The sequence below is a fragment of the Trifolium pratense genome, linkage group LG5 (assembly GCF_020283565.1).
Source record: "Trifolium pratense cultivar HEN17-A07 linkage group LG5, ARS_RC_1.1, whole genome shotgun sequence".
Taxonomy (NCBI): Eukaryota; Viridiplantae; Streptophyta; class Magnoliopsida; order Fabales; family Fabaceae; genus Trifolium; species Trifolium pratense.
In genome coordinates, this window is record NC_060063.1 from 9,340,378 (window position 1) to 9,484,556 (window position 144,179).

At 33.8% G+C, this 144,179-nt stretch overlaps 9 protein-coding genes and 2 long non-coding RNA genes across 12 annotated transcripts; 6 read left to right on the forward strand and 5 right to left on the reverse strand.

Moving 5' to 3' along the window:
• Positions 1–22,897: 22,897 nt before the first annotated feature.
• On the forward strand, positions 22,898–31,676 carry LOC123885429 (protein RGF1 INDUCIBLE TRANSCRIPTION FACTOR 1-like). The gene is made up of 4 exons (XM_045934712.1): positions 22,898–23,395; positions 27,828–27,902; positions 28,497–28,637; positions 31,139–31,676. The coding sequence occupies exons 1-4, from the start codon at positions 23,153–23,155 to the stop codon at positions 31,472–31,474; spliced, it is 795 nt and encodes a 264-aa protein (XP_045790668.1). The 5' UTR covers positions 22,898–23,152; the 3' UTR covers positions 31,475–31,676.
• Positions 31,677–37,530: 5,854 nt separating this feature from the next.
• On the reverse strand, positions 37,531–41,776 carry LOC123884213 (eukaryotic initiation factor 4A-3). Its single transcript, XM_045933263.1, has 8 exons — positions 41,339–41,776; positions 40,498–40,738; positions 40,321–40,401; positions 39,557–39,664; positions 39,356–39,475; positions 39,058–39,225; positions 38,129–38,215; positions 37,531–37,911 (listed from the first exon to the last, which is right to left on the reverse strand). Exons 1-8 carry the CDS (start codon positions 41,638–41,640, stop codon positions 37,798–37,800), a joined length of 1,221 nt encoding a protein of 406 aa, XP_045789219.1. The 5' UTR covers positions 41,641–41,776; the 3' UTR covers positions 37,531–37,797.
• Positions 41,777–47,227: 5,451 nt separating this feature from the next.
• LOC123883360 (ATP-dependent zinc metalloprotease FTSH 2, chloroplastic-like) lies at positions 47,228–51,784 on the forward strand. The gene is made up of 5 exons (XM_045932134.1): positions 47,228–47,491; positions 48,987–50,168; positions 50,247–50,560; positions 50,815–51,055; positions 51,148–51,784. Exons 2-5 carry the CDS (start codon positions 48,987–48,989, stop codon positions 51,487–51,489), a joined length of 2,079 nt encoding a protein of 692 aa, XP_045788090.1. The 5' UTR covers positions 47,228–47,491; the 3' UTR covers positions 51,490–51,784.
• A 760-nt stretch (positions 51,785–52,544) lies between these two features.
• On the forward strand, positions 52,545–57,209 carry LOC123883361 (ATP-dependent zinc metalloprotease FTSH 2, chloroplastic-like). The gene is made up of 5 exons (XM_045932136.1): positions 52,545–52,754; positions 54,414–55,595; positions 55,672–55,985; positions 56,301–56,541; positions 56,634–57,209. The coding sequence occupies exons 2-5, from the start codon at positions 54,414–54,416 to the stop codon at positions 56,973–56,975; spliced, it is 2,079 nt and encodes a 692-aa protein (XP_045788092.1). The 5' UTR covers positions 52,545–52,754; the 3' UTR covers positions 56,976–57,209.
• A 1,706-nt stretch (positions 57,210–58,915) lies between these two features.
• Positions 58,916–64,997, forward strand: LOC123885044 (potassium transporter 10-like). Of its 2 annotated transcripts, none has more exons than XM_045934264.1 (9): positions 58,916–59,206; positions 59,999–60,166; positions 60,257–60,482; positions 60,981–61,226; positions 61,861–61,911; positions 61,999–62,259; positions 62,368–62,535; positions 63,167–63,421; positions 63,709–64,997. In XM_045934264.1, exons 2-9 carry the CDS (start codon positions 60,041–60,043, stop codon positions 64,743–64,745), a joined length of 2,370 nt encoding a protein of 789 aa, XP_045790220.1. In that variant the 5' UTR covers positions 58,916–59,206; positions 59,999–60,040; the 3' UTR covers positions 64,746–64,997. The 2 variants fall into 2 exon arrangements, with proteins under 2 accessions (XP_045790220.1, XP_045790221.1); XM_045934265.1 differs by having other exon boundaries at positions 58,953–59,206; positions 59,885–60,166.
• Positions 64,998–69,106: 4,109 nt separating this feature from the next.
• LOC123885045 (ethylene-responsive transcription factor ERF098-like) lies at positions 69,107–71,205 on the forward strand. The gene has a single exon (XM_045934266.1). The coding sequence runs from the start codon at positions 70,105–70,107 to the stop codon at positions 70,498–70,500; it is 396 nt and encodes a 131-aa protein (XP_045790222.1). The 5' UTR covers positions 69,107–70,104; the 3' UTR covers positions 70,501–71,205.
• A 581-nt stretch (positions 71,206–71,786) lies between these two features.
• LOC123885046 (glycerol-3-phosphate acyltransferase 9-like) lies at positions 71,787–79,500 on the reverse strand. The gene is made up of 13 exons (XM_045934268.1): positions 79,198–79,500; positions 77,868–78,054; positions 77,267–77,324; positions 76,412–76,530; positions 76,032–76,131; positions 75,069–75,164; positions 74,874–74,970; positions 74,523–74,610; positions 74,347–74,443; positions 74,083–74,168; positions 73,801–73,920; positions 73,609–73,707; positions 71,787–72,152 (listed from the first exon to the last, which is right to left on the reverse strand). Exons 2-13 carry the CDS (start codon positions 77,987–77,989, stop codon positions 72,104–72,106), a joined length of 1,131 nt encoding a protein of 376 aa, XP_045790224.1. The 5' UTR covers positions 77,990–78,054; positions 79,198–79,500; the 3' UTR covers positions 71,787–72,103.
• A 1,792-nt stretch (positions 79,501–81,292) lies between these two features.
• On the reverse strand, positions 81,293–86,815 carry LOC123885047 (cellulose synthase-like protein D1). Its single transcript, XM_045934269.1, has 6 exons — positions 86,088–86,815; positions 85,347–85,776; positions 84,876–85,259; positions 84,410–84,785; positions 83,539–83,941; positions 81,293–82,993 (listed from the first exon to the last, which is right to left on the reverse strand). The coding sequence occupies exons 1-6, from the start codon at positions 86,630–86,632 to the stop codon at positions 82,042–82,044; spliced, it is 3,090 nt and encodes a 1,029-aa protein (XP_045790225.1). The 5' UTR covers positions 86,633–86,815; the 3' UTR covers positions 81,293–82,041.
• Positions 86,816–97,601: 10,786 nt separating this feature from the next.
• Positions 97,602–98,766, reverse strand: LOC123887056. Its single transcript, XR_006801328.1, has 3 exons — positions 98,731–98,766; positions 98,542–98,633; positions 97,602–98,125 (listed from the first exon to the last, which is right to left on the reverse strand). It is a non-coding gene; the product is annotated as an uncharacterized LOC123887056 (long non-coding RNA).
• A 44-nt stretch (positions 98,767–98,810) lies between these two features.
• On the reverse strand, positions 98,811–100,749 carry LOC123885365. The gene is made up of 3 exons (XR_006801144.1): positions 100,461–100,749; positions 99,803–99,956; positions 98,811–99,557 (listed from the first exon to the last, which is right to left on the reverse strand). It is a non-coding gene; the product is annotated as an uncharacterized LOC123885365 (long non-coding RNA).
• A 32,980-nt stretch (positions 100,750–133,729) lies between these two features.
• Positions 133,730–134,710, forward strand: LOC123886002. The gene has a single exon (XM_045935342.1). It carries the CDS (start codon positions 133,730–133,732, stop codon positions 134,708–134,710), a length of 981 nt encoding a protein of 326 aa, XP_045791298.1.
• Positions 134,711–144,179: the final 9,469 nt, after the last annotated feature.

Genomic DNA, 144,179 nt, shown 5'->3' on the forward strand with positions numbered 1-144,179 from the left:
TGGAACCTTCCTGAAGAAACAGAAGAAGGGGTTAACTGTAACTTGGTCAGATGAAGATTCTGAAGGAGAAGCTGATGCTGCAAAGGCTATACATGCATTGACAAGTGTATGTACATCTGACACTGAATCATGTGAGGAAGAACTGACCTTTGATGAACTTGCTGAATCATATAAAAAACTATGTCTGAAGAGTGAAGAAGTCTGCAGAGTCTCTGAAGAGCAAAAAGAAACAATTACTAAGTTGCAAACTGAGAAAACTGCCAATCTGTCAAAAATCTCTGAATTTAGTGCTAAATGTGAAGAAAATTTGAAGACCATTGAGGAACATAAGGCAATTATCACCAACTTAGAAGCAGACAAGGTCAAACAACTGACTGAGATAGCCCATCTGAATGAAGAGGTAACTGAATTAAACTCTCATCTTGAGAATTTAAAGAAGCATGTTCTTAGGCTATTCAAAGGAACTGATCTAGATGAAATCCTAGAAACATTACCTACTCCTAGTAGAGCCAAAACAGGCATTGGGTATGAATATAAAAATGTTAATAGGATTATGGATTACAACAAAGAAGGGAAATACATGCCTGAGATAAGTAAACAACCTTCTCCAAAAATGCATGACAGGATGTCGTCACACCTGACTCCTAGACAGCAGAGACAAGTGTTACCACATGTGGCACCACATCAGCAAAGATGGCAGAGACCTAGATTTATACATAGACACAGAAGCAGGTATCACTCATGGAGATGTCATCACTGTGGAAGAAAGGGGCACATAAGGCCCTACTGCTACAAATTGTATGGGTATCCAAGTGAAATTCTTCAAGAGTCTGATCCATCCATTACTAAAACAAAGACGGAATGGAAGCAAAAGGATGATACAACCAATATCAAGGAGTATACAGCTGAAAGCAGTAAGAAAAGTTTGATTGCTCATACGTCTCTCAGAGCCTCATCAAAAGAAGATTGGTACTTTGATAGTGGTTGTTCCAGACACATGACTGGTGTTGAAAAGTATTTAAAGGAGGTAAAATCTTATGCAACAAATTTTGTGACATTTGGAGATGGAGCAAAGGGGGAAATTAAAGGTATTGGAAGACTGATTGACCATGGTCTGCCAAAACTTGAAAATGTTCTCCTTGTAAAAGGGCTAACTGCCAATCTAATCAGTATAAGCCAACTTTACAAAAAATGAATGTCTTGTCAGCAATAATGGAGGAGACATCCTTATGAAGGGTGTTAGATCAAAGGATAATTGCTACTTGTGGATCCCTCTTGAAGAAGCTAATGTATCTACATGTCTCTTAACTAAAAATGAAGAGGTTAAGCTGTGGCATCAAAAATTAGGACACCTTAACCTGAAGAGTATGAAGAGAGTCATATCTGAAGAAGCTATCAGAGGACTACCAAGCTTACAGATACAGGAAGGAAACATCTGTGGTGAATGTCAGATTGGGAAGCAAACCAAAGTGTCGCACCAGAAGTTGCAACACTTGTCCACTTCTAGAGTTCTTGAGTTACTACATATGGATCTGATGGGGCCCATACAAGTTGAGAGTCTTGGAGGTAAGAAATATGTTTTTGTTGTTGTTGATGACTTCTCTAGATATACTTGGGTCAATTTCATTAGGGAAAAATCTGAGACTTTTGAAGAATTCAAAAATCTTTGCTTACAACTTCAAAAGGAGAAAGATTGTGGTATTGTAAGAATCAGAAGTGACCATGGTAAGGAGTTTGAAAACTCTAAATTTGCTGAATTTTGTGCTGCTAAAGGAATAGCTCATGAATTTTCTTCACCAATTACACCTCAACAAAATGGTGTGGTTGAAAGAAAGAACAGAACTTTACAAGAATCTGCTAGAGTGATGTTGCATGCCAAAAATCTTCCTTACAAATTCTGGGCTGAAGCCATGAATACAGCATGTTACATTCACAATAGAGTAACATTAAGAAAAGGTACTGCTACAACACTGTATGAACTATGGAAGAATAGAAAGCCTACTGTGAAATATTTCCATGTGTTTGGATCAAAATGTTACATTTTGGCAGATAGAGAACCTAGGAGAAAATTGGATCCCAAAAGTGATGAGGGGATATTTTTAGGTTACTCAACCAACAGCAGAGCCTACAGAGTTTTTAACTCCAGAACAAGAACTATGATGGAATCAATCAATGTTGTTGTTGATGATATTGATACAACAAGTGCAGATCCAGTTGAAGAGACAGATGTTATCACACATGTTCCCACACCAGACGATGATCAAACTGAACCTGAACCTGAACCTGGTCAACATACTAAATCAGCCACAGAAAATGTCAGACCTAACAAAGGACCATCTACTAGAACACAGAAGAATCATCCTCTGGATCTTGTCATTGGAAATCCAAATCAAGGAATTGCAACAAGAAGATCAAAAGAAGCAATCTCTAACTCATGCTTCATATCCAAGATTGAACCAAAGAATGTTAAAGAAGCTTTGACTGATGAATACTGGATAAATGCTATGCAGGAGGAACTAACTCAGTTTAAAAGAAGTGAGGTATGGGATCTAGTACCTAGACCAGATGGTATAAATGTTATTGGTACAAAGTGGGTCTACAAGAACAAAACTGATGAAAATGGTGATATTACTAGAAATAAAGCCAGACTTGTGGCACAAGGATACACCCAGATAGAAGGAGTAGATTTTGATGAAACTTTTGCTCCAGTTGCTCGTTTGGAGTCCATAAGATTGCTCTTGGCTGTGGCATGCATCTTAAAATTCAAGTTATATCAAATGGATGTAAAGAGTGCATTCCTAAATGGCTATCTAAATGAAGAGGTATATGTTGAACAACCAAAAGGGTTTGTAGACCCAAGTTTTCCTAATCATGTCTACAAACTAAAGAAAGCTCTCTATGGCTTAAAACAAGCCCCTAGAGCATGGTATGAAAGATTGACTGAGTTTCTTGTCAGCCATGGATACAAGAAAGGTGGCAATGATAAAACCCTGTTTGTAAGAGAGGAGAAAGAGAAGCTAATGATAGCTCAGATATATGTGGATGATATTGTATTTGGTGGAATGTCACGACAAATGGTGGAACATTTTGTGCATCAAATGCAATCTGAATTTGAAATGAGTCTTGTAGGTGAACTAACTTATTTTTTAGGTCTTCAGGTCAAACAAATGGAAGACACCATATTTATCTCTCAAGAAAAATATGCAAGAAACATTGTGAAGAAGTTTGGAATGGAAGGTGGTAGTCACAAAAGGACACCTGCACCTACACATTTGAAGCTTACCAAAGACGAGAAAGGGATTGATGTGGATCAAAGTCTCTACAGAAGTATGATTGGAAGCTTGCTATATCTTACAGCTAGCAGACCTGATATCATGTTTGCAGTAGGAGTTTGTGCTAGATATCAATCTGAACCCAAGATGAGTCATCTGACTCAAGTAAAGAGAATCTTCAAATATGTCAATGGAACATGTGGCTATGAAATTCTATACTCTCATGGTAGTGATTCCACCTTAGTTGGCTATTGTGATGCAGATTGGGCAGGAAGTGCTGATGATAGAAAAAGCATCTCTGGTGCGTGTTTCTTCTTGGGAAGCAATCTAGTATCTTGGTTTAGTAAGAAACAGAATAGTGTGTCTCTATCCACAGCTGAGGCAGAATATATAGCAGCTGGAAGTAGCTGCTCTCAATTATTATGGATGAGACAAATGTTGAAGGAGTATAGTGTTGAGCAAGATGTCATGACACTTTACTGTGATAATCTGAGTGCTATAAATATTTCTAAAAATCCTATTCAGCATAGTAGGACTAAGCACATTGATATACGTCATCATTTTATAAGAGAACTTGTGGAAGAAAAAATTGTTACACTTGAGCACATTACATCTGAAGAACAATTAGCAGACATTTTTACAAAAGCTTTGGACGCAAGTCAATTTGAAAAATTAAGGGGCAAATTAGGAATTTGCCTATTTGAAAATCAATAGCAGTTACTGCATGGAGAGCGTGCAGCAGTTTATTTCTCTCTCCCACTTTTGGTGCACGCTAACTTAGGGGAGTTATTATTGGTTTTTCAAAACCAACCTGTCTTCACGCAAACTTCTCACCTTCCTCTCTTCCTCACGAAAAACAACTCAACTTCAACTTTCTACTTTCTCAGAAATCGCTCAACTTCCATCTTCATCAACCACAAATTTCACTTCATTTTACTCACCATGTCTGATTCTGCAAAATCAACTCCAATTAACGACGAAACCACTCGATCTCAGTCCACCATGGGTATGGATTCTCTTGTCATCAACGCCATTCCACTTTCAAGTATACCACCTATTAGTCCTGCTAAAAAGGTGAAGAAAGCGTCGAAGAAGGAGAAGCCATCGCAAGTGAGCCTCAACTCTTCATCTCCCTTTGCTTCAATTAAGAAAACGAAGAAGAAAAGCAAGAAATCGAGAACTGAATCGAGGAGGACTTTTACAATGTCTGAACTACATGTTGATCCATTGCCATCAAGTGATGTTGCTGCTCCTGTCGATAATCCTGCAGAGGATAATGTTATCGCATCTGGTAAGAATTCTCTTAATCTAGGCCTTGATGTTCCCAATTCTGTTGAAACCTTAGATGTAGAGAACCCTACTGTGTCTGAAAATTTGGGGAAAAGTGTTCCTAACTCCCCTATTGCTGTTGATGCTAATATTGGTGCTTCTACTGAGACCAATGATAATGTTGCTGCTGAGTCTCTCAAGAAAACAGGTCCTGAGACGCATGTTGCGCCAAGTGTTGGAACACCTTGCGCTGCGCCAAATGTTGTGCCAGATGTTACCACATCTTTGGCACAGGAAAATCTTGTGGACTATTCTGAGTCGGATGAGAGTCCCCAACCTAAGTCTGCTGATAAAGAGACTGTTGCTGATAAGGTTGTCAATGAAAATCCTGAAGTTATAATTGTCAATGAAACAACTGTTAGTGATAAGTCTGTTCCTACATATTCTGAGGCTAGTGGGCTAGGAGGACTAGAAGTAGGGTTAGTAAAGGTGTAGAAACTGCTAACACACCTGTCCAAACACCCAAACCATCTAGGGCTGGAAAAGATACTGGTAAAAAGCCCCTATATGGACCTCCAAAACATGTGAGTAAGGTGGTTCCTAGAACTGAGACTAAGAAAAGGAAAGCTCCACCAACTAGTGACTCTGAGTTTGAGCCAGAGACAAATGTTGCTGCATCTGGTAGCACATCTAGGAAGAGTATAGGAAGAAAGAAAGTTCCTCAATCTGTTCCCTATGCTCCTTTGGATAATGTTTCATTCCATCTGGAAAATGGGTCTGCTAGATGGAAGTTTGTATATCACAGGAGGTTGGCTTTGGAAAGGAACCTAAAAGATGATATCCTTCAATGCCAAAGTGTTGTTGAAGCTATTGAGTATGCAGGTTTAATGAAGACTGTCTGTGGTTTGGACAAGTGCTATGACAGGCTTGTCAAAGAATTTTTGATTAATGTGGCTGAAAATTGCAATGATCCAGCAAGTCCTGAATATAGGCAAGTATTTGTTCGTGGGAAATGTGTCAAATTCTCACCAACTGTGATTAACCAACATCTGCAAAGAAATTCTGATGAGGTGGCTGCTCTAAAAGTCACAGACAATGAGGTCTGCAAGGTCCTCACAGGTGGCAGGATAAAGGTATGGCCTACCAAGGCAAAGTTGGCTGCAACTTCTCTCTCTCCATTTTATGCTGTTTTGAATAGGATTGCTGCACACAATTGGGTGGCTACAACCCATTCAGGTGATGTGGCCAGAGGATTGGGAAAGTTCATTTATGTTGTGGGTACCAAGGCAAAATTTGATTATGGGTCCTATTTCTTTCAAGAAACTTTAAGCCATGTTTTGACCTATGCTGTTGAGAAGCCAGTTGCTCTTCCCACTCTGTTATGCAATATAATCCTTGAACAACATCCAGATATTCTGAGAAGCACTGATGTTCCTTGTAAAAGGAAAGGGATGTTGGCCATTGAGCAAAGGCTGCTTGAAGGGACAAATGCTGCAGCAGGTGTTGGCACATCTGTCTAGGCTGGTGTACTCTCTAGGAAGCAGATGATTGCTGATTTGACTGAGGCTAGCAGAGCACTTGAGGCCAGAAAATTGAAGATTGATCGTGTGATTGAGGCCCTCAAGGCTGAGGAAGCTGCTGAGATTGCTGAGGGTGAGCCTGATGGACAAGAAGGAGTTGACACTAGTGGCTCTGAGGATGGCTCTGAGGATTTGATGGAGGACTCTGACGAAAGTTCTTCTATCTGATTTCTGCTGTTTCTCTTATTTTTTTCTGATGTACTTTTGGTATTTCTCTTTTGTTCCTTTTATGGGCAAGGCCCTGGATTTCTAGCACCTGTGTGTGCCTATGGTCTGTAATATGTGCACTCTGATATTTCTCTTGTCTGCTACTCTATGTTTTCCTATGCATGGTGTTTGTCAAAATTATGGCTAAAAAGGGGGAGTAGTGTGTGTGTGTGACAAGTGTGTGAACAGATGTTCTCACATCTGGTGACTGTCTCTGTGCAAAAGATCTCGTATTGAGGGGGAGTGTGTTTAATATGCATGTGTTGAGGGGGAGTAGTGAATATTCTTGCTCTATCCGATGTTTGTATGCATGAATTCAGGGGAGTGTGAGTGATAGTACCTCTTGATCGCCTGAATATGTTTGATGACAAGTGTTTTGCCAAGTGTTATGGCACTTGACTAACGAGTCCACTATCCACTATGACTGAGAATTTATTTTTCTCAGATGTTTTATGGGAATTTATTTTTCCTGTTGTTCTTATGATGAATGGATACGCGTTACACTATTAGGAGTTTATTTCTCCTACTTCTTAGCATCTACTATGGGAGTTTATTTCTCCCTTGTGTTGTTCCATGAGGCTAGTTATGTTTTTATTCCGCTGTTGCATTGCCTCTGATGCTACTTGCCTCTCTTGGAAGTAGTTTTATTGTGTGTTACTTTCTTTCCTAGTTGTGTGATCATGTTGACTCGAAGGAAAGGTAATATTGTGTCTCTCTTAATACTGGTCTAATATTGTTTTAGCCAAAATTTGCCAAAGGGGGAGATTGTTGGGTTTTTGTATGTTGGCTATATGTTGCAAAAACATATTTTAGCCAAGTGTTGAGACATATGTGCTAACCCTAAGTGTTGTGACAAATGTTGGTACACTTTGGAACAGCACCTGTCTGTGTATCTGTGCGCGCCAGCTAGCGGGTTTTAATTTCTACTCAATCTTTTGAAGATTTGATTGAAGAATTGTTTCAAGGTTTCTTACAGAGGAAGGCGCACGTGTTTAATGTGTTTCAGGAGGCAGCCGAACCCTAGTTATATTTTCTAAAGGAATTATATTTTTGGAAAATATATTTTTGTGTTTCAAAAATAGAACTATTATTTTCAAAAATATATCAGCTGCTACCGCAATTCTAGAAGCCCTAATTTTGTCTTGAAGCCCAAGTCGTTCTACTACTATAAATACGAAGGCAAGCATATGGTTTCAAGCATCTAAAATCGTGTCTTACAAAGCGTGTGTTTTAGGGATTTTAGAGTGTTAATTGTGAGCCTTTCTTGTGTCTCATTGATGCAAGCTTAGGACCTGTGTTTATTGAGTTGTAAGTGTGAACTTCTCCTAAGCTTTGAAGTACGGAGATTATTCTATTGTGTTGTGTGGTTTGCTCGCAAGCTTTTAAGCAAGAGTGAATCCTAGTTTCTTATGAGTGTGTCTCCACCGTTTGTAATCGTTGAATTTAATAACAACGTTGAGTGTGTTGTTAAGGTGGGAATTGGGACGAGGTCTCATATCTAGGAGTTCCTAGGTAGAAGTGTCATTGGGTAGTGATTAAGTGAGAAGTTGTAAACGGGTGAGTTTAGCTTTGAAGTAATACTGCTGATACTGGGTTAACAACTCTTGTGTGTTGTTTACTTTACTGTTTTTATTGTTTTATGTTTTATGCTCTGTTTATAGACAAGTGTTGGTGCACCAGTAACAACATCTGTCTACAACAGACAAGTGTTGATACACCTTGATCAACACCTGTCCACTGTGTGCCAGGAATTTCATCCATAATGGTTGTGTTCCTGCTTTCACATACTCCATTATGATAAGGTGTAAATTCATGTGAGATACTTTCCTCTTTGCAAAACTTTCTGAAATTATGAGATGTATACTCACCACCTTCATCATTTCTCAATACCTTTATCTTCCTTCTTGTTTTTCAACTACTGCTTTAAACCTTTGAAAAACTATCAACACTTCATCTCTACTTTTCATGGGATATACCCATATCATTCTACTGAATTCATCAACAAAAGACACAAAGTATCTATTTCCTCCTAATGATGAAGTAAAAGGACCACATACGTCACTGTGTACTATATCAAGCTTGTCCCTAGCTCTCACCGCTATATGATCAGCAAAGGATTTTTTGGCTTGCTTGTCAACCAAACAATTTCTGCACATATCCTTAGGCACTCTAATTTCTAGTAATCCATGGACCATATCTTTACTTTTCAAATTACTGAGGCTTTTGAAATTTAAATGTCCATACCTTAGATGCCATAACCAAGCTGCATCATGGATAACTTCACTAGAAAGACAATGTGAATTTGAACTCTGAAATTTCACTTGGAATGTTCTGCTTTGTGATAATGTTGCACACAGTACCAGCTTACTTTCCTCATTGTACACATTCATTTGATTGTTTCCTAAGGCCATTGTGAAACCTTTCTCAACCAATAGTCCAATGTTATGCACATTTGGCACATACATTACACCAGTAATCAATGCTTGATTACCATTCTTTCCCTTGATTAACATATCACCAATTCCTTCTGATTTTACTGTTCTACTATCAGCAAATCGAATTGTTGATTTCTTTGAAGAATCATAGTTAATCAGTCACTTCTTGTTACCAGTCATGTGATTTGAACAACCTGTGCCCAAATACCATCATTCTTTCTTACCAACTAATGGATCTTTATCTGACCCATTATCATTCTCAGTCATGTGTGCCTCTGATTCTTCTTCATCAGTAACTGTCAGCATGAAGTTCACGACCTCTTCTAATGTTGAATCATCTTGTGCCACATTTGCTTCTTCATTATATTGTCTCGGAACCTTTTGACCTCTGCATTTACTTGCAAAATGACCAAACTCCTGATAGTTAAAGCATTGAATATGCTTCGTGCTAACCTTATTTGAATTGACAGAACCTCCTCTTTCTTCCTTTGAGGATTCAGGCTTGTCTTCGCATTCTTTCCCTTTCCTTGACTCTTTCTTTTTCTGCCACTTCTTCTTTTCATCTTGGTACCTTTTGAACTTAACAAACAAAGCTTGCTCATCTTCTTTTCCATGGTTTTTCCCACCATGCTTCATCTCATGAGCCTCAAGTGTACTCTACAAGTCTTCAATCTTGATTTCACTTAAGTCTTTTGTTTCTTCAATTGTCACCACAATGTGCTCAAATTTTGAAGTTAATGTTCTGATTACCTTTTCAACAAGTTCTTATTCTGCAAGATTGCTTCCACAATTCTTCATCTGGTTGGTGTGAGTCACCAATCTTGTGAGGTAATCTGCAACTGTCTCATCACTCTTCATCTCCAACAGTTCATATTGTCTCTTCAAGGCTTGGAATTTCACTTTCTTGACCTTTTCATCACCACTATAACTCTTCTGCAAGGTGTCTCAGGCCTCCTTGGAAGTTGTGAAATCTGCAATTTTCTCAAACACCTTGGCATCAACACATTGATGAATGAGAAATAGTGTCTTGCTATCTTTCTTTTGTGCCTCTCTCTAAATGTTGTTCTTTGTTGTGCTGTTGCATTGGCTGGTAATGGATCAAGAACTGTATTCACTTGTTCATCCACTTCTTGAACAATGAATATCACATTCATCTGTTTGACCCATGTATCCCAATTCTTTCCATCAAGAATGGGAAAATTCGCATGGAAACTACTTTTCCCAGCTATGATTGAATCACTACAACCTTTGATTCTCTTTCTTGATGAAAGATCTGAATCAAAATCCCTTGGATCGTGAAATCTCTAGATACCACTTTGTTGGGGATTTAATCCCAAAACAAATAACACAAAATAATGAAAGATGAATGAAGAATGAAAAAATGAGAGAAGAGGATGAATTAGAATAAGCATAAATTGAATAAAGGAAAAGTAAAATCTTATTGCATCGTGTTATTTACAAATGAGAGATTACAATTGTTTATATACACAAAAAATGTCATGTAACTGACTTAACAAACTATGACAGCTGTAACCACTAACTAACCGCTAACTGCTAACCAAGAAAACAGAAATGCGTATCAGAACCAAGAAGAAGGTTCATAGCCTATACTGACTTTAGACTTCAGAGTCAGAACTTGTTCTAGCTTTAGAAGCTTTACAGTTTCAGAGGCTCTATAGCTTCAGAGGATGAACATGTTCAGAGTTTGAATTACAATACCAATAGAAATGATGTCAACACTTATCACCATACAATCTTACTAAAATTATGAATAAACCAACTTGACAAAGTGACTCCAATCTCTCTTTCGATTATCAGAATATCTTTCCACAAGAAGTAGAATCTCTCAATGAACCTTTCACCATTCCAATGTGATCTAAACTCATATTTGTGAGACAACACTTTATACCATTTTCTTGTATCCAATCTCAATCACCAACATCATTTACTTAATAAAGTAAAATTAAAATAACTCAAGCCGCACACTCGTAACATACTTCGTCCGTGATAATATATAAATAAAAATTAATTTTTTAGATTCATTGCATATTTAATGTATATGTCTTATAATATAGACCATACATTAAATATACAATGAAACTAGAAAAGTGACTTTTGCATATATAATGTCGCGGAGGGTGTGCCATTTTCTTTTAATAAGCACATTTTGACTCATTTAAACCCATTGAACCTTTCTAGCCATCTCAAGTCTCAACCCCCCCCCTCTCATAATAAAAATATATATGTAAAAATATTTTATTTACCTACTATTTTTTTTCTATCTTTGTTGAATTTAGAGAATTATTATTGGTTTGAATGACACAATTTAAATATTATAGATTATTAGATTAGTTTTATATTTAAAATTTTAGTTTGCAGAAGTCAAATGTGTTAGTAACCAATGGCAGCAACCATCAATAACTACTAGAGATTATTGACGATATATATCTTCATTTGTTAAAATGAACACAAAAACGTAACTCTGAGAGTGAACACCTAGGCTAAGAAGTCAATTCCACCATAAAATTACCTAGCCTTCAACGATTTCTTAGCTCGAAGGAGATGTCAAATTTTGAGATCTCCACATACCACTTTATGAAGTATGAAGAGTAACTATTTGAGGGGTTGGTCCATTCGCACCACTATCGTGTGTGCTAGGAAGTATCTTCTCAGTTTCCTTGTTGCTACCACCAATGCCAAGACGATCTTCTAGTAGCGGAGCTCTGGGCCTGCTAGTGCTTTCGAAACAAAATACACAGGGCTATGTTTTGTTCTCGCTTCTCTATCAAACACAACACTAACAGCCTCTACTGAGACTGCTAATTAGACGTAGATCGTTTTTCCTGTCATAGGTTTGGAGAGTGCTGGTGGTTGGGACAATGCTTGCTTCAGTTGTAAGAAAGCTTGTTCACATTCTGTTGTCCACGTGTCAAACTATACCTTTTTGAATGAGCCTGTAAAAGGGCATGACGTGTTGGGTAGAGCAGGAGATAAACTTGTAGAAGGTCGTTAACATTCTGTTGAGCTTCATGATCCTCTCCTTGCTGGTTGGCTTCTCCATCTTTGTGATGGCTTCGCATTTATCTAGATTGGCTTTGATTCCCTTTTCTATCAGGTAGAATCCCAAGAACTTACCTGCTTTGACTCCAAAGGTGAATTTCTCTGGATTTAGACACATGTTATGTTATCGTACTCTCTTGAAGATGTCTGAGATAGGTGAGTTTCGTGGAGGACTTGACTATCATGTCATCAATTTAGACCTCCAGCATGTCACATATTTCTTCTTTGACAACTGGTTGTATCTGTACTCTCTTGAAATAAATGATCTTGTATCCTACAAAGATGTCTGTTAGCTTATCGATGCTCGGTAATAGGAATGAGTCCTTGGGGAAAACGTTGTTTAGATTATGTAGTTGAAAATTTCTCATTTCTGCATAAGGTTCGCCATCTCCCTCAATAAACAAACAAGTACCATCTTTGGTGTGTCATGATTGTACCATTTGCGAAAATGGAACCATTTAGTTGTATCCCTTCGGACTATTCCACACACTTTGCGCGGGAGGCAAATTCCTAGTTCAGTGGCATTGAGACACAATATCCTTTCTACGATTCGTGGCACTATTATTGCTCATGCAGTGCTCCAGCTGTTCTTGTGGCGGAACAGTGGATTCTTGTTGATTCGTCGCCAACTTCTCCGAATGGTATGAATCCACTTGGTTATCTCCATCGGGGAGATTCTTAGGGAATGTTTCAAGTTGATGTAGAGTCTATCTCCTCGACGCTACAAGAGATCGATAAGTTGTGAAAGCGACTCTACTATTGCGTTGTTGCTCAGGGATCTAGGAGAGATCTGACGTTGGATCGATATGGTGCTTCTAATTGGAAAAAGAGGAAGATAGTGGATCTCTTCCATTGAGGTCTCAAAGTCAGGTCGAAGAAAAATTGAACGGTTGAACGTTGAGAATGAAGGTTTGGAAAATTTTTGAAAAAGAATCTTCTCATAGACGACGCTAATGATCTAAGCAAGGTAAACTTAGATAATAACTCTGATGGTGAGATCTGAAACGGTTATTGTGGTTATAGGCTTCAAGTACGGTGCCTGACATTGGAGAATGTACCTGCAAGACACATTAACACTCCAACGTCCAAGTTAGTATATCACCACAAAAGTGTGCAATAGTTAGTATATGATCCCGAAAGTGTACAATAGTGTAAGGGTGCATATTTGCTGTAGGAGGTGTGCAATAGCTATCATATTTGTTACCATTGGCTTGCATGAGAAGCCTCCGTGAAGGAGTGGTTTGGCTTGGATCTAGAGTGTTTGGACCACATATATTGGGCCTTGGCTGCCAATCCGGAACAGAAGGAAACCACCTAAGGTAAGGAATTATTCCGTACAATCATGTAGGTCATAAAATAATAGGGTACCTTGATAGTGGAATTATTGTCTTAATAAAAGATGAAACATTTAGTACAAATATACATAGAGAAAATAATTTTTATTGCATTTTATGTGGTGTGGATAAAGTCTTATCTTTTGTCGCATAGTATGGCAAGATTTGTGTTTCTTGTCAGTTTTTGAGAATATGGTATTTTGATGGAAGTTTTGAAAGCAAGTTTGAATTTTTAAATGATTCGATGAAAGTTGTAACGATTTAAATGAAAGTGTACATTGCATGCATAACATGACATATTGCGGTTGTCATAAGTGCCAAATGGAATGCTAAGTGCCAATTGGAGAGATTTGTTACTAATCTGAGTGATTTGTTACTACATGTAAAATGTGTGGCTAAAGTCTCATCTTATGTAGCATAGTACGAGAAGATTTGTGTTTCCTTATCATTGTTGGAACAAAATGTGCTTTTGGTAAAACCCTATAAGTTTTGATGATAACAAAGTATTAAATGAACAATTGGTAGTACTAAAATTTGATCAAGTGTGCAGGTTAAGTTAAAATTTTATATGCACTATGATCATAATTTTTCAAGAAGAGAAGATTTCAAGTTCTGAAGAGTTTAAAAGTCCTGAGAAGTTACAAGCTCTGAAGATAGTCAGAGCCTCTCAAAGACCTCAGAAGCTCTGAAGAAGCCAAAATCTGATATACTGACATGTCTGCATTCAAATCTGATTCTCTGCTTTGCAAATGGTTGAAAGACATTCTTTATATGATAACAGCTCATGATCCAGGAATAATTAAACATACATCATTATTATCCTCAACCTTATCGTCAAATGAACGCATTGTACTATTGTACTATCTTTACTCCAAATGGTGGAGTGTATTTTAAAAGGACAAGGTAGTGGAATTGAATTACCTCTTTTGGTTAAGAAATTCAATTTTACACCTCAAAGGATAATTATTCACAGTTGTTCATCTAGAATCTTCTCTGACGGTCATTCTCTAACGTTTATAATATATTTGCCTATATATAGATGATATCATCAAGAGAATTGACTGCTACACACCATACAACATTCTAAGCTATATATACAAAACACAGACTCTGAAGCTCTAAACATTTTCATATACACTTTACTCTGTTTTAGTGTTATTGAGTTTTAGAAAAGTTTAGATATTTGTAAACCACTTTTGATTATTGAAAGTGTTATTCATATACTTTCTTATTTCTTTGTACGATTTGGAGAAGTCTCTTGTTAGTTGTAACTCGAGCATTAGAAGTTTATTGTTGTGTGTTTGAACATTTGTGTAATCTTTTGTGATTTTAGTGAACTCCCTTGGAAGTGCAAGGGGACTGGAGTACTCTCGATTTGTGAGGGGAACCAGTATAAATTTTTGTGTGTTCATCGCCTCTCCCTTATCTTTGTTATTGTGTTTTTAATCCGCCGCACAAAGTTGTTTTTGGAGAAGTCTCTTGTTATCCCCCCCCCCCCCACCCCCCCACCCCACCCACCACCCACCCTTTTTGTGTTTTTCACACATTTAGTCATTTTTAAGAACATGATATTTTGATAGAAGTTTTGGAAGAAAGTTTAAATTTTTAATTAATTCGATGAAAGTTGTAACAATTTAAATGAAAGTGTACATAACATGCATATCATGGCATATCGTGGTTGTCATAGGTGTCAAATGGGGTGTTAAGTGTCAATCAAGGAAATTTGTTACTATGTGCTAATTGGAGTGAGTTGTTACTAAATGGAAAATGGGGCAATTTGTTTCTAGGTACCAAATATGGCAATTAAAATTATTATTTCAATTGTGGAGATATTCTGATCATGGTATAGTTGCATGTCATGCATCATTTGCATAAAGTTCTAATTTGTTTACTTTATTTGTATGTGCCTTTTTACTTTTATGTGGTGAATGTTTTGATATTATTCTTATTTTCAGCCTTTTGGCTATATGGTTTTATTTTGTGGTTTAGAAATACTTACTCTTACAATCAACATTTTAGGTATCAGTGAGTTTAAAGATGTGAAACATACAAGAATAATGTGTTACTTGTACGTGTGTAAGAGGGAAATGTGGATATAGATTTAATAAAATTGTAATTGAAAATTTCTTTGAAGTTTATTATCTTTTGTCGTTAACTCAATTAGAAATGCAAATGTGTTTTTAATAAATTTTCTAAGTTTTCAACTAATTAAATATGCCGCATCTTAAGAAAATAATGCTGGTATTCTATTTTGCTATTAATTAGAGGGGGGAAAATAGTGTTTTTCAAAAAATAATAGACTTAGGCGTATTATTTTTAGAAAATCCCTTGTATACCCTTATTAAATTGTATAAAATGCAACCTATTCCAATATTATGCATTAATTACACAAACACACTCACAAGGTTAGTTTTGGAATAACACATAACAATTTAGAATTTTTAATAAAAAAACAAGCCTCCTTAGTATGTGTGTTTTTCTGAATGTGTTCCTTATATATAGGACCGGAGGGAGTATATTCTAGTTATCATCAATTATCCTGATATGTAGCTAATCAAACATGATTGTTCTTCCTATCGACGCGTGTGGACTATTAAATTTAAATCTATTCCTAGAGTTTTGATTCAATAAATGTATCCTATTTCCAAATCTAAAATTTCAAATCTTAAAATCTTGTTATAATTGGCCAAAAGATAACAAGCATTAAGAGCAAAGACGAATATTAATATCCATGAAAAAAACTAGAATATATATAATGCCATGATCAAAAGGATTCATGAATTTTTGTAAGACTACACCTATAATCTCAATAAATGACTAGGAATTTATATGATGTTTTTAGATATTTATTAGGTTTATTTTTAGTCATTTAAGTAGTCTTAAGAGTTTCAAAGCATGCAAAATACCTAAGGAATTAACTTACTTGAAGAAGAAGTAAGAGTTGAAGAAATTACACAAAAAAGAGCAAAATTGAAGAAAATCTGCTCTAAAGACATCGTGCCATGATGGGATGATCGTGCCACGATGAGAAGATTAATTTTGAACAAGGCCACGATGGGAAATTGCGAAGCATCGCCACACGATGGCGCGCGGCCTGAAGCCCAAGAAACTATAAGTAGAGACCAAGGCCACCATAATTCACATCAATCTCATTGAAGAGTCCAATAGAGAGCAAGAAACTCCAAGAAGGAAGTCTTCATCATAGGGAGCAATTCCTCTTGCGCTTTAACGAGGTTATCTTGTATTTGTAATTTTCTAACTCTTAGGTTAGGTTGAGTAGATGAACTCTCCTAAAAATATTTGAAACATTTAATTGGTTCGAAAAAGATTATATTACTTGTAATTAAATTTATTATCTTTAATTATCTTCTGTTCTTTATGCTATATTCATAGGTAGACGTATTTATGAATTGTTCTTAAGAATTATCTGTCTTGCAATAAGGCTTTTAAAGTCCTGAGAAGTTACAAGCTCTGAAGATAGTCAGAGCCTCTCAAAGACCTCAGAAGCTCTGAAGAAGCCAAAATCTGATATACTGACATGTCTGCATTCAAATCTGATTCTCTGCTTTGCAAATGGTTGAAAGACATTCTTTATATGATAACAGCTCATGATCCAGGAATAATTAAACATACATCATTATTATCCTCAACCTTATCGTCAAATGAACGCATTGTACTATTGTACTATCTTTACTCCAAATGGTGGAGCGTATTTTAAAAGGACAAGGTAGTGGAATTGAATTACCTCTTTTGGTTAAGAAATTCAATTTTACACCTCAAAGGATAATTATTCACAGTTGTTCATGTAGAATCTTCTCTGACGGTCATTCTCTAACGTTTATAATATATTTGCCTATATATAGATGATATCATCAAGAGAATTGACTGCTACACACCATACAACATTCTAAGCTATATATACAAAACACAGACTCTGAAGCTCTGAACATTTTCATATACACTTTACTCTGTTTTAGTGTTATTGAGTTTTAGAAAAGTTTAGATATTTGTAAACCACTTTTGATTATTGAAAGTGTTATTCATATACTTTCTTATTTCTTTGTACGATTTGGAGAAGTCTCTTGTTAGTTGTAACTCGAGCATTAGAAGTTTATTGTTGTGTGTTTGAACATTTGTGTAATCTTTTGTGATTTTAGTGAACTCCCTTGGAAGTGCAAGGGGACTGGAGTACTCTCGATTTGTGAGGGAAACCAGTATAAATTTTTGTGTGTTCATCGCCTCTCCCTTATCTTTGTTATTGTGTTTTTAATCCGCCGCACAAAGTTGTTTTTGGAGAAGTCTCTTGTTATCCCCCCCCCCCCCCCCCACCCACCCTTTTTGTGTTTTTCACACATTTAGTCATTTTTAAGAACATGATATTTTGATAGAAGTTTTGGAAGAAAGTTTAAATTTTTAATTAATTCGATGAAAGTTGTAACAATTTAAATGAAAGTGTACATAACATGCATATCATGGCATATCGTGGTTGTCATAGGTGTCAAATGGGGTGTTAAGTGTCAATCAAGGAAATTTGTTACTATGTGCTAATTGGAGTGAGTTGTTACTAAATGGAAAATGGGGCAATTTGTTTCTAGGTACCAAATATGGCAATTAAAATTATTATTTCAATTGTGGAGATATTCTGATCATGGTATAGTTGCATGTCATGCATCATTTGCATAAAGTTCTAATTTGTTTACTTTATTTGTATGTGCCTTTTTTACTTTTATGTGGTGAATGTTTTGATATTATTCTTATTTTCAGCCTTTTGGCTATATGATTTTATTTTGTGGTTTAGAAATACTTACTCTTACAATCAACATTTTAGGTATCAGTGAGTTTAAAGATGTGAAACATACAAGAATAATGTGTTACTTGTACGTGTGTAAGAGGGAAATGTGGATATAGATTTAATAAAATTGTAATTGAAAATTTCTTTGAAGTTTATTATCTTTTGTCGTTAACTCAATTAGAAATGCAAATGTGTTTTTAATAAATTTTCTAAGTTTTCAACTAATTAAATATGCCGCATCTTAAGAAAATAATGCTGGTATTCTATTTTGCTATTAATTAGAGGGGGAAAAATAGTGTTTTTCAAAAAATAATAGACTTAGGCGTATTATTTTTAGAAAATCCCTTGTATACCCTTATTAAATTGTATAAAATGCAACCTATTCCAATATTATGCATTAATTACACAAACACACTCACAAGGTTAGTTTTGGAATAACACATAACAATTTAGAATTTTTAATAAAAAAAATAAGCCTCCTTAGTATGTGTGTTTTTCTGAATGTGTTCCTTATATATAGGACCGGAGGGAGTATATTCTAGTTATCATCAATTATCCTAATATGTAGCTAATCAAACATGATTGTTCTTCCTATCGACGCGTGTGGACTATTAAATTTAAATCTATTCCTAGAGTTTTGATTCAATAAATGTATCCTATTTCCAAATCTAAAATTTCAAATCTTAAAATCTTGTTATAATTGGCCAAAAGATAACAAGCATTAAGAGCAAAGACGAATATTAATATCCATGAAAAAAACTAGAATATATATAATGCCATGATCAAAAGGATTCATGAATTTTTGTAAGACTACTCCTATAATCTCAATAAATGACTAGGAATTTATATGATGTTTTTAGATATTTATTAGGTTTATTTTTAGTCATTTAAGTAGTCTTAAGAGTTTCAAAGCATGCAAAATACCTAAGGAATTAACTTACTTGAAGAAGAAGTAAGAGTTGAAGAAATTACACAAAAAAGAGCAAAATTGAAGAAAATCTGCTCTAAAGACATCGTGTCATGATGGGATGATCGTGCCACGATGAGAAGATTAATTTTGAACAAGGCCACGATGGGAAATTGCGAAGCATCGCCACACGATGGTCACAATCGTGGCACGATGGTCACGATTGTGGCACGATGGCGCGCGGCCTGAAGCCCAAGAAACTATAAGTAGAGACCAAGGCCACCATAATTCACATCAATCTCATTGAAGAGTCCAATAGAGAGCAAGAAACTCCAAGAAGGAAGTCTTCATCATAGGGAGCAATTCCTCTTGCGCTTTAACGAGGTTATCTTGTATTTGTAATTTTCTAACTCTTAGGTTAGGTTGAGTAGATGAACTCTCCTAAAAATATTTGAAACATTTAATTGGTTCGAAAAAGATTATATTACTTGTAATTAAATTTATTATCTTTAATTATCTTCTGTTCTTTATGCTATATTCATAGGTAGACGTATTTATGAATTGTTCTTAAGAATTATCTGTCTTGCAATAAGGCTTTTAAATTTTGATCTGGGATAATTAATCTAACCGGCACTAGGGTTAGTAACATTGAACTCAAGGTACAATTTGACTCGGCTGAAAATCTTAATCCATCGATGCTGGAGGCTTTTAAAAAGTTGTGGAAGAATGACGTGCCCTCGAAAGTGGGTGTTTTTGGTTGGCGTCTTTTATTGGAGAAATTACCAACGCGGGATGCCTTAGCTTCTAAAGGTATTATCACAAATCCTCATGAAACTTGTTGTGTATTCTGTTTTAGGCATGTAGAGGATTGTTCTCATATTTTCTATCATTGTAAGTTTTCTCAATTGGTGTGGACCGGCATTTTCAAATGGTTGGGATGTAGTATATAACCATAGGTGAGGAAGGGCTGAATCACTTTTTTAAGTGTGGTGACCTTGTTAAGGGACATCGTGTTCGACATTTGATTTGGTTAACTACTAACTGGTGCTTATGGAGATCGAGGAACAATATCATATTTCGAGGGGCGGTGGTTGATGTATCTATGCTGATTGATAATATCACGACAATTTCGTGGATTTCGTTTAGTGGCAAAGCCGGTCGCAAGTCCACTTATTCTTTTGCGGATTGGTGTACTAATCCTATTGTATGTTTACAAAGCATTTAATCTATTGACTTGAATTGTAAGGGTTTGAGTACCCCTTGTACTCCTTTATAATTCAATATTGCTTATAAAAAAAAAGCAGTCACTTAATTAATGCGTTCATGAATTCCAACTTCGCTCGAGAGCAAAGTGTCTTTAATTGAATAGAGTGATTTTAGTATGCGAAAGCACATCTCACTACACATTTGGTCCCTTACGTTTATTTTAGGTTTCAATTTGGTCCATTATGTTTAAAACGTATCAATTTTGTCTCATACATTTCCTCTGTTACCTTTAGTTGATCCTTTCTGTCAATTTTTATACTAACACCGTTTAAAACAAAGGACTATGTATGATTATTATGGACTACCCTACACTGGATTATGAGATCATCTCATCATCTCCTTCACTCAACACCACCGCCCCCATCATCTTCTTCTCTCTACCAAGTACCAACACCACCAAAATCTCTACCACAACATCCAAAACAAAAACAATTGCATATCTAAAGTCAAATATAAAAAATCACAAAAACCCAGTTTATGCTAAAATCACAGATCTAAAGAAATTGCATAAAAAATCAAGCATAAAAAATTAACAAAAATGACCAACTAATGGTAACGGAGGAAACGTAAGAGACTAAATTGACACATTTTAAATGCAACCAAATTGAAACCTAAAATAAACGTAAGGGACCAAATGTATGGTTAAGCCTTTTTTTATAGTATTTGCTTATAGTATAAGAAAAAATTGAATCATAAGGAGTATAAGGTGCACACAACCTTTACAATTTAAACGAAAACATGATTTGAATGCAAATTAACGGATCCTTACGCCAATTGAAAAATACAAAAGAAACTAATTAAGTATTAACTCTCTTATACCCATTTTATTAAAAAGTTTATGCATTTTTTTCTAATTCTTTTTATACCTTTATATAAACTTAGGTTTGCATGGAGTACCTCTCAAAAATGCTCCAACCATAAAGACTTACTATTTTTAATAAAAAAAAAATTATAGAATATTATTTACTGAAAAAAATCTGGATTGGGTCCGTATTTTTAATAAAATCTTATTTACCAAAAAAATTGATACCAAAAGGGTATGAGATTTTATTTTTTTTTAACAGCAGAAATTTATATTGTATATATAAGTAGATGAATTAAAGTCCATACAACAGTAATTGCTTTGTATGGACTTCGAATGGTGTATGTCTGGTTGTTATTGATGGTTGTACCTCGTTAAAAAGGAGGATGTGGTACTTGCACGCACTGCGACAGTTAAGTCAGTAAACGCCACAAGTGGTATCCTTAGCCCAATGTGATACAAGATGAGTGCATGCAATTACACCGTACACAATCCAAAATTATTGAAACAATATATCTCACCTTCTTCTATGACATCAACTTTATTGTTTGTTGGTTTTGCAGAAAGAAGGAGCTGGCAAAACTCATCCCAAAGGAAGATACCCATTGGACTTAATTGATTGTAGGAAAATTGCAGTTTCATTTACATTCTTCAACATTTTAGAATTGCCATTCATGAATGAATGTTGTCATATGTACAATGTCTCAAGCATATGGAAAGGACCCATTGTCCTTTCTTATCCCATCTTTCGATGGAGAAGTGCAATTCTCAAACACAAAAAATATCATTATATATAAATTAAATCACATGTTAATTAGTATTTTGTACTATTATTAACATTGTTTATTTTTCTTAGTTTAAAACTAAAAAGAGGTCTTGGATTTGCACCAAAATGACTAGAAATTAAAAATGTTAGTACAAAATTGCATATTGTTAATAATAAATTTGTAGTATATTATATCTCATACCATACTACAAAACCTATATATTTTACAAAAAATGCAATTAAATCTAATACTATTTTTTTTTCTTTTTATAAACTTAATTTTATCATGCAATTTTGTTCGAGACATTGTTTGAGACTCAAATATAAACAAGGGTCATGTTAACTTGTGTCCTAAGGGCACATATTAAGCTACCTAAAAATAGAAATATAGCATTAAATGATACAAAGAATTTAATGTTTAGATAATTGAATACACCACAAGTTCAATAAATTTTTTCCATATTTATCTTCTTAACATGTGCCCTTAAGGACACAAGTTAACATTCTCCTATAAACAAACAATTATTTTGATCAAAATTTGAACATTAATTTATTCGTCACTTTGTAAAAGTCCAATTTCTTTTACTAAATATCCAACTCCACCATAATTAAATCTAAATTCCACGAGGATCGATATCTTACAACAAAAAATTCTAATAAAATTACATAAACAATGCATGAAAATGATGAAAATTTCAAAAAAAAATGATAGTATTAAAAAGCAAAACATATATACTCAAATTCAAATACTAGAAAAAAGAAAAAAGAAAAGATATAGTGTAAGTATATATAGTATATTTATAGTTAGTGAAAAAGAGAAAAAGAAGAAGGGGTGAAGGAAGGACATTTGGTCAAATGTGAAGGTGGGAGACCTTAATAAATGAAGGTGTCATAGTGGGGTGCTCAGATGATCAGATGACTACTGAGAGCAAAAATTGTTAGTATGCACAGATAGTACATATTGGTGGGCTGTCTTCCCGCCATTAAATTAAAACACACTCTCCTCTCTCCAATATCCCTTCATCATTTTTTTTTATTTTTTTCCAAAAAAAAAAAAAATAATTTTGTAATTTTTATTTTTTAATTATCATCATTTTTATTTAACCTCTCTCTCCACACAACCCAACAAAACACATCCATATCTTCTATAAATAGCCAGAATAATGGAGAGGTCATTCTTATATGTTTTATTTTACTAGGGTTCATTAACTTCTCTCTCACTTATCACACTCATCTCCTCCCAAAAAAAAAAATATTTTTTTTTTAAAAAATAAAATCAACATCAACCATTTATCAAAAGAAAACCACAATTCTGATCTCAAATCATAATAAATATTTGAAATTTAATACAAAGTATAGCTATAAGAAGGGTAGCTAGCTAGCTCTCTCTTAATATACATATATATAGCTAGTAGAAGAGATCAATTACAAAAAAAATATTATTATTATTATTTTAAAAAAAATGGTGAGAGATATGTACTCCTCAATTTCATCATCATCATCAAGAGGAGGGTATGGTGAAGACATGAATATGATGAATATGAAACCTGCATGGCTAGAGAGGTTGATGGTTGAAACATTCTTTGGTGATTGTGGGGTCCACAAAAATCAAAGGAAGAACGAGAAGAACATTTTTTGCTTACACTGTTGTCTTAGCATCTGCCCCCACTGTTTACCTTCTCATACCTCTCATCCTCTTCTCCAGGTATATTACTAGTTACAAACCCGTGCTTCACAATTATATATATTTCATCTTGTCAACTTCAATTGAATAAAGGGTAATTGAAAATATTCACGTGATGGTGTTAATTATTTTCATGTTGACTCTTTTTTTAATTTATATATGTTCATCTTTTCATGTTCTTGAATTCTTGAACTTTGTTAGTAACTTTTTTTAGGTCAGTTAATTGTATGTTGGGTATTTGGAAATTCTTGGATTTTCACTTGTTCCTACCTAGCTAGCTAAGCTAATATTAGTACTTTTTTTAACATTTTTTTCTTTTGAGAGTTTTCTGGATCTATTTGGATTTTATGAAAATTCTCTCTTTATAATCAATTTCTCGTGACCTTCTTTGATTATAATATCTCTCTGACATTCAATTTTGGATGATTTACTTGGTGGTAGCTTCAAGGGTTTTTTTTAATCATTTTTGGATCATTGAAGATGGTTCAATTTCAATCACTTTATGAATTTCAAAGCAATTTCACATGAAATTGTTGTAGAATTATTTATTTTTATGGTACAATTGTTGAATAATTTTATATATATCTCTTCATGGAATCTTGCAATCTGGGAAGAATTATTAAAAAAATAAATAAAAAAAAGTTGGTTTGTATTTTCTGACTAATTTCATTAAGATGAGGAAATGAGGGAGTAAAAAAGTTGTAAAGTTAAAATTGTTGGGGTTTAATTTGGTCCATGCAATTTTTTCTTTTGAAAACTTTCCAAAATTTTGTCAATTAATGGGGTTACAGGGTTGTTTCTGCTAGATTCTTTTCTATATACTCTCTCCCAATTAATTATAAACAAATTTTGTCTTATATTTATTGGAAATAAAATGTAATTAAATGTGTACGGTTTAATTATAGTAGTATATCTATACATTATTTGCTTAATTCAATATTTTGTATTTTTAATATTGATTCACTTTATTAGTTATGTAGGATAATTTAGACAATAAACTACTTAGTTTTCTTTTACAATTACATAAATTAATTAAATGTAACCAATTGTCTTTGTTAAGAATAATTTGGTCTTATATTTCATTTTGTGGTCATAAACAATATGCTACCTGAAATTTGGTTGGATATGTATTCATCAATCATCACATGGTAATATAAACCCAACCAAATTCTAAAATACCTAAAAATTTATATAAAATTAATACAATTAATATATTTTTAAATACTCTACACAACTTAAATAAGATATTTATAACGAAATAGAGAAATAGAGGGTGTAGAATTAAATGTGTTTCTCATTAATCTCGTCATTTTTTTTTCTCAATTTTTTAAAAATTTTACATCTCAACCCTTAATCAACTTCTCTTTTTTAAAATTCAATTTTATCCACTTTTTACAATATAAAAAGGTCTCGATGTCACACTATTCTATTATTTTATTTTTTTATAATTGACATAATTCATTCTCATTTCTCATTAAGTATACATCATATCTCTATATATCCGTCTCCATTGCAAATTTCATATTAATCTCATGAGTCAAAAATTATATATTAAGAAAAATGAATAATGTAATTAATATATTTATTTTACGGAAGAATATTACTAAATTATCATTTGTTTATAGTATATTTAATATTAACTTTTCATACTAAGATAAATTATTAATATTAATTAGAATAGTGTTTAGAAAAAATAATAAATACTTCAAATCAAGCTTATATTTAGAGATAAAAGTTTTTTTCAATAAGTAAGTAATTATAATTTGGGACGAAAAAAGTAATAAATAATTGTCTAATTAAAAATTCAGCAGTATTGTCTCATTGTATTTGGTGTTTCTCCCATATCTATGTTTATGCATATTTATATATGGTTTCCAAAAGGGTTCATAATATGTTTTTGGTGTTTCTTGCTTTTTTGTTTTGGTTTTTTACCCATTAATAGAAGATCTCTTTTTTATCCATTTCTCCCTGCAAAGGTTTATCAGCTGTTCCTTTCATTGAAAGCGAAAAGTTTGACCCCATTGATTCCCAATTCATATGTTGTGTCCTTTTATTTAATTTTTTGCACAAGAACCCACCACACTTCTATTTAAATTATTCTTCACTTCACACTTCATTTAATTTTTCTTTACTCTTGAATTTATACACCACCTAGGGTTGGTTGGTTCCTTTCATTAATGACAAAGGTTATGTCAAGGTTCAACATTCTTATCATGAGTTAAGTTGTTGTGTCGATGTTTTAGTCGACATTCTCAATTGTTATCCAATCGTGAGTCAAATTGTTGTGTTGATGTTTTAGTCAATATTTCCAGTTGATTTTCTATAATTTGAACACAATTTTCATTAGACATTTATTTGTAGTTAATTTAGTTTGGGTTTGTAACCCAAGCTTTAATTTTGGTGTAATTTCTCTTCGGTTTCTATATGGAGTACTCCCTTCAGTTTTATATATAAACAACGATACAAATATTTCACACTTTTAAGAAAAGTATTTTGAACTTATTTAATTTTCAAAAAGAAATTCAAGTTGTCCCTTATGGGAACTTGTTCCATGAAAATAAAAGTGTTAATTGGAAATTATATTGGTCTATACATTAATTGAAGGAAACTTAGGTATAATAATAATAAATATGGTATAAATACTTGTTTACCAACAAAGTGGCTTTTTTTTATAATAGATTCGAGAATCGAAACTACGATCTCTATCATATTATTCAAATTTCTCATTACCGGATTAAGTCTTGTTGCTTTTTTTTTTTGATAAGCATTAAGTCTTGTTGCTTGATTGGAGAGAGTATTTCACTATTTTGGTGCAACTAAAATCTCATTTTCCTCCCCTTCCATTAAAATTTCTAACCTCATCTCTCTTTTCGTTGTGTTATATAAGTAAATTTGACTTTTTAAACTTATATATTATTCTCTCCGGCTTTAGTTATAAGTAAATTTTCACTTTTTAGATTCATTAAATAGTCAATGTATCTGGTCTATGGATCACATACATATTAGTTATTCAATGAATCTGAAAAGTGAAAATTTGCTTATAATTAAAGTCGGAGGGAGTAGTATATTTTAAGTAAAACGGTTAATCAATGTAATTTGTTTATTTTATATGTTGATCTTTCAAAAATACTCTATATATTAATATGAGAATTTAATTTTTCATATTCTAAGATAAATTAGTAGTAATAATGAGGTGTGTTTTAGTCCTAGTAAATTGCATAAGAGTTTATATTTAAGGACAAAAAAATTCTTCAAAAGAAATTTATAATTAGAGATGGGAGTATCATATTTATGACTTGAATTTAATTCTTAAACATTATAAGTATAATTTTTTACACTATCGATCAAAATCATTAAATTATTCAAATATTGAGTTTTAATTATAACTATTTCTAATAAGAATTATAACTATTTCTAATGTCATACTATATGATGGGTTGTGATTTATAGACACCGAAATTTTTCACATTTAGGTTGTATAAACATTAAACTTTTATGCAATATCATGTATGATTTTTAGTTAAACTTAATTATTATCATTATTATTCTTATTATTATTATTATTGGAATTCTAGTTAATTTAAATTACAACTTATGTGTCATATAGTTCATGTGTTTAATTGGTAGAAAACAGCAAAATTAACATGTCTAAATTTAGGTTTTCATAAATTTAACTCGGTTGATAAAAGTATCAAATTATATGCACAAAAGTCAGGTTTCAAACTTTTGACATTCTATTTATATTTACTTTAAGAATCATGCTAACCAGTGTCCCCGGGGCACTAGTTAAGGATACCAAAATGAGTAATTTTTGCATTGAAAAGAGCATTTTTTTATACTTATAAAAAATAGATTACACAATTTCCAATACATTCATACCTTATTTAGCTCCTTAACCAGTGCCCCTAGTTAGCATTTTCCTGCTTTAAAAATAAGATTTTAACCACCAAATTACTTTAAAAAAAAAAACATATTTAAGTTTACAATTGATTTCATTAATTATGGTAGTGACTAGTGACAGTTAAGTTTGCCCCCACATGGAAAAAACAAACAGAGAAAGGAGGAGACTAGAAACTTGAGCTAACTTTAATGATATAAAAATGGAAAGTACTTATTTTTGTTTTTTTACTTGTATATTATTCTCCCCGTCTCAAAATAATTGTCGTATTTTACTACTGCATACTTGTCGATGCACAATTTTAATCATGAATATCTTTTGTTGTGTATTATTAAAAATGATGAAAAAATGATATTTTGATAGTACTCATCAAGACAAATCTAACAAAATCTCATAAGCTAATATTTATCTTTATACATTAGTAAAAAAATATGGTCAAAATAACTTATATGAATAGTATACACAGTCAAATTGTAATAATTATTTTGAGACGAAGGAAGTAATTTTTGACCTAATTTTGTTTGACTACTCATGAGTTTTGATGGTGCTGTGTAGGTGAGAAGGTATGTTTACCACAATGTAATTCGATTGGATGATCTGGAAAAGCTCATTGATTGTTCCAATATTCAGGTAAGACAAAATTATGTAAAGAAACAATGTCGAAATGTTTATTGGTTTATTTTTATTTTTTGACAAGATGTTTGTTGGTTTATACAAAAATAACAGCAATAATAATGTATATTATATTAGAATAATTAAATCAGTACAAGAGGCACTAAATTCACTTCAATAGAAAAAATGTAGATAGTATTCGCCTCAAAACTATCTACTAATAGAGTAAAGTTCAAAGCCTATATATACCTACAAAAAGCTAACGAACAATACAATCAAGAGAATTAATACATCATTCATAAAATAATAATGAAACGTTAACTTTCTTTGCTACCAACCATTTTCACAAATTAATTTCAATTTTGTCAAATAATATCTCCGCATCAACCTTTTTTACCGAAAATATCTTATGATTCTTAGCACGCCATAATATCCAAACCACCGCATGCCAAACCCTACAAATATAGTATTTGTCTCATTTGAAATAGGCTACATAATTTTTTTTTTATAAACATTTAATTCTACAAAAATGTATTTAATTCTATAAATAAAAATGTTAAATAATTATTATTTTTATTTTTGAAGTTATTGATTGTTTGTATTGGATTGCAGCCCTATACTATTAACAGTGCGAAAGTGATATTTTTAAATCAAAGGCCACAATCAAGGTCATGCAAAGGTACAACCAATGTTTGCTTCACTTGTGACAGGATTCTTCAGGACCCATTCCATTTTTGTTCTCTCTCGTGCAAGGTTTTTTTCCCATTTCTCACTCTCCTTCTTTTCTTATTTTTGGTCTCAATATTCAAAGTCTTAATTCTATCAAAAACACTATAAGTTGCATTCTTTGAGGAAACTTAATATATATATATATATATATATATATATATATATTTATATATATATATAAATATTTATTTTAAAAGTCATGAATTCAAATTTTTAAAAATTAAAATGTTAATGTTATTTTTTCAAATGCAAAACACAAGTTAGCATGACCGTTATTTTACTCCCTCCGATATTTTTTACATAAGAGACAGTTGATTAAAAAGTAAAATGCTTCTTATAAAAAAGACAGGAGGAAGTACTATATTAAGAAAAATTTAAATGGAGATGCTCCAAAACTAAAAATATAAAAAGCATTCAAACTCAACACAATTAATTCTTGAGGCAAGTTTTAAGTCTCGTGAGCTCTGAAGTTGAATTCTTCGACCAATTGTCAAAAAGAAAAAATATATGGAAAATAGGGTTATATTATTTCTATTTTGCCATAATAAAACCCACAGTAACAATGCTGCTTTCACAGCTTGCTCTCTATTCTCATGACTGCAAATTTCTATAATGATTTCTTTCACTGCAGCATTGTGCTTATAATATTATCAATTCCCATTTCTTCCTAACTTTTTTTTATATAAGCAAATTAATTGTATCGAAGGGAGTATAAGGGATACTCTAACTCATGTAGTACAATGTGAGTGGTCCGAATTCAAGTATCATAGTTAGAAAAACTACCATCCTTCTACAAAAGGGTTGTAGAGTTTTGCCAAATTATGTGCTCAAAAGTCGGACAAAATTACAACACTGCCATGTGTGCTCGAAAATAGGGTTGTAGAGTTCCCAACTTCTACTCCAGGGCTGTTACGCATCAGACATTTGCAACCGGAACTTGACACTATACATACCATTTCTCTCCTCATGTCAAACAAGCTTATCTTCTTCCACTTCAATAAATAAAGCACAGCAAGAATAGTTGCACCTTCAGCCTTTCGAAAAAGAGTGAATTTTATGAGTAGGAGCCTTAGGTTCTAAATTTTTTGAAATATTTTTTTAACGGGTTGTTTATAATTATTGAAAAAAAATTGCTCTATTTCTTTACAAGTATTAAGTATCTATGATTTTTTTAAATTTATTTTTATTAGAGTTCGATAGATATACTATGTCAAAATAATTTTACACTGACGTGATCCCCTATGTCTCTATGTCATACCATTAAAGTGGATGAAATAGACTTTGTTTGCACCAAAACACACAGTCCTGAAGGGTGGCTTTTAGATCTTGGAGTATGGTTTTCTCTAAATTTTATGTTCAAACTTTTTTAATTCCAATTTTTATATTGGGCCATTTTATTCAGATTTTGTTCAAATTTTAATTGGATCCTTTTATTATATTAATATAAGGTGAAATTAGTCTTTTAGATTAACCCTTTTTTAATCAATTTTTTAATTGAATACCTGACTTAAAAAAATAAAGGGTTAATAGGTAATTATCATTTATAATGTGAAGATTTTGTCATTTTTTCCCTCGTGGAATATGTTGACTTAAAATTCTACATAAATAATGACGTGGCATGGTCAGTGAAGGATAAACCAAAATTCGCTAATATTATAAAGAGTAAAATCACAGAATCTTAAACTGACATATTTAATGAAGGAGTACACCAAAATTCACTAACATTATAGAGGATCAACAAGAAAAAAAAAATTATAGGTGATAAATCAAGACTTGCTCATATTACGGTAGATAAACATCTATTAACCTAAAAATAAAAAATAAAAGAGTACACGGTTCATTTGACGTGAGGTAAAAAACAGGTGAAGGGACTGGGGAGAAAAAATATATAGCAGTAAATATGATGAGTTTGACAGGTACAAATTGTGTGAGGACCCTGTTTGGGTAAATTAATTTTCTAAGTACTTGAAATTACCATTTATAGAATTAATAAAAACTATTTAATTTTTTACAGCTTTAAGTCACTCTCAAAAAATTTAATTAATCTCTTTTTTATTTTAGGGCAAAAATTGATATTTCAACTATTTTTATTTTTTTAGTGGCAAAAATATTATATAAAAACGACAAAAGTACAATAGAATAATCATAATTAATATAAGAAGTACCAGAAGTATACTCGACCAATACCTAGCAAACTACTCTCTCCGATCCTAAATATAAAAGAAATTTACTTTTTAAATTCATTGAAAATCTAATGTATTTGGTCCATAATGTGAACCAGATACATTAGATTTTTAATGAATCTAAAAAGTAAAGTTTCTCTTATATTTAAGCAAATGGGTACACCAAAAGCAAAAAATAAACACTTCTAACTTCCTACTACAAGAAGATCCAAAATCTCTAAGATAGGACAATGATCAACCACTAAAAAGACAAACACAATAAACATTTAAACGTTTGTTTGTAGCTTCTCTTTTACCGCTCTGGTCTCTATAGATCTTACTAACCATAAAAAGTGCATGCAGGTAATGGTGTACGAAGGTCAAAGTTTGTCCAACATTTTACATCGATTTGATGAATCTGACTTTGCAATATCACAATTCGAGGGATTAAGAGTGGATGGATCTGAGGTAATTGATGAAGATAATAATATCAATCTCAACCACATTGGCCCAAGTTCTTCTAATTACTCCATTATTACTACCCATGATCAAGATCAAGATCAAGATCAAGATCATCATCATGTCATCACTAGCACCAAGAAGAAGAACAAATCCAATAGATTCCTCCCTGGCATTGGACATGTCCTCTCTCTTGGAAGTAGAAGAAAAGGTGCTCCTCAAAGGGCCCCTCTCCTCTAATAAATTATTATTATTATTAAATTATTATAATAAAATTTAATTAATAAGATATTTTTAATTATTTACCATAAAGTTATTATGGCTAAATAAGAATTTGATGATCATCATGTTTAATTATTATTTATTTGTGTATGAAAAAAAAATACTATATATAGTATGTGTTGGATATTATGGTATATTGGTATGTGCATGCAAAGCTAGGATTTTCCATTATCATCTTTTTGGATGGTTGCTGTAATAGTATGGTTATTCATTATCACCAATTTTGTTTTGGATGCTATGGAAAAATAATATGGTTAATCATTTATTGTTTTCAGATATATATGTTGTATGAATAGAAAAGTACAAATTGAGATTTTTGTTTCTTCTAACGTAATTTTAGTTTATGCAATTATTTTTTGACAAATTCAATTTTCTTTCTAATAGTTTGGTGGCAAGAATACACATTAAGTGGGTGTACATGGTTCCAACCATGGGTGGACACACTAAGAGGCATGGTGTGTGAGCCACCAGATTTTCTACAATTTTTTTTAATATATATAAGGGGTAAATATGTTTTTTTTGTCTATATATAAATATCTTAAATTTCATTTTTATTATTCAGTACAATTTAGTTCATTGTTTCTTTAGAATTTTAGCCACAACAAAATTTTTGGTGAAGAATAATGTCAAATTTTTATTACTTGAGTTATATATATCTCATTAGAAAAATAATTCCTGATTTTGTATAAAAAAAAATAATTGGATCAACAAAATATATACCTTGTCCATAATTTGAACCATATTTCCTCCCGCCTTAATTATAAGCAAATTTTCGCTTTTCAGATTCATTAGATAACTAATGTATTTAACTTTAATTATAGACTAAATACATTAATTATTCAATGCATCTAAAAATTGAAAATTTACTTATAATTAAGAACGGAGTGACTGAGGACATCAATTATGGATCAAATAATACTTCAACTTTTATTGATCCGTCCCTGTATAAGATCATAGAGAGAAATAGCGTATAGAACCAGCAACATTATCCAAGTATATATCTATGACTAATTTATTTTATTTCAGAAGTCCAGTGAAGTAACAAAAGTAGTATATACCATTAATTAGTCTATACAGGTATGAGTTGTCATTTCAATTCAATGTGCTTTTTAATTTGCTCCTGTTAATCTAAGTCTTCCAAGTGCCCAAGGAATTCCAGTTTGGGGTTCAAAGGGTAAAAAGGAGAGAACAAATTGTCTTAGAATTAATGTTGAACTAGCTTCTCATCAGATTGCTTATAAACAAATATTTTATCATACCCAATCAATTCATAGCAAATTATTTTTGACATGATTAACAAACTAGATTTTGTTGGCTGAAATGTCAGGTGAAATATAGAGCATGTATATGTTTTTTAACTGTAAATTTTAACCAGAAAGACTTTTTTTTTTTTCTTCAAGTAATTAGTGGTTAGCGTCACGGTCTATAAAGTCTAAGATTCAAACTCGGATCCCTTCAATAATGTCGAAAGTTATTGTTGTATTTTAAATATGAGTGGTTAAATATTTTGAGTTTTTTTATTTATTTTAGTGAAACAATTCAATATTTAACCATAGTCGTCACAATTTTTCTCTTCTTCTTGATCTTTTGGAGAGGGATGATTTAGAGTCAAATTAAGTTTACAATCACCCTTCCAAATCGGTTTTTCCTAAAAAATTTAGTTAAATCAACGTGGTTTCCACATATATTTAGTGTCTCTTTCGTATTTTTGTGATTTCGTCGTTTTATAGTGCGGTGTTTATTTTGATTTACCGTCTAAGTGGTTTGTATTTTCTTTTATTTTAATTATAGGGACCAAATCATCTCATATGTATTTTATAGGGACTTGAAAAAAGTTGGTAATTTTACAGGGACTAAAAATATATTTAACCAACAAAAAAAATCGGTTAAATATGTTTTTGGTCCATACAAAAATGGTGACCTTTTGAGTTTAGTCCTCAATTTTTAATCCCTAGAAAATTATTATGTACTCAATTTTGATCCTACTAATAAGATAACTTGTATTTTTGAATAATTTTTTCGCAGATATGTTTAGAACATCTTAGAAAGTTACTCCAGAAAAAATGAGTTCAAAATTTGGTTATTTAAGTAGGAACTAAAATTATGTGGAAAAAAAATTAGTGGGACTAAAAATTTAATAAAATTAATTAAAACAAAACTTAGAAAGTTTTCTAGTATTTTATAAGGAACGAAAATAGATTTAATCCACCAAAAATGTTAATTGGTTCAGTGGTGATTGGCGTTGAACTTGATATGGATATTACCACGGTTCGATCCCCCGCAATTGCATTTGGGAGAGACTGAAACCACTTGATGCCAGAACTCGTTCTGAACTCGGGACTACTAGGGTCCCTTTCCCCTAAGAAACAGAGCGTGAAAAACAAAAAAAAAAAAATAGATTTAATCCTAAAGAGGTCTATATTTAAAAACAAAGGTAATATTATCCATTTGTTTATTGTGCTGTAATCGTACGAATATGTGTTCCAGCTCATAAGGTGTGACAAATCCAGATGACTAGCGTTGACTTATCTGAATTCATGCTTTGAGACTGAGAATGGCATCTCGGAATGATTTGAATAGTAATGCAAAAGACGGCAAAGTAACGACGGATTTAAATTAAAATGGCAGACAATGTTGGGTGGAGAGAACAAGATGAAAACCTGATCATATTGTAATCGAGAATACTAATGTTATTTCAGCATCTAAAATTTAAAGAAAATGATTCAAGAGTATTTAGATGACATGACGCGAGTTTCTTTTAGGTTAATCAAAGTTTTAAATTCCATATATGATTTGGATATACAGTTGTGTTAAAATTTTTAAGAAAAATTTGCCACATATTTAGGTCCCGCAAGACTTGAGAGGTTAGTCTCTGTAGTTGCATGCAGAGAATATCCGATTTATGTCAAAAAAAATTCAAAGAAAATATTAATCAACGTTGTGGTCACTAGTTAGCATAACTTTAAGTTTAATAATCTTTCTATTTCTAATTCTGAGAAATTTTAATAAAAAAAGTTTCCAAATTCGTCTCTCACACACACGGAAGTCCAGGCCCAATAGGTCTCTCACACACGCGCACACACGTCTCGCACGCACATGGCATATGGAGTTGGAGCGCGTGCGCACACACACACATGCTTTTTTATGCAGCTCGCCTATACATGACGTGTGGAGTTGGAGCACATGTGACATGTAGCTCACGTCACTTTTTCGTGTACGGAACATGGAGGTGGATCATGTGCAGCTCACGTCACTCATTTGTGCATAATGTGTGATAGTCTATAAAACACTTCTCAGGAGGACCCCATTTTTGATGTGGCCAATAATTTGAGACTAAAATGACTTGCCTAGTTGAACTCAAGGTGAACTTGGTGTAGTTAATCAAGGTGGAGCTCAAAGTGACAAAATGGTCAAGTTGAGCTAGGTATGACCTGAATGGTCATGAATGGAGGTATGGCCTAAATGGTCATGTTGAGATAAACACACTCGATAGTGGAACTGGGCTAGGAATGACGTGAATGGTTAAGCTAAACTTTTCATACATGATGGTTGAGCTGAGCTAGACCTGATAAGAATGATCAAGCTAAGTTGAGTACTTTGGATAGTGGAGCATACCTAGGCATGACCTAAATGGTAAAGCTATGTTAAGTATATAGGATGGTGGAACTGAGCTAGATATGACTTAAATTGTCGAGCCGGCTTAAATAGGCATGACATAAATGGTCAAGTTAAGTTAGACACGTAGGATGATGGAGTTGAGCTAAGTATAACCTGAATGGTTGAGTTGAGTTAGACTTAATATTATTATTTAAATATGGCCAAGATAATTGGATGATCAAAGAGTAATAAAGGTCACATGATATGTTTATCCATATCAGTCGACTTTTGTAAGTATTTTTTGTGAGCTCCAAATTTTCTATATATCTATGATTGAGACAATATCCTCTCACTATAAATTTATTTTTATACAAATCATTACATTTTTTATAATTATTGATGTGACTTGAGAAAAGAAAAAAAAAGCTAATTAAAAAACAAAATAGTATCTACGATATATATATTCTATTTATTTTTTCTAAAAAGGTGTAACAAATAGATAAAATCTATTCAAAGTAATTATTTTTAATATATAGGTCTTTAATATTTTTTCCAATAGTAAATATTTTGAGCAGTGTTTTAAAAACCGGACCGGTCGGTTGGACCGGTTGAACCAGAAACCGGAGGATAAGCGGTTCGGTCTGCATGTTGGATCGTTCATGCTATCAAACCGGTGTGAACCGGGGCGAACCAGAAAAAACCACTGAAAACCAGTGAACGGTTTTAGCCGGTTTAATATATTTCTTTTAAAATAGTAGCGTTTTTATATTAAAAAATAGGAAAACTACTACTGACATGGATCGAACAAAGGCGCTACCAGTCAAAGAGTACACAAGGGCTCTACATAATACCACCGAAGCATGTTTCTTTTGTTGATAAATTGTTGCTTCAAATTAATTATATATAAATTAAAAAATGCTATACGTAAGATCTTTCCATTCCAAAAGAAACACTTCGCATTTTTTTTTCTTCATGTGCATCTGCTTATAATTTTAACTTATATAATAATATTATTCTGTTTTGAAAAAAAAAAACTTATATAATATTTTTTTGGTAGGATATAATATTATTTAATATGCTTAAAAATGTATTATTTAATATATTTATTTGAAAATATTAATGTGACTAATTAAAAGCTTAACATTTGAATATTTTTTTGTATGAAAACTAATTTTGTGTTTAAAATTTATTAATTTCTTTGATTAATAATTATGTCAGTATATGGGTTTAACTTTGAATGATAAATTTGTGAAATCATCTTAATGATATTGGTATGGTTAGTCATTGTGATTGCAATTTTGTTATTTTAATTTATTAGTTATTACTATGTCAATTGCTAAACTCTCTAAATTGATATTATTGTAGATCAATTAATATATATGTGAAACTTTATGACAAAAAAAAATTGACAATTAAATTTGGATGAGGTTCAGGATGATGTACAACTCAATTATGGAGAAAATATCAAACAAAGTAATAATATTGTTGATGGAGGAGAACTCAAATGGACCCCCATTATTACATATTCTATTCTATCACTTGATGTTTTTTAATTGTTGCCTTTGATCGGATAAACTGTGAAGACATCATTCAAAATAAGAATAAGGTATGTAATGAACATGAGTGTTATAAGCAGATTCCTCTCCTACCCAACAGAAGTTTATGTCTTTTTCCTCAAAAAGAAATGTAGAAATGTGTGACCACTTGATATTAAGACCATTAGACATATTTGGACTATAAGCATTACACATCAACTCAAAAGATCGAAAAACAACATATACGAGGATGACACATTATTGACTTTGTGCTTGATTTAGACATAGGACAAGAGGACACGAGCTTCACAATCACTAGTAGTATGTCGTAGTAGTAGAGGTCAACCTCTTTGTCATTTAGTTTTTTGACTATGAGGTAAAGCGTATATTAGTCGATCATATCAATTTGTATAGATTGAAACCAGATATGCATTATGCGTTGTTGGAGGCCTATTAACTGTTTGAGATATATAAATATAAAATGCGTGGTATGAATATTAATACTTCATCCATCCCACAATGAGTGAGTCAGTTGCACTAAGCATTCCAAAATGCCTTGTATACAGTCAACATATATAAAAAGACAATTACAAGGAAAATATATCAAAACTTTTCCCCAGTTAAGTTCATAAAAACTTGACCACAATTGATATGAAGTATTGCCGTGACGGGCTTTTTTGGAGTCAACAAAGTGCAACACCCATCCATACATACAGAGACTCAGATTTAGTCTCTAACAGATCAAATGGTTGCATTTCCATTGAATTATATCCCCCGTAAGTGAAATCATCCGACAACATATAATATAATCTATTATAAGATAAATACATAAATACAAGGCATAAATTAGCTAAATAATCAACCAAGTCAAAACATCACGTGTCATTTGAATCACAAAATTAGACATTCAACATCAAATGTAAGACATTGGACAAAGCATTCGAAACCAATTTACAAATTGATCTCAACCATATTAGCAAAGAAAATAGTCATCTCTGTTATACAGTTGAGCACACTAGAAATCTAACAAGACCAAATGTTAAGTTTCAGAAGAACATCACAAAAAGTATCAAAACAAAACCACAATCAAATGCTAACTCCTATCACAAATTTGACAAACGCACTCCACCCAGCATACTGCATGCCCTTTTATATAAGATCAGCAACATTCATTGGCATCTCATCAATCTGAGTACTATAATACTGTTCAATATCTCTCAAAATCTTGATATCGTCGCTTTTAACAAAATTAATTGCAACACCCTGCAAATCATGATCCCCAACTGTAAGTAAAATATATATCGAACAAAGAGCAGAAAACCAAATCAGGGCATGGGAATACTATTAGAAGACATGGAAAGAAAAATGTAACAACTCAATCCTCCACAGTCCAGAGTAAAACAAAGTTTGCGCTATGAAAATCAGACTAACTACTTGAGTCTAGAAGCAGTAATGGAATTAATTTAAAGATTCACAATACCTTCCGTCCAAAACGTCCAGATCGACCAATCCTATGAATGTACAGCTCACGATTATTTGGCAAATCATAATTAATAACTAGAGAAACCTGATGACAAAAACAAGAGCACAATCAGTATCAACAATTAATTCCTCCATCTACAATTTATAAGAACCACAATGCAGGAATGTCTCAAGAATTTTAATTGCTGTTAGTCAAATGGATGATAAGAAATTTTCATTTGTTTGTATTTCTTTAGAACAAAAAACATGTTACTATATTAGCACATACCTTCACCCCACCCAAAAGAGAAAAACACAAACAGGGCACACAATTAATACCATTATTAGCCAACAAATATTCCGCAAAAAAGAAACATAGTTGCAAAGTTAGAATCACAATGATACATTGCCCAATTGGAATGTCTGTTCCCATCAACAATCTCTGAATACTAATTATGGTTGTTAGTCTAAACAGTTGGGATACTCCTCGCTGTGATAAGAACATGTGTCTACTTCTCCTCAGGTCAGCAAATATTTTCTAATTCTATACTTTCAATTTAAATGAGTGAACATTTGAAAAACATTATGAAAAATTGAGTTTTGATATTTTTACTGTAAAAACAAGTTACATGTGAAACTTGGGGCGACTTTTTCAATCATGCAAAAGCTAGTTTTTATCACTTCTAGTCTAACTAGATATTTGATGCGAAAATTAATTTTGATTCGAAATAATCAAGCATCTAGATTTTTACAAAATCAGATAGTGTTCGACAAGGAGACAAGATCAACTGACCCTTGTCATCATGAATCCAAACACATACAAAGAAACAAACACAAGCAACTGAGAACAAAGTTATGACTCTACAATATTTAAGCAGATGTGAATTCATCATATTTGAGGAGCACAAATAAAAATTAATAATAAAACAGACTGGTCAAACAACTTGCCTGTTGTACATCAATCCCACGAGCCCAAACATCAGTTGTTATCAATACTCGGGTTGTACCAGCACGAAACTCTCCCATAATTGCATCTCTTTCTCTTTGAGGCATGTCACCGTGCATTGCTGAGACAGTGAAATTATTGTTACGCATTTTTTCAGTTAACCAGTCCACCTGTTCCAAAAAGATATATATTAATTATAATGTCAAGATAGAAACTGTAAACTGATCACCATGTGCAAATATAAAGTACAGAATTTAATACTCTACCATAAAGATCTTAAAAAACCTTGAAATTATTTACCTTTCGCTTGGTGTTACAGAATATAACAGCTTGAGTGATGGTAAGAGTATCATAAAGATCACACAGAGTATCAAACTTCCACTCCTCCCTTTCAACCGCAACAAAAAATTGCTTGATGCCCTGTATTTACGGGGCAAGGTAATTGCATCAATATCCAGTTAAATATCAGAAATCACAAAGACAATAAAAGCAATTGCTTACCTCTAATGTCAATTCATCACGCTTTACAAGGATCCTCACAGGATCTGTCATAAACTTATTTGTCATCTCCAGAATTTCATGAGGTAGCGTAGCAGAAATCAAGCAAACCTACACAGTAAACACAACAATTCAGAGACTATATAAATCTGAAAAGAATACAGACAAAAATGTTCATGTTCCACAAGTTTAGCAAAACAAACATCACTCCAGTAACTGGGACCAAGAACCCTAAAGAAACATCCAGTTATGTTATAAAATGAGGTAGAACTTCAGGCGGTTTGGCCAACATAAGTTTGAAATCCAAATAAAGACAACAGATTTATAAAAAACTGTATCAGAACCTTATCACTTAGGTTTCATTCAAGAACACAAAAATGAAATGATTACAGTTTGCAGATTATATTATGAAAAAAAGAAGTATCTTCATTGTTTAATCAAAACATTAAAATGACTCCTTCATATGATGTCCGGTCACTAAATCAAATTAGCAAACAGGAACACTGCACACTTCTTACATCCCTATCTAATAGCACAATTTGTCTGAATTGGAAATTGGTATGTATAAAAGACAATGTTCAATATTAATTTTGTTCATTGTCATTGTCAAACCTTAAGCTATTGTGAAGTCTACATATGGAAAACAATAAACTAACTATCCCAGTGCACTTTAGTTTAGTTTTAGCATATATATATTAAGATATCAAATTGCAGAAATTCCATTCCAAATACAATGACAGAGACGAGGGCATGAAGGTAAGGAGAACCTGAAGATCTGGTGGGAGATATCTATACACATCATAGATTTGATCTTTAAACCCTCTGCTCAACATTTCATCAGATTCATCCTGTAATCAAAAATAAAAACATAAGATAATCCTTGAACCATGACAACAAATAAGTAGAAAAAAATCAAGCATTGGCAAGTAGAAGCAATGAACTACCAAAATTAGCAACTTGATAGCTCTTGTGCGCAATGTTCTCCTTTTAATCATGTCACAAACTCGGCCAGGAGTTCCAGAAACCACATGAACTCCATGCTCAAGTTTCCTTATGTCTTCTCCCACACTTTTGCCTCCAATGCAAGCATGGGCTTGTATATTAATGAAATCTCCAATCGCCAATATAACCTTTTCAGTCTGTGAAGCCAGTTCTCTTGTCGGAGACACAATTAAAGCTTGCACCCTGTTCAGAGCAAACCCATACATCTTTAATATTATAAAGTTGCCCAAAGATAAAAAAAACAATGTCATGAAGGGAAGGCCAGAAACATTAACTTTACATTTACAAATTTAGATAACTGTATCAGAAGATCAATAGTGGTGTATACAACAATGAATAATAATCATTAATATTCACTTAAAATTAAAAATTAAAATTGTATCAAGTATCTCTAAAGCAAGCAAGTAATTAACCACTATTAACAAACCATAGGTGGGTATTATATATAAGAACCTGTAACAAATCCTAAGTAGGGTAACCAGATTAAAAAATCTCACCCTTAACAACACCCCATAAAAAACATATCAAACCCTTTGTTCATCCTTTAGGGTTTAACCAACCCCATCATTAAACTTTCTCTTATGCCATTAAATTTCCTAAATCCACATTATCCAATCCAATAATATAACACAAACATCAATAAAAATTCAAAACCCCTAATTCCCCTCAAAAACCCTAATCAACAAATCCAACATAAAATCACCTCTACTCTTCAAATTCGTAATCCAAACAAATCAACAAAACAAAAAAGAAGATAAAAATAAGAAGAAGAAAGAAACTCACTCTCTGACGGAGGTATCAACAACCTGACAAACAGTAAGCGCAATCATTGACGTCTTTCCGGTACCAGATTGAGCTTGAGCAATAACATCACGTCCCTGAATGATAGGTGCAACAGCACGCTGTTGAATCGCAGAGGGTTTCTCGAAACCGTATTGGTAGATTCCACGAAGCAAATCGTCTTTTATCCCCATCTCTTCGAAGCTTCCGATAGCTTTCACACCTTCTGTTGTTTCGAAGTCCATATCCTCGTTGGAAGTAACCGTTCGCCGGCGATTCGCCGGTACCACGGATGTTGTTGCCATCGCCGCCGTCGATTTGGGTTCGGAGATAGAAGCGAAAGGTTGGGTTTCGATTTTAGAGAGAGAGAGAGAGAGAGAGGATTTCGTTTTTGTGCCCTAAAAAATTAGAAATAGCTACACCTTATTATTACGTGGGTAGCAAATTACCTTAAGCTAATTTATACTGATATTAAAGTTTTTTTTTTTTTTTTGACGAATACTGATATTAAAGTTGTTTATTATTGTTTTATTTTTTGAGATAAAAGTTTATTTATATGATATGATGCCAATATTTGATTTAGAGGGCGGTTGTTATATTTTCTTTAAAGAAAAATTACTTTTTTATAAAATAAAAATAATTAATATTAAAAGCTGAATTTAATTTATATGCACCGTCGGTGTAAAGTTATTTTGCACATGCGTCCAATAATATACCGACACATCATGTATGGTAATTAAAAACACATGATATATGTGTAAAAAAAAATTTACACCGACGATGCAAAACAATTAAACTCAAGTAACTCTTAAAAGTTTTGTATGTGTTTGTCACATATTTAAAAAAAAAAATCTAGTTTAAGGTTTTTTGTTTCTGAACAAGGCAAAATTAGATATATTAACACAAACAGTCTTCCCAGCACAAGACGTATCAAGGTAGACTACAAAAATTAAAAAAGTGTCAGAGCATCAAAACCATATACAAATCATACAATGCCCAAACAGAGCAAGTGACTAGACCACTACCTATGGTAGTTAGAAGATAACGTAATATTCGTCGACTTCAACCACCTAAATGAGAAAAGTTTGATCTTGTCCAATAAAAAATAGGGTATGTTTGTTGAGCCTGTGAATAGTCGATGATTCTCTCCGTCCAAACAACTCAAATGCAATCAAGCCAAATGAGCTGCAAAAATTATCGGCGCCCCGCGATCCACCTGTTGAATATGTAAACTGAACAAAGTGATCACGCAGTGTAGTGAAATCCACCAAAGGAATGTCAATCCACGAGCGCACTAAATCCCAAAGAGAACCAACCATGCTGCAAGAGATGAATAAGTGATAGGCCGACTCGGCCTCTCCACATCCAAAAACACAAGAGTGAGTTGTAGGAGATAAAAACCTCGAGTAAACACCTTCATAGGCAACCTGACATGCAATAAACGTCATGCGAAGATGAAAACCTTCAACGGGACCTGAGAGTGCCAAATGAGATTTCCCGCAGCATCCAAAGTAAACGAAGCATGAGAAGTCAGGAGATGATATACTCCCCTAACAGAATAACCAGTGTCAGGGCGCCGTTGCCACCTATCAGAAGAATGAGCATGCAAAGAATTGGTAAGAAGTAAAGACCGACACTCCCTCAATACCATCTGAAGTTGCACTTGATGAAGACATATAAGTAATGTATAATCTAGTAATGTATAAATGCAACTTATATGTCTTCCTCAAATATACAAACATGTATTCTTCAGATGGTTCTGTAAACACATTAAGTTTAACTTCTGAAGTTGCACTTGATGCATTGAGAAAAATACCTACTTAAAGATATCAACAATAACATTAAGTTTTGTAAACAATAATAATAACATAACAATATATAATATAACATACTTTGAGAATCCTTTTATGTTCATCATTTGCACGTGTAAGAACTGATGCTTTATCAATGTGTTTACAACAATAATAATAACATTAAGTTTTGTAAACAATAATAATAACATAACAATATATAATATAACATACTTTGAGAATCCTTTTATGTTCATCATTTGCACGTGTAAGAACTGATGCTTTGTAAATTAACTCTTATTTTATTTTTTAAAAATAATTATTATAATTTCTTTTAATAATTATTATAATTAATTATAATATAAATGAAATATTCCACCAAAGAAATAAATAGTACTAGTGAAGTATCTAGACAATGTGACATATTATTATTTTTTTTTGGTACAAGGTGACATATTATTTTAAAATGATGCTTGAATTAAAAATTACTCTTATTTATTTTAAAATCCATATTATGATTGTATATATTATATAGATTTAAATAATTATTAAAATGAGAATGAGGGGTCTTGACAAAAAAATGAGAATGGGGATATCTCCTTTTAAATATATTAAGGATAATTTGGTCATTATACTTTCAAAATCAATTTTGATTCAAACTATCCAAACAATATTCTACTCATAAGAATCACTTTTATGAGTCCATCTAAACATAAATCAAATCTGGTCAACTCACTTTTAACCAAACTCAATTTTGTCAAACTCAATTCTCTCAAACTCAATTCTAGTCGCCGTCAAACCAAACACACACAATAATAACATAACAATATATAATATAACATACGGTACTGAATTATTGTTTTGTGATTAACTCTTTTTTTTAGATACTAAATTAGTGTTTTTGTAGAAAATGAGAAGGGATTCCGTTAACAACAAAACTTAGGTTTAAAAAACATCAAAATATCAGCTTCTCCGTTTCCTTGCCATTAGGGCTAGAAATGAGTCAAGTCGAACTCGCTTAAGTTCGACTCGACTCATTTATTTAATGAGCTTAATTTTTAACTCAAGTTCGACTCATTTGGTTCATGAACCAAGTTCAACGAGTTAATTATCGAATCGAGTCTCTAACTATTTTCGAGTTGGTTCGGTTTATTGTCAACCCTAGTATAAACTTACAATAAATTATTTAGTTGACGGAACCCACCTGGGTTTGATGCGTGCTGATTATTTCTTCTTGGATACAAAATTTGTGCAATGAAATCATTTGATGATGTAAATTTTTTTTGGGTTGTTTTGCCCTAAACTCATGATCTAGAAATATTGCATTGATATGCATGTGTTTCAGATATTGTTGTTTCCTTGCTATATATTATTTTATGCAAACAAAAAAGAAGTTGTTGGTTATTGTATTCTTTATTTGGCTAGGTTGAGCTGACTGGGCAAAGAGGGGGGCATTCTTTCCACATACTTAATGTTGATGGGGGATTTCGAGATATGGAAAAAACTGGAGCAGTTGGTGGCATCCTTCGTGATCAAAATGGAAAACTGTTGTTTGGATTCTACAAGTTTATGCCGGTTGGGGGAGACCCCTATTTTGGGTATTTTGAAGAGTCTGAGACAACAAAAATAACTCCTTTCAAGTTAGAATGTGCATCAATGTTAATTGGTCTTGACAAAGTGTTTAGGAATAATTTACACAATATAGAGTTACGCAGTGACAGTAAAACCATCATAGACACACTCAACAAAAAAAAAGAGAAACAGGCTTTGGAATATATGAAACATAGAAAAGTTTATGAGAAGATTTTCGGCTTTAAAAGTGAAATTAATAATTTATCATTCACATACGTTCCTAGGGATTTCAACAGGGCAGCTGACCACTTGGCCAACTTAGCGTACAGTCATGAGAGAGATACATTGATTTTGAGGAGGAGGATCTACCCGGTGAAGAAGTTCTAGGATTGAGTGAAATTCTAGAGAACGATAAAATGTTGAGGCGTTATTTTGAACCACTTGAAGAGTGATCAAGAGGTAGCTAACTAGTGGAATGGAATGAACAAGTTCATTATAATAGTAAATAATAGTGATGTGAGTATCAAAGTTTGGAAATGTATGAAGGTTTATGTGTTTGCTTCATGGCAAATTCTGACATTTCTTGCTGTTATATTTCTCTTGTTTTTGATGTCATTGCAAGTTTTTGATGCTTTGTAAACAATAACATTAAGTTCTTACACGTGCAAATGATGAACATAAAAGGAACAAAAAATCTGAAGAATACCTGTTTGTATATTTGAGGAAGATATATAAGTTGCCTTTATACATTACTAGATTATACATTACTTATATATATTAATTCAATATTAATGTTGAAAATATATTTAGAATAAAATATTTAAATTTGTTATAATATATTTTTAAACTAAATATAAGTGAAACTATTGTGTTATTTTTTGTAAAACTTATTTTATCGAATTTTTTATGTTTCAGAGGCAAATAATGGTCTCGTATATATATTTTTCAATCGAAAATTAGAAATTTTATTAGGAATATCTACGGTAATTAAGTAAATTTGATAATAATTAAATTTATTTGATTATTATTAATAGTTAGTAGTAAACTTGGTAGTAATATTATTTATTTTATTTTTGATGAAAAATATTGTTTTGATGAAAAATATCGATTATGTTTCTTTTTTTTAATATAATTATTGTTTATGTTTCTATTTCTATATTATTATTTTTATGTATTCAGGTTATTTTTTCTATATTCTTTCCATAATTTATTTTTATTGACTAAACTCTGTATAATTTTTTTATTGTTTTTTTGTTCCTATTTCTATTTTTATGTTGTAATCATCTTATTCTTTCTATATTTTTTTGGTATATTTTTTTTTTTTGTATTCATCTTCCTTTTTTTTTTTAGTGAAATTACAACGAATGATATAAAACTTGCAACGTGATTAAAAGTAATAAGGATAAATGAGTAAATTTGGTGGTAATCAATTTTAATATATTAGTAATAGATTATAAAAAAAATAATTACTCCTTCAATATTTTAGAACAATAACACCAAATTAACCAAATGTATTTTTGCATTTTATCTTTCTATTATACCCTCATTTTAATCCACAAATTAATTCCTGCTTTTTTGCATACATGTTCTCTTTCCAATAAATTTAATATATTATGTACAAAAAAAATTAATACGTTATGTACAAAAAAAAAATAAACTTTAGTTTTTCAAATATATGGTATTAAAAAAATATAAGAGTAATTGACAAATGGTATAATTAATAAATCGTACCTTTAAAAAAATACCAAAACAACAGTTAAATAAAAACGTTAAATCTAACGTCAAAAGAAACTTAAAAAGGAATGGAGGGAGTAGAAAATAGTTTGAAATTGTTGTTAAGAATAGGTTCTCATCTAATAAAGAAATAGTTTCTCAAATAAAATTAAAAAACTTAGAGGGGAGAGAAATGTTACAAGAATCCTTAGTTTTCCGATAAGAGAAAAAAAAAGTTTAATTGCACTTTTGGTTCCCTATTTTGTAAGATCAGCTATTTTGATCCCCTATTTTAAAATCAAACATTTTTATCCTCCTATTTTAATTTATTTTTTTGCACTTTTGCTCCCCCATCCCGTTTTGTAAGCCAAAAATATTGATATGAATATGACGCATTCATTTAGCTTATAAAAAAAAAAAATCCACATTCATTTATGTTCGACCATTTTTTCATAATGACTAACAATGCAGATAGAAATCAACACAGCTAGAGCATAAATCAAAGACATAAATTTCACATTACACGGGTAATCTTAAGCCCATTCATTGATGAACAAACCTCGTATAATTTCAAGATGAAATGCAGTCATAGATCCTTAAATTTTATATGAATAATGCTAGCAACACACTCTTTAACAAACACACTCTCTTTTATTGGTTGAAATTCACATGGATCCCATAAAAAAATGTGGACCCATATAACTTTTATGAGACCCATATAAATTTTAACCAATAGAAGAGAGTGTATTAGAGTGTGTTTGTTAAAGAGTGTGTTGCTAGCACTCCTTATTTTACATTTGTATTAAATAAGTCTTTTAAATTTTTTAAATTTACGTTTATTATAAATAGATTCTTTAAATTTTACTGATAATCTGAATATTACACATTAGAATGAAATTAATCTCGAAAAACTCTCAAAAACCCCAACTCCAATAATCTTGCTTATTACTTGCACGTTTTCGAAAAACTCTTGCATTGTATACATTGCATCTCTCTCTCTCTCTCTCTCTCTCTCTCTCTCTCTCTCTCTCTCTCTCTCTCTCTCTCTCTCTCTCTCTATCATCGTCTTCGTCTTAAGGAGGTATTTGACTAACTATGCTTTTGTTAATTGTGGACCCTTTGAGCTAATTTTTTTTTTTTTATTTTGACACAGTTTGAGCTAAATTTTTAGTGACCGGAACTTGTTTGAAGAAATGCTTGTATGAAAATATGAATTGTTTGTTTCTTCTTATACTTATGTTTGTGTATTAAAATTTTAAAAGCAAATGTGTATTTAGTAACTTTGTAGTTTTTGTTGTCCAAAGTTGATGTATGAATCAATGGTTTATTTTAAAGTACAGAAAAATAAACTCTTTCACATGTACATTTATCTAGAGCTGCCCTTTTTGGAAAAACAACTTAAGTACTTATAACTGACACACTTACTATCATATAAGTGCTTATTTATAAAGGGGCTTGTTTGGAGAAACAGTTTATTTGCAACTTATAGCACAAGAGCTTATCATGATAAGCATTGATGTATAAGCTTACATAAGCTATTTTTATAGCAAAGGATAAGATTAAGATAAATTGTTTTTATATATGCTATGAGCTATTTTGATAAGCTATATTGGAGAACTTATAAGTTGAAAAAAACTTATGAAAATTGTCATAAGTTGTTCTCATAAGTTCTTCCGAATAGTCTCACAAAACTTATGCCAGTAGACAAGCTCAAAAAAGACAATCCAAACAGGCCCTTACTATCATGCATGTGCTTATTTATAACCTATTTCTATAACAACAGCTAAATGGAAGTCAAATTGTTTCCATATTAGCTATAAACTCTTTTCATGAGCTATCTTGTTGTGGAGAGCTTATGGAAATAAGCTGAAAATAGCTTATGGACATGTTATAAAAAATTTGTTTCCATTAGTTTCTTAAACAGTCTTAGAAGTGCTTATGCTAGTATATAAACTCAAATAAGCCAATCCAAACAGATTCAACTGTTAATATTGTATTAGGTTATGCTGTCACTTGGTTCTTGTAGATTTATTTATCTTATTATCTTGTAAAGTTGTTATGGCTTTCTCCTGTTGAATGGTTTGATAGAAGAATAATTGACACAAGCTAATGTCATTATATACAATTAGACTAAGTTTATTATGTTGTCATGTTTTGATTCCCAAAGAAAGGAGAAAAACAAAGAAGTGGTAGTTTACATTGTGATCCACTTTTTAGTCTTGTGATTACATTCTTGTCAAAATTTGCATCCGAGTTCTGAGTTTGGCTTCTAGAATGATCCGTCCTTCTGATCATTCTGCTGAGTTTTTGTTGTTCTTATGTATGTTACTTTTCATCTCTAGAATTTCTTCAAGGGCAACATTTGTGGCACATACACTTGTGTATAGAGTATAGAATATTGATTGAATTTGCTGTGTTGGTTTGTGCGAGAAGAAATTAATTGATATTGTTAAACTGAGTTTACTAAGAAATTAGTTGTCGATCACATATTGTATTTATAAAAATTTCTTTTCCCGCTTATCACATAAATAACAGATGTTTACTCATTAATATTTTGAATACCCTTCTTGATACAGATGGCAGCATCATTGGCATGCTTTGTTGGGAGTGGTTTATCTACACAGAGTAATAAAATAACTCTTGGCAAGGACGTAAATCGAAGACATCCCGTATTTTCTCGGAGACATTCATCATTGAGGAGGACATCAAAATCTATCTTAGTAAAAGTATCATTTGATCAAAGGGAACATGAAGGGAGAAGAGGATTTCTGAAATTGTTAAATGTGACAGTTGGCTTACCGGCATTATTAGGAAGCGCAAAAGCTTATGCTATTGACAAAGGGGTTTCCTCCTACAAAATGACTTATTCTAGGTTTCTTGAGTATCTGGAAAAGGACCAGGTTAAAAAAGTTGATCTGTTTGACAATGGAACTATAGCTATTGCAGAGGCTGTTTCTCCCGAGTTAGGTAATAGGGTGCTGCGAGTGCGAGTTCAACTTCCTGGACTTAGCCAAGAACTCTTTAAAAAATTTAGGGAAAAGAACATCGACTTTGCAGCTCATAATGCACAAGAAGAGTCAGATTCTTTCTTTGCAAACCTGATGGGAAATCTGGCTTTCCCTCTAATTGTGATCGTAGGATTGTTCCTTCTCTCACGACGGTCATCTGGAGGGTCGGGAGGTCCCGGCGGGTCTGGCTTTCCTTTTTCTTTTGGTCAATCAGAAGCCAAATTTCAAATGGAACCAAATACTGGAGTGACATTTGATGATGTTGCTGGGATAGATGAAGCCAAACAGGATTTTATGGAGGTAGTCGAATTTCTGAAAAAGCCTGAGAGGTTCACTGCTATCGGGGCTTGTATACCAAAAGGGGTTCTTCTCTTTGGTCCCCCGGGGACTGGTAAGACGCTATTAGCCAAGGCTATTGCGGGTGAAGCAGGTGTCCCGTTTTTCTCAATCTCAGGTTCTGAGTTTGTTGAGATGTTTGTTGGTGTTGGTGCTTCTCGAGTTCGTGATATATTCAAGAAGGCCAAAGAAAACGCTCCTTGTATTGTTTTTGTTGATGAAATTGATGCTGTGGGAGGACAACGAGGCACTGGAATTGGTGAAGAGAATGATGAAAGGGAACAGACCCTCAACCAACTTTTGACAGAAATGGATGGATTTGAGGGTAATACCGGGATCATTGTCATTGCAGCAACCAATAGGGCTGACATTCTTGACTCTGCTTTATTGAGACCGGGGCGGTTTGATAGACAGGTAATTAAAGATTGTATTATGAAATATACATGCATTTATTAATGAGTAAATAAGTTATTGAACATAATGCTGTTGCAGGTATCAGTTGACGTTCCGGACATTCGGGGAAGGACTGAAATACTAAAGGTTCATGGTAGTAATAAAAAATTTGATGCTGATGTTTCTCTTGAGGTAGTTGCAATGAGAACACCTGGCTTTAGTGGAGCTGATCTTGCAAACCTCTTGAATGAAGCTGCTATATTAGCTGGTCGGCGTGGAAAGGTGGAAATTTCATCAAAAGAGATGGATGATTCTATCGATAGGATTGTAGCTGGAATGGAAGGAACAGTGATGACAGACGGGAAGAGCAAAAATTTAGTGGCATATCATGAAGTTGGGCATGCCATTTGTGGGTAAGCCTTAAATTAAGCTGTAATTGTTTTACACGAAAAAATTGTGTACAATAGCTATGTTAGCAAGATATTGCTGCCTTCAGGAATCCATTATGGAATGAACTTATAATCATGGAATCAATTTGATCATCAGATTATAAATTATAGCACAACCAATACGAGTATCATCGAGGAAAACAATGGTTCGCATTTAGGAGCTGTTTTAGCTAATAATTCATAGAAAGTTATTCTGAAATATCAAACTTTACATGCAGAACTTTGACTCCTGGTCATGATCCTGTACAAAAGGTAACCCTAGTTCCACGTGGGCAAGCTCGGGGTCTTACTTGGTTCATTCCTTCTGAAGACCCAACTCTAATCTCCAAACAACAGCTCTTTGCAAGAATTGTTGGGGGACTCGGCGGCAGAGCAGCTGAGGAAATTATTTTTGGTGAGCCTGAGGTTACAACTGGAGCAGCTGGTGATTTGCAGCAAATAACCAGTTTGGCTAAACAGGTACTTTTCATCGATATAATTATATTATTTTAGCTTATCCTTCTGATTACAACTTTCTCATTCTAATAAATGAACTAATACTCTTGCTGCAGATGGTAGTGACATTCGGAATGTCTGATATTGGTCCTTGGTCACTTATGGACGGTTCAGCTCAAAATGGAGATGTCATAATGAGAATGATGGCAAGAAATTTAATGTCCGAAAAACTTGCTGAAGACATTGATTCTGCTATCAAGAGGATCTCAGATGAAGCATATGAAATTTCATTGAAGCATATCAGAAACAACCGTGGGGCCATCGATAAGATTGTGGAAGTCCTACTGGAGAAGGAGACAATTACCGGAGACGAATTCAGAGCTCTCCTTTCAGAGTTTGTTGAAATTCCACCTGAAAATGCGGTCTCTCCTTCAACTTCCTCACTAGTTGCTGTTTGAGTTGCTATATATCATTGCAATCTAATGTACCCCTCCAAGTACTCAATTAACCCACTTGGGTTGGCTCGGGACCTAGGAGTGTGCTCCTCCTTAAGGTTTTATGTTCGATTCTCTCTGTTGCCAATTTGGGTGGACTAATTTAGCTTCTTACAAAAAATAATTTAGTACTCAATTTTCTGAAATTGTAAATATTTGCAATATACCCTTTAGTCCAAGTTATTTTGTGTTGACAAAAGAAAAAATTTTCCTTCAAATTGTTAGTTAGGACATGATGTAACTTACATGAACAGTAGTAGTAAAGTAGTCATACCTATTTGTATCATTGTACTAATTTGTAACTAATGAGATGAGATAGTTTTTATTTTTTTATTTTATTTTAAAATGGGCTTATGTTAGTGATTATTTTTTTATTTCCTTCTTAATACTAATCAACATCCCAAGTCATACACACAATGGCACACTTAGGGTTATTTGAATCATTTTAGTTTTTAATAGTTTTTAAAATGTATTTTATAAATTAGTTTTTTTGGGTAGATAGACAAAATAACAAAGTCATTGTAAACTTACACATACAAGTGAGAGAGCCGAGGTTCCAATCCGGTCATGACGTTCGACTTAAAAATTTTGACATTTTATAAATCAATTTTAAAAACTCTTTTTGAGAAAAGAATAAAAACGAAATTTGTTTGGGGATCTAAATTTCAAAAATTGTTTTAGAGATGAGGAAATGAAAAAATATGTTTGGTCATTGAGTTTTTGAAAACGAATAAAAGCACAATTTTACCCAATTTTGAAATATGGTTTGTTATATTAAATAATAAAAAGTAAAAATAAAAATCTTTGAGATTTTTTAATTTATCCATTTATTAAAAAAATTAAACTTTTGCAAGAGATACTCTCCGTTGTAATTATTCGAGCATATTCATATCCCAAAACAAGATCACTAAAAAAATTTACTGTAAAAAAACTATTTTACTTTTCGTTAAGCAAGATCACTAAAAAAATTTACTGTAAAAAACAATTCTCTAAAAAATTAAATTTATGAAAAACTTTTCGAAAAGTGATGCAAATAATGAATTGATCTCGAAAAAATCCCAAAAATCCCAACTCCAATAATCTTGCTTATTGCTTACACGTTTTCGCCAGTCACATTCATTTCTCTCCATCCTCAACACGTCTCTCTTGCATTGTATACATTGCGATCTCTTTGCATCTCTCTCTCTCTCTCTCTCTCTCTCTCTCTCTCTCATCGTCTTCTTCTTAAGGTATTTGACTAACTATGGTTCTGTTAATTTATTTAATTTGTTGATAATTTGATTATTGGAGTTGTTAATTGTGGACCCTTTGAGCTAAATTGTTTATTAAATTTGAAAAAATCATATCTTTTCATCAGTTTAACTGAGACTTGCTTAGAATTTTAGTGACTGGAACTTGTTTGAAGAAAAGCTTGTATGAAATTATGAATTGTTTAATTGTTTGTTTCTTCTTATACTTATGTTTGTGTATTAAAGCAACTTATAGCACAAGAGCTTATCATGATAAATTGTTTCTTCTTAAATAAGCTATTTTTATAGCAAAGGACGAAGTAAAGATAAATTGTTTTTATATATGCTATGAGCTATTTTCATAAGCTATATTGTAGAACTTATGGAATTAAGTAAAAAAAAACTGATGAAAATTGTCATAAGTTGTTCTCATAAGTTCTTCCAAATAGTCTCACAAAACTTATGCCAGTAGACAAGCTCAAATAAGACAATCCAAACAGACCCTTACTATGATGTAAGTGCTTAGTTATAAGCTATTTCTATAACAGGAAGTCAAATTGTTTCCATATAAGTTATAAACTCTTTTCATGAGCTATCTTGTTGTGGAGCTTATGGAAATAAGCTGAAAATAGCTTATGGACATGTTATAAAAAAGCTGTTTCCGTTAGTTTCTTAAACAGTCTTAGAAGTGCTTATGCTTGTAGATAAACTCAAATAAGCCAATCCAAACAGATCCAACTGTTAATATTGTATTAGGTTATGCTGTCACTTGGTTCTTGTAGATTTATTTATCTTGTAAAGTTGTTATGGCTTTTTCCTGTTGAATGGTTTGATAGCGAATAATTGATACAATCTAATGTCATTATATACAATTAGACTAAGTTTATTATGTTATCATGTTTTGATTCTGTCAAATAACGGATTATCCCAAAAGCTTAAGCTATTAGGATAGAGCCACATCAATGGTTTTATATTATTTCTAACACGCCCCCTCACGCATGAGCCCACTTGGGCTGGAAGTGTGGATAATGCATAGGCCCACCTACCATATGCTTAAATTCCACTTTTTAATTAGAAAGTGAGGGGAGCGGGGATCGAACTCTAGACCACCTAGTCATAGAGGCTCTGATACCATGTCAAATAACCGATTATCCCAAAAGCTTAAGCTATTAGGATAGAGCCACATCAATGGATTTATATTATTTCTAACAGATTCACAAAGATAGGAGAAAAACAAAGAAGTGGTAGTTTACAGAAGATTACTTTATTGTGATCCACATTTTAGTCTTGTGATTACATTCTTGTCAAAATTTGCATCTAAGTTCTGAGTTTGGCTTCTAGAATGATCCGTCCTTCTGATCATTCTGCTGAGTTTTTGTTGTTCTTATGTATGTTACTTTTCATCTCTAGAATTTTTTCAAGGGCAACATTTGTGGCACATACGCTTGTGTATAGAGTATAATATTGATTGAATTTGCTGTGTTGGTTTGTGTGAGAAGAAATTAACTGACAGTGTTAAACAGAATTTACTATGTTGGTTTTTGTAATAAGAAATTAGGTTTCGATCACATATTGTATTTATAAAAATTTCTTTTCCTGCTAATCACATAATTAACAGATGTTTACTCATTAATATTTTGAATACCCTTCTTGATACAGATGGCAGCATCATTGGCATGCCTTTTTGGGAGTGGTTTATCTACACAGACTAATAAAATAATTCTTGGCAAGGACGTAAATGGAAGACATCCCGTATTTTCTCGTAGACATTCATCATTGAGGAGGGAATTGAAAACAATATTAGTAAAAGCATCGTTAGATCAAAGGGAACATGAAGGGAGAAGAGGATTTCTGAAATTGTTAAATGTGACAGTTGGCTTACCGGCATTATTAGGAAGCGCCAAAGCTTATGCTGATGAACAAGGGGTTTCCTCCTCCAAAATGTCTTATTCTAGGTTTCTTGAGTTTTTGGAGAAGGACCGGGTTAAAAAAGTTGATCTGTTTGACAATGGAACTATAGCTATTGTAGAGGCTGTTTCTCCCGAGTTAGGTAATAGGGTGCAGCGAGTGCGAGTTCAACTTCCTGGACTTAGCCAAGAACTCCTTAAAAAATTCAGGGAAAAGAACATCGACTTTGCAGCTCATAATGCACAAGAAGAGTCAGATTCCTTCTTTGCAAACCTGATTGGAAATCTGGCTTTCCCTCTAATTGTGATCGGAGGATTGTTCCTTCTCTCACGACGGTCATCTGGAGGGTCGGGGGGTCCCGGCGGGTCTGGCTTTCCTTTTTCTGTTGGTCAATCAAAAGCCAAATTTCAAATGGAACCAAATACTGGAGTGACATTTGATGATGTTGCTGGGGTAGATGAAGCCAAACAGGATTTTATGGAGGTAGTCGAGTTTCTGAAAAAGCCTGAGAGGTTCACTACTATCGGGGCTCGCATACCAAAAGGAGTTCTTCTTGTTGGTCCCCCAGGGACTGGTAAGACGCTATTAGCCAAGGCTATTGCGGGTGAAGCAGGTGTCCCGTTTTTCTCAATCTCAGGTTCTGAGTTTGTTGAGATGTTTGTCGGTGTTGGTGCTTCTCGAGTTCGTGATTTATTCAAGAAGGCCAAAGAGAATGCTCCTTGTATTGTTTTTGTTGATGAAATTGATGCTGTGGGAAGGCAACGAGGCACTGGAATTGGTGGAGGGAACGATGAAAGGGAACAGACCCTTAACCAACTTTTGACAGAAATGGATGGATTTGAGGGTAATTCCGGGGTCATTGTCATTGCAGCAACCAACAGGGCCGACATTCTTGACTCTGCTTTATTGAGACCGGGGCGGTTTGATAGACAGGTAATTAAAGATTGTATTATGAAATATACTTGCGTTTCTTAATGAGTAAAAGTTATTGAACATAATGCTGTTGCAGGTATCAGTCGACGTTCCGGACATTCGGGGAAGGACTGAAATACTTAAGGTTCATGGTAGTAATAAAAAATTTGATGCTGATGTTTCTCTTGAGGTAGTTGCAATGAGAACACCTGGCTTTAGTGGAGCTGATCTTGCAAACCTCTTGAATGAAGCTGCTATATTAGCTGGTCGGCGTGGAAAGGTTGAAATTTCATCAAAAGAGATTGATGATTCTATTGATAGGATTGTAGCTGGAATGGAAGGAACAGTGATGACAGATGGAAAGAGCAAAAATTTAGTGGCATATCATGAAGTTGGGCATGCCATTTGTGGGTAAGCCTTAAATTAAGCTGTAGTTGTTTTTCATGTAAAAATCATGTACGATTGCTACGTTAGCAAGATATTGCTGCCTTCATGAATTCATGTTACAACCCTCTTCCGGTCCAGTATGGAATGATCTTATAATCATGGAATCAATTTGATCATCAGATTATAAATTATAACACAAATGATCTTATAATCATGGAATCAATTTGATCATCAGATTATAAATTATAACACAACCGATGCGAGTATCATTGCATTTAGGAGCTGTTTTAGCTAATAATTCATAGAAAGTTATTCTGAAATATTAAACTGTACATGCAGAACTTTGACTCCTGGCCACGATCCTGTACAAAAGGTAACTCTAGTTCCACGTGGGCAAGCTCGGGGTCTTACTTGGTTCATTCCTTCTGAAGACCCAACTCTAATCTCCAAACAACAGCTCTTTGCAAGAATTGTTGGGGGACTCGGCGGCAGAGCAGCTGAGGAAATTATTTTTGGTGAGCCTGAGGTTACAACTGGAGCAGCTGGTGATTTGCAGCAAATAACCAGTTTGGCTAAACAGGTCCTTTTCATCGACATAATGATATTATCTTAGCTTATCCTTTTGATTACAACTTTGTCATACTAATAAATAAAACGATACTCTTGCTGCAGATGGTAGTGACATTCGGTATGTCAGATATTGGTCCTTGGTCACTTATGGACGGGTCAGCTCAAAATGGAGATGTCATAATGAGAATGATGGCAAGAAATTCAATGTCCGAAAAACTTGCTGAAGACATTGATTCTGCTATCAAGAGGATCTCAGATGAAGCATATGAAATTGCATTGAAGCATATTAGAAACAACCGTGAGGCCATCGATAAGATCGTGGAAGTCCTACTGGAGAAGGAGACAATCACCGGAGACGAATTCAGAGTTCTCCTTTCAGAGTTTGTTGAAATTCCACCCGAAAATGTGGTCTCTCCTTCAACTCCCTCACCGGTTGCTGTTTGAGTTGCTATATATCATTTCAATCTAATGTATACCTCTAGGTATTCAATTTTTCTGAAATTGTAAAATATTTGTAATATACCCTTTAGTCCAAGTTATTTTGTGTTGACAAAAGAAAAAATGTTCCTTCAAATTGTTAGTTAGGACATGATGTAACTTACATGAACAGTAGCAATAAAAGTATTCATACCTATTTGTATCATTTGTAAAAATGAGATGTGATAGTTTTATTTAGAAGCTTTTGGTGTGGCTGCTTGCATGTGTTTTGTTTAATTAAAAATTAGGCAAAATTACTATCTTAGTTTTTTTTACACTTTGGTCCTTTATTTTTTTTGTAACAATTTGGTCCTTTATCTTTTTTTTTGTAACACTTTGGTCCTTTATAAAAATGCGATCGGTATTTTGAGGTACTATGATGAGACAGTAGATGTCAAATTAGCTGTTTGTATGACAATATATTTATGGCAAAGGAGATCCAGTAGAATAGAATAGATCCTCTGAGTGGAAAAATAACTTGAGGATGTAACGTGATAGATCTAGATCTTTATAAAAATATAAAAGGAGAGAATTTTGTAATTTCTAAAAAAAATGGAAAAATGTTGCTTAAAGGTTTGAGATTAAAGAATTGAGAAGAAAAATATTGAGAGAATCTTTCTGAAATCGAGAGATATGAATTTTATGGTATCTCATATTTAGATGAAGTTAACGATAAATACTATAAACTTTTTTTTCTTACTAAAGATAAATACTATAAACTTGATGACTAAATATATGTGAAATAGAAATTAATCATTTTAAAATATATTGTTGCGTTACTGATATTAAAATATCTACAATAATTTAGAAAACGTTTTTATTTTATATTCTAAATAAAATTGTCTTATTTCCACTACAAAACAAAGTCTTACGTAATTTTTTTGAAGGGATAAAAAACTTACGTAAGTTTTTATTTATCTATGACGCTGACGCACATAAAAGTCCAAAATTATCATTAAAATCATTATCATTATTCTATATACACACAAAATCGTGATAGCTAATCTTTACCAAAAAAACAAAATCGTGAGTACTGTTCTGCATTATTGCTTTATTCTTTTCTTTTCTAATCCTCAAAATTATTAATAATTATTACTACTAATTTTATTATTTGACCAATATAGTTTTATTTTATAATTTTGATCAACCTAGTATAGTTTTCTAAATTAATTGTCAACTAACTCCACCTTGAAAATCTATAATATTCCATTATACTAATCTTATGATTCTTATCATGTATCATTGACATTTGACAATGGCATCAAACTGCACTAACTAATGCACTTAACACAGTCACCACAAATAAAAAAATAAAAATAATGAAGATAAATTATTAAATAAATATATCTTTTCCAATGTGAACTTATACCATTATTGTCCTTTTCAATCCAAGGAATATATAAAATAAAACATGTCTACCACCAAATAATTGTATAATTTTTTCTGTAACAATCCTTTGGTTTCCAGAAAAATGAGATTAAGAGAGTTCAGCTGCAAAATAAGTAAAGTCTTGATAAAAATTGTTTTACTAAAAAAATTATTGTTGCTCATTTGGGTCTCACAAGGCTGAGGAGATTAGTCTCTGCAATTGCAAGGAAACCCGACCAACAAAAAAAGTGTATAATTTTTTTTGTTTTGTTTTCACTACTAGTATCTGACCCACTGGATCGCATAATCTAATTCAATAATCAATTCTGATATCAAGTGGTTCTAGCATCCTCCCAATCGCAGTTACACGTGATCAAACCGTGATATCCTTATTAAGTCCAGCGTCAATTACAATAAGACCAATAAACGATTAGTAAAAAATGGTATAATTTTTTTTTGTTTGATAAAAATGTGTATAATTTAATAAGACAAAATGGTAAGGAAATAAAAACAAAAAAAAATCAATAAAAAAGCATTTATTCTAATAAATAATACAAGAACAAGTTGTAGTGTGGGTCCAATTTGTCTGAAAATTTCATTTTCTTGTCAGATATCATATTGTCACCAATGTTCAGTATTTTCGTTACCTACTTGATTTTCTCTTCCTCAAGACAATTACCGAACTATAAACAGGGTTGTTTTCAATTTTCATCATTGAATTCTTCATAAATTCCAATCATATATGGAATTTTGGTTCGTTAAATAACACCAAATTTCATCAAATTGTTCTTCTATTGAACACACTTCTATGTCATCAGACCAAGTACCAGGTATGGCCATGTTTGAATTTGAGCAATTTATTTTTTTTTGAATTTTAATTTCTGGGTTTATATTTTGAATTTGATTATTATATGTGTACTTGTTGTATGTTGAACTAGTTGTAATATTATTAGTTCATGTTGTTATTGATTGGAAAAAAATGATTTCAACTAAATATTGTATTGGCCATTTTTAATGAAATTTTTTTGTTCTTACTATTGTAAAGATTTGTTGATGGATGGAACCACTTAGTGAAGTCTTTTACTTTGTTTTTCAATTGGTTTGATTGTGAGTGAGGTGTTAGCAGTCAGGTTAATTACTGGTAAGAGTTTGACTTTGTAAGCTCAAGGGACGAAATTCAAATTCTGTTACCAATCGTTAGTTGGTGTGGTGATTGGTGCTTAACTTGGTTGGGAGGATCACGATTCGATCCTCCGCAACTGCGATCGGGAGGGGTTGAAACCACTTGATGCCAGAACGGACCCCCCCAACCAGATTAAACTGGTGGTGAAAGCCAAAGAAAAAAAAATTCAAATTCCTAGGAAAATTCTTTAAATTCATTAATCAGTATCGACTAATATCTATACATCAATGATTTGCTTAAAATAGATTAGAAAAAGATACATAACATATTTTGAAAAAATGAAATGGATTCGATTGTTAAATAAGTTTTGCCTTAATTGTTTCAGCTTATTTTGAAATGGAATTAAGGGGAGGGTTGGTTTTGCAAACTCAGTCTGAAAAATGAAGTTATCCAACTCTTTAGCATATTCATGTGTTGATTTTGTGTGTTTCGGTAACAGCATAAGTTCTCAGAAGTTGGAAGGTATTGAATCAAATTTGAAATGGCTTCACCATTGGAGATTGATGAAGTGAATGAAAACAAAGGTAGTATGTGGGATTTGGAACAAAAAATTGACCAACCAATGGATGAAGAAGCAGGAAGACTCAGAAATATGTACAGAGAAAAAGTATGATGCAACAACTTCTTTTAACGTTCTTGCTTTTTTTTCCGAATTCCATTTTGTATGTTTTCTCAATCCTCATTGATGTTTTTTCAGAAATTTTCTGCGCTTTTGCTTTTAAGGCTCGCATATCAGAGTCTTGGTGTAGTATATGGAGATTTGGGAACTTCACCTTTATACGTTTTCTATAACACATTTCCTCATGGAATTGAACATCGGGAGGATGTGGTCGGAGCTCTTTCTTTGATCATATACTCTCTTACTCTTGTGCCACTGCTCAAATATGTTTTTATTGTATTAAGAGCGAATGATAATGGCCAAGGTATATATTCTTTTCCTTCTTTTTGGTTCATTTGGATATTAATCATTTGAATAAGATAATTAGCTAATTCCTTTGAATGATATTTTTGGTGAATTTTGTGTAATTAAAGATTTTCATGTTATATGATAATGCATATGATTTTCATGTTCTGATGGAAGTGTTTATATCAGAACTTTTTCATTCACAATCACAACATCTCATTGCCAAACACTCTAAGTGAATTTGTTAAATGTGTGTTTAGCTAGGTAAACAACTTAATTAAGAATTTATTAAATAAGTACTTATTATATAAGCACTGTGGCTAATTTTTTTTTCATATAAGTTGTAAATGTTTTCATAAGAGATTATCGAAATAAGCTAAAAATAGCTTATGGTGATATCATAAGCTTCTTTTATATATCGTGTTAAACATTTACACAAGTGCTTAAGTCATTGTAAAAATAAGTTATTTCATATGTTGTGTAACTAAGTTTTACCAAGTTTACATCTATGGAACAGGTGGAACATTCGCTCTTTATTCCTTGCTCTGCCGACATGCGAATATAAAAATCATACCAAACCAGCACCGTACGGATGAAGAGTTGACGACGTACAGCCGGACTGCATTCCATGAGAAGTCATTTGCAGCAAAAACTAAAAGATGGTTAGAGGAACAAGCATTTATTAAAAGTACTATTCTTATTCTTGTCCTTGTTGGTACCTGCATGGTGATTGGAGATGGTATTCTTACCCCAGCTATATCTGGTATGTTTTATGTCTGAAATCTGAATCATCTTCTTGTTCCTAATTATTTCTCGTGTTTCTTTCAATGCAAGCTTTCTTTTTATTTACACATATAGGTTATTTATCAAATAATTTGTGTGAACTTATCAATTAATTTGTGTGAACTTATCAAACTATGAAGAAAAACCATAACATCAACTCATGAGACGAAAACAAAAGAACAGTGGTGGCAGTATACCTTGAAATTTGTAGGGATTATAGTGTTCTTATAAATTACACGGGGCATGTTTATATTGACTTACTTGAGCTTATCTACTGACATAAATATTTGCGCAAATGTTTGAGAGAGATTATAGAAGCAACTTATCACATGTCCATAACTTGTTTTCAAATTAGTTCGATAAGCTCTCCGATATAGCTGATGAAAACAAATTATATATGAAAACAAGAATCAAGGTGTAAATAGCGGATACCTTTATGGATGAATAAAGAATAGTTTATTGTAGTTCTTTTATTTCATTTATCTATTATGTATATTGTATTATTTATGGCTCCAGACAAAATGATTTTTGCAACTTTTGACTCTTCACATATCTATATACTAGATACTTCTCCATTTAATTCAATATCTTCATTATGAAATTTTCTGATGTAGTTTTATCTGCTGCTGGTGGCATCAAGGTAAATCGCCCTGAAATGGATAGTGGTATGGTCCTACAACTGTAACGTTGCATTTTTCTTCTATGTCTACATAGTTTAAATCACCCTTTTTTCTTTCTCTCTGGTGTTACAGGCGTGGTTGTGCTTGTTGCCGTTGTAATATTAGTTGGACTATTCAGCATGCAACATTATGGTACAGATAGAGTTGGTTGGCTCTTTGCTCCAATTGTTTTGCTTTGGCTTCTCTTAATTGGAGGTATAGGTATGTACAATCTCTCGAGATTTGGTGGCAATGTCCTAAAAGCCTTTTCACCTCTCTATGTGTATCGATATCTAAGAAACGGACGCAAAAAAAGTTGGCTTTCACTTGGTGGAATCTTGCTCAGTATAACAGGTATGTTTAATTTTCATAACTTTTGATTTGCTTCGTGTGTTTTAGAATTTTTAATTATGGTGAACGGTAAATTTAAACTCAAAAACTTATTGTGATGATTGCTTTCAGGGACAGAAGCTCTCTTTGCCGACTTAGCTAATTTTCCAGTCTCATCCGTACAAATTGCATTTACTCTTATTGTGTTTCCTTGCCTTCTTTTGGCATATTCTGGACAGGCTGCTTATCTGGTGGATAACTTGGATCATTATCAAGATGCTTTTTATCGTAGTATTCCAGGTTGGTTTGTTTGTTTTTTTTTTCTCTTTTTTCTTTATACTCTACATTGAAATTTCTGTTTGTGAATGATTGCACATGTGGTGTTGGGAATATCATAGTCTTTGATAGTCAAATTGGACCTCAAAATTGCGGCGTCAGTCAAAGTGGTCTTAGACTTTTGCAAATCGGTAAATTCAACCCTAAAATTGTAAAGTTTCAGTCAAAATAGTCCCTATGTTAACTTTAGTCCTTAGGGACTATGATGTGACACATAATAACTAAATATGCGATCACTCCACGTTGATCTCACATCAATTCTACCAATAATTAGTCCCCGCACAATTGCAATTACTAACAACATACTATGTGAAATGATATTGACGTGAGATCAACGTGCAATGTGACATGTCAAGTTAACACGTCATTTCATAGTCTCTAGCGACAGAGGTTAAATGAGAGACTATTTTGAGTGACGTTATACAATTTTGGAGAGTATTTGCCAATTCGAAAGCATGAGGGTCTATTTGGATCTATGCTTACAATTTTGAGGGCCAATTTTTCCGTTCACTTTGTTTAAGAATGTTGCACTTATGTTTCTTCGTGCAATGATTTTTATCTGTTAGATGTTATTTATTCTATTTTTTTTTTGCAGATAGAATATACTGGCCAGTATTTGTTATTGCAACACTAGCAGCAATAGTTGCAAGCCAAGCCACAATAACTGCAACCTTTTCAATCATTAAGCAAGCTCTTGCTCATGGATGTTTCCCTAGAGTCAAAGTCGTACATACATCGAAAAAGTACCTTGGCCAGGTATATATTCCGGATATCAATTGGATCCTTATGGTTCTTTGCATTGCCGTCACTGCCGGCTTTAAAAATCAAAGTCAGATTGGAAATGCTTATGGTAAGTATATTCCTCACTAAATGTTGTGAGCCTTTTTTTTTTCATACTCTTTTTTATTAGAGGAAAGAAAATTAATAGAAGAGAGAGAATATGAAACTTGCAAGAGGATATGAATTTGAAATCATTTAAAAGAGATATTTAAAAATACATTAAGTGAAAAATGATGAAAATTTGCAAAATAGGAACAAATTGTTACTACATGAATTAGAAGGGTGTTTCCTAATTTCTTTACATTAAAGTGAACCGAGAAGATATACTAACAAGTGAATTTGTTGTTGTAACGACAGGCACTGCAGTTGTGTTAGTCATGCTGGTTACAACACTGTTGATGATTTTGGTCATGATATTAGTTTGGCACTGTCATTGGATTCTTGTCGTTGTATTCACCGGCTTATCATTGATTGTTGAATGCACATACTTCTCTGCTGTACTCTTCAAAGTCGATCAAGGTGGATGGGCACCCCTTGCAATTGCCGGAGTATTTCTGATTGTAATGTATGTTTGGCATTACGGTACGGTGAAGCGCTACGAGTTTGAATTGCATAGCAAAGTCTCAATGGCATGGATTCTCGGTCTCGGTCCCAGTTTAGGACTAGTTCGTGTCCCTGGAATCGGCCTAGTCTATACAGAGCTTGCAAGTGGAGTTCCCCACATATTTTCTCATTTCATTACAAACCTACCAGCACTCCATTCCGTTGTGGTTTTCGTGTGTGTGAAATATCTTCCTGTCTACACTGTCCCGGAAGAAGAACGGTTTCTTGTCAAGCGTATCGGACCAAAGAATTACCACATTTTTCGGTGCGTGGCACGATATGGATATAAAGACCTACATAAAAAAGACGATGATTTCGAAAAGAAACTCTTCGATAACCTTTTCATGTTTGTTCGACTTGAGTCAATGATGGAAGGTTGCTCAGATTCAGAATACAGCTTATGTGAACCGCAAAATGAACAATCAAGAGAATTCATGTTAAATAACAATGGAAACACAACTTCAATGAGTAATGTGGATTTTTCAGTTTCATCGGTAGATTCAATAGTTCCTGCAAGATCACCATCACATGTGAATGTTGTTACTTTTCAATCTTCTAGTCACTGTACCGACATTGATGAACTTGAATTTTTAAACAGTTGTAGAGAAGCCGGTGTTGTTCACATACTTGGAAACACAGTTGTGAGGGCTAGTAGGGATTCAAGATTCTACAAGAAAATAGCTGTTGATTATATATATGCATTTCTTAGGAAAATATGCAGAGAAAATAGTGTGATCTTCAATATTCCTCACGAGAGTCTCTTAAATGTTGGTCAAGTTTTCTATGTATAGTCATTTTTTGTTTTTCCTTTGGATAAAGAACAATAAGATTATTCATCATTTTGTGACTGCAATTTTTGTGCAGAGTTAAAGTTTCTTGTTTAGAATTCATATGTACAGGATTTGTTAAGATATGACATTTGTGAATGCCAAATATAGCATAAGAACAAATACTTTTTGGTAAACTAGTGTAAAGATTTTATGTGTATAGGATCTATATCAGAGAATGGCTTAAACATTTAATTATATATTTTTCTTTTCAAATCACTTTGTGTATCTGCTTATTTTAGAAGCAATTTTTGCAAACACAAAACACTTTGTAATTCAACCTTGTTGAAATCCTTGAAGGACTGGGTTTAGTCGGGCTGCCTCAAGAAGTCATTGACGGTAGCTCATTGAGTTTGTAATCTGTTTGATTAGTGAATTAAGTCCTTGTGATAAGGAAAACCCACTCTAGCGAGTGGACTGAAGTAGTAGCCTAGTTAACGGTGAACCATTATAAAAATTCCTTATCTTGTTGTCATGGCAAATCAGTTTTACTAAACTACCCTTGGCATGAAACTATATTAAAATAGTAAAAAATAGTGTTTTTGTCTAAAGTGAAAATGTGCACCTTGCTAACTTAGACCTTCATGTTTTTAGGTAGGTGTAAGTTAGCAAACCCCTATATATATATATTACTATTCAATCTTCTATTCACTGTAATGAGGTTGATGATCTTATTCCTTAAATGTTGTTCAGATTTCATGTTTACATGATTTTTCAACTTAAAAGCACTATAATACCTAAATTATAATGAATGGATATTTTTCAACTTAAAAACATCTATTTTTGACATGATTGTATCCATCTTGACCAGCTTTGTATGACCCATAATTATAAACATGAACATGAACATGTATTTTGTTATTGGTGGAACAAGGTGACTCAAAAAGAGACGCTAGTAGCATCTGCGTCGTGCCCGGCGCTAATACTACAAAGCAATTTTGTTGTAGTGCATGCGTCGACTTACCACAATTTACATGGATTGACATCAAAGCAAGGCGGGACGGGACTAGTTGGCCGGCTGTGTAACTACTCTCATATCATATTCTTCATCCGTCCCAAAACTTTAGTCTTTTTAGAGTCTTGCACGTGGATTAAGAAATAACAAAGATTCTTAAGTTAAGTTCATTTAATGGATGTATATTACTTTTTGTAAGAGTATAAATGGTAAAAAATCATTAATTGTGTCTTGATTTCTTAAAAAGACCAAAGTTTTGGGACAAAACTAAAAATGTAAAAGAACCCAAAATTTGGGACGAAGTGAGTACAACTAAACTAATAAAACTATTAGGAGGAAATCAAAGTATCATGCCATATGATTTCTTTTTGTTTTGGGTATGTTTTTATTTCATTCCTTTCAACGCTATTACTTGATTTTAGTTCAATCATAAATTTTACAATTGATTAAAATTAAAATTAAATATTACATACAATAAAGGACCGTGTAGACACACTATAGCAAACCCATAGATTCTTTCATTGCCGCATGATCATGATCACACTGTGATTTGAAGATCACACTGGATTTGACTCGATTGAATCAATGGTTTTCACCCGTATCAATTAAATTTGATTAGATAAGATAACTTATTTGATTAAACTCGATCCAATCTACACTGGCAGAACTGATTGCATACCTCAGGGTTTAGAGATATCTGTGTATTTATAAATCAAACCTTGTATGAATATGCACGCAGAATGACAATTCCACTACATGAATGAGACATGGAATATAGTACAATTTTATTACTATGCTGAATTCTTATAGAGAACGTGATTGTCATTTCCTTGGATAATCATCTCATGCTTGATAACATGTATTGAAATTTTATTTACGCCTTTAAATCTTAAGTGTATTGACCTCTAATAGGATTGCTATAATTCGAAGGCAAGATGACAACATAATGATGTACTGCAATACATAACATGTGTATTAATTCAAGTTCTGATTCAATATCCCGTTGACCGAATTCAAACCGAACCACTTATTTGTAAATTGAGTTGATTTAAATTTTACATAAAAAATAGAAATTATTTTCTCAATACATATCAATTGAATTTGGTTGCATCATATAACATATTTAATTATGGAAAATGCTAACTAGTGCCCTGGGGCACTGGTTAAGGAGCTAAATAAGGTATGAATGTATTGGAAATTGTGTAATCTACTTTTTATAAGTATAAAAAATGCTCTTTTCAATGCAAAAGTTACTTCTTTTAGTAACCTTAACTAGTGCCCCAGGGGCACTGGTTAGCATGACCCTTTAATTATTTATCTAAAATCAATTCAACCCAATATGTAAAAAACCCTTAGTGAGATGGCGACAATTCAATAACAAGATGACAAATATAATATAATGATGTCATTGTATACAATATTTTGCATGTGCATTAATTATCACATTGTTCTCTTTTCGTATTGTTCTGAATCTGAACAGACGCCGCAATTGAAATTTCTGGAAATAAATCACATTATTATTTTGGTTCATCATTGATACTTTATTAAAAGGACTTGGGTCAGTGTTATTAAATTTAGTCTTGTTGTGAGTTCGACTATTGAATTTAGGCTAAATTGCAGTTTTGGTTCCCATATTTTTTAATTGTGTAATTTTAGTTCCACTAATTTCAAACGAGCGATTTTAGTCCCCTACGTTTGCCCCATTTTGCATTTCTTGGTCCCTTTGACTATTTTGACAAAAAAATTGATGACATGAAATTTTGGTGACACGTGTCTTAATTTTATTGGGCAACCTACAAAAAATATTTTTTTAAAAAAAAAAAATAAAAAATCCAAGGAAGGTCACATGATATTTTTTTTGTTAAAATATTAATCTAAATCTAAAATTAAAAAACAATAATATTTTTTTTGCTAAAAATATTTTTTTGTAGGTTGTCTAATAAAATTAAGACATGTGTCACCAAATTTCCATGTCATCAATTTTTTTGGTCAAAATAGTCAAAGGAACCAAGAAATGCAAAATGGGGCAAAAGTAGGGGACTAAAATCGCTCGTTTGAAACTAGGGGGATTAAAATCGCACAATTAGGAAACGTGGGGACCAAAACTGCAATTTAGCCTTGAATTTATAAACAAAAGTGCAGTTGATTTGTACTCCCTCCGGTACTTAATATAAGAGAAAATTTATTTTTTAGATTCATCGAGTTTATAATGTATCTAGTCTATAATATAGACCAAATACATTATAAACTTAATGAATCTAAAAAGCAAAATTTCTCTTGTATTAAGAACTAGAGGGAGTATTAAGCAACGCACTAAAATTTGAGCAGGTCTCAAAACTCAAAGAATGTAGATTTGGTTTTTGTTACTCTACATTTTTTTGTCTTTATTTTCATGTTACTTTACTAATAATTTTAACAAGAAATTATAAATCATGACCGCTCAAATTATTCTTAAGTAAATTTTACTTATCTCATAGTCAAATTTAGATTACCACCGTCCTTTTTCATAGAGATCAAAAGGTTAAGAGAAAAAAAAATTATCGCTGAAATTACATAATCACTAATTAGTTGTTAAGATCCTAATTTGATGTAATAAGGTGTGATAATGAGTTTATAAACTCAAGATATCACCCGCTCTACAAGCCAATTTTGTAAGGTTTCATTTTTATTTTTTTATTTACAATGAGTTGTGGATCGAACCCAGGACCTATAACGTATTATCTAAACCCCTCACCACTAGACCAATCCTAGTGGCTTGAATGATTTTATTTCATTCGACCTAAATTGTAGAATGACTTTAAAGTCTATCAAAGATTAATTGATCAAGCCACCATTATCAAGCCACTTAGATCACACTTTTCGATGTTCAATTTTAGACATGAGGATGAGGGGTGTGTTCAATGTTTTTACTATATGTAATAACAATTAATCCCCGTTGAGAAATTTATGGGATACAAAAAATGAGTTTTCTCCTCTCAATTGAATGTTGTTCATACACAAGAGTGAGATATAACTCCAAATCATTTACCTAAATGACTCAAATTTCTTTCCACTTGTACAATATATATCTTTTTTTTTTTGGCTAAGGAGCCTTATCTAGTCATGACAGGAAAACTCAATCCCGATAGACCCACCCGAACCCAAACCCAAACCAACGGACGAAACCCGTGTTGACTGGGTTTGGGTTCGGGTGACACCCGAATATATGGGTGTGGGTTTGGGTAGTATCAAAGTCACACCCGAAACTCATTCACCCACCCGAATATATACTAAATTACCTAATTACCGTTATGTATATATAAGTGTAAGATGGAATAACACATATAAGATGCTTGATATTGCCATACAGTACAAGAATGTATTTATTTGGTTGAGTTTGAAGCGATGTGACTCTTTATATGCTACATTTTGCATTTTATCAAATATAATTCGGGTCGGGTTTAAGCTGGTAATTAATTATGCGTGCTCTTGTTGCGGATTTCGGGTTTGGGTGGAAAAATCCGAACCCAACGGGTGTGAGTTTTATTTTCTCATCCGAACAACCTTTGAGTTTGGGTTTGAGTTCGGGTGGTGATTTCGGGTGTGAGTTTGAGTAGTATCAAACCCGCACCCATGGACATCATTGCCATCCCTATGACAAGAATTTCACTTTGAATAAGTGGGTGTAACATTCAAATTCTAATCGCTACATATTATATGCAATGTCCTTATGAGTTATCCTCGCGAGATCTATTTACACAATTTTTTTATTTTTTTGGTAAAGGACCCACTTATACTATTCCACGGTTCATATTTTTGTTAAACGTAGTTTCACGTTAGTTGCGAGATGACACGTATATATATAAATAAACTATATATAATCTTGACTGCCAATTTCATAAGGATGAATTAGACCCGCTCTCAATTCTAAATTTTTTGAATCAATATCTTAATTAGATAATACCAATAATCCGCAGCAAATTGGAATTTGGTTATGGAATTCCAACTTTAGCAAAAATATTAATCTAATCATTGATACGCGCATTGAAGTTTGATCACCTCATACGCACCTAAGCGGAAAAAGACTAGAAAAGCACTTAATGTTGAATTAGTTCCAAATATCTAGTGAATTTTTCCTGTCCACATATTTCATTCTAGTTCATTCAAAATCATATAAGCCTAAACACAAATCGAAGAATCAAATTTATACACATCAATGAATCAAGTCAATATATGCATCCATCTATTGAAAACAAAAAGACATGACACATAATTTCAAGACATGAGCTACCTATATATATAAATAATACATGTCATTCATAATCATTTCAAATGTTACCAAAATAAGTGCAAATTAAGAAATTAACCAAATCTTTGTAATTAAGGAAAATGGAAGATGCAAATAAGAAGGGAGATGAAGAAGTTAAGTACCGTGGTGTTAGAAGAAGGCCATGGGGAAAATTTGGGGCAGAGATTAGGGATCCAACAAAACCTACCGGAAGACAATGGTTAGGAACATATGACACAGCCGAGGAAGCTGCGAGAGCTTATGATTGTGCTGCCATTCGTTTGCGGGGTGCTCTTGCCATTCTTAATTTTCCTGATGAATATTATTTTCATCTTTCTTCTTTATCATCGTCGTCGATATCATCATCTACTTGTGGCATTGCAAGCAGTTCTTCTACACAACATAAGGAAGTTATTGAGTTTGAGTATTTGGATAATAAGGTGTTGGAAGATCTTCTTGCTCCGTCGAAAGAAGAGAATGAAAATAAAAATCATTAACATTAATCTACAATCTTCTACTAATGACACGTAACAAAATTTAAAGCATTTGTTTCATGTCATTTTTCCCTCAACATTTGTGCAATCTTGCACGACATATTTACTACCAATACTTCAAACTTTTTCTTAATAAAAGGTAAATGTTAAAGAATGAGAATTTGTTAGCATCAACGTTTCAACTCATAGCACTGGACTATAACTCTGGGAACAATACTCTAAACTTGTATCTTACATTGTTTTCAAAGTTTAGATTAATCTCCTAAAAAATCTTAGTTCGACTTTCCCTCATCGGGACTTTAGGAGTTTTTCAAATTTTTAATCATCGTCGAAGGGATAAGGATAATAAGGATGTAAGCATCACGTAGAAAATAAAGTTTAAAAATACAATTAATTGCAGCTTAAAATTTACATCTAATTCTTTTTCTACTTCATTGTTCCAAATTCTCAATGGAAGATCCCATAACCAAAGAGAAAGATGCATGAACCTTTTCCATGTTCTTGAAAGACCTCTATGAAAGGGAATATATTTGAAGGGTATATTTTGGATTCCATAACCAACGAGGCCGATGTTAATTCAAGTCCAATTAGTGATTTAGGTATATTTTCAACACATGTTCAATGCATGCTTTATCAATGTATATTTGAAGAGGATTCTAGATCTTTCTAGAAGATGTCCCTTTCATAGAGGTCTTTCAAGAACATGGAAAAGGTTCATGCATCTTTCTTTTTGGTTATGGGATCTTCCTTTAAGAATTTGGAACAATGAACTAGAAAAAGAATTAGATGTAAATCTTAAGTTGCAATTAATTGTATTTTTAAACTTAATTGCATTTTTAAACTTTATTTTCTATGCAATGCTTACATCCTTTCGATGATGATGATAAAAAATTTGAAAAGGTCTGAAATTAACTAGTAAGTTCTAGAATCCAAAATAGAATGCTCAAGTTCTAGAACTTCAACAAACAGTTCAAGTTCTAGAACTTAAACGTGTAAAATACAATTTTAAATCTAAAACTCAAACATAGTATTTTTAAAAATCCAGTGGCATACAAGAAGCTTAGTGGGGGACAAAAAAATTTACAACATAGTAATTCTCCAAGTCCATGTTAATTCAAGTCCAATTGGGTATATTTTCTGCCCATGTTCAATGTATGCTTTGCCAAAGTATACTCTCTATTTTCGTTGTTTCACTTCACTTCATGAATATTTAAAATATACTCTCTAAACTTCACTAAAAATGCACAAAATTAAGTTTGTAACAAGGTGTATGTTGTAATAATAAATAATTCACGAAAAAAAATAATGTATAATGAACAAATTACTGCCTATATGTTTGAATGAAGGTTCAGATCCAGAGCCCCATCAATATTAATCATCCATGAAAAATCTAGTTCCTATTTGTTTTTTTTTTTTTTTTGACATAACTCCTATTCGTTTATTTGTACAAGAAAACATCATCCTTTGCAGAATTTTATTGTGCAACTTTTTCTGGATGTATGCAAAATGAACCTAAATAAAAATAGTGGCATACAATTTTAAAGAAAAGAAAGAAAAAGATGGTTGGAGAATGGCATAAATAAGAATAATATACAGAAGGTGCAAGTCATTTTTCTTCCAAGCGCCGCAGCACCGACTCGGCAAAGTTCTGTTGCCTACAGATGAGTTATAGCCAATAATCACCAATATGACACATAAGAATTAACTAAAAAACTAACACACTAACACACATGAGAGTAGAATGTAAGTTTCTAACAAACAACATTAGTTGCATATTGCAGCATAAACATTTTTATTGAACGTTACTATAGTATTTAACCAATCCTCTTTGTAATATAGGGAGATTGAATATTGTTAAACACTAACATTATATTTTGACATAAACAGAAAGGTTCAAGTTAAGGGTGTACACGTGTAGGGTTGAGTCGGTTTAGGTCAAACTCATTATCCGATCCAATCAAAATTCACTGGTTTGGATCGAGTCAAACTCAGTTTTCTGTCAAACTAGAATCAACCCAACACATTGGGTTGGTTTGGGTTATAAAACATAAATATTTTGAAAATTCCAAAATATTAATCTAATTTTTTTTTAGGCTTAATTAGTCTATTGGTCCCTTAAAGACATTTTAGGTTTTACAATGGTCCCTTAAAGAAAAAAAGGTCCGGATTGGTCCCTTAAAGAAAAAAAAGGCCCGGATTGGTTCCTTAAAGACATATATTTTTGCCATATTGGTCCTTTCTGTTAAATTTTAACTCCAAATATAACAAAAAATTCCAATGGTTAAAATTTTGAAAATTAATAAGGTTTTTGGTGGACCACTTACACTTAATGACATCCACAATTCAGTCTACTAAAACTAACGTTTTTTGTAAAAAATTGACGGAAAGGACCAATTGAGAAACAGATGTGTCTTTAAGGGACCAATCGTGACCTTTTTTTCTTTAAGGGACCATTGTGAAATCTAAAATATCTTTAAGGGACCAAAAGACTAATTAAGCCTTTTTTTTATTGAACAAGACAAAAAGCTAATCCAAAATATTAATCTAATTAAATGCTATTTCATGAAAATTCTATTACTTAGTAATATAGTAAATTCTATAATTTTAAAATTAAGCACATGAATTAAAGTGAAACATTTCTAAATTCAACACATAAAAAGCTTAAACTACATGAACAAAAATATCTAATTTTCCAATGGGTCGGCTTCATGGAATTGCAGGTTTGAAAGCATAAACTCGTTACTCAAACCAAACCACTTTGGGTTTGGCTGAGTTGATTTTGGTTCGACCCAATTTTTTAAAAAAAACAGGGAAATAAAAAACCAAACATTTGTGTTGAGTTGGAATATCGGATTGATCGGGTCGATCCGTATCATGAACACCCGTGGTTAAAGTAACACATTTAATACAACTAACAAATAATCTTGTTCATGCAAACAACTGCGACCAAATACTGCAATCATAAGAAAACCACACTACTAAGTAGGCCCAAAACATTTTAAGAAACCAAAACAACATAAAAATTATAATTTCAATGATAACATTTATGTTGCAGGCAATATATATGACAGCACAGTGGACACTCAAGAAAAATTAGGAACTTGAACTTACTTTCTTTCTCTATGCTTTGGGCTAGGACGAGAATACTTCAGATATCCATCCCAAGGAACCATCTTAAGGCCAGCACGAGTTGAGATTATGTCTCGAACCCTACATAATTAAAATAAAATAGACACAATTTCAACACTTGACAACACGCAAATAATAATCCTCTGTATTATATTCGGGATCAAGATTATTTACCTTTCTGCAAACTCGATGGGTGTCTCTCCTGGCTTCAGATTTTGTGGCTCCAAGTACCAAACATCACAAACAACAGCCCAAGATGTCATTAGCTGTAACAGATGTGTAGTGAAAGATTGCCTGCAAATGCATGAAATGCAGAATCTCTATTACGTCAATAAACAATGTACGTGGAATAAGTAATCAGTGTGGTCAATTCGGAAAGCCAAAAACCCTCCATAGCGATCGCCAATATTTGAAAACACTGGAAATAAATAGCAATTAACATGAGAAACATCTTACTTTCGACTATTCCAAAAAGCATCGACAAAAATTTTGTTGTACTTGATTGCAATTGGGCAAACTGTGCAGCCAAGTTCAAATGCACCCTAAACGCCATTAAAGGTTACAAGGATTCAACAAAGAGAATAAGAACAAGAAAATAAGAGAAATCAATGAGTGCAAAATAACAGAGAAGAAAAAAGAAAAAGCTATTCCATAAACATGATAACATAACTGCTGCATTTTACATCGACTGACGACTGCAATTGCAAATGATTCACATACCTTCTTGAACATGACTGTATAGTGATTATTTACACACGTTCCCTCAGGAAATATGAGAAGAGGATTGTTGTCAGTTCCCTGGACATGGTCCCTCAATCTAGAATATGCAGAATCATATAAGTAAAGAGGAATTTTGAAAAAGAGATATATTTTCTAGTATCTTTACTTATACTAACTTTCTTGCCACAATTTCTCGATCCTTAGCCTCTGATCGATTGAACCAGATACATCCCACACTCTCCAGAATGGTGCTTTGCAACAATCCTGCATCATAGATATAATTTAAATAAAATTCATAAATAAGTTTAGCGAAGATAAATATGACAACAACCCAACATCATGAAGCTATTTTTCAAATTATCCATGATTGTTCATGATATACCACCCTATTATTCCTGACATCCATTTAGACCACCTAACAGCATATGATTGAAGTACTTATCCCTATCTATATTTATCTAAAACCTTTTAACTTCAATAGCACCAACAAATGTCCTGTGTATTCAAGTCGTACTCTATATGCTTACCAACCCATCCAGGATGCTTCTGCATAATAACAGCAAAAGCGGTCATCTGTTCTAAGATAATGAAATCAATCATGGAAGTGTGGTTGGCCACAAAAACCTGTTAAGAAAATGAAGGGAAAGATTAACTCGTGAACAATTACATTTATCCTAGCTGAATAAGGAAAATATGACAACATTAATACATGTTGGACAAACCTGTTTTGGTCGCCTGCTAGGCCTTGGCCCATGGTACTTGACAACCCCAGTCCAAGATGCAACAAAGAAACCGCACATCATCTCTACCAAAGACCTCTGAAAGAAATTAACAATTTTGAAATACATTTAATTTGATAACAAGAAATTAATACCCAGCAAAGGGATAAAAAGAGAGAGCATTCATAGAATATCACAATACATTGCATGACTATAAAAAAATATGCTTATAAAAAAAAAAAAAATACATTGCATGACTAACAAGAAATATGAAAATAACTTGTATTTTGTACTACACTCCATACAGCATCCATTAATCAAATAAATTATTACATAGTGGACATGTTTAAATGATGTCTACCAAACTTTAAGCAAAATCTAGTTTCCTTGTTCAAGATTCTACCAACTCTTCTGTAGTCTAATTGACCATTTGATTTTTAAATGCAGCCATTAAACAATGTTCTCTTTCCACAACCAACCTGGCTTTTAATTGGATATTCATATTCTTATTGCAAGCGAAAATACTTCATTTTTTGTGGTAAAATGAAAACAAAATGTATGGCGAATGCTCTATTTTCCCCAGAAGGTGAGGCAAAATGAATTGAAACCAGATAACAGATACTTAAAACCAAATGAGGCTAAGACTTTAAAGTCGTGACAGCACACAAATAGAAGTACACAAGGATATACCAAAATATGGACATAAACCTGAAGTATATACATCTTTTTATTAAGAAACAAAATTAGCGTATCATATCAGCTAATCAGCTGATAGATATAAGTTAAATAAAAACAATTAAATTCTATGAGGCCATTTTATATTTTATGCTGTTAAAACGGTCATTAGCAGTAGTTTCAGTAGTAGTGTGTAAGAAAAGAGACAACAAAACAAGTATTGATAAAAAACATAACAATAAAATAGGGGGGAAAAAAATGGAATGAATCAAGAATGAGTTGAATATGCACCTCAATATTCCTCCTCAGCTTGTCATGTCCTTTCAATAGGAGGTGCACTGGAATGAAGGCGGAAAGAAATATAATCCATCCTATTGTTAACACAAGAGCCCTGCAGGATCAAATAGGATAGCATCATTTTGGCAGAACAGATGACAATAAAGGAACTCATTAACATGAAAAGCAGCAAAGTAAGACAAATAGAGCCAAATACAACCGGTGAATTAGATAGGGAAAAAGTCAAAGTTCAGATTACATCCTAAAAGTAATATTTTCCTAATATACTGTCAATCTTAATGCTTAATAAGACAATCTGAAATCAGCTAAGCAGACCCTGCAATAACCAAACTTAATAGTAGCTGTAAGATGCACAGTATCAGAAATAAGCTAACCTGGTAGGGAATATTATCAAATATCGAAGAAAAACTCCGAAACACCACAAAGGAAACAAATAAATATTCCAATTCCATGGTTCTGGAGGATTTGACTTGAAACATCTTGTGAATGAGTCCTGGTCCAACATAAAAGTTCTGAATGTGTGAGTAAACCATCAAAGCTTAGCCAAGACGGAAAAAGAAGCTTGAGTTTATAACAAAACAAGACAGTAACTCTACTGGATTCCATTTACATATATACGCACAAACATATGTGCTAGTGCACAGACACATATATATTGTTGATATTGTGCTTTTAAAATATAATAAAGTCCTGTTTACTTTGTGAAAGCATTTTCTATTTTCATTTTCTAAAACGTGTTCATTTTAACTCGTTAATAAGAAGTTGCGAGACTTGAAATGAACCATTGTGATCGAGAGAAGATAAAATGCTACTTAGAGATTATGCGTTTTTGAAAATAATGAAAACAATTTTTTGGCATTTTCATTGTTGCCAAAAAATGCACACAATTGTTCACTTCAAGAGTCTAGTATCTCCTTGTTAAAAAGTAAAATTAACACAAATTTTTAGAAATAAAAGTAGCAAATGTTTTCACAAAGTAAACGGGTCTATGTTTGCTTATTATCATAAATAACCTAAAAAAACATGAGAATGAAACAGAAAAGACGAGATATTAGGATATTTCTGGCAGCAAAAGTGTACAATTTTAAAGGATGGAGATTCATTATGTTTGACATAAAGTTCTCTCTACAATATTGTCATTACAATTGGCTCTATGAAAGATAATTGTTGATACATAAAAACCACAAAAACAGTAAAACAATGAATAAAAGATGAAGGAAAAAGCTTACATCTACAATAGCACCAGCTGCCTCAGATAAAGTAGGAGAAATATCGAGCAAGTCATGCCTGAAAGAAATATTCAGAAGAGTGTAGAAAACTATTAATATCAAAATCACAGAGTAAACGATCAAATTATTCTCTACTCTGTAGGATACTCTCAAATAGATCCCTAACTTTATGAATATTTCAAAAAGGTCCCTGACTCTATTAAATTGTTAAGTTGGTCATTATATTTAACCACTGACTATCAATTAAATCCCTATATTTTACAACCAATTAAATCCCTATATTTTACAACTTACTATCAATTTGGTCCCTAAGTTTATCCATTTATTCTCAATTTAATCTCTAACATATTCTTTGAAGGACTAATCTGAGTAAAATTTAACAGAGTCAAAGATCTATTTAAAATATTCAAAAAGTCAGGGATCTATTTGGGAGTGTCTTACAAAGTCGGGGACTGATTTGGTGGTGGTTTACTCCAAAATCACAACCAAAACTCCATACTTCAAAAGGGTAAATTGAAGAAAATACTGCTTCATAATTTCCCACTTATGTTATTTATCCAAATAACAATTACAAACAGAATATGGAAGAGAGAAGACATACAGGCGAAGCTTGCCACAAGGTTCTTGTTGAATGGCTGCTCCTGAAGGGAGGTAATCCTCAATGTTGGGTCGATCAAGATCCAACTCAGAACTTGAAGACTTAAGTGTTCCAGTGCTATTCATCGGTGCTGTGCTATCACTTCTTCCAGCAATTTCTTAAAAGGAAATGTGTAGTTTCATTTCAAATCCTGAAAAATGACCAATTTTCACTCAAGCGATGTAGTTACTGAAAAATTAATTGATTAAATTGAATCCATAAATAACTGAAATATCAACCTCTTGCCATAGGAAGGTTAAAAATCAACTTATTTAAGCAGAAGCAACAAACACAACCCAACAAAAACACCCAAATCATCTTGTAAAATAAAAGAATAATAATTATGAAATGAACAATATCTGTAAACACCCAAAACAAAATAAGCAGAAAGAGGTACTATGGCGGAGGCTCTGCACTTCCCTTCTCACAGCTTCACGGTGGTGACGGTAGGGTAGGAGACAAGGGACAAAGAGTTAAGGGAAGCTTTTAGATGGGCGTGTGTAGAACGAGAGAGGTTTTTTATTGTATGGTTTTAATGAAATAAGAAATTCTACCAAACTTTATTTGTTTTTTTTTTGGTAAATACCAAACTTTCACCAACAAAGACACAATTTGGTTGCATAATAATAATAATAATAATAATTCCGCTACTCGGAATTACAACGGCTAGGGTCTGGAGGATACTATAGTACCTATCTTCATACTGGCAAATGGAACATAGCATTTTCAATACTCGTAGGCCATACCCATATTTATTACCCGCATTTTTAGACTATAATCACTAGTAAATAACAAAGTATCTTTTGAATTCGATTAAAAAAAAATATATCTTCGAAGTTGAGTCATATATCATAACAAACTAAGTATTTTACTAGCTCAAAACAACCAAAACATCCCAATGATATAGCATATACTCATGAGTCATGAACTATTACCATACATACAAACAAGGTCATTTCTTGATTTCTCTAAAACCAAATCGATAGTTACTCATCTAATTAGAAACCTATCTATCTTATTTTACTATTACAAAAAAATTGATTATATTCTCAATTAATTTTTCTTTTTCTTGAACTTTGACATTCCAATTGAATCAATCTACAAGAATTTTCCAACTAGATTTTCTGAACTTGTTATGAACAATTTACAAAAACTGTTTATCAAATTTAGAATTAAACTGAACAATTAGAGCACAAATACAAGAAAATTCCAGTGCCAAAAATCAGATTTAGATACAATTAGAAGAGTAACAAAACAGAGAAAATGAATGAATAAACGCATCTAGTTAACGAACCAGTTTCCGGTAGTAAAAGATGTGACGGTTATCGATCTGTCCTCCCGGAGCAACGAACAGGGCGGGACAAGGAGCGGAGTCTACGATGAACAGTGGGCGGAAGTGGCGAGGTTCAGGATCACATTTATTTCAATGTTTATTTATTATATTTAGACTTTTTTTTTTTGCAGACACATTTTAATTATTCAATATTTATTATTTAATATTTTTTTTTCGACAAAATTATTTAATATATTTATTTAGACAAAATTATTTAATATATTTTTATCCCTATAAAATGGGAATTTTCTAAATTTACTCCTTATTTAATTTTATTATAATTTCACTCCTTATAAAATCCTTCTTTGCACATAGTTTTAGTTCGTACTAAAACTAAATTCATTTAATTATTATTATTATTATTATTTATGGGAGATTTAATTATTTTTTTTACGCAATTTAATTATTATTAGATTATTAAATTTTTGAATATTTTTTTAGGCATTTATGAAATATTATAAAAATTCATTTATTAATTTTTTTTAATATGAGATAAATTAAATATACAATTTTTGAACGGCAAAAATTCAAGACAAAAATAACAAAAATCATGATTTAGAAATTCAATTTTGAACTTGTTAAAGAGGTGACAAAAATATTGTAACTATTGAAACCATTTCAACTGAGAATAAGTTTGGTGTATCGGGGGGGTTTATATTGGCTGTTGGGTCTATAGATGACAAATAACAAGTAAAATTTAAGTATGTCGTTAACCGAGCCCGATCGAGGTTGTAAGATCACATGTCTTTTATGTCCTATCGTAAGTTAGTATTGAAACATTTTTTTTTTAATAAAAAAAAGGATGCAAGTTAATAATACACAAAACACTCATACTTTTTTTTTCTTTCACAACCAGTTTAATCTAGTTCGGGGTCAGTTATAGCATCAAGAGGTTTCAGCCTGTTCCCGATCGCAGTTGCGGGGGGCCGACCATAGTTCTCCCTAACAAATTCAACACTAATTATAACTGAATCAACTAACGATTGGTAGATAGAATCTATTCTTGCAAAGTTAAATTATGTCTTTTTTTTATTACGGTTAAATCATGTCTTTGTCATATCATTGATCTAGTTTCTAGATGATGTTTACTAACAAGTTAACATAATGTGCAAATATTTTATTATTCTATATGTATTTTATCGTGTGTGTTTATCGATGTACTAAACCAAATAAACTGAACCGATCAATCCGTAATCCATATAAACCGACACCTAACAAAATCGAAACTTGAAATGGTCGATGAGCCAAAATTTAATACTCTCGATTTTTCTCGAGTCAGCATTTTGGGCCCGAATTCGACCGATATTCTACCCTACTTTTTATTGGGGGAACTTTTATGATATCAAAATTGGCACATTTTTTTTAGAATTAAAGTAAAATCAAATAACTTTAAAAATACAGTTGAAGTTGTATATTCTAAATTTTTTAAATAATAAACGATTTAAAGTTAAACTTTTTTAAGAAATTCTGTTTTCTAAATGCTAAAATTAACTTTACAAATTTATTTTAATTTTTAATATACAATATGAAAATGCAAATACATTACATTAAACCTAACCTTCTTTCTCTTGATAAAGTTCAATTTAATAATTTTACCGTTCTTTATCCTATTCGTGTTTCTGGTACAAGCACAACTAGTGAAAGCAACTGACAAGGCATATTTGCAAAATATGAAGATTAAACCTGACCTGACTTGTCATAGATTTATTTTCTAGTTTTGATTTTGACTATTCAAAAGTTTTATATAGCTTGTTAGCTTATTTAAACTTGACCTGACTTGTCATATATTTAGTTTCTAGTTTTTAGTTTGCTATCAATTTTTAAAAATATTATTTTTTCATACAAACTATTTTATACTCTCTATTTCAAACAACTTCAAACTAGGTCAGATTTCTATTATTTTCAATTAAACTGGTTATAAAAAATAATAAAATTTAATCTTATAACAAATTCAAAAATTAAGACATTTTTGTGAGTCTTCGAGTGTGACAATAATAAATAACATGTAAACAAATTTATACACATATTGTGCGAAAATACAATTAAAAATAATATATAAAATACTTAAATATACATTTATAAATATTATTTAATAAAATGTTCGGGGACAAAGTCTCTGCGAAACGGATATAAAATTTGATCCTATCCGTAAACCTGTCTCGGAGGACTCTCTCCTCCATCATTAAAAAAAATAAAAAAATTCTCCATCTTAATATCCTTAATTAAACGGAACAATCCTAACAGAAATCCCCATTTACAAATTTTATACATTGTCAAATGTCATCCTATAATAATGTGATACAATAATCCTAAGACTATTGTTAACTATAGAAAAATTTACAGCTTTATAAATAATAAAATACAAAAAAACATCTCTACATACCAATAAGAACATTGTCAAATGCCTCTCTTATGACTTATGACTTCAATGTTTCTACATTTTGCACCTTCTTATATCCTCCAACCATGCTTTGTTTTGCATATATATCTATATAAAAAAGATGAAAAGACACAAATCATATATCCTTCACTTCTATTTCTTGTCACATTCCAACATTCTTGTATCCTATGAACCTTCGAAAAGTGTTATAGACGACTCTTGGTGAACAAAAACTCTATACTAATCAGAAGAAATGTTCCCGGCTTACGAGCCAATATAATATGCACTTATAGCATCTCCGAAAAGTGTTATAGACTCTTCGTGAACAAAAACTCTATAACGGTAGAAGAAATGTTCTCGGCTTTACGAGCTAATATAAATATACTCCCAATGGTATTCTTGTTTTCCATCATATCATATAATAATCATATTTGAATATCTCCCGTTCCACCACTATCAGTTGGAGGATCAATTGAAATCCAAAGCAAAGCAATAGTAATAGAAAGCAAACCTGACCAAACATAAACAATTGTTGGAACTCTTCCTCTCCTACCCATTAACCCTTTAGCAAAAGGGTACATATGAGACAAAACCCAAAAACTAAAGAATGTGCTTCCCATAAACTTGTTCCATTGAGGTATAACACTATAAACTGTCCTTAAAAATCCCATGATTAGTGCAACAAGATTAACAATGATAATTGTTAGTGGCATAATGAAAAGACTAGTCCATTTCACTAGGTAAAGATCGGCATAGATATCGTCAACATCATCACCAGCTGATTTTGTTGTTAATGTGAACGAAATCTCTATACCGGCTATAACCTTTAGTAATCCTTGTATAACAGCGACAAGATGTGCACTGGTTCCACCAATGACCCAAAATTGTTCGTTTCGCCACCATTCTTCGAGGCCTATTCCTGACCATCTTACTTCGAGGAGCGAGATAAGAGTGAGTGAGACGGTGATGAGAAGAAGGTAGGTTAAGAAAGCTACATCTAAGCCTTGAACTATGAATTGTCCTGAGAAAAGTGACATGGCTGGGATGAAGACATATACGACTAAAAATATTGAGGTGAATGGGTAGATTCCGACATTGAGGTATGCAATTCTTTGTAAGAATTTGAGACGTCTACTTGCAAAAATCGCGTTGTTTTTTGAGAAGAAAATTTCTACTGAACCTGTTGCCCATCTTAACACCTGATGTAGGCGATCAGTGAGATTTATAGGCGCCGTTCCGCGGAATGCATCTCGTTTTGTGATGCAATATATCGATCTCCATCCACGATTGTGCATTCTATAACCAGTTACAACATCTTCTGTCACTGATCCATAAATCCAACCTATTCTATCACCCCATTCTGTTTTATCTTCATACCTGTGTTGACACATCAAATACATTCATGTATATGTCTTCAACAAAACTAATGTTTGATAGAAACAAAATGTTAAATACCTAAAAATATATTTTACTAAAGTAATGACATATTCTCTCTAGACTTAAATATAAGCAAAAATATAGATGTATCTGGTAAGCAAAAAAATACACGTATCGGTATTTTTTGCTTATATTTCAGTGTGCGGACTAGATACATGTACTTTTTTTGCTTATATTTAAGTGTGTGGACCGAATGTCTGTACTTTTTTTGTTTATAATCAAGTCTTAAGTAGTAATTAATAAGACTGAATTTTTGGAATGATTAGTCGTCTTTTCCAAGGTCTTCGAAAAAGATTTGTGATCGTGATCTAGGCCACAACAATTCTATGTCTCTATAACTACAACATGACAACAACGAAAGCTGCATCAACTGTATCTGACTACAATCTTCAATGCTAAAAATATCGACGTGATCGTGATTTAAAACCACGACTTGCTTAATTCAATTATCTTTCGGTACTAAAAAAACAGATAAAGAAAATTACCAGCAAGAAATGACAGCAATTGCCTCAGCAACAGTAGGAGCATCCAACGGTGGACGTGGTGTTAACAGTGCACCAGGTGGTCTACCATTCTTCACAGATTTATGATCAGCAAGTGGTCTTGCTTGAAACTCAGCTATAGGTATTGTATCTGTGAACATACTTGAGTTTCCAAATTTTTGTGGTAAATCCATTTCTGCATCAGATGTTAGAGGCTCTTGATCATCATCAACATGTAACCTTGCTTGATTTGGATTACGATTAATCTTAGTTTTTACTCTTCCAAATACACCTGTGTGCTCAATGAATCTTGGTGGTTCAAATCCATAGAGTGCATATCTCCTAAACATACAACCTGTCCCCACATACATTGGACCTTGGAGGCCATCCAATGCTCTCATATTGCCTAATAAATCATACATTGTTAAAAATAAGTGGTTACTAAATATAATATGAAATTTAACCACTATATAAAATAATACAATATCTACATTTAATCATATTTGGATTTCCTGAAGTCTCTATACTTTGCATTCACGCAGTCAATATATCAGTGGTTGTTGAATCAAGATTGGACGGTGCAGAAAGCAAGCAACTTGAAATCTGCATGGTCCAATCTCGATCAAATAGTCACCGATTTGATGACTGTGTGAGATTGTGACTTCAGGAAACACAAGTTGCATTTAATCGTGGTTCTATATTATGGTTATAATTACAGGCACGATTATGCTGTGAATTTTGATATTGCAGCAAATTACGAACAAATGCGGCTGCAATTATATGACTAACATGTCAATCTAAAATCGTTACATTTATAAACTACGATTTAGAACTATGCATATAATGGTTAGATATTAACGAAAGCTTAAATTACCATCAAAGAAGACCGTGTTGTGATTTGCATATCGATCAGAAGGATCAATCCCTTCAAATCTTTGAGGAAACTGTATGTAACAAACACGATCGCCACCGCGGTCCAACATGAAGCACATTCCCTCCTTCAAAGCATGAGAATTGTATATATAATGGTCACAATCCAAATTGAGTATAAATGGACCATTCGACAAAATAGCTGAGGCTCGAACCATGGCATTCATGGCTCCTGCTTTTTTGTTATGGTCATACCCTGGTCGCTTCTCTCGAGAAACATATGCAAACATTGGAACTCTAATGTCTACTCCTGTGAAGTCTAGTCTTTTCTCATCCGCATAGCCCATTACAGGATCATGATCCGGTACCTTACTCATCACCTGTTAAGTAAGAACAAAAAACATATTTAAACCTATTCAATAACATATCGATTACCAATTTAACGCGAATATAAAAATTTGAAATTGTACCTGCAAGATTCCAGCATGGTCACCTTTAGCATGATCAGCTGTAGAGTTATACCAAGTTCCGGGCCAATGAGTACCGTCGGCCATCCATGTAGCTTTAGGGACATCAATTGTCTGATCAGGTGGTATAACTCCACCATTTTTCTCCTTAAGTAATTGTTTTTCTTTCTTCTCTTCTCTAGTGTTGTACATTTTACTTCTTTTCTTTATTACATCAGGAAGTCCATTAATTCTCACCTTAAATTCATCATATTCTCTTTTCATCCATCTTCTATCTTTTACAAAATCAGGTCGTTTCTTGTTCTTTGTTGGATCTTTCTTTATACTGAAGTAAGCGTCGGGATTCCTTGGTTCAATGTTGTGTTTTCGACAAAACGGTACCCAAACCTACAAACATACATTAGTTGGCGTTGTATTATAATGATTCTAAACATTCATAATTGATGTTCAAGGCACATTATAAGATAAACAAACCTCGGCAAATTTGACAGCTTCAGCCATGGCTTCAAATGTAAGAATGGCACCACCATCATCAGAAATATAGCATGAGACTTTTTCAATAGGATAATCTACACCAAGAATGGAAAGAATGGTGTTTGCAGTGACAAGAGGTGGCTCCTTCTCAGGATCAGCCGTGGAAACAAAAACATCCAAGCTAGGTAAATCCGACCGACCAGTTGGATTCGATGGAGAAGGCTGATCAAATTTGTCATGTAATGCAACGAGGTCCGCGCTTCGGTTTATAGGATTCAGTTTGGGGAGTACATCAAGAAGCCATGAGAAAGCAAACCAAAGTTCACAAACAATTGATATCCCCCATAACCACATTGCATCATAGTTCGGGTTTCGAACTCGCCAAGATAAGAAAAATGCTAGAACTATCATACGCACCCCAATCAACAACCTGTGATCAAAGGAGACAAATTAAACATGTTTCAAGTATAATTCTTAATTTGTAATGATAAGATTGTATTATATTGATCACTAATCTCTTCATCACTATGTTGAACATTATGTGTCCATCAGGTGTCAGCTCAGTGGTACGAGTTTAATCGTATCGTTTCAAAGGACGAATCATAAACGCCTAAGCTTTATGCATATTGTAACAAATAATGAATGCTCTAAACCATAAATGGGGCATAATAGTGCTTCATTTACTACATATATCTATCATAATCAAGAAAAATACCTATAAGGACTAATTAAAAAAAATACCTGTAAGGACTTAGTATAGCTCCTGGAATTTGAATTTTCCTAGTTAGTGGTTTCCAAGGTTTGTCCATAAAATCTGACATGCTCATTCCATTATCATCAAAAGAATTTGGATCATCTTGCCAAAAAGCATTTCCAATTCCATAAGTTCCTTTTGTCTCAAACAACCATCGATTATGATCAAAATCTTGAGTTTGGCTCCTTAATAACATAGACTTGTTATTTGAAGAATTCAATATAGACATTCTTCTATCCATTTTAGATCCACCACCATCACTATTGTTCATTCCTTGTCGCTGAGATTCAGAAGCGAACCTCGTTGTTCCAGGCTGGTTATCAGAGGTTCCAGGCTGGTTATCTGGTGTTGGTGGCATCATAACGGTGTAATTGATGTAATCATTTTGGCCCGACTCACCGGACATATCCATGTCTTCATCTCTTGATAGATTTACTAACCTTCCGCTTGATGTTCGGCGTGTAAACTTCACCCCTTGTGGTGGCCGGCCACCCGAGGACGATTTTGGTGGCGAATTTGAAGATTTTGGCATCTCTTACATTTACATATGCATATACTTATTAGAAAGCTTTTGAAGAGTTTTGTTTTATGTGATGTAATGCAATTTAGTTTGTTCTTTTTATTTCCTTGTAACAATAATTAAGGGTGTTAGGAAAAAACAAATAACAAGAAAGAACATTGTTTTTAAAGGAGAGAAATTCAATGGTTTCAAAATGGATTTCTTTGAGATGATTAGAATCCTAATTCAATGGATTTCTTCCCCTTAATTCATGCTCCACCTTTCTCACACAAAGAATCACAATCTTTCTCTTTCCTACTAGTTAGGTTATTGTAACTAACAACTACTTTATTTTAGGTCGTCTATCAAAGGAAAAATATATAAAAAAATAAATAAATATACTACACAATTCTTTTGCCAAAAAGAACTAACATAACTTTAGCATAAAAGAAATTGTAGGACCAATACCAAAATGTGATATAATGGCGTAGCATATTTAAACCAATACCAAGGATTTAGAATTAGATCCTAATATAGCAGCAACAAGAAGTGGTGTTATGCAATCAAGCACCGACACATTCACAGACATTGAATACGACACTGACATGTTTGTACCATGTTGCTACTAGTAATAATTTTATGAAACAAATTAATTGAATGTAATCATATATATCGGTGTCGAACACGTGACATGTCTTCTATGAGAAGTGTCGATGCTATACATGTGAAAGTATGGGGCATTAAAACAAACTTAATTTACAATGTTAAGCATTTGACTCTTGTGGTTATAGTTACTTGCTATAAGAGATTTACATTAATATTATGTGAATACTTATTTTCTCAACAAAAAATAAAAACATAAAACAGACTAGAGGGTTGAAAAGAGTAAGCATTGTGATCTAAGTATGCCATGAAAGAGATCTTGCAAGGTACAAGATGAAGGAAATTTGTAGAGAATAGGCGCAAGCCGCGCTCGATGAAGAGAAAGTGAAAGAGAAAATTGTATTAAGCAATTCAATGTTTCCAAGCTCTATGCTGTACTTTATATACAAGCTAATGATCATAACTAACTAGACAAATCAGTTATAACCAACTAACCTACTCATAACAAAACTAACTCATAACTAATTGATAGCTTGTGTTACAAGTAATAGTGAATTTAGCTCAATTCACTTATTGTCAACAAATTTTGTTATTGTAACTATCGATAATTTTGTTAATCTAGCCGATCCTACGGCTGTAAGACTAACGAGTAAATTCATAGAAGAGAGTGTGAGACGATGACATTTTTCTATAATAGTGCGAGAGGATGTTGTTCAACCATATAAATGAGAATCAGGTTGAAACAATTTGAGTTCATTTTATCATATAAATAAAACCTTTCGATATCCAGTTGATGGATCGACCGAATAATTTGAATGAAACAATGCTATTGTCTCCTAGCGGAGGTTCATTTAAAGTCAGAACTTTTGTTCTCATGTATAGATTGATCCAACACAAGAAGTGACATTGTGGTAGAATAAGTCGATCCGGAGACTTAAAAAAAACACACTCCAAAAACTTATTATTGATGTAAAAAACATATTTGGAATCACAGAAAAGAAATACAAGGATTGCATATTTATGCTAAGTATTAGGAAAAGGCTTAACTACTGTTTTATTGGTAAATTACATTGAAAAACGATGTTGGGAATTACGTTGAGAAACGATGTTGGGAATTATGTTGAGATGGACTTTGCTTGTGCAGCATGTTAAAATGCTTCTATATCATGTATATTAAGGAATGGACTTCGCTTGTGCAGCATGTTAAAATGCTTCTATATCATGTATATTAATATTCATAAGCTACTACTAAACTTTTTCATTCTCTTCTTTTTAATTCAGGGTCTTCTTGAAAACATGAGAGATGTTGGCTTGGAAAATGGCAGAGGATTGCGTAGGTTAATACTAGTTTGTCATTTTATAATTAGTGTTATGAACATTGTATGGTTGCTTAGGTTAATTAGTTGGAAATGGTCTGGGAGCTTATTGTCAATGTTGTAGTAAACCAAGCTTTGGTATTACTAGCAAGGAAGTTTGCTTTTGTCTTGAACATAGAATTGTCTTGCTTCTTTGTCTGTTTTGTGAAGGAAGGGAAATTCATGTAATTTGATTATACTTATTGGCCTTCCTTGTGCCTTTTTATCGTTAATATATTTTTGGCCTTTTGACCGTAGTATTATTTGCACTATGTTTTAAGTTTCAAAATTAAGCTTCAGGTCACCACTTATTGAAAAAATATAATAGTTCCTGGTTGTATAACAAAATATTGAAACAGATCTGTAGGAAAAAAAAATTTAAATTGCAGGTTGTAAATTTTTTTTAAACACATACAATAGCCCTTTTGTGATGAAGCGCTATTAAATATAGGGCAAACAATAGCGCTTTTGAGCACAAGTGCTATTGAAACTGAAACCTATGATAGCGCATTTTTAAAAAGTGCTATTAAAGAATGTTGTGAAAAGCGTTACAAACAGGTATACTATAGCGCTTTAGTCTAAAAGCGCTATTAAAGATTAGTCATACAATAGCGCTTTTAAAAGTGATATAATAGGCACATACTTTTAATAGCACCAGTTTCTATAGCACTTTAAAGTGCTATTAAAGCCCAAAAAAAGTGCTATAGTAGCCTTATTCTGTAGTAGTGTTTAATGACGTTGGGAAGCTATGAATTTGAATGTTGAGTATTGTTGTGTTTTAATGAGTTACTAATTGACGTGCTTGTGTATTTAGTCGGTGTCCTCATATATGCTAAATTGTGTTTTGGTCCCGGAGTGCCTTAACTCCTTTGTGTTTATGTTTTCTTATTCCCTATTCTTGTTTTGTGTGTTGTGTGAATATATTCTCACCCCTTTGTTGTTTGTGTTGTCCGGCTTGTCCCTGCGATTGTCAAATCGCAGTATTTACAGGTTGTCGAGTTTTCGAGAAGTCCGCTCTGATTGTGACACTTGATCAAGAAAGAGTCTTAGCGTCTATAATATTTTATTACTTGTAATCTCTGATAGTGATGGTCTTGGGAGAGATGATGGGGTGAGACAAAAAAAAGGGTAAAATTATTCTACCAAAAAAATAAAAGGTAAAAAGTAAAATTGGAAAATAAATTGATTTGTAGAGGTAGAGGTATAATTGTAGGGACGGAAAAAAAAATTATGGAAATAGTTTTGGCAATGGATCAAAGCCTCTCCATTTATTAAAAAAAAGAAAGGTTCATAGTTATTTTAAGGTTGACTTGCACATCAGTTTTTTTTTTTTTTTTCTTTTCTTTTCAAATAGTTTAGTGACGAGAAATTTCACCCTTAAGGTGAATAAGTGAGATAATCGAGGTTCGAACCCCGACCCCTTGCGTATATAATCAGGTTCGACCCCTATGAGGGTGTAGGGTGAGCGACGACATCGGACCTCAAAATTTTGGAGGCCTCAACTTAAAATTTTGAGGTCCTATAATATTAGTTATAAATATTTTTAGTGTTTATAAAATATCAGATGTACCCAATAGAATATTTTTGAGGTCCTATAATAATAGTTATATATATTGGTTATCATATGTTTAGTAAAAAAATATTCTTATCAAGTAAAAATAATAATAATTACACGTTTCTTGATTAAGAATTTTCTCTACTCTCAACCAAATTTTTCTCTATACGAATGAGTCATAAAATCGAACCCGTGACCATATATTTAAAGGATCCAACACCCTTACCTCTTAGACCAATTCATTATTGATGTTTTTATGTTACTTATAATTTAAATAGAGGATAATTCTTTCTAATTTTTTAACAATATTTTTATTAAGGATCTATTTTTAATATTTAAATTACACCTCTAATAAGTTAGAACCGGTCCTATATATATATAAAAGCCAATTTCATGTCAACTAAGTAAACTAATCAGCGCGGATTGTAAAATTCATGTTAGGTTCGATGGTTTATGCAAATAATAAATGTTTGGCAAATTCAACTTTATTTGAATTTAAGCTAATATGCATGGTAATTTAATCTTTCGTAATGCACAAGAATACTTGGAAAATAATTTAAAAAATAAAAAATAGAAATGTTTCATTTTCATATTTTCACATAATGCTTTTACTTGGAAACTCCTAGGGCTAGCTACATATGGTTTTGCTATATATAGCTTCTTCATAGCTTCTTCATTACTCATTCCACAAATATATTTGTTAACATTTTCTCTCATAAAAAAAGCTTGTTTACCTGTAACAGAAAAAAAAAGCTTGTTTTTCATTGATAGATAGATATCTTTCATTCAAAACTTGAATTTTATAAGCTATTTGTGAATTGCACCATGAGTTCTAACAATCCAAATATTCAAAAAATTCTTTGTCCAACCACTAGGCCATCATCAACATCATCATCCTCTACCACTACGGGGGTTAAACTTCCAACCATGGGGAATGTCTTTGGAAGGAGAAAATAGACAATATTTTCACCAATGGGTTTAATAGATGTTGTTATTAATTCATGATACCATATACTTATGTTTTCTTTTATTCTTTGATTTCAATTTGTTGTTTTAAAAGTACCCTTTTTGATTGTATTAATTTGAATCTCTTTTTGTACTTGTGCTTATCATAAAATGTTGTCAGATCATTGATTGTATTTACTTCTACTTAATTTTAATTTTCCATCTATGTATATATTCTGATTTATTGGGTTAATTTTTTTTAACGGCAAATATATTATTAATCAGATCTCTGCACAAAATATATAAAAACTCGTAAAAAAGGAATTACTTAACAGATGTGCATATGTAGTCGGAACACCGAAAATAAACACAAAAACAAACACTATAAGACCATCAGAGAAAAAACTAACCCTACCAGAACTATACCCAATAACTATAACCCATTAATTACTCCACTTGGATCATCTATAAGAGTAATTTCACTATATCATAAGAATGAATTATACAATTAACTATATCATAATAATTTTCACTATATTACACATACATATATCTCAGCAAATGAGGGGAAAATCTTGTGTTCTTCCAAGTCTTTGGCCACGCCATCAAAAAGGGAAAAACTAACTAAAAGCGGGCACTCCAAGAGATACCACTCAACATGAGTTAGATACATCCCGGCACCGCATCCTCACATCGCCTTATTAGACCAGCATAAGAGAGGTTTCATCTCCCACTCATAGAAAGAACACGAGTTATCAGGGTTTTTACCTAGAAATCATTTCCAAGAGGAGAGTTTCACCCTATTCACAAGATTATCAATCGTTGAAGCTCCATTGGCAAAGATAATATCATTCCGGGAGGTCTAGATAGACCACACAACAACATGTCACATTAGAACCATACCTAACCATACCTGACGCCCCACACCCATCCTAAAGAAGATCTCAATCAAACACTTGCATTATTCTATTCGGGAACACACACTCGATCCATAACCACCTAGTAATGCGATACCAAATCGGAGAAATCCGATCCCTAAACACCCTCCTCCTGCGATGGTTCTGCTGAGTTGGAACCCTATCATGAAGGAGTTGCCATGAAAAGACAATCATTTTAGGCGAGGCCCAAGAATCCCACATCCTAGCAAGATTTTCGATGTCATCTCGCGTGGCAAACAAAAACCTCACTTGGAAAGATGACACGTGCCCAAATTTAACGGTAATAATGAAAAATTTGACGGCAGGGACCAACTTGAAACCTGTAGAAAAGATAAGGGACCAACTTGAAACTTTTAAAAGATAAGGGACCAACTTAAAACCTAAATAAAAATAAGGGACTAAAAGTGTAATTAAGCCAATAAAAAATTAGTGAGACAAACATTATCTTATGAAAATAAGTGTAATTTTGTATGTGGTAGCCACAAACTTATAATTTTTAATTAAATTTTACTTCGCATACATATCTACTTATGTCTGATATATTTTTATTGATTGTTGGATAAAAATCTTCAATTTTTCAAAGATTAATTTTAAAAAATGTGAATTCTTCGGTACACATCTTATTTTGGTATGTACTTGTTGTACACCCTACTAGGGTGGATAACTTTAATAGGTTCACAAATAATATTTATAAATTTTTAATCTATTAAAATTATCAACCTTAACAGTGCACCGATACATATCAGAATAATATGGCAAATTGTTCATTGATGACAGTCAATTATATGATGTTTTTAGTAGTATTTTAGAGTAGTTTTAGTAACAATTGAAGACCAAATGCAGGCAAATACCCAAAGTTACTAAGTTACTTGACCAAGAATCAAGAAAAGTGAAAAATGCACAAAAAGGGTCAAAAAAGGAAGAAATTGAAGAATTCACCGCACCACGATAGATGACCATCGTAGCACGATGAGAAGGTGGTTAAAAGATTATAAAAAATCAATCCATCGTAGCACGATGGATCGTATCGTGGCCACGATGGGTACGGTGCGCAAGATGGAAAAAAATGAAGAAATACCACATCGTACCAAAATCGTAATAACTGGAGCTACGAGTATCGCATCGAGTCCCGTGACCATGCGTTGGAAAGCTAAGACAGAGAGCTACACCTTTCATGTTGGAGAAAAAATCAAATTATGGACTCCATCGTGGCCACGATGGAAATGCTGAAAATCTGCATAGAATCAGAAAATTTTGGGCTGCAAGTAAAAATCTCATCTCGCCACGATGAATATCAGCGCGGTACGATGGTGCTTGCAGCCCAAGTCCAAAAACACTATAAATAGAGCTCTTCTCTTTCACAATTATTCATTCAAAAATTTAGAGAGCTATAAGCCTCTAAGAAGTAAAGGAGGAGGAGCAAAGGAGGACTAAGGAGCTCTCAAGGCATAAAGGTTTTTCTTTATGCTTATTTTTTCTTTCTTTTCTTGTATGGTCTTTAGTAGCTAAACCCATCAGGGTTAGATCAAGTAGATGAACTCCCCTAGGATTGCTTGAAACATGTAATTTGGTAATTTTCCAAGACTATTTACAAAATTGCTATTCATTTATTATCTGTTACTATCTCTATTTAATTTTTATTACACTAGCATATATGAAAGCGCACATATTCTGCGAGTAACTAGAGTCGAAGTAGATACCGTGACACATATAAGACTACTGAATCAAAGAGATATTATAACCTACCAATATGAGACTATTAAATTCAGTATATGCGGTTAGGTTTGAGATTAAGAATTACACATAGTTAAATTCTGTACTGATATTAGGAATCCGAGCATGCTATAGAGAACTTGTTAAATTTTGAACCTCTAAAGGTAAGACACCCCTTCGAGGCTGAAGCCGTTAAAGTTAAGGACACGAGATAACGAAGGCTAAACCTAGGTTAATTGGTTCAACCTAAACAGATTACAATAGAAGTAAGTATAGTTCTACTAGGCTTACTTTAATAGAAATTAATCTCCGGATAATACTTCGATAGTGAGCAGATATAACGCCAGTTACCAAGCAGAAACAGGGGAGAGATTTGAAAGTACTTAACCACCAGTTCTCATCTGAAACTCAACTCTTTATTTAAATTGCTCTTTACTTTAATTGATATTTACTTTTATTTGTCAAAACCTTTACAAACAAAGCGAAAACAAAATTATCCTAATTCCTAAACGAAACTAGTCGCCTTGACACAATTCCTGTGGAGACAATAACTTACTACTTTATTATTTGGTAGCGATTCTGTACACTTACAGAGCCACCATCATTCATAAAAAAAAACCAGTGAAATTTCATTTTTTTTTTGGACTAAACCTATGAAATTTCATAGTTAATTATAAACTTGCATGATACTACCTCAGTTCCTTTTTATTTGTTTTTTTAGAAAAAAAATCATTTCAAATTATTTGTCGTTTTGATAATTTAAGGTTATATTTAGTCTATTATAGCATCCTTTCAATAAAAACTAATTAATGCTATATATTTGGAAAACTACAGATGTTTTTTTTTAATTTTTTTTTTGGTAAATAACATATTCAATTTGTTTTTTTACACAATATATTAAATTTATTGGAAACAGAAAGTGTGTGCAAAAAAAAAGAATTTATTGGTGGATTAAAATTTGGATATAATTGGAAGATACAGTGCATAAACACATTTTCTTAGTTTGATTTTTTTTTTCTTCCTAAAACACACAAATAAAAAGGAACAGAGAAAGAATTAAACTATATTGCTAACCTCAAAAAAAAAAAAAAAAGCCTATATTGCCACCGTCCGTTTGTAAGGCGTGTAGTAAACAGCGCGGATTCTAAAATTCATGTGACCAATTCATGTTAGGTTCGATGGTTTATGCAAATAATAAATATGTGACCAATTCAAATTTATTTGAAACCAATATGCATGGTAATTTAACTCTTTCGTAACGCACAAGGATACTTGAAAAAAAAATTAATAAATAAAAAATAGAAATGTTTCAGAAAATCAGCATGCATTTTCATATAATGCTTTTACTTGGAAACTCCTAGGGCTAGATACATATGGTTTCTATATATAGCTTCTTCATTAATAGCTTCTTCATTACTCATTCTACAAAAATATTTGCATTAATTTTCTCTCATAAAAAAGCTTGTTTATCATTGATAGATATATCTTTAATTCAAAACTTGAATTTTATAAGCTATTTTGGTGAATTGCACCATGAGTTCTAACAATCCAAACATTCAGCAAGTTCTTTGTCCAACCACAAAGCCATCATCAGCATCATCATCCTCTACCACTACTGGAGTTAAACTTCCAACCATGGGGGAGGTCTTTGGAATTAGGAAAAAGTAGACAAATTAATATACCTATGTTTTCTTTTATTCTTCTATAGTTATAGTATTTTTTTTGTTTAAACGTACCTTCTTTTTTTTATTGTATTAATTTGAATTTATTTTTGTACTTGTGCTCTATATCATAAAATGTTGTAAAATCATTGATTGTATTTACTACTACTTTTAATTTTCCATCTATCTATATATTCCGAGTTATTGTGTTAATTGTTTTTTTTAACGGTAAATATATTATTAATCAGATCTCTTCACAAGACATAGAATTATATGAGTAATTTCACTATTTACATAATAATGAATTATATGAATTATTTCATAATAATTTTCACTATATTACACACACTTATATATTATACTTTATGTATATTTTGATTTATAATAAAAGTTGTGATTGCTCCATAAGTAACCACAACAAATTGTAAACTATAACTAATGCAGATTTTCTTCCTGCATATATAATTTATAAATCTAAATATTAAAACAAATTTGAAACAAACGATTATTCTTTAAATAACAATAGAATCTGATGCTTGAAATTTTCTTCCCCTATGTGTTTTCCACGAGCAAAATATCCTACAAAAATTATCAAATGATGAATATGTAAATTCAATATAAAGGTTTAATAATTAACTAGTATGGTGTTCCTTTTTTTTTTCTTTTCATTAAATGGAAAATAAATAAATATACAATAAAAAAGAGGTAAAGATACAAACAGGTCCACAAATAAGGAGATACTTTATATATGTCATTCCTTATGTCATTTGAGTCTCTTAATTTTGATGAACAAATTTTTCAAACCAAACAAATTTTTTGCATCTCCTTCATATGAGTCACTTGATGTTTCAAACCAAAACTCTAGTATATTTCTTTGAGGACAAAAAAAAGTATTTCTTAACCATGTTTTATTATTATGAAAAAAATTTACCAAAATTTGTGAAAGACCATTATTGAACTTAGAGGTTCATAATAGACTCACTCAATTATTGTTGGGGTTGTAATAACTGCAATAATCATAACCATCATTTTATAATATAATCATTTTAATCATTTTCCAAAAGATAAAAACCTCATTTTTCAATTTTGATGATTGATGTCATTGTATCTTAGCATTAATTGTCTCTTTTGTACTTCCATTTTTTAACGAAACTTATTGTACGCTTTACAATCTCATTTTTCTTTTTGGCATCTATTCAAGGTTGACGAGGAGAGAAGACACTTCACACCATCAACAAAAAAAAATAGATATAGAAAAGAAGGGGAAAGAGTGGGAGAAGACTATAGCAAGGAAAAAAGTATGAAAACAGAAGGTCATCCTTACGAAAGGCACACAAAATTATTAAAGAAGAAGTAGAAGATTAGAGAGGAGTTTGATTATTGTTTTAAGTCAAAAATCTATTTTTTATCTTCACAAAGATATGTATGATCATGAAATCAACAATTAACAAACATATAGTTTGTCTTATTTTTAACTATGGATGTATATCTCTCTCTATAAAGACTTATCTTGACCGGAACATTGATAGTTATGAAAATGGATTGTCATTTTATGTTCAAAGTTTTTTTTTTCTATTGACAACCATCATGAACTTTCATTCTTATGTTCTACACATCGAATGGAGTCTTTTTGAAAATACTTTTTAAATATAAGATCACATTTTTTCAAATATAAGATCACATATTAACATATATTGGTAACAAGTTGTTTCTTTACCTATTATGTCAATCAATTCACATAAAATACAACTTTTATTTAAATGCACTACAACAAATGAAGGCCTTTAATAGCGCTTGTTTTGGCTTTTAATAGCGCTTTAAAGTGCTATTACTGATACCGCTATTATAAGTCCGCTGCCTATAATAGCGTTTTTAAAGCGCTATCAAATATCCACATTTAATAGCGCTTCAGGAAAAAACCGCTGTCGTATGTAAACTGGCATGACCATTAGGGCCTATAGAAACGGGTGTTTTATGCTGAAAACGCTATGATATGTCAACCTTTAATAGCGCCCGTGCCTAAAAACGCTATGATATGTCAACCTTTAATAGCGCCCGTGCCTAAAAACGCTATTATAAGTCCTTGTATTTTTTTTTACTGTAATTTGTAATTTTATTTTAGACTTTCAAAATATATAATATTATTAATTTTCTAAAAACTAGTGCTGTTCCATTATACATACTCTATAATATAAACAAAAGCTCTTAAAATACATTAATTCATTTCATAAACAAAATTGATCCGAGTACAAGACAAATCTGAGAACACAACCAACATATCGAGAACACTACTTGGCCCCCCACTAATTAACAATCTACCCCAAAATTAGAAAAAGCACCCCAATAACACATGTCTAGTAGTGTAACTCGAATAAACAAACCAACATTCCACAAACACCTACCAAACCTATGATGTATATCAATAGACTACAAAAGAGCAGGGAACAAGAAACACTACAGAAGCATCAGTCCACAATTCCAAGCGTGACAGCAAGCTAACTTCAAGCACATAACGCAAATAGCTCAGGGAGAATACCGAACATCTGTACTGAAAAAAGCAGAAAACTAGTAATGAATAATGGAAGTATCTCTAGCTGGTTGTGCATTGGATCAAGATCATTCTCTTAAATTATGCTTATAATCCCATAATGCAAAGTATGTCTCGTTCTCATTAGCTAAAAGAGAGCTCTTTCAACTAGAAGTGTCTCCAGCTCAGTTCCAAAAAAAAAAAGAAGTGTCTCCAGCTAATGTTGCATCTGAGATCACAAATTTAGTTGTAAGGGCTAAAAATTTCAAATAGCAACCACAATAGTTAGATACTTAATACTACAAAAACACCCCACATTATAACATGATAATTTTGGCACTAATAAATTTTGTAGAAGATTGTAGTAATATATTTTGTTAAATAGACCACTCTTAGTAGAAGATTGTGACTACAAATAATGTGAGAATTATATTAAGGAATGCAAAGATAATTAATAGTTTAAAATTCAAATTTGAGTCACAATGTCACATACATAAAAAGAGGAGCTAATTCTTCCATGGATATTTCTACAATCGAATATGGTAAGCTTTCCTAACTTTACTATATAAGAAACCTAACTATGGTAAGTGAGCTGAGAAAGGGACATAACATGAGGAATATTGCGTGTGAAATAGTAGTACAAACCTCAAATTCTTGCTATTAAGACTCAAGGACACCAATATTATTGAGTAATTCAATTGGGACTTCCTGACCTCCTTTCTTAAAAGAGTATGAGCCTGCATCAGATTTGCAAAATCTAGATTACAACAAAAGATTCTAAAACTTGAACCATGAAGTGTTTTCTTAAATTTCAAAAGGATAATATTTGCTAACCATAAAAGACCAGGAAATGGTAAGTTTTTAGCCCCTTACAGTTTTGAATGCATCCAGTGTAGCTGTTGCATCAAACATAATGAACGATTCTCCAAGTTCAAGAAATGTATGTCATATAGAGAGAAATAAGTTCTAGCTCCAACTTAAAATGAGAGAAAGAGAAACAAAAATAACAGGATCATCAAGACATGTGTATGTCTAGTTCAAATATCAAGTAGCTAAAAGATTAGCCAATACACATTTAGTCCCTGTGCTTCAACAAACCCCTTATGTAAGATTGGACTTAACCTCTTAGAATATAAAAGAAATGGAATGGGAATATTAGTACATGAATGAAAAGAAACATGTTATAGCATATTTGTTTCAAAAACTGTACAAAAAGTGTAGGTAAACGGATCAAATGTTATTTTGTGTCTTTTTACAATGGTTTATACATTATGTAATGTAGCATGTACACTTTTTATTAAAGGCATGTCTAGTGTATGACATGTCGCTGTTTGACACCGACATATATAGTTACATTCAATCACTTTTGTTTTCTCAAATTGTTACTAATATGGTATCTGTGATTCTATTTGTTAGCATCATGTCCTGTGTTTATGTCGTTGCTTCATTAGAACGAGCAGTGGAGAACAATGATCATTATATAGAATTGTAGAACAGAATTAAAAGACTTCATGTGACAATTTGTTCTGGCCAGTAATTTTTTTTTGTAGTGTCTAAAGAAGACATAAGATTAGGCTTCAAACTTCCAAACTGCACTCTGTCATAGTCACTATGCCCTTGGTTTTGCATCAATCCATTCTTTCCAGAAACCCTTAAAATATCTGATAATAAGGTAATACTGAATATAAGAACATACTTAAAGTAGAAGAATTTAAAAAAATAAAAATTATTAAATATGATTTAAAGGGTACTGCAAGCACATGAATTTATCAAGAGATAAGTACTTCACTTTTGTCAAATATATATAGGAGACTATTCCCTTTTTTCATAATAATAACTAGATTTTAGTTCATTTTAAAGGAGATAATAATCTTCAGAACATTAGAAAAATGAGATAATGAAATACCAGTAGATAACTAACTTCACAAGTGTAGTAAATTTAGACTCTCCGATAACATTTGAATATTCTAGCAGGGACAATTGTTTCTTGACTATGTCACACACATTCTGCACATTTTCGGATTTAGCCTGCACAAAAGTCCATTCTTGCCCTATATCATCTTAAATGTTACAAATGTTAAAGATCAGGCCACATTAAACTGCCAAGTATAATTATTATGAGAATAAGACACCATTAAATAACTCTAACACAAAAGAAAAGTTGCAATGGTTAACAACAAAATAGCAGATTTCATGATTTCATAATGGAGATAGCTTAGATATCAAATGTTGTAAGTAATATTTAGCATCTTCACTAAAAACAGGAGCCTACAAGCTCTATAATCCCTATTCCATTCTCACCTATAAATCAAAAACAATAGAAGGAACCAACAAACATCTACCACACTAAGAATATATAGTTTCTTAATTAAGCTGATAGTAGTACTAGAGAATAAGGGGTACTGCTTTGCCTGTAGCTTGACCATTCTCTTATACTCTGTTGTATCCTGGATAAATAGATGATATAGCCTTCTAATTTAAATCAATTTTGCAAATTCAATTTTTCAAACTTTTATAATGTGAGCTATAATGCAACATATACTGTAACTTATCCCTAAGCATACCTTAATGACGACAGTTTGAGTTGTGAGAGCATGGCGACGGACAGCGATGAACGGTGACGAACGAGTACAACTTCTGACAGTGAAAGTAGTGGGTAATTGGATTAAGGTTCTTGGAGAGAAGAGATTTATGGGTTATGGGTTAGGGTTCACAGTGGTTTCTGGGTTCTTGGATATTAGCTAGGATTGACAATAATGTGAGAAGGATATCTACTGCACGAAACAATTGTAATTGGAGAAGAGGAACGATTGCTCTAACTTCGAGTTCCGTTTGCTGTGAGTTTGATTACAGAGGAATTCGATTCCTTTGGGTTTGAAGCTAGAAGATGATCGATTTCAATTCTAGGGTTTGAGTTCAATGTTTGCTGGGAATTGTTTGAAGAAGCTAGAAGAAGATTGATTTCGTTTCTAGGGTTTGAGTTCAACCTTTGCTGGGAAGTGGTTTTGAAATTGCAAGTGAGACGTGTGTGAAATTTTCTCTGTTTTTATTCATTTATTTTTACTTTTATTATTATAAGCAGGTCAAAGGTTCGATACCCGCCCACCACAGGTTTTTATTTATTAATTTCCTTTACTATAGCGGTTTTGTAAAAAGTGTTATTATAGGCTATAAGCTTTAATAGCGTAATTTCAAAAGCGCTACTATAGAGTTCCGCCTTTGAGGTTTTAATAGCGGTTTGCAGCAAAGCGCTATTATAGTGTACTTTGGTTCAAGGCTTTAATAACACTTTTTGTAAAAGCGCTATCATAAGGGCTCCGGATTAAGTTTTAATAGCGTTTTTTAATAAAGCGCTATTAAATGGGCGCTATTAAAACTCATTTTTGTAGTAGTGATGAAAACTAAAAGTACGCAAAAATTGAATTGAATAAAAATTAAATTCTTAGTAAAATATTTACGGTTTATATATAGCAAAATAAAAAACGTGGACCACACAAACGGGCACAAAACTTGCCCGTTTGACCGCTAGATGCAAAAAAAGCGGATACGTTCCGTGCCCGTTTGTGTGATCCACTTTTTCTATTGCGCTAACATGTACTTTAATTTTATTTCTTATTATTTTTTTCAATCCAGCGGTCGTCTGTGTATTCCGTTTTTTCTATTCTGCTAAGTTGGATAAAAATATTATATTATAGATTTTTCATATATATATAAATAGTTGGTTTTTGAAAAACAACAAATTAAGTCACATTAAAAATGACAGACATTGTCAAACACTCTGTTCCATGATTTTGTTTTTTAAGTCTTTTTTTATTTTTTATTTATGGTGCTGGATTTTTTTGTCTTATTTTTACTACAATGTGTGTTTTTTTCAAGTTTTTTTTTTTGTTTTCACACATAATAGTCAAATATATACACGTTAGTGCAATAACAAAATAAAAAGAGCGGAATCGTGCCCGTCTGCACGCTAGTATATATAATTTAGATTTCAATTGTATTTTCACCTATCGCTCATCATACGTTTCGTATCTCGATCAATTAATCAATACGATAATGATCGTACCTGGTGATCAGAATAGATTGATGGCCGGTCCGTTGAGCGAGCGTCCACACCGAAGGGGGGGTTTGTACCTGCAGGTGCTCCGATGCCTAAGTCAGCAAAGTGAACAGAGAGATACAAAGGAAGAAAGAGAAAGTAGAGTGAATAATGATTCAGAATACCTGGCTCTCCTGTCTAGGAGAGCTTATATAGTGCCCCCAGCGCTGGGCCAAAGGTTGATCTATTGGGCCGGGATAACCGGCCCAATAGACCCAACTGCCAAGATAGTCCCTGTATCGTAGGGGAAGGCCGTTATTCGCCTCTATCTTGGTTGGAGCCGTTCCGCTATTCGCGGGTAAGGGATAGGCTCAATGACGGATGTGGTTGGATAAAGGAGCACGTGCTAAACATGCTACTTAGCTGTTAAGCTACGGTGGAATGAGTCATCGTGCATGGATAGACGAGCATGTGATTAGCGTGGAGCTAATCCGTTATGTCGAGCAGGACACGTTATTAGCTGACGTGTCGGGGAGGTCTCCCCTTGTTGGGCCATGCCCCAAATGTCGGGCATAAGTGATTGGGCCAGCTCTTGGCCCAGTCCAGAACACGAGCCCCCCAAGTCGTTGCTCCTAGCTATAGGAGTAATGACTTAAGGTCCATGCCCGTGTGTCGAGGAGTTGTTTTCCTCGCCAATCTTAGGAGGATTTCATAATTCATGGATTATGGCTGTTGCTCGTTTGCGCGAGGAACGCATTTGTATGTTGCTCGTAAATTCCTCTATGGCACGACGAGGAGGATTTTACAAGGAGGAAGCTTCCTTTTGTTCGTAACGCGTGCCACGATGTTCGTGGAGGAAATTACGGGGAAAGAATTTTGCTTTTCCAGTTCATACTCTTGGTTCCTCGACTAATTGTCGAGGAAGTATTGTATATGTGCATCTAGTTGATGCTGCCTGTTTTGGCGGGCACGCTTATTTACGTTTGTTTTGCTTGCCCGTAATTCGCGCTTGTCCGCAAAGTCGGGGAGATAATTACGTTGGTGATAGCGATGAGCCCCTCGAGAGACGCGTGGTCTGTTCGATGGGATGTGAAAAGACAGACGTTTCGTCTGATCTTGACACGTGTGTGTTGATGAAAAGGCGCAATAATTGCCTTGGGAGCACGCGCTAATTACCTCGTTTTACGAGGAGGATTCTTGATCGTTGGATCAACGTGTCGTTTGGTTATTTATGAGATTCAATCAGAGCTGTTTGATGGCTTTTGATCGTGACCGTTAGATTTTGATCAACGGTTGTGGCGCAATGAGGCGTGTTGCTTCGTGATGCAGGGTGTAATGTTTGGAGGGTCTATATATAGAGGAGAAAAAGTTCATTTGGAACTTTTCCCTTTCTTTCCTCCTTTGTTGCTGCTGCTGCTATTGCTTTTTATTTCTCCATCAAGGTTCAAGCATTTTCGAGTTTCTCAGTTCAAATCTCTACTTCACAAAGGTAAAGTGCTTTCTTTTTCGAGTTTGTTTCGATTTTTGTCTTAAAACACGTTTATGTTGGTGTTCTGTGTTTCAAGCCAGTTGTATGAGCTATTAAGTACGTTTTGGTTGTTGTAGCTTTGCGTTTAGATACCTGGGTTTTTGATGACCCCTTTCTTCATTGTGCTATTGATTTTAAGCATTTCCCTTAATGGGATTTGGTGTTTGATGGTACTAGATTTGTGTGTTTTAGCATCTTAGTTATTGTGACTTTGCTGCACTTTGCCATTTTCTGGAAAATGAGGAACACCCATGAAGGTTGATGGGTTTCTGGAAAATCGCTATGAATGTTGAAAAACATTCATGCTTTTCTGGGCAAAACTGATGAACTGAAGAGCAGTGTTCAAAGAATCCTGGGTTTGGATGTGTGTTCAAAGAATTCTCCCCGTTATAACCATCATTATTTCGTCGGGGAGAACTGGATCGCTATTTCTCCCCGTTTATTGTAGCAAAAAACTAGGTTAGTTATACCTTGTGTCGGGGAGCTTCTCCCCGTTTTCGCCTTCGCGAATTATGCGTGTCTTTGACAAATTTTATGAATGTCGGGGAGCTTCTCCCCGTTTTTAACTTAAGAATTTAGCTGGAAAATGAGTTTGTTTAACTCTTTGTCGGGGAGCTTCTCCCCGTTTTCAACTTGAGGTTTTTGTGCACAACTAAGTTTGCTTCTAAGTGTCGAGCAATGTTGGTAGCTTGTGTCGGGGACCTTCTCCCCGTTTTCAGGCTTTGTGAAGTGATTCTCCTCGTCTCCTCTGTTTTTGTCTTTGTTTTGCCATTTTGATAAGGGCTTTTGGTCGGGGACAGCGTCCTCGCCCTATCCTACGCCCTTTCACTTGATTTGCGGTGAAAGGGTGGATTTGATAACTGTCGAATTCACTTTATTTTCGCTGCTTTTCAGGTGTTCGAAATGTCAGACACAGAGGAAATTACGGGGAGCCAAGCGGCTTCCAAGCATAAGTTGGTCGACACCATTACAGATCCTGCACTGGATTGGGTTGCGCCCGAACCTAGGGGCATTGCCTCGACGCTCACTGCCGATGATCCTCGACTTTACACCATTGTCGAGGACGTTAGGAATGGGCCAGTGAATTGGGAAACTTATTTGCCCGAGGAGGGGAAGCGGATCTGCTCGACATTCTCCGAGGATGGATTCGCTATGTATGAGCTGGCCTTTAAGGAATTGGGATTTAAGTTGCCCTTCAGCAATTTTGAATGCGAAGTTTTTGGCCGGTTGAAGGTGGCTCCCTCGCAACTCCACCCCAATTCGATGGCGTTTATTCGGGCATATCCAATTCTCTGCCGGTACTTGAATGTCGAGGCCACAGTTCCCCTCTTCTTCCATATCTTTAAGATTCAGAAGCAGATTGTCGGGGAGAGGCAGGGTTGGGTGTCTTTGAAGCACGCTTCTGCAAAGATTTTCAAGATGTTCGTGGAGTCTGCCCGGGGGTTCAAGGAGAGGTATTATGTCGTCAAACCAGTGACGCAAGCTGCCCGGGATTCTCTTTATATGGATAAAGAGTTGCTTCAGGAGGATGGGTCTCCTCGACTCGACGAACAAGGGGTGCCCATGACTGAACGGGTACCCCGGTTTCCTTTAGCTTGGTCGTCCGATCATTTTGAAATGAGGACGGAGGAATATTTGACTGCTGCTGTGGATCTGTCTCCGGAGGAACAGGCAGGTTTCTTGAAGCTCAAGACTTATGTCAAGGGTTTCAAGCCTTGTACTTTTACTGTCGCCTCGGGTGCTGTTGCCCTCGACAAGAGAGGCAGGCCCAGGGTCGAGCCTCGGTTTGTTAATACCAAGGCCTTGCTTGCGTGCAAGAGTGTCGAGGAGGAAAAAGTTTTGCTTGGTATCTGCTTATTTTTCCTGCTCGTATTACACTTGTCTTTATGTTTGATAATGTTTCGTTATTATGTTATTGTCCCTCGTTATACTGACCATTTAATGATTTGTTGCAGATAACATGGCCGACCTTGCATCAGAGCTCTTTAAGCTGGCTGCCGAGCACAAGGGTGATAAGCTGAAGAAGAAGGCTAAGAGGGCCAAGGTTGGGTCGAGCAGCACAATGATTCCGGAGGAAACTTTGTCTGGAAGTCCGAGCCAATCTTCCCCGGTCGTAAGCTCTAAGGTTGCCCCAGGGAGTCGAACTAAGAGGCAGAGGGACGAGGCCATGGCCACCATTGTGGATTTGTCGGAGGGGGACGGTGGTTTTGTCCTCCCCGCTTGCTTGAGCAACAGGAGTTTTTTTGATAACCACCCTCTCCAGGTGCCTGTGTCGGAGAGGAATCATGTGTTGGGCACTTCTGCAGCTGCCCGGCAAGAGCAGCTGACCCAAGATATTGCTGCTGTCATCCGGCTGGCGGAGACGGCTTTGGTCTTAAATGAGGGTGGCCCGACTTACGAGGCAGAGAAGTTGGCCGCTAAAAACAGGAAGCTGGAGGCTGAGATCGCCTTGCTGGAAAATGACCTGCTCGACCTTAGGTCCAAGCAGGAAAATTATTTTAAGAATATGGAGGAGGCTCGACTTACCGCTGAGCAACTGGAGAAGACGAATAAGGTGCTCGAGGACCTTAAAGTCAGCAGTGCCGAGCAGAGGGGTAAGATGCTGGAGGAAATGGCTATGTTGCAGGCCAAGTGTGCCCCTCTTGAGGATGAAAACGAGGAGACTCTCAAGTTTGCAACTCGAGGAGACCTTGTGAAGGAGGTCCGCAGGCTTGGGGGCCTGATGTTGGCGAGCATGGTGCATGGATGGAAGAACGCAATCGCCCAGCTCAAGATTGTGAATGCCGATCACGGCTTAATTACTGATGGTATTCATAAGCTCAAGAAGGTTGAAAATGGGCAGATTGTTATTCCGGCGAAGTACAGGGAGATGGCCCTTGAGGAGGAGAAGCAGGATGATGAGGAGGATGAGGATGGCGAGGAGGAGGAAGTCGAGGAGGAGAAGGGTCCCGATGGGGATAAGGAAGGTCATGACGAGAGCAGCTGAACCTCCTCGACAAACTATTTAGGCCTGCGCGCCATTTACTTTGTATTTGTCATTTTATAACAATTTTTTGGGGGCCTGCGTGCCTGATTTTGTAATATTTGAACAAGTGGGTTTTTATGCCCGGTATTTATAACAATGATCGTTTTATTCATCCTGCTCGTCTATTTTATCTTCTCGTATGCATGTTTAAGTTATTGCTCTTTGTTTTTGCTAAGTTATGCCTGTGTGAAATATGCATGTCTTTATGCTTGCTCGTTTTTAACTTAACAAATTTTTGGTTTTGATATTCGTATACTTGCTCGACATTGTTGTATGCCTGCTCGACAAAACCGTTTTTATATTTGTAAGTTTTTTGTTGCGAGCGCGTTTCGTCGAGGAGGTCGTCCTCGGATTTAACTTAGAAAGTTTAGGGAACTAACTAAGCGCCTAGAGTTGTTTTCTTAGGCTAATACGGACGCCGACACGTTGTTGTGCCCGCCCCCGCGGCTTGAACTTCCCATCGCGAGCTGGGCGTTAAGCCTTGGCACGAAGACGAGGAGCTTGTCTCAAAGGTCATCCTCGTCGGGGAGACGCTCTGCCCTTCCTGAGCCAGAGTATCTCCTTTTCAATTATTTGGAACGAGCACGTGTGCCCGCGTGCTTTCCGTTGTCGAGGTGTCGGGCTCGTTGCTAGAGGATCCGAGCAGCCTTTTAGAAGTGTTTTTTGCTTTGGCAATAACTTAGCTATAATATTGTTTTAATTTTTGGGCGTTCCAAGGTCGAGGAAGTTTCTTTCCTCGAAGATCCTCGAGATAATATGCGCCATTTTCTGTTTTGTCAATGACGCGATATGGTCCTTCCCAGTTGGCCGCCAGTTTACCATCCTGGGAGTCCTTAGCATTTCGTCTTAAGACGAGGCTGCCCACTTCAAATTCTCTTTTGATGACTTTGACGTCATGTCGGGCAGCTATTTTTTGTTTAAGGGTGGCTTCCCGAAGGGATGCCCCCGTGCGGATCTCTTCGACGAGATCAAGCTCTTCACGGAGAGCTTCGTCGTTCATTTCTTCTTCGAGCGGTTGCTCGGTTCGGCGAGATGGCTCGCCAACCTCCACGGGGATGACTGCTTCTGTTCCATATACCATTCTAAATGGAGTCTCCCCGGTTGTGGAGTGTGGTGTTGTGCGATAGGCCCAAAGGACGCTTTCGAGCTCCTCGACCCATTTCTTTTTGTTCTGGTCCAATCTTCGACGTAGGCCGCGCAGGATTACTCTGTTGGCGGCCTCGGCTTGCCCGTTAGTTTGGGGATGTTCCACGGAAGTGAAATGTTGCTTGGTCCCCAGGGCAGCGAGGAAGTCTTGGAATCCTTTGTCCGTGAATTGTGTCCCGTTGTCCGTGACGACGGCCTGTGGTATCCCAAATCGGCAGAGTACGTCGCGTTTGAAGAAACGGAGTATCCTGAACGACGTTATGTCGGAGAGGGGTTCAGCCTCTACCCACTTGGTGAAATAGTCCACGGCGACTATCAGAAATTTATTTTGGTGAAGTCCCTTTGTGAAGGGGCCAAGTATGTCCATGCCCCACCAAGCGAAGGGCCATGGTGACGACAAAGATTTGAGTTCGTGGGGAGGAGCTAGGTGCATGTCCCCATGTCGTTGACATTTGTCGCATTTCTTCATATGGTCCTTTGCGTCTTGCTGCATGGTGGGCCAGTAGTATCCTGCTCGAAGAGCTTTCCTGGCCAGCGATCTTCCTCCCAGATGCTGGGCGTTGATTCCCTCGTGTACCTCGCGCAAGATATAGTCGACCGTTTCCTCGTCGACACATTTTAGGAGTGGGATTGAGAACCCTCGTCTGTATAGCTTTCCGTCGAGGATGACGTATGCGCATGCTCGACGTCTAATTATGGCTGCTTCTTTCTGATTGTCGGGGAGGGTTCCATTTGCGAGGAAGTTATAAACGGGGGTCATCCAGCAATTTTTGTCGCCAATGACATTTATGTCGAGGACGTTGGTCGTCTTCTCGATGCTTGGTCGGGGGAGTACTTCTTGAATGACGGATTTGTTTCCGCCTTTCTTTTTTGTGCTCGCCAGTTTGGACAGGATGTCTGCTCGTTTGTTGTGCTCGCGTGGAACGTGTTGCACTTCCACGGATTCGAACTTAGTGATTTTTTCCTTCACTAATGCTAGATATTCAGAGAGATTGTCATTTTTGGCTTGATATTCTCCCAATACTTGTGAGGCAACAAGTTGTGAATCTGTGAAAATTTTTACTTCTTTTGCCTCCATGTCCTCGGCCAACCGTAGCCCTGCTAGGAAGGCTTCGTATTCTGCTTGGTTATTTGATGTCGGGAAGGATAGTGCTAGGGATACTTCGATGATGATCCCGTTTTCGTTTTCCAGGATAATTCCTGCTCCTGCTCCCGTGGAGCTTGACGCTCCGTCGACGAATATTGTCCATTTGTCTGCCTCGTTTGTCGAGGAGGCTGGACTCGTCATTTCGGCCACAAAGTCTGCTAGGACTTGTGATTTTAGCGCTTTCCTGCTTTCGTAACGAATGTCGAATTCGGAAAGCTCGAGGGACCATTTGAGCATCCTGCCCGCCATGTCTGGTCGACCAAGCAGTGATTTGATGGGTTGGTCGGTTCGTACTATGATTGTGTGTGCTAGGAAGTAGTGGCGTAGTCTTCTTGCTGCGTTGATCAAGGCAAGGGCCACCTTCTCGATTTGTGTATATCTGAGTTCGGGCCCTTGGAGAGCCTTGCTTGTAAAGTACACTGGTTTTTGTCCTTGCGTTGTTTCACGGACAAGGGCTGCGCTGACGGCCTCAGATGCGACGGAGAGGTAGATGTATAGCACTTCCTCGACATCCGGGCGCGAGAGGACTGGGGGTTCGGACAGGGCCTTCTTAAGATGTTGGAGGGCCTGCTCGCACTCGTCCGTCCATTCGAACACAGCTTCTTTCCTTAGTAATTTGAAAAGTGGTAATGCGTGTTGAGCAGATTTTGCTACGAAGCGAGATAATGAGGTCAGCATTCCGTTCAGGGTTTGTATGGATTTTTTGTTGCTCGGAGTTGGGAGCTCCGTAAAGGCACGACATTTGTCGGGGTTGGCTTCGATTCCTCGTTCTGTTAGGTAGAATCCGAGGAACTTTCCTGCTCGTACCCCGAAGGTGCACTTTTCTGGGTTGAATCGCATGTTGTGTTTTCTGGCCTGCTCGAAGACCTTACGTAGGTGGGCGGTATGGTCGATTTCCTCGTGGGATTTTATGATCATGTCGTCCATGTAGACTTCGAGCATGTCGCCTATTTCTGCCCGGAATACTTTATTCATCATCCGCTGGTATGTAGCACCAGCGTTTTTTAGACCGAAGGGCATTACGTTGTAGTAATAGTTGCCCGACTCGGTCATGAAAGCTGTTTTTCCCCTGTCGGCCACAGCCATTGGGATTTGGTTGTATCCTGAATATGCATCCATAAAAGACAATAATTTAAAGCCAGAAGAATTATCGACTAATTTATCAATGCAAGGTAAAGGATAGGAATCTTTAGGGCAAGCCCTATTGAGATCGGTATAGTCAACACACATGCGCCATTTTCCATTAGATTTTTTAACTAGTACAACGTTTGACAACCAGGTAGTGTATCTGGCTTCAGAAATAAAATTTGCCTCTAGGAGGTCTTTTACAGCTTTTTCAGCAGCCTCCGCTTTTTCGGGAGACTGCCTACGCCTACGTTGCACTACGGCACTAGCAAGTGGGTCGACAGTAAGTTGATGACAAGCGATATTTGGATCCAGCCCGGGCATGTCGGCAGCGTGCCATGCGAACAGATCAGCATTTTCTCTAAGGCAGGCTTTCAGCTGCTTCCTCGCCAACTCGGGGAGCCCTGTCCCAATCTTGACTCCTTTTTCTGGATCCTCGCCAAACTGGACTATCTCGAAGTCTCCATCTGGAATGGGGCGATAATGTTCTTTGCTCGCCTCGTCGTCCTCTTTCTCCTCCTTCTTTAGCTTTTTCTCCTCCTTGTGCTCTTTCTTGGAGGTGCGGCTGTCAAGGTCAACAGAGCTCACATTTGGGGCGGGCAGACTTGATGATGCTTCCGGGGAAGGCTTTGGTGGTGCTTCCGAGGAAGGCTTTTGCTTCTTTGGGTCGGGAGCCTTGCCAATGAAATTGTTGCCTTTGGATGCTGCGTCAAAGCATCTTCTTGCAGCTTCAATGTCCCCGTGTAGAGTAGCAACCTGCCCTTTGTGAGTATAATACTTCATCTTCAAGTGGGCAGTGGAGGGGACAGCAACCAGGTCTGCTATGGCCGTCCTGCCGATGATGCACTGGTAGAGGCAAGGGCAGTCCACGACCAAGAATTTCACCCTGATCGACTTAGCAGTCTCTTCGGAGCCAAAGGTGACGATCAGGTCGACGTAACCCCAAGGCTTAGTAGTTGCTCCATTGAATCCTGTGAGGTCTGAGCCCATGTATGGGGTGAGGTGTGTTTCGTCCAGCTGTAATGTTCTGAACAAACTGGCGTACATGATGTCGCAGGAGCTCCCCGGATCGATGAGGACCCGGCGAACGTCCATGTTGGCCATGTCTGCCCGGACGAGGAGGGGAATTTGGAAATTGGCTGTCCCACCGGGCAGCTCTTCTCGATAGAAGGCTAAAGGCATTGATCGCCCCTTCGCTTTGTCCAGTGTTGCGTTCATATTCGAGGACGTGTTGATGAGATCCTCGAATTTTCTTTTTATTGATCCGACGGTGTGCTTGTCCATGTGACCGCCGGATATGACGAGTGAGTCTGTGAAGTAGTCCCCCGTGCTAAGCGTAGGACTAGTATGGGTGTCCCCAAAACCGTTGGGGATAGCAAAATCTTCTGGCCGGGAGACGCTCATAGCTATCTGCTTGGCGTTTTTATGCCCGGTTGGCTGTGGAGGTTCCTCCTCGACCGCGCGTGTCTCCGCGGCCTCTGGTCGAGGGTCGTTGTTTCTTTTCACGAACTGTCTTAGTTGTCCGTTTCTGATCATGATTTCAATAGCATCCTTCAGTTGGATGCAGTCGTCGGTCCTGTGACCATAACTTTTGTGGTATCTGCAATACCTATTTTTGTCTTGGCCGGGCTTCAGGGGGGTTGGCTTTGGTTGCTTCACATTTGCTCTGTCGAACTCAGAGATGTGAACCTCAGCGAATATCTCTCCCCGTGATTTGACGAGGGGGGTGTAGGTGGCGAATGTGCTTGGAGGGCCACGGGGCTCTCGTCTTTCGCCCCTCCTTCTGTCTCTGCCCCTCTCGCCACCTCGATCGCCGCCTCTATCGTGTCCCCTGTCGCCACCCCTGTCATCGTTCCTATGGGAGGGCTCGCGGGCAGGGTGGCTGCTTCCAGGTCGGGCAAGGCGGGCGACGTCAGCTGCCTGGACTTCCTCGTAATCAATGTACTTTTGAGCTTTTAGGAGGAGGTCGTCCCAGGTGGGTGGTTTTTCTATGCCCACAGCTTTGGCAAAATCGCTGCCCGGGCGAAGGCCCCTCTGCAGCAAGTATTTTTTCATGTCGTCGGTCGTCTCGACCTGCACGGCCTCTTTATTGAACCTCTCGACGAAATTGCGGAGAGTTTCTTCCTCGGCTTGGTATATGGCCTCCAAGGCGTGCACAGTCTTTGGATGCTTGCGGGAAGCAGTGAAGTGTCTGGAAAACTGTTCAGTAAGATCCCTCCATGAATGGATGGATTGAGGGGGCAGGCTTTGGTACCATGCCATTGCTCCCTTCCTCAGCGTGGTTGGGAACAGTCTGCACCTAATGGCACCGCTAATGTTCCTGAAATCCAGGTTCGCGTTGACATTGGCTATGTGATCGTCGGGGTCGGTCAAACCATCATACGCGGGGAGCGTAGGAGGTCTCTCGAAACCCTTTGGAATATGTTTCTTTAAGATGTCTCTGGAAAGAGGGCATCGGGGATCGCCCTCGTCGCTCCCGTTGGGAGAATGGTCCTCGGAAGACCGGGGAGAATAATCGCCGGGCATGGGCGTTGGACTGCGAGATTTGCGAGGACGATAGCTGCCCGACGCGCCATGCTTGGCCATGTTCACCAACCCTTGAGGTGAATGGCGGCGCGGGGCTTCGTGCTTCCCTTTCTTGCCCGGGGAGAGCCTACCCTCGCGATGTGGAGGAGTACGATCCCTCTTCCGAGGAGTAACTTCGACCCTCTCTAAGTCGGGGCGTCGATGTTTGACGGCCGCCGGACGGGGAGGGGAAGGAGTAGCCTGGTGTCTCCGCGGGGGAGAGTTGGTCTTTCTGCGACGCCGGCTTTTCTCCAGCGCGGCGATTCTTTCGCTCTGCTCGTCCAGTCGACGATTTTGAGCCTGCATGGCCTCCGTTGTTTGTTTGAGGGCAGCGATCAAGGCTGCGACCTCAGAGTTGGCCAAGACGGCGGGCTGTTCGGCGTTGTTTGCCGGAGCTTCTTGCTTGAATTGCGGGCGTTTGCCCATCCGACGATCGGTTAGGATCTCGACGTCTTCTTCATCGGAAGAGAGTGAGGCCTCCCGTCCGTCGCGGGAGTCGGTTTCTGGACCGCGTGTCACGGTGGTATCGTCACGCACCGGTGATAGCACGGTGTTATTCTGCGGCGGCGGAGAGGATGGAACGTTGAGCACGTTGTCGTCGCCGGCGTCGGTGTTGAGTGGCTGCGAAGAACTGGCCATGATGAAGTTTCTTGAGAGGTTTGGTTTTTTATCTTTGTTTCTTTGAGGAAAGGTTAAAGAATGGGGAAGAACTCAGTTCCCACAGACGGCGCCACTGATCGTACCTGGTGATCAGAATAGATTGATGGCCGGTCCGTTGAGCGAGCGTCCACACCGAAGGGGGGGTTTGTACCTGCAGGTGCTCCGATGCCTAAGTCAGCAAAGTGAACAGAGAGATACAAAGGAAGAAAGAGAAAGTAGAGTGAATAATGATTCAGAATACCTGGCTCTCCTGTCTAGGAGAGCTTATATAGTGCCCCCAGCGCTGGGCCAAAGGTTGATCTATTGGGCCGGGATAACCGGCCCAATAGACCCAACTGCCAAGATAGTCCCTGTATCGTAGGGGAAGGCCGTTATTCGCCTCTATCTTGGTTGGAGCCGTTCCGCTATTCGCGGGTAAGGGATAGGCTCAATGACGGATGTGGTTGGATAAAGGAGCACGTGCTAAACATGCTACTTAGCTGTTAAGCTACGGTGGAATGAGTCATCGTGCATGGATAGACGAGCATGTGATTAGCGTGGAGCTAATCCGTTATGTCGAGCAGGACACGTTATTAGCTGACGTGTCGGGGAGGTCTCCCCTTGTTGGGCCATGCCCCAAATGTCGGGCATAAGTGATTGGGCCAGCTCTTGGCCCAGTCCAGAACAGATAACATTAAGATTCGATAGTGTATGTGACTGTAAACCTAGCCCTTTCTCTAGTAACTAGCATTCACCGATGAATTTATTTCATATTCTTTAAGTAAAAAGTCTATGCATAGAACTTTCTAATAAAATAATCAATTTCAAAGTTTTACATCAAAAAAACATTAAGCATTGAAATAAATCATCAACATAATGAAATAGAGATTATATATAATCAGTCAAATTAAGAGTTTATAAGAAAATTATAGTTATGCATGATTTGTCCTCTCTCCCTTATCACTATATCTGCCTCCAATTAGTCGTCTTGTTCCCTCTTATAGTGTTATGGTGATGAGAGAAACAAAATGGATCCTCAACTTCTGTTCTGAATGTGTTTAAATAATATTTAGAAAAGTGCAATTTTACTACCTATAAGTTGTTTTCTCATAAACAATCATAAAAAACCTATAATAATATATTAATAATACATAAAAGCTTTTTTATATGTATAAGTTGTTTTGCATAATTTAAAAAATAAGTCAATCCACACCGGCCCTTAGTCAATATGATTTTCAAGGATGAAAGAGTACAAATCAATTTTTTTCATTATTAAATTTTACTAACATGATTTTATATTAACTGAAATTATTTTTCTATGCTAATATTTATTGAATTTAATATGTGTAAAATTATTTTACACATGCGTTTAATAATTGTTGTCACGTTATTTAATGAATATGACATGTCATGTGTTTTAAAATCCATTACATGATGTGTCAATAAATAAGGGTATAGTATAAATGAAATTAAACATTTAAAACATTTGAAAATTGGTCAATTTTTTTAGAAAAATAACTAATTATTTTTCAAAATCTTTCTTATAAAAAGGAACAGAGGAGTTTTTCAATTTCTAAGAATGACTATAAATTTAAACCCACTTCCAATGAACGGAAACTATTCTTCAAAAATATAACGGCCGTAAAATCAATTGATGATTCAACTATTCCTTTTTATGCATTAAAATTAATACCGTATGATGATATTTTTAAAGATAAGAATGAAGATTCGCACTTAGTTGGTATAATATTTTAAGGAGTTAATTTGTATATCTATATTGTCTATTAATTGTTATACTTTTTATTCTGACCGTTTTCTCCATTATATATATATATATATATATATATATATATATATATATATATATATATATATATATATATATATATTTATCTATTTTCCATTAATAAAAATTGTTATACTTTTTATTTTTGCATTGAATATTCATCGCTTATTATATTTATTTTTAAGATATATTATTGTAATTGTAAATTTAAATAATTTTAATCCAATATACTTATAACGTCGAGACTCTAAACTTATTTTTATAAACAAATATTTTATTGTATAAATTATTTTCAGAATTTATTTCCGAAATTATCACTTAAATTTCATCAAAATGCATACAAAATATTTTTTAAAAAAATGAATATTGGACCGTGTATGTATTTTAATAAATTTGTTTCTTATAAAATAAATTATTAGTAAGATATACATTATCTTATTGAAAAATTGTATATATTTACTCAACAATCAATGAAAATAAGCGTAATTTTGTATGAGATATCCACAAACTTATACTTTTTAATTAAATTTTACTTCGCGCGCATATCTATTTATGGGATTTATTTTCATTGATTGATGGAAAAAAATCTTCAATTTTACAAAAAATAATTTGAAAAATTTGAATTCTTCGGTACATATCTTATTTGGATATGTACTTATTGTTAGGGTGCTCAAATCCAAAACAAGCCAAATAAAAAATGCAAACCGAACAAAAAAAACCGAAAATCACAAAAAATAAAATATTTTTGGATGTATTTGGATGTCCTTTTGTGAAAACCGCTAGATCGGATTGGATTGATTTTTCAAAACCGATCCAAACCAAACTAAACCACATACATATATTTTAATACTTTTTTATTTTTTATTTAGTAAGAATATATATATATATATATATATATATATATATATATATATATATATATATATATATATTGCATTAAACTATTTTTTTTTCATTTTAAATTTTGTCAATATATTGATTTGTTTAATTTAATCTATTTTTTACTTTTTGTTTAAATTTTTTCACTCCATAATATTAATTTTTAATATATTATATATTATATTTTACTTCAAACTTAATATCTATTTCGTCAAGAAGTTAAACTATTATTTTATAGTGTTTTATATGATAAAAAAAGTTACAATTTATAATTTGGATATTAAAAAACCGATAAAGTAAACCGCATAAAATTGGATCGGATAGTATTTTTTTATTTGTGATCCAAAACCGAACTGAACCACGAATAAATATATTTTGGATCTGATAAGTTTTTGTCTCAAAATTGATCCAAATTGAATCACGAGCACCCATACTTGTTTTACACTGTTGGAGTGGATAATTTTAATAGGTTCACAAATAATGTTTATTAATTTTTAACACTATTAAAATCTTTCACTTTAACGGTATACCGATACATATTAAAATAAAATGAATAGCAAATTCTTCATTAAAAAAAAAACTATGAAATTCATAGTTAATTATAAACTTGCATGATATTTACTATATGGCCACCGTCCGTGTGTAAGGCGTGTAGTTAACAGTGCCGGTTGTAAAATTCATGTTACGTTCCAAGGTTTATGCAAATAATAAATGTTTGACAAATTCAACTTTATTTGAAATGAAGCTATTATGCATGGTAATTTAACCTTTCGTAATGCACAAGAATACTTGGAAAAACGTTTAATAAATAAAACATCGAAATTTTTAAGAAAATCATGACCATTTTCATAATAATGCTTTTACTTGGAAACTCCTATAGGGCTAGCTATATATGATTTCTATATATAAGCTCCTTCATAGCTTCTTCGATACTCATTCCACCAAGATATTTGTCAACATTTTCTCTCATAAAAAAGCTTGTTTACCATTGATAGATATCTTTCATTCAAAACTTGAATTTTATAAGCTATTTGCTGAATTGCACCATGAGTTCTAACAATCCAAACATTCAAAAAATTCTTTGTCCAACCACTAGGCCATCCTCATCCTCCTCCTCCTCCACCTCGACCGGGACTAAACTTCCAACTATGGGGCAGATCTTTGGAAGGAGAAAGTAGACAATGTTTTCACCAATGGGTTACTATAAAGATGTGTTATTCATTTCACCATATATATATATATATATATATATATATATATATATATATATATATATATATATATATATATATATATATATATATATATATATATATATATGTTTTCTTTTATTCTTTGATTTCAATTTGTTGTTTTTATATGTTTATTCTTTTGAATTGGAAGTTATAGAAAAGTTAAAGCTTAATTAGTAGTGTTTTTATTTAAAAGTACATTTTCTCAATTGAATTTGAATCTCTTTTCGTAATTGTGCCCTATATCATATAATGTTGTAAGATCACTACTATTCATTCATGGATCTAATTGTGCTCTATAATGTTGTTTTTTCTTTTTGTAATTTGAATCTATTTTTTTCATGGATCCAATGACTTGGGTGCAAAAATCGAGCACTTGTGAAACTTAAGAGGTTAAATTCGAGCAATTGAAATTTGGAGGGACAAAATCAAGCAATTGTGAAACATGAGGGGTTAAAACGACATTTAAACCTAATATAAATAAAAAGAGAAAAAAATATGTACATGGAAGACTAGACTTTTACCCCAAAAGTAACCAAAATAAAAGTAGTACAAAAATACCATCCCTACAAAAGGAAACTACAAAGAACTTTAGCTTCATGTTTGCCAATGCTCCTCCCATTTTATAGGGACATGTGAGATGTGACATCCTAGACCGAGTATTATATGACTGCCCAACACTTCTAGCCAATCTTTTGGTTTTCTTCTTCTTTTAGTAAGGAAAGGGGTGAAAAGATTCTCTTCTTAATTTCACCATATTTGCCCAAACTTGTTTGAGCACTTGAAGATCCGCTTTGACCACCTCACCAAAATTATCGGCCGACACTATCACAACTTGTTGCGTGTATCAGATATAGCTTTGGCACGATCTTTAACATTCTTTTCTTTTGTTTTTCTTCTTCTTTTAGTATTATATGTCCTCAATTACGGCAACTTGTGTGTGGATGTCAACATTCACTATTTCATCTGAACATCTTGTGGTTGTCCTCAATTACAACTTCTGTAATGATTCATTTTCTACTAAAATTGGGTCATCAATATGAATATCTCCCTGCACAATGTCATCTATAACATTCTTTGGTGTCATACTAAAAGATGTTAATTGCTTGTCATTTTCGCATGGTGGACAACAACAACAATATCATCAACCTGAATAATAGCCGTTTCTTTCTCATCAGAGTGATGGTCTAAGTTTCTACATCAAGCTCCTTATATTGTTTCATCCCCAATTTTTTTTGTTCTATCCTTCAATTCGGTTTGTTGTAGTTTTTCCTCACAAACCACCAAAATAGCCGTGTCAACTACTCTATTATCGGGATCCTGAGAAGTGTTAGGAAAGTCAACCATCTTTGCCACATATTGCATAGAAGATTTAGTTGTTGTCCACTTTGTTTTCATAATAGCTTTGACACAATCAACATTCTTTTCTTGTGTTGGTTTCAACCATTTATGAGGCTTGAACATTATGCCATATAAATTCCACAGTGCATACAAAATCTAGGCAATGTAATATGTTCATAATCAACTTCAAGGTTGAAACTATACCCGTCTCTTTCCACCAAAATCGCATCAAAGATTCGACGGGACAAATAAATATCTACCAAAATGTGCGCATAATGACCAAAATCACGATTTTTAGTAGCTTCATCCAACGAAAGGGAATACCAAGTGCACTAGCTATTTCAAACTACGTCTGGTGATGCCAATATTCTTAGGGAAACTCAATGAGCCTTATCCGAATTTGAGCATGAGTTTGAGGTTGTGTATAATGATTGAAGTCATTGGTCCATTCCTGAAGACCCCAGGTTTATGATTCCCATAGACCATGCTAGATGCTTGTCCTCAAAGTAGGCTAATTTGAGATCAGTGCTGTGAGGAGGAGCCTGTGATGCAACCATATATATACCTGCGTGTTTATGTGATGGATGATGTGAACAAGCACTTGCAAGATCAGTGTTAATAGAGTCCACTAATGCATTCACAATTCCACAAGTCGAGAAATTTTGAAGATGAATTGAAAAACGACGACTTTCTTGCTTGAGATACTAAACAGTGCTCTTGGCTAGGAAAATCCTAGCAGAGCGTGATTTAGTAATTTACTTTTCAACAAATTTTGAGGGTAATAAAAAATAATTATAAATTAATCAGAAAATCAAGTTAAATAATTATATTGATGTTTCCGCATTAATATCTCAAATTTCATTTTTATTTCACCTAAATTTTTTTAGCAAGTTTTAGTTTCTGGATCAAATATTTTATCACGAACTTTTGTCCGTGCTTTTTAACACAACTCATGTGTATCGTTCAAAATTTTGAATTTTCTTCCGCGGTCAAGTTTAGTACATTATAGAAATCTCATTTGAAAAATTTTAATTTTTTTTAGATGCATAAATATGATTTTTTATTTATTATTTTGACGCTTTAAAGTTCACATTTATTCAACGATCTTTTTTCGGACTAGGCCGAAAGCTCATATGCGTTGCGTGCTAGACATTGTCACCGGATCCATATTTAACAAAGCATACAATATGATGACACACCCTGATTACATGTGATTACCACTCTGTAAGGACAGGTGAACCTACACCGCCCTCCCATCAAACAACAAGTATCACAATTATAGGTGGCAGAAAAATATTCTAGGTCTTTACAATCCTAATTATTTCCTTATATAAAGCATGCAAAAAGCTACTTCAGGTATGCAAAAACCCTAAATACCTCTCACCTTCATCTAGATATCGGTTCGGAAAGATTGAGATCTTTTGTAAGAAATTCAAAAAATTTATGAAAAAATATTTTTTTTATAGTATTATAAACATGAATAAAAAAATTTATTAAAAAAATGTGAGAGTACCATGGTAACAAAAATCAGACCGGACCAGAACCGGACCAGCATCCGGTCTATTATCACTTGAAAACCGCTTGGTTAGAGAACCGGAAAATAAACCGGTAGAAAACCGGAAAAACCGCGGTTCACACGATTCTTAGGTTGAATCGGTTTTCTGTACTTTCTTCCAAAAACAGGCAAAAAAAATATTGATCCATTCCTTATTTTTAATACCAAACAGATTAGAAGTAGAAGAAGAAGATGATAAATTGATGTTATATTGTTATTCACTAAGAAAACAATTAAGAAGAAGAAACAAGACAAAGAAATGAAGAAGTGGATGGGATAACTATTAGAATTGAGAACTGACAAAAGTAAAGAATTGAAATTGTTCAGTTCACTTTTTCATGAAGAAATATAGCGGCGGCTACTACCTGTATCAATATTTAGGATTTTAATGTTACTTCCTCCGTCTCTAATTATAAGCAGTCTTTCAAAGATAAAATTTGTCTCTAAATATAAGCTCATTTTCAATTCCCTAGACACATTTATTATTATTTTTCCAAACATCATCCTACTTTACATTGAAATCCGAAAAGTCAACTACAAATACATATTTTCACCAAGGACAATTTAGTAATTAAAATACTCAAAAAATACACATTTATTACACTACCAAGTTTTCTTGGGTCAAAGAACAAACCACTAAAAACATAACTTTTTTGACCGCAGCTAAATTGTGCCCCCAGGGCACTAGTTAAGAATATAAATATGGAAATTTCATCTCGTAAATTGTGCATTCAATGCTTTAATATATAAAAAGTTATTCTCTCCCATCATTAACTTTTTCTTTTGTTTCTTTTTTTAGTATGCTTAACTAGTGCCCCGGGGCACTGTTTAGCATGACTCATACTAAAATCATAACATTTTTCTTATAAAAAAAAAAACATAATTTCTTTAATTTGACTAAAAAGTAAAAATCCTACATTAGGTGAGATTTTTTAAGTCACATGAGCTTTATTTTTTTAGGAAAGCATATAAATTTTTGAAAATTTATTTTATTAATAGTGTGAAATTATCAATCTTGTGTAATTCTTTATTTATTATTATTTTATGTATTATTTAAAAAAAATATATATACAATAAAAAATGTATGATTTCCCCGGTTGAACCCCGGTTCGATCTTTAAACCTCGAACCCATGAGTACACCGGTTCAATGACCGGTCCGGTTCTGATTACTCGGAGAGTACATTTAAATTAACTTAAAAACAGAAACAAAAAATTGTGATCGAAAATATTTCAGGGTGTGTTTGATCTGCTAAAAAATAAAGGATTGGACCAGACAACTTCAATTGTACTGTGTTTGATTTTAAAACTATTCTTGGTAGTGGACAAGCTAGTGGTCAAGGGACATGACAAAAACTAATATATTTGTCCCCCACTGAACAATGCGACAACTTTTTATCCTCTTCACAAGTTGTCTTAAATAACAAAATAACCTTTTGTCCATCAAATGTCGTACTAACATTTTGCAAATCAAACAGTACCTTATGAGACAAACTTGAAATTTTTGATGTAAACTAAAAACAACATTTAAAATATTTATGAGGAATAAAAATTTATTTAACCCTAAAATATATTTCCGAAATTATCATTGAAATTTCATCAACGTGTTACATTACAACATATTTTCAAAGAAAATTCGTGCCGTGTGCTTTTTTTAATGAAATTTCTTTGCTTATAAAAAATAAATAAATTCAATGTTTTCTTTTTTTTTTTTTGACTTAAAATTCAATGTTAATTACTATGAATTTGCATATACCGATTAAATTGACGATATTGCCACCGTCGGTGGGTAAGCCGTGTAGCAAATATGTTTACGTTCGTAGAATTATACAAATAACATATATGTTTGACCTTCTTCACCTTTGAAGCCAATCTGCATGGAAATTTAACCTAGCGTAATGCACAAGGATAATTAGAAAAACAATTAATAAATAAAAAACATAAATGTTTTTTTTTTTTGAGACATAAAAAAAAGAAAAACATAAATGTTTTAGAAAATCGCATTTTCATATAATGCTTTTACGTGGAAACTCTTATGGTTTCTTCAAAACATTATAAAATAAGCGATGTGGGACTAATTTAGACCACACAACTCTAACACTATTCTGTCAAGTACTAACATTTTGCAAATCAAACGGAATCTTATGAGACAAACTTGAAATTTTTGATGTGAACTAAAAACAACATTTAAAATAGTTATGAGGAATAAAAATTTATTTAACCCTAAACTATATTTATGAAATTATCATTGAAATTTCATTAACGTGTTACATTACAACATATTTTCAAATAAATTCAATGTTATTTTTTTTTGACTTAAAATTCGATGTTAATTACTATGAATTTGCATATACCGATTAAATTGACAATATTGCCACCGTCGGTGGGTAAGCCGTGTAGCAAATATGTTTACGTTCGTAGAATTATACAAATAACATATATGTTTGACCTTCTTCACCTTTGAAGCCAATCTGCATGGAAATTTACGTGGAAACTCTTATGGTTTCTTCAAAACATTATAAATATATCCATTTCATCATGAAGCTTCTTCATTACTCATTCACAATTTGTTTCAATTTTCTCTCATATACAAGCTTGTGCATTATTCATCTCTCTTATTTAAAACTTCAATTTTATAAGCTATTGCTGAATTGCTTCATGAGTTCTAATAAACACCCAAGTATTAAAAAAGTTCTTTGTCCAACCACAAGGCCATCAACAATTACTTCATCATCTTCTAATTCCTCGGGGACTAAACTTCCAAACATGGGGCAGATCTTTGGAATTAGGAGAAAGTAAAAAATGTTTTTACCAATGGGTTACTAAGATGTTGTTATTCATTATACCATATACCTAGTAAAAAATGTATTGGAAGTTATAAATTAAAAAGTTATAGCTTAGTAGTCTTCTTTATTTAAAGGTACCTTTTTGTTAATTGTATTTGAATCTCTTTCTTTAATTGTGCTCTGTATATCATATAATGTCGTAAGATCACTACAATTCATTCATGGAACCAATGAGATCAATTATTATTTTTTCTTTGGAAAAATACATTCACATGTCTTTTAAGTTTTTTAAATAATAAATAGATCATTTAAGTTTTTAATTTATAACATCCAGATTCTAACCGTTATCATTTGTTACTTAAAAAATAGGACTAGATGTTACAAACTTACAAACTTAAAAGATATATTTGTTACTTAAAAAACCTAAATGACATATCTGTTACAAACGTAAAACCAAATGACATGGTTGTTATTTAAAAAACTTAAATATCTAGCTAAATTCTAATATGGATCAGTCATGAATAACATTATAATGAATACGAATTTTACAAAATCCACCGTTGGATTCAAAGTTTATATCATATAGATCATCCATAGAAAAATTTAGAAAAATTGAAAATCATTTGATATGTTATTAAGACACATCAAGATTAACGATTTATTAAATAACGTAAAAAATAGCAGCAATTCTACCGCATAGGGATGAATATGGCAGTGATCGATGAGCGTGTAGGAGTTGGAGGGAGTAAATGTAGCTTCTCTGTCGCGAGCATGTATAATAATATATGTGTGGATTTTGGTATTGGAGGAATAAGGAGGCTCATGATGTTGATTTTGTTAGACCAAACCTTCCAATACAGCAGGTGATGAAACTGCTTAACGAGTATGATCATGCCTCAAAGAATAACATGATCACGGTGGAAAGGTCAAGTACTATGGCATTGATAGGTTGGAGTCCACCTCAGACAAATTATATAAAATTGAACACATATGGTGCATTTAAAGATCAGCACACGGCTGGTTGTGGGGGAGTGATTCGAGGTTGCGACGGCGAATGGTTGGGTGGATATGCCAAAGGTCTTGGTTTATGTAGTGCTTTTGTGGCCAAGCTTTGGGACGTGCTAGAAGGACTGAAGTATGTTTGGCGGTTGGGAATTACGAAAGTGGAATTGCATATTGATTCAAAAGCAGTGGTCCGAGTAGTCAGAGAAAGACGGTTACAGAGTTCGGCAGGTGTCGCCTTAGTAAAACAAATATGGCGCTTGTTGGACTTGGATTGGTGTGTTCAGATTTCACACTCATATAGGGAGACAAACAGGTGTCGCCTTAGTAGATCATGAGATATTAGTTTTTGATGATTGTCCATCATATTAGAGATATTTACCATGCTGATAAATTAGGAGTTACCACTCATGGAATGATATTCGTGTAATCCTCTTTGTTTATGGGCTTGTGCCCTCATGATTACCAAAAAAAAAAAAAAACTTTAATTAAACAAAATTTTAATCATTTTTATCAAGAAATCAACACCTACAAGGTCAATTTCCAAAAGCGTGATATAAGCTCAATTAATTGGATAAAGGAAACTCGTGACTTTTTTTTTGTTATTAAAAATGATATATTTTTTTTAAAGACTATTTTATTTCCGGAGAGTGCAACAAAATATTTCCGGAGTAATATTTTCTTAGAGTAATTGGATTTACAATTTTAAAAAAGTCAATTCTAAGTTTTTGGGAAAAAGAAAAGTTAATTATAAATTGAAAAATACTTATAAATTTGCACATACCATATATTAGCCCATATTGCTACCGTAACCCATTAAAGCGTGTAGGAACCGTGGGATTGTAAAATTCATTGTTAGGTTCTTAACATAATATAGGCAATACACAATAACATCAACCACCATTTTTCAATTCTTTGACCGTTTCTCTTCTTTATTTTTCGAATGGGAAATTTAATATTTCTTGGTGATCAAGGATCATGAGAAAAATATTTAAAAAATAAAATAGAAATTTTGTAGAAATTTACCATTTGCTTTTGCTTTTAGAATTCACATTGCTAGTTATAGTTTTAGTCACTTCAAACATTATAAATACCACATCGTTAATCTTCTTCAATACTCATCATTTCCAAAAATATATTTGTGTTAATTTTCTCTCATAAACAAACTTGTTTCACTCTTATTTCAAAAATTCAAATATAGCTATTGTTCCTGAATTGCACCGTGAGTTCTAAAAACCCTAGCATTCAGGATGTTCTTTTTCCAACAACTAGGCCATCACCATCATCATCATCCTCTCAATCCACTGCTGGTACTAAACTTCCAACCATGGGGCAGATCTTTGGAAGGAGAAACTAAACAATATATTCACCATACTTATATGATTGTTATACATATGGATCATGATTCTCTGCAGTCATTTGACGCATTAATGCAGTCAAGACAATTATGGTTGTTGGATCGTAACTTAGACATTTTAGATTTCAAAATTGGTATTTTTTATTTTTAAAATGTCAAATAGTATACGATCCAACGACTCCGGTTGTCCTAAATGAGTGAATGTGTCAAATTTCAATTACAGATAATCTGATTTGTATATCTATATATTTTCTTTTATTCTTTGATTCCAATTTGTTTGTTACTGTTTATATATAGGAAGCTATATATACAAAGAAAGCTTAATAGTGTTTACTTAGATGTACCTTATTAAATTGTTTGTAATAGTGTTCTATATCATATCATAAAAAGCGTAAGATCTCACTACACATTGATTCATTTATTACTAACATTACTAACATTTGTTTCTTTCATTACTAACATTTGTTTCTTTCATCTGATTGGTTAGCTAATTACAGTATAACGTTAAACTCTTTCGAGATTTGCATGTTTTGAAGATACCTCATAGAGAGCTTCAAAGTCTCTTGTTTTATGACAATTCTAACACGTGCATCCCTCGGAGTATTAGTTTCGTTTCCTTTTTTTTTTTGGATTTTGCCCCTTTTATGTAAAAAAAAAAAAAAACCACTCTTATAATATCATTTAATAAGTTGTGGACCGTCACACCTTGCTCTTAAGACGGTAACATAACATTTCTCATTTTTTTCTTGGAAAAATATGAAGGCGCGTAAACATAAAATTTAAGATCTTTGACAATTTCTCTAATTTTCTCGTTCCAACTTAGAAACATGTTTATGTGTCAAAAAAATAAATAAATTTAGAAACATGTTTTAGTTATAAATATGCTACCTCTACTTGTTGCTCACGAAACGTGTTTCACCTAACGCTAACTCCACCTTTATCTCTTAATTGACAACATTTCGTAAGCCTAAGTTATAAGTTATATAATATATGTATTCAATGAGATTATAAATATTTTAGCTACCGAAAAGATTACTGAGATGAGTGATCTAATAGGTCACATTGTTTAAAATATTTTGTGACACTATCAAAATTTTGCAACTTGCACACAATTAGCCACCACGTCTCTAGAATCAAACAATTTAATTACAACTGTATAGGAATTCTATTGGATTGTAGGATCCATTCTAGAAATACAACACAAAATATGGTTTTAAAATCACTCTAATATAGAGAAATTCTATTATTAATTAACCACTCTAATTAATATTTAAAATATCAATACCATATACGTTGTTATTTGAAAATATAAGTTAAAGGATATTCTCATTTTTACGACTGCAATAATAACTTAAATAATACTTATTTGACTAAAATAACAAATAATAAAAATGTATTGCTTTTATTGAACTGACGTCAATCATATCATTGTAGTAGCCGTAAAGCCTAGGAGTCAAGATTTTTATTTTTAAAAAGAGTATTATTGACGGTTGTTAGAATTTCTAATAATTTTTAAGCACTAGTCCACAGTAGATCACTTATGAAAATGGTGCACCATATCATCACTAACCCTCTCTTGCCGTGGATGCATAATCTGTTACTGGTTATTTGTGTTTTAGTTGTTTTTCTTTCATTTTAGTTGTTAGATATTATGTTGTTTGCTCTCCTCTAGAGTAATAATTGTATTTCTTTTATTTTGTTTAATTATATTTTCCATAAAAAAAAAAAAGCACTTGTAATAAACTCTATGGAAGAATACTTTACCAAAAAAAAAAAAACTATGGAAGAATTTTTTTTGAACAAGCCAAGATGAGATATATATATTAACAAAAGCAATCTTCTCAGCACAAGATGTGCTAAGATAGACTACCAAAGTCTACAAATAGTCATAGAAAGAAATACAAGCAATCATATAAGGCTCAAACATAGCAAAGGACTAGACCACCACCTATGGTAGTTTGAGACTAAAGTAACACTCGTCGTCTTCAACCACCTATAAGAAAAGAGCTTGATCTTGTCCAACATCTGATGAGGAGTGCTAGTTGAACCTCTGAACAATTGATGATTTCTTTCCGTCCACACAACCCATACACTAGCAAGCCAAATGAGTTGCAAAAAAGACCGACGTACTCTAGATCTACTAGCTGATAAAGTAAACTGAAAACTATGGAAGAATACAATGGATTATACATTTATGAGTTCAATTTCACTGTATCATCATAATAAAGGAAAATTCTATGGTGCTGTCCTCATTTGGATTTCTTTTGTGCAATCATAATCTGGCCAATGAGAAAACATTGTTGACTTAGTCATTGTTAAATAGAATTATATGGTACAAGCCACTTACCATGTATCATAATATGTATTAATATTGCAACTAAGTCCCTATCATATTAAGAGTGACAAAATTACCTCAATCTTTATATTGACTGTTAGATATCATTGTGTGTATTGGGCTTTTAGTGTTTAAGTGTTGTTAGGCCCAATATACCTTAGTTTGTAATCCTTGCCTATATAAGGCCTAATGAATGAATGAAAGGCCAATGAGAACCTACTTACACCAATAATTGGTATCTGGAGCCCAGATCCATAGAAGAAAAAAAAAACGCAATTTTTTCTTCCTAACCGTCGTAACAACCTTGCAATCATGATATTGAACCATCTTCTCCGACGATTCTAACCGGTGCAACAATGGCGAAATCGTCCAATTAGGTGATGATTGGACTACAAATGGATAGACATATTATAATAACAATCTCACCAGAAACCTGATTTTAATGAAAGGGTCATGAACTTTGATTAAAACTATCGATTTTGACTGGATATTTCGAATTTTATCAATCTGACTGTTCAATATGACCTAATTGGACTAACAAACAAATGAGAAAAGAAATTTTGATCATCGGACTCCGGATATATAGATAGATCGTAATAACAGTCTCACTGGAAAACTAGTTTTAAAGAAAGAGTCCTGAAGTTTGACCAAAACTACAAATTTTGACTATAGATTTCGAATTTTATCAATCATACCATTCAATATCACCTAATTTTTTTATTTTTTATTTTAAAAAAAGAGGAGTAGCAAAGGGCTACTACCTCAAAATATATATATAAGGAAAATGCTAAACAGTGCCCCGGGGGCACTGGTTACCCCGTGGGCACTGGTTAAGGATATAAAAATGGAAATTTTATCTTGGAAATTGTGAATTCAATATCTTAAAGATGTAAAAAGTTATTATCTCTCATCATTAATTTTGTTCTTTCTTTCTTTTTTTAGCTGCTTAACTAGTACCTCGGGGGCACTGTTTATCATGACCCTATATATAATAAGATGAGGAAATAGTTACAAAAAGAAGGAGGGGGACTAGGCCAATATCACCTAATTGGACTAACAAACAAATGAGATAAATAATTTTTATCACCAGACTCCGAATGTATAGACAGATCGTAATAACAGTCTAACTGAAATTACTATGCTATTTTTTGTAAAACTTATTAAATTAATAAATTAGTTTTATTAAAGTTATTGTCCCGTATATTTTTTTTTTTCTTAAAGTTATTGTTCTGTATATATTTTATATAAATTATAATTAATATGTTCTAATTATTCGTATTTTTATTATTTAGAAGATATCTAAAAGTTGATATATTTAACTTATTGGTTTGGTACTAATATTGTTATAATCGACAAGGAAAAATTAATAAACTTGGTACCAATATTTTTTATTTTATATAATTATGTTATTTATGTTTCTTTTCTTTTGATACAGGTATTATTTATGTTTTTATTTCCATGTTCCTATTTTTAAGTGTATTTATCTTATTCTTTCTATATTTATTTTATAATATTTTTTATTAACCTAACTTTCTATAATCTTTTTATTTTATTTTTTTCTATTTTTCCTATATTCTTGTTTTTTATTGAATATAAATTTTATTGACTAACCTTGCTATAATATTTTTATTGTTTCTAATTTTTTTATAGTCATTTTTATTTGACTAAATTTTTATAACTTTTTTATTGTTTATATTTTATTCATATTTTTATGTATAGATTCTTGTCTCGTTGATGAAAATTAAGGAAAACATTTTTGCATGTTTTGCGGAACAAAAAAATACTTGTGACCAATAAATTAAAAATTTAATTAGAAATATTTACGACAATATTATAATTTAATAGTAATTAAATGAGTCATTAAAGAAAACTCAGTGTTTTTTTTCTTCATATATGTCATTTATCTTTTATAATTCACTCATATGAACCTTATTCTCATTTTTTAATTAAAAAAATGTTGATATTTATTTTCTAAAATATTTTTTTAATATTATGAATTTTTAAAAATAAAAAAAATAAAAACTTAAACAATATTCATAATATTATTTAGGTTTTTATTTTTAAAATTCCATAATATTAAAAAAAGATTTTAAAAAACAAGAATAGAGATGCTGTATCAAAAGAGAATAGAGATGCTGACATTTTTTTGATAAATATCAACATTTTTCTTAATTAATCGGCGTGAAAGAGAATAGAGATGCTGACAAGTGATGGGACAAAGGAGATATATAGTGAAATGAGATATTATTCAATGTTTTAAGTCTATGATAGTTTCCATACGTTTGTTTCATCCAATGGTTAGAATTGAAAGAAAAAAGTGAAAACTAGTAGTCCATCATGGACCACCTATGTCCATGGTCCATGTTAGAAGCAGCCCCTTGTGCTGTATATCTCTATAGTTTTTCAACATATTGTAAATATATACGTAAAATATAAATGGTAAATATAATATGAAAATCACCATTATATATATAGGCATTTCTTTTCTTTTTCTTCGAAACTACTAGGTTTAATTGGCAATTTCAACCAAGCAAGCTTGACTACATTTTGTAAATTTAAAATTAATTTATTAACCAGCTTTAAAAAAAACATAATATTGTATTTTTTTCTTTTTACCACTAGTATCCAGCCCACTGGTCCGCCTAATTTGGTTCGGAGGTCAGTTCTTGCTGAAATGATCCCCTAAGTAGATTAGGTAATCCAATAAACGAAATATTACTGGTGAAAAAAAAAACATTAATATGAAATTAAGAATCAATAGAATCCATAAAGTAGCGGTCAACATAGAATTTGGAGGTTTTTGGATTAATATTTGTGAAAATCGATAGACTTAATTGAATTTTATATTAATTTTTTTAAATTGATATGTACGTATATATATTTTAATAGTTATTTTTTTATTAGTATGATATACTACATTAACCTATATATTACTTTGTTGGTTTTTTTATTTTTTTTAATAGTATCATTTATTAGTTTAATTTAATTTAATTTTTTTTACTATTTAATATGTAATTGATAATTGTCATTCCAAAATTTGATAATATATTATTGATAATTGTAAACAAAAAAAAAAGTTTTTTAAATAAAAAAATAGAAGTTATTGAAATGTCCCTACTAATTTTTTTGTAAAATTTAATAATATATTATTTTTTTTCTCTATTTTTGATTTTTGAAAAATTCATTCTTTATTTAATTAATATGGTAAAGATCATCTTTAAATCATTTCCGATATGCCGTGTCTAGCTGAGGAAATAAGTTGTGGAACATCATACATTCACCCTTACTTAGGACGGTAAGCAAACTCGACGATAACATAAAACATTCCTGGAAATGTCCTTCACACCTGTACCATGTTTAATTTCAACCTTTCGTAATTCAATTGTAACTTAATAATATGTATGAAAAATATGAATTCAATTAAACCGAAATGTTATAGAAAATCACCATTTATATATATATATACAAATACAAGTATCAACCTTTGACTATTCTCTTTTGCCTAACCCACACGTACAAAAGGATATCTCATCAGAAACTATGAATAAGAATGGAACATAAATAGTGTGATTAATTTTATTTTAATTTTGAATGGCAAATATTAATTTACCAATGTGGGTACGTAGGGCGCAGCAGAACGCCATAAGAGGCAATTTCTCAGCAACAGATTTTCTACGGTTTATTATTTTCCCACAATTTTTTTTTTTTTTTTACATAAAAGGGGCAAAATCAAAAAAAAAAAGGAAACGAAACTAATACTCCGAGGGATGCACGTGTTAGAATTGTCATAAAACAGGAGACTTTGAAGCTCTCTATGAGGTATCTTCAAAACATACAAATCTCGAAAGAGTTTAACGTTATACTGTAATTAGCTAACCAATCAGTTGATTAAAAAGTTGATAAAAAAAGAAGTAAATTTATTCTTGACCTAGATGAAAGAAACAAATGTTAGTAATGGATCCAAAAATGAATCAATGTATAGTGAGATCTTACGCTTTTTATGATATGATATAGAGCACTATTACAAACAATTTAATAAGGTACATCTAAGTAAACACTATTAAGCTTTCTTTGTATATATAGCTTCCTATATATAAACAGTAACAAACAAATTGGAATCAAAGAATAAAAGAAAATATATAGATATACAAATCAGATTAGATGTAATTAAAATTTGACACATTCACTCATTTAGGACAACCGGAGTCGGTTGAGAGATTGCCAGACTAAGTGTTTATATACTAGAGGCAATCCTCACCTTACAAGCCAGTTTTGTAAGGATGAGTTAGGCCCAATACTCATTTCTAAGACAGGGCCATGGACATATATATGTCAGCCATGCTCACAAGAGAAACACACACAAAGCAATCACCTTGCTACTATTATACATACACAACCCTGAAATACTTATATGTCAGCACTGCCTTGCACGAAATCAATTATTATGAAACACGATCGATCAAAGACCACTGATTAATTGGTGAGGCAACCATATATATACCTGCGTGTTTAAGTGATGGATGATGTGAACAAGCACTTGGAAGATCAGTGCAACCATATATATACGCATTCACAATTCCACAAATCGAGAAATGTGGGTTGAAGATGAATTGAAAAACGACGACTTGCTTGCTTGAGATACTAAACAGTGCTCTTGGCTAGGAAAATCCTAGCAGAGCGTGATTTAGTAATTTACTCTTCAACAAATTTTGAGGGTAATTGATCAGTGCATTTTAATGCACATTCTTCTACTATTGTACTAGTGTATTCCTATGGTTTAATTTACTATTTTCACTATTTTAATGTGTTTTTATGTTTAAGTTTATTTCTAACTTTATTTTATTTTCGCACTTAATTTATGAATAAATAGCACTTTGACACCCTTCCAGTCCGCAGGTCATAACTGGAGTTACAAATATCGGATTGAGGCGCGGGAAGATGCGTTGGAAAGCTGAGATCAAGAGCTACAACTTTCATGTTGAGGCCAAAACCCATTTCGGAGCGCAAGTGTGTCAAATAATTGCATCTATGTTCCAGACGAATTTAATTTCAGCACAACTTTATGTTTTTCGGCCCAATTGATTTATGGCCCATTTTGCTTGCTGTATTAAAACGAAAACCTGACCTAGGTCAGAGATCATCCATCATTCACGAAGTTAGAACCTAAGCCGTCATCTTCCATGGAGAACTAAACTTCTATTGATCCATTGGTGTAAGGAACTTTGTTCTCGAATCTTGAGGTTCGGTTTTAATAGCAAATCGTTATGTTTATGCTTATCATATATCAATTTTCGTGTCTCTCTTTTGTGTATGAGTTGATGCAATTGATGCTTAATTATTTTGTTTCATGTTCATACCATTGAGACTATTCAAATTAATTCACGCTTGTTCAAATTAATCTGAATAGAAAATTGTTATATTATTTTCGCTTGCAAAATAGGGCTGCCGAATTATTGTTATGATTTTAACTGTGTTATTGGTGACGCTTGATCATCGCCATAGTTAATCGAACACGCTGGTGCTTAATCAACGAATTCGTTATAAAACTGATTTTCGCTTGTTAAATTAGTTCTATAATCAGCCGAAGCATAAACTGTATGAACATTCATATAAGAACCTGTGATAGATGACAAACAAAGTTGCCTAAAACCAATGGATTGATTGCTTTTATATTAATTAAATTCGTTATCTCTGTTATTGCTTCCACAAACAAAAACCCAAGATTTTATAGCTTTTGAATTGTGTCTAATATTGTTAAACTGGTTGTGAGTCTTTGGGAAACGACCAAGGTTAACTACCTTGTACTACTTTTTATTTTAAAATTATTTTGATCACGAAACGACGGTGATCAAATTGGCGCCGTTGCCGGGGACTCTCAATTGATTTTAGCTAATATTAACTCAGTTTCTGTGTGGTTGCGTTCTAGCCTTTGCTTTCTCGTGTTTTCTGGATTTTACGTGCCCTAATAATCAGTTTTCATAAAAAAACAGTTTTCTGGAAAATCTTTTCTAAATCGAGTTTTTCCTGTACATGTTCATCAGAAAAAAATCAGAGTTTAAAATCCCCTATTTTGGGACAAAATAGGTGACAGCAACCTAAAAAGTCCAAATTCCGTGTTTTACTATTTTATTTTAATTTATTGCTGTTTTTATAGTTTCAGAAAATTCCAAACTAATTTCCAAAATTCTTATTTTACTTAATTAGACTAAATTTCGTGTTTTTATATTTTTTTGAATCTATTTTAACCATATCTCTTCTTTCTATAATTTGTTTCATTAACGAGTCTGATTCTGATTCTTACATAGTTTCTCTTTGCATACTTTATTTGATTCTAAACTTGCTTTTGATAACATGGCTGAACAAAGAACACTAAGACAGCTTGCTGCTCCTGATGTTAATTACAATGGTCTATGCATTCAATATACTGACGTTGATATTCCTTTTGAATTGAAATCTGGTTTGATACAGTTGTTGCCCAAGTTTCATGGTCTTGCACGTGAGGATCCGCATAAGCATTTGAAGGAATTTCAGGTAGTTTGTTCTACACCATTGAGGCCTGAAGGTATAACAGAGGATCATATCAAGCTTAGAGCCTTTCCATTCTCGCTCCAGGGTGCTGCCAAAGATTGGTTGTACTATCTTGAGCCGAATTCTATCACAACTTGGAATGATTTGAAGAAGGTCTTTCTAGAGAGATACTTTCCCGCTTCTAGAGCTGCGTTAATCAGAAAAGAAATATGCGGCATTAGGCAGGGAAACGAATCATTGGCAGAATACTGGGAAAGATTCAAGCAGCTAGTTTCTAGTTGTCCTCAACACCAGATCACCGAGCAATTACTCATCCAGTATTTCTATGAGGGGTTGCTACCAATGGATAGAAACATTTTGGATGCTGCTAGTGGTGGAGCACTTGTTGATAAAACTCCTGCTGCTGCAAAGGCCTTGATCGAGAACATGTCACTCAACTCGCAACAGTTTACAACTAGAAATAATTCTGCAAGTGTGAATGAGGTTCAGTCTTCCTCTCCTTCCATCAAGGCGCTCGAAACCAAGTTTGATGCTAGAATTGATGAACTTACTTCCTTGGTGAAACAGTTGGCAGTTAATAGACCTCAAACAGCTAAAGTGTGCGGCATTTGTACTTCTCCTGAACATCCAACCGACACATGTCCTATTCTGCAAGATGAAACAATAACTGAGCTACCTCAAGCATATGCAGCAGCAGCAGCCCTTTACAATCAGAACAGGTACAACAATCCTGACCTCTACACCAACCAGTATCATCCTAGTTGGAGGAATCATCAAAACCTCAGATACGGTAATCAGTCATAGGCTGCAGCCCCCTCTGCCCCACCAGCCATCCCTTCACCTTCATTGGAGGACCTTGTCAAGCAAATGGCTACAAGTAACATACAGTACCAACAACGAACAGATGTTAGCATTCAGAACTTGACAATTCAGATGGGGCACATGACAACACAGATGGGACAAATGGCTAATGCAATAGGCCAATTACAAGCTCAGGGCTCTGGTAACCTTCCTGCACAAACAGTGCCGAATCCGAATGTGAATGTGAGTGCAATTACTTTGAGATCCGGAAGAGTGTCAGAACCAGCTCCAGAGAAAAAGAAGAAGAAAACCGTTGCATCATCATCTGCTCCTGAACCTCCTTCTGTTACAATTGAGACCGAACCCGAAAAAGAAAGAGTATATGTGCCACCAATTCCTTTTCCTCAAAGGGTGCAGAAAAATATCAAGAAGACAGTTGAGGAAGACAAGGAGATTTTAGATGTATTCAGAAAATGTGCGGTTAACATTCCTCTCCTTGATGCAATTAAACAGATTCCTAAATATGCAAAATTCCTGAAAGACTTGTGCACACACAAGAGGAAGTTGAAGGAAAATGAGAGAGTCAGTTTGGGACGAAATGTTTCTGCTTTCATTCAGCCCAAAACTGGTCCCTCAGCTAATGTCTCAGTTCTCAGTCAGACCATGCCAGAAAAGTGTGATGATCCAGGAGTTTTTGCTATTCCCTGTTCCATTGGCGATCGCAAGTTTGAAAATTGTATGCTTGATCTGGGAGCAGGTATTAATGTTATGCCTACTTCTATTTATAATAACCTTGATCTTGGTCCTTTGCAGCCTACAGGTTTAATCGTGCAATTAGCAAACAGGAGCAATGCCCGCCCTGCTGGGAAGGTAGAAGATGTCCTGGTGCAAGTTAATGACTTGATTCTTCCTGCAGATTTTTACATTCTAGACATGGAGGGAGAAACTAATTCCAGCAGGGCACCCATCATTCTAGGCCGACCATTCATGAGAACGGCAAGAACAAAAGTTGATGTTTATGATGGAACCATGTTCATGGAGTTTGGCGACATTGTCGCTAAGTTTAACATTTTTGATGCCATGAAACATACCGTGGAAGAACATTCTGTTTTTTATATGGATTTAGTTACTAACACTAACCTTTGCTCTGTTTGTGCTAAGATTGAATCTGATTTGCAGGATAATAACATTCATACAGGTGAAGTTGTTGTCAATGAGGCAGTCTGTACGGTTAAAGTTCTTGACATTCCGGCTGCCCCAACTAAACACTCCCATGATAAAGAAAAGACTACGCACTTCCATGATAAGATGATTTCCAAAAAGAAATTTTCTGTTGGCCAAAAAGTCTTGCTGTTTAAGTCTCGCCTGAAAGATATGGTTGGTAAGTTTCGATCCAAGTGGATTGGCCCCTTTGTCGTGACTAATGTTTTTCCTTCTGGTGCTATAGAAATTAAAAGTACAGGTACTGGCAAGGTTTTCAAAGCAAAAGGACAGCGGTTGAAGCTGCTCCATAAAAGTGTGGAAGGGCTTCCACCAAAACCACCAGCCATAGAAGCACCAGCACCAGCCGCTACACCTTAGCCCCTCGGGTGTGTTCCTTCCTTTACTCTCACTTTATGTTTAGATTACATTGCGGACACTGTCTGGTTTAAGTGTGGGGGAGGGACATTTTACATTTACATTTACATTTTTGTGTTTTAAAAAAAAATTAATAATAATAAAATAAATTGTCATGAGTAGTCACATGTTCTAAGGCTAGGGCAGATAGCTGTAGGGTCAGTGAAATTTTTGGAGTTTTTTGTTTTGATACTTGACATGATAGTCTTTGCAACTTAATGTACAACTGCTTGAACACTGTCAAACTTAGTAATGTCTAGATAAATCTCTGAAATATTTATTCTTTAGACTGAGTTCTCTAATTTGAATATAATGGAGGGTATGATTAGAACTAAGTGTGGGGGAAAGGCTAGAGTAACAGATAGACCGATCATTGCTATTAATTGAGAAAAAGGAAACTGCTTATGAGGTAAAAATAATGAATATAATAAGTTCCTGTGCCCGAAACTGGAGGAACAAGTTCCTGTGCCCGAAACTGGAGGAACAAGTGCTGTGTAGGATGCTCTACTCTGAGTAACAGGTTGGACTTATTACAAGTAAGATCCCGTCAGGTGAAAAGGTGGAGTAGTGCCTAAAGCTTAAAAACAATAAATAATAAATAATAAAGCTTGAAAGTAGTTGCCCCTGAGTTGATGTTGAAAAGCTTTGGATCTCTTGAAAAGAAATAGCCCCCCCTAGTCTAAAATTCTGGTTAAATCCAAAATTATAGGAAAAGAATGACAGCTTAGCATCTAGAATGGTAGTTTCAGAGAGGGATCTTGACATTACTTTGGTTGACAGTGGGAGACAGTACACACACGCAAGATTATTATTGAAAGTTGATAGATAAGAATTGTGCCAATATTTGAATTTTGACCCGAGGTTTGAAGATTGAAACCTGGAATATGTTGACTGCTTGTGATTTGTTTGTTTTTTAAGTTTTTCATTTGAGTTTTGCTCGGAGTGCAAAAGTTCAAGTATGGGGGAATTTGATCAGTGCATTTTAATGCACATTCTTCTACTATTGTACTAGTGTATTCCTATGGTTTAATTTACTATTTTCACTATTTTAATGTGTTTTTATGTTTAAGTTTATTTCTAACTTTATTTTATTTTCGCACTTAATTTATGAATAAATAGCACTTTGACACCCTTCCAGTCCGCAGGTCATAACTGGAGTTACAAATATCGGATTGAGGCGCGGGAAGATGCGTTGCAAAGCTGAGATCAAGAGCTACAACTTTCATGTTGAGGCCAAAACCCATTTCGGAGCGCAAGTGTGTCAAATAATTATATCTATGTTCCAGACGAATTTAATTTCAGCACAACTTTATGTTTTTCGGCCCAATTGATTTATGGCCCATTTTGCTTGCTGTATTAAAACGAAAACCTGACCTAGGTCAGAGATCATCCATCATTCACGAAGTCAGAACCTAAGCCGTCATCTTCCATGGAGAACTAAACTTCTATTGATCCATTGGTGTAAGGAACTTTGTTCTCGAATCTTGAGGTTCGGTTTTAATAGCAAATCGTTATGTTTATGCTTATCATATATCAATTTTCGTGTCTCTCTTTTGTGTATGAGTTGATGCAATTGATGCTTAATTATTTTGTTTCATGTTCATACATTGAGACTATTCAAATTAATTCACGCTTGTTCAAATTAATCTGAATAGAAAATTGTTATATTATTTTCGCTTGCAAAATAGGGCTGCCGAATTATTGTTATGATTTTAACTGTGTTATTGGTGACGCTTGATCATCGCCATAGTTAATCGAACACGCTGGTGCTTAATCAACGAATTCATTATAAAACTAATTTTCGCTTGTTAAATTAGTTCTATAATCAGCCGAAGCATAAACTGTATGAACATTCATATAAGAACCTGTGATAGATGACAAACAAAGTTGCCTAAAACCAATGGATTGATTGCTTTTATATTAATTAAATTCGTAATCTCTGTTATTGCTTCCACAAACAAAAACCCCAGATTTTATAGCTTTTGAATTGTGTCTAATATTGTTAAACTGGTTGTGAGTCTTTGGGAAACGACCAAGGTTAACTACCTTGTACTACTTTTTATTTTAAAATTATTTTGATCACGAAACGACGGTGATCAATAATAAAAAATAATTATAAATTAATTAGAAAATCAAGTTAAATAATTATATTGATGTTTCCTCATTAATATCTCAAATTTCATTTTTATTTCACCTACAAAATTTCAGCAAGTTTTAGTTTCTGGATCAAATATTTTATCACGAACTTTTGTCCGTGCTTTTTAACACAACTCATGTGTATCGTTCAAAATTTTGAATTTTCTTCCGCGGTCAAGTTTAGTACATTATAGAAATCTCTTTTGAAATTTTTTAAATATTTTTAGATGCATAAATATGAATTTTTTTATGATTTTGATGCTTTAAAGTTCATATTTATTCAACGATCCTTTTTCGGACTAGGCCGAAAGCTCATATGCATTGCGTGCTAGACATTGTCACCGGATCCCATATTTAACAAAGCATACAATATGATGACACACCCTGATTACAAGTGATTACCACTCTGTAAGGACAGGTGAACCTACACCGCCCTCCCATCAAACAACAAGTATCATAATCATAGGTGGCAGAAGAATATTCTAAGTCTTTACAGTCCCAATTATTTCCTTATATAAAGCATGCAAAAAGCTACTTCAGGTATGCAAAAATCCTAAATACCTCTCACCTTCATCTAGATATCGATTCGGAAAGATTGAGATCTTTTGTAAGAAATTCAAAATTTTTATGAAGAAGAAGATGATAAATTGATGTTATATTGTTATTCACTAAGAAAACAATTAAGAAGAAGAAACAAGACAAAGAAATGAAGAAGTGGAAGGGATAACTATTAGAATTTAGAAAAGACAAAAGTAAAGAATTGAAATTGTTCATGTATCAATTTTTAGGGTTTTAAAGTTAAAAATTGATATTAGTAAGGCTTATGACAAGGTGGATTGGGGTTTCCTTCGTGGTATGTTAGTCAAAATGGGGTTTGGAGAGAAGTGGATACAATGGATGATGATGTGTGTGAGTTCTGTTAACTACTCAGTGCTTATGAATTTTGACAAAGTTGGTCCTATTACTCCGGGAAGAGGTTTACGGCAGGGAGATCCATTGTCCCCTTATTTATTTATTCTTGTGGCGGAAGGACTGACCGCTCTAATACACCACGCTGTTAGTAGAGGAGACATTCATGGTGTGCGAATCTGTCGAGGCGCCCCTGAAGTGTCTCATCTCTTGTTTGCAGATGATTGTTTCTTATTTTGCAGAGCTAATGTTGCTGAGGTGACCCAACTTTTAAGTATTCTACAAACTTATGAACAGGCCTCGGGTCAGGAAATTAACCTGTCTAAGTCTGAAGTGTTCATTAGTCGCAATATGTCACAGGCGGCTCAAGCAGATTTAGCCGGTATACTTGGTGTGCGACATGTGTTGGGCACAGGTATTTATCTCGGCCTACCGTCTATGGTAGGTAGAAGTAAGAAGGCAATTTTTTCCTATATTAAAGATCGTATCTGGAAGAGGATAAATTCATGGAGAGGACGAGCCTTATCGAAAGCTGGAAAAGAGATTATGATAAAGTCAGTGCTTCAAGCCATCCCAGCATATGTTATGAGTATGTTTATCCTCCCTTCTTCTTTTATCGATGATATTGAAAAAATGATAAATGCCTTTTGGTGGGGAGGTGGCAATGGTAATAGTAAAGGTATTCATTGGCTAGCATGGGAGAGACTTGCTTGCCCCAAAGATAAAGGGGGTTTGGGTTTTCAGAATTTTGAAGCCTTTAATATGGCTATGGTAGCGAAACAAGCATGGAAAATTTTACAAAATCCAGATACATTGGTGGCTAGACTTATTAAAGCAAGGTATTTTCCACGATCTACTTTGTTGGAGGCGTCCCTGGGCTATAATCCTAGTTTTGCATGGCGTAGTATCTGGAAAGCTAGACAGGTTCTGTTACTTGGGTGTAGGTGGAGGATTGGTGGTGGTGACAAGATACACGTCATGTCGGATCCTTGGTTACGTGGGAATGGAGAACGCTGGATTCCTTCGCCTCAACCTGAAGGAATGTATAACTTGTTTGTTAGGGACCTGGTGGTAGATAATTATAAAGCTTGGAACGTAACTAAAATTCGCATGTTATTCCCAGTCCAGGTGGCAGAGAGGATTATTGCGACACCTCTCATTGGGTCAGTTTATGTGGATAAAATGGTTTGGGAGGAGGAACGAAATGGGTGTTACTCTGTCAAATCCGGGTACAAGCTTGCTATGAAGTGTATTTTCCGTAATGATAAATACCATGTGAAAGGTAATTGGAAAGAAATATGGAAAGCGCATGCTCCACATAAAGCGCGTCATCTTCTGTGGCGATTATGTAGGGGATGTATTCCAACGAGGCGTCGGTTACTAGAACGTCATGTTGATTGTGATGTTCATTGTCCATTATGTGAAGATGAGGTAGAAGATGATGTACACGCTTTTTTCACCTGCGCTTCTGCTCAATCCAGTTGGCAAGCAGCTGGACTGTCATCTGTCTTGGGTTCCGCAGCTTGTCAGCAAGGTAGTGCGGCAGATAGAGTGTTTGCCGTGTGTCGGAATGAGGATTACGCTACTATAGGTAGAGTGGCTATGCTGTTATGGAGTATATGGCAGAACCGGAATGATAAAATTTGGAACGATAATCTTAGAAGCCCAATCCAAATTGGTCGGGCTGCGTTTGATCAGTGGAACGAGTGGATTGCCGTCCATAAGTTGCGAAGTAACGATGATCAGGATGATCCGCCTGTCAGCACCATTCGGTGGGAAAAGCCTCGTATAGGATGGTTAAAGTGCAATGTAGATGCAGCATTTTTTGTCGGTGCAGGTAGGACCGCGATGGGTGCTTGTTTTCGCAATAATTCTGGTGAGTTTATGGCTGGAATTACGCAGTGGCAGCAACTGACTTTATCAACAGAGGAGGGTGAAGCATGGGCACTATTGCAAGCTATGAATGAAGCTAAGAGTAGAGGTTTTGAAAGCGTCCAGTTTGAGAGTGACTCTCAAGTGTTGGTTGATGCTATTCGTACCAAACGGCAAGGCAATTCAGAGTTTCTCTCAATCGTTAATGAAATTATTCTTGTTATGTTATCAGGTGTAAACTTTGAAGTTAAGTTTATTAGGAGACAAGTGAATTCGGTTGCTCACAATTTAGCTAGGGCGGCCAATTCCTGGACTAGTTTCCATAGATTTGAGATTATTCCTTCATGTATTGAACTTTTGATAATTAATGAAATACAGTAAGTTTGGTTGGTTCAAAAAAAAAAAAAAAGTTACTCCCTCGGTCACTAATTAATAAGCACCCTTTAAAAGATAAAATTTGTCCCTAAATATAAGCTCATTTTCAATTTCCTAGGCACATTTATTATTACTTTTCCAAACATCACCCTACTTTACATTGAAATCCGAAAAGTCAACTACAAATACATCTTTTCACCAAGGACAATTTAGTAATTGAAATACTCAAAAAGTACACATTTATTACATTACCAATTTTTCTTAATATGCGAGAAAAATACCAATAGGGACTTATATTAAGGGACGGAGGGAGTATAACTTATGAATAATTGGGTTTGGGTCATGGGTCAAAAACCAAACCACTAAAAACATAACTTTTTTTTACCGCATATATATACTAAAATCATAACCTTTTTCTTATAAAAAAAAATAAAATAATTTCTTTAATTTGACTAAAAAGTAAAAATCCTACATTAGGTGAGATTTTTTAAGTTACATGAGCCTTATTTTTTTAGGAAAGCATATAAATTTTTGAAAATTTATTTTATTAATAGTGTGAAATTATCAATATTGTGTAATTCTTTATTTATTATTATTTTATGTATTATTTAAAAATAAAAAATATATACAATAAAAAATGTATGATTTTGGTTGAAGCCCAGCTCGATCTTTAAACCTCGAACCCATGAGTTCAACGGTTCAATGATTGGTCCGGTTCTGATTACTCGGAGAGTACATTTAAATTAACTTAAAAACAGAAACAAAAAATTGTGATCGAAAATATTTCAGGGTGTGTTTGATCTGCTAAAAAATAAATGATTGGACAAGACAACTTCAATTATACTGTGTTTGATTTTAAAACTATTATTGGTACTAGACAAACTAGTGGTCAAGGGACATGACAAAAACTAATATATTTGTCCCCCACTGAACCATGCTACAACTTTTTATCTTCTGCACAAATTGTCTTAAATAACAAAATAACCTTTTGTCCATCAAATATCGTACAACACAAAATTTGTTCAATACCTTGAATGTCTGTCTTGTACTGTCCTCTGTACTATTCTGTCAAGTACTAACATTTTGCAAATCAAACGGAACCTTATGAGACAAACTTGAAATTTTTGATGTAAACTAAAAACAACATTTAAAATATTTATGAGGAATTCATCTCATATACAAGCTTGTGCATTATTCATCTCTCTTATTTAAAACTTCATGAGTTCTAATAAACACCCAAGTATTCAAAAAGTTCTTTGTCCAACCACAAGGCCATCAACAATTACTTCATCATCCTCTAATTCCTCGGGGACTAAACTTCCAAACATGGGGCAGATCTTTGGAATTAGGAGAAAGTAAAAAATGTTTTTACCAATGGGTTACTAAGATGTTGTTATTCATTATACCATATACCTAGTAAAAAATGTATTGGAAGTTATAAATTAAAAAGTTATAGCTTAGTAGTCTTCTTTATTTAAAGGTACCTTTTTGTTAATTGTATTTGAATCTCTTTCTTTAATTGTGCTCTGTATATCATATAATGTCGTAAGATCACTACAATTCATTCATGGAACCAATGAGATCAATTATTATTTTTTCTTTGGAAAAATACATTCACATGTCCTTTAAGTTTTTTAAATAATAAATAGATCATTTAAGTTTTTAATTTATAACATCCAGATTCTAACCGCTATCATTTGTTACTTAAAAAATAGAACTAGATGTTACAAACTTACAAACTTAAAAGATATATTTGTTACTTAAAAAACCTAAATGACATATCTGTTACAATCGTAAAATCAAATGACATGGTTGTTATTTAAAAAACTTAAATATCTAGGTAAATTCTAATATGAATCAGTTTATATCATATAGATCATCCATAGAAAAATTTAGAAAAATTGAAAATCATTTAATATGTTATTAAGACACATCAAGATTAACGATTTATTAAATAACGTAAAAAATAGCAGCGATTCTACCGCCTACGGATGAATATGGCAGTGATGAGCGTGTAGGAGTCAGAGGGAGTAAATGTAGCTTCTCTGTCGCGAGCATGTATAATAATATATGTGTGGATTTTGGTATTGGAGGAATAAGGAGGCTCATGATGTTGATTTTGTTAGACCAAACTTTCCAATACAGCAGGTGATGAAACTGCTTAACGAGTATGATCATGCCTCAAAGAATAACATGATCACGGTGGAAAGGTCAAGTACTATGGCATTGATAGGTTGGAGTCCACCTCAGACAAATTATATAAAATTGAACACATATGGTGCATTTAAAGATCAGCACACGGCTGGTTGTGGAGGAGTGAATCGAGGTTGCGACGGCGAATGGTTGGGTGGATATGTCAAAGGTCTTGGTTTATGTAGTGCTTTTGTGGCCAAGCTTTGGGACGTGCTAGAAGGACTGAAGTATGTTTGGCAGTTGGGAATTACGAAAGTGGAATTGCATATTGATTCAAAAGCAGTGGTCCGAGTAGTCAGAGAAAGACGGTTACAGAGTTCGGCAGGTGTCGCCTTAGTAAAACAAATATGGCGCTTGTTGGACTTGGATT

Coding starts and splice junctions, on each gene's coding strand:
- LOC123885429 (XM_045934712.1), top strand. CDS start 23,153: ATGGTGAGAGATATGTACTCCTCAATTTCATCATCATCATCAAGAGGA. Junction 23,396..27,827: donor CCTCTCATCCTCTTCTCCAG/GTATATTACTAG, acceptor GGTGCTGTGTAG/GTGAGAAGGTATGTTTACCA. Junction 27,903..28,496: donor TTGATTGTTCCAATATTCAG/GTAAGACAAAAT, acceptor ATTGGATTGCAG/CCCTATACTATTAACAGTGC.
- LOC123884213 (XM_045933263.1), bottom strand. CDS start 41,640: ATGGCAACAACATCCGTGGTACCGGCGAATCGCCGGCGAACGGTTACT. Junction 40,739..41,338: donor GTTGATACCTCCGTCAGAGA/GTGAGTTTCTTT, acceptor TGCTCTGAACAG/GGTGCAAGCTTTAATTGTGT. Junction 39,476..39,556: donor GTGATGAATTGACATTAGAG/GTAAGCAATTGC, acceptor CCGTAAATACAG/GGCATCAAGCAATTTTTTGT.
- LOC123883360 (XM_045932134.1), top strand. CDS start 48,987: ATGGCAGCATCATTGGCATGCTTTGTTGGGAGTGGTTTATCTACACAG. Junction 50,561..50,814: donor GTTGGGCATGCCATTTGTGG/GTAAGCCTTAAA, acceptor CTTTACATGCAG/AACTTTGACTCCTGGTCATG. Junction 51,056..51,147: donor TAACCAGTTTGGCTAAACAG/GTACTTTTCATC, acceptor CTCTTGCTGCAG/ATGGTAGTGACATTCGGAAT.
- LOC123883361 (XM_045932136.1), top strand. CDS start 54,414: ATGGCAGCATCATTGGCATGCCTTTTTGGGAGTGGTTTATCTACACAG. Junction 55,596..55,671: donor CGGGGCGGTTTGATAGACAG/GTAATTAAAGAT, acceptor ATGCTGTTGCAG/GTATCAGTCGACGTTCCGGA. Junction 56,542..56,633: donor TAACCAGTTTGGCTAAACAG/GTCCTTTTCATC, acceptor CTCTTGCTGCAG/ATGGTAGTGACATTCGGTAT.
- LOC123885044 (XM_045934264.1), top strand. CDS start 60,041: ATGGCTTCACCATTGGAGATTGATGAAGTGAATGAAAACAAAGGTAGT. Junction 61,912..61,998: donor TCGCCCTGAAATGGATAGTG/GTATGGTCCTAC, acceptor CTGGTGTTACAG/GCGTGGTTGTGCTTGTTGCC. Junction 63,422..63,708: donor TCAGATTGGAAATGCTTATG/GTAAGTATATTC, acceptor TTGTAACGACAG/GCACTGCAGTTGTGTTAGTC.
- LOC123885045 (XM_045934266.1), top strand. CDS start 70,105: ATGGAAGATGCAAATAAGAAGGGAGATGAAGAAGTTAAGTACCGTGGT.
- LOC123885046 (XM_045934268.1), bottom strand. CDS start 77,989: ATGAATAGCACTGGAACACTTAAGTCTTCAAGTTCTGAGTTGGATCTT. Junction 75,165..76,031: donor AGCTGAGGAGGAATATTGAG/GTGCATATTCAA, acceptor AATTTCTTTCAG/AGGTCTTTGGTAGAGATGAT. Junction 74,971..75,068: donor CTAGCAGGCGACCAAAACAG/GTTTGTCCAACA, acceptor TTTTCTTAACAG/GTTTTTGTGGCCAACCACAC.
- LOC123885047 (XM_045934269.1), bottom strand. CDS start 86,632: ATGCCAAAATCTTCAAATTCGCCACCAAAATCGTCCTCGGGTGGCCGG. Junction 85,777..86,087: donor GCTATACTAAGTCCTTACAG/GTATTTTTTTTA, acceptor CTTTGATCACAG/GTTGTTGATTGGGGTGCGTA. Junction 83,942..84,409: donor CAACACGGTCTTCTTTGATG/GTAATTTAAGCT, acceptor ATGATTTATTAG/GCAATATGAGAGCATTGGAT.
- LOC123886002 (XM_045935342.1), top strand. CDS start 133,730: ATGGCTGAACAAAGAACACTAAGACAGCTTGCTGCTCCTGATGTTAAT.